We start from the raw sequence: 141,646 nt of genomic DNA, 5'->3' as shown, positions 1-141,646 counted from the left end.
CCTCTGCTCATGCTCCAGCCCTGCAGCACTTCAAACGAAGGAATTGCTCCTTCAGGGAATGGGACATGCTCCGGCACTGCTCCCTGCTGCCTGCCTCCTGCAAAACCTGCCCCTGGCCATGTGCACCTTGCTGAAACATGGAGCAACGCAGAGGGGCTCTAAGTCCAGGCCAGTTACACCGAGCATGCTGGTGCTACTGCCCCACGGAGCTCCATGGACTACACATCAGAAAAGCAGAGTAATTCGGCCAGGAGACTGTCAAGGTTATTGCTTTTCTGTGTATGGAGCAGATCCTGACTGTATTGGCATGAAAAGTCCTGCTCATTTAAACCAGGTGGATGAGGTTTGACGGGGGCTGAACACACTGCTTGCAGAAATGCCAGCTGCAGACAGTTCGTCCCTCACACAGCTCAAACCACAGTGATCTACGTGACGGTACATCTGATAAAGAAATTACTACATAGTCATTTTGGGATCAGGAATCCAACACGAGGCGTGCCATAAAGACAAAACCCCTTAAGACGGGTCCATATAAGGACTTGTGCGTGACAGAAACTTGGGACATGCTTGGCAGAAAGGTTACATCCAGGCAGATACCCATAAAAACAAAACACCAAGAGGTGGAACACACATCACTGTCCTCACTGCAGCTCTCCGCTGCGATGAACATGTTGAGTCTGTGCACTTCAAGGAAATTTGTGCCTAACCTGATTTCAAAGAATTTTAACCATTATTCTAGGGCAAGATGTCTTCTAAAGTAGCTAGGCACCTGTGAAGTAAGTGCTAGTATTTTATTCAGACAAAACAAAAAACAGCGTATTTAAGAAAGGGAATGAGAAACCGGTGATTTAAAATAATAATAATAATAATAAAAAAAAATTTAAATCCTTTTCAGCTTTTTACTCTGCTGCTTTCACTACAGCATGAGGCTCATCCACGTAAAACAACTGTGAGACCAGGGGAGGCTCTGCAGCTTTACCAGGCTTCTTACCACCGCTGCTGAAGCTGAACGCCTCTGTTCAGAGGTGCCCGTGGAAGCAGCGGGACCTGGACCTGATGCTCACAGCCCCCCAGTCCAGCCGGAATTCCACGGCACAATTACAAGCCAGCGTAACACATCCCCGCTGCACAGCCTCTTGTGCTGAGGATGCGGTGGAGCAGAGTTTGCTGTCTCTGAAGTAAGCAGAGCTCTCCGTACGGCAACAAGGAAGCGATTATTCTCGAGCACTCTCGTTGCCTGTCAGCACAGCCTGGCCGATCCGACTTTCCCCCCCCCCTTTTTTGGGGGAGGGACAGCACAACTCTCCTGCCTGATGCAAGTGGGGACTGTAAAATCAAAACTGGGGAAAATGCACAAAGAAATGCTGCCAGCTCGTTTGTTTTCCCCCTGCACCGAGAGCCCAGCCCTGAGAACTGGCAGGCTTCTCCAGCTCCCTTTCTTTCAGTGGCAGCCCCGGACCATTTATCTTTCTGATTTGGTGTAGAAAAAGAAACTTTCTGTATACTACGCCCAAAAAAAAAAAAAAAAAAGAGACTAAATCGGTTTCATTAAAATTCCATGAAATACACAATTTTTCTCCTGTTGTTTTAGTAAAATTTCTGTGCCCTTTGTACTAAAACCAGTGATTCACACAACTACAAACCCAATAATGCCAAACAAAAACCCTCCACAAAACTGCAGGAGCGTACAGTGAGTACAGGCAACAGCCTGGGCAAAATAAGGAGTCTGCTCAAATTTCACATCTCATTAAAGACAATTTGGCCATTAATCCATACGGTTTTAGGAGCAAAGAAGGATTTTCCAGGACAGATAAACTGAAATGATCCTCCTTTGATCTCTGAGGTTAAGAATCAGTTACAATGGAAGATGAACAACACGGGGCAGGACTACTGGCCTTTTTATCTGCAACAATGGCATCAGCAAACAACTACTTAATCAATATTTGGCCAGGGCCACTGAAAACTTCCTTTTCAAATTTTAATTCCTAGTTGTAAAACAACTGTAGGGCAACCAGCAAGATAAGACATTAAACTGACTGCTTAATTGCCTTTTACTGTCCTGCTAGTTATATATGCACATCCTTAATCGCCCTTGAATCTTTATTTACCGGGATGAATAAATGACCTGTCGACAATCACATCAAACTCCACTAACCACGTAATCTCAGCGCACGACATACTAACTCTAATGTGCCCACAGTGAGTTTTAATTTCATTACGTTTCACTTTTTTTCTAGGGAGAGTGATTTAAAGTGAATTAGTTTAACAGCATGGGGCAGGAGTACTCCAGGGCAAGTGAAGTAAAACGAGGCGCTCGCACTACGCCGAGCAAGGTTTGTGGTGAGCTGTGTTACTGTACATCATTTTTATTAGCCAGCAAGCTCAGCGTTTGGGGAACACTTGGAAGTATCCCACATTTTTATTTATATATTTTGTTCTCTCTGCAGCCACATATGTTTGTTACATAGGATTTAAAGTGACATTTACATGGAGAAATCTGCATTGACTGGGTTGCTCTGATTTATTGCTTTGCGTTTCACTCAATTTCTTCTTAAATTAACCAGAGAGCACTTTGTAGTTCTGCTTCATTTCCCAATGCCGTTTTATTACACAGCCCTGGGGACTCGTGATAATTCATCACTATCAACTTTATTGGCTCCCCTCATCTAAACCCCGTTCCAGCCCTTATCAATAAGTAAACCCAATACAAAACTAAACCTTCCCCAAGTGTTAGATAAAAGCGGCGTCTTGGACAGATACAACAGAAAATTACCAGTTGAAATTGGACCCCGAAAATAATCTCTTCTGGGGATTTCATCAGCGTCAACTTTTACTTTCAGCATTAATTTCTAATTAATTTTTTATCTAATTAAAATCGCTGCCTGGCTGCCTGCTGATACCATCGCTACCTTTGTGCGAGCACGGCTACAGAAATCCTCAGCTCGACGAGAGTTTTGCCGGTTTCGGTCGGGACTGCAGCCACGCTCGCAGTCAGCCAGCAGTTTCTCGTAAGAGAAGAGGACGAATTTAGGCCCCGCTGCTGCCTGCCCCAGCCACGTGAGCAGCTTTACACACATGAATGGGCCCTTTCAATGGCACTCCTCGCTGTCCCTCGCATCTGATGCTTTCCAACCAACCTTTTTTTTTTTTTTTTAAGAGTTGGTTGGAAACAGAAGTGCTGGGGCCACCTCCTGTCATCAGAGTGGTTCCAAAGAGCATTTGTCAGTATGGTGATAGGTACTTATATATAAATAAATAAGTATATATATTTAGGGGTCTGATATGCAAGCCTATAAACCCAACTCATATCCCAATCCTGAGCACTTCCCTGGGAGCTGCAGTTGCTCAGCACATTAGAAATCTGCTTTCAAGACAAGGCTGAGCTTTACCATGCTAAATTCCTACTGTTGTCAAGGATTTGGCAATCGCAGCAGAATCCAGAAAGCCAAGGATACAAATCATGGTTTGGGAGCAAGTCCATTCATTTCCTGCCCCAGTCTTTCCAGAACGACACTGTCTAGGTTTAATCAATTATCAGTTAAGATTTTCAGAACAACCCAATCGGATGCAAACTTGGGTACAAACTCCAACCAGTGTGTGTGAAACTATCCTGGTATTTGCTAAAATAATATTTGTCTTTGCTCAGGGTACAAAAGTTTAGAAAAAAGGGACAGGATGTCCCCGGTTGTACTGCTTGAACAGCTAAGGAAAGTGCTCCCGAGATGGCAAACCATGCAAAACCAGCAGAGAGATCAGGATGTCAGCAGGGGCTGCTGTGGGATGCGGGGAGCCTGCGCCTTCCCGCAGCCCCTGCTCGCCCCGCTGGTAGCAACCTGGTCCGAAACACCACAGCCCCTGGCCAGGCAGGAGCAGCAAACCCAGGGCCACAGTCCAGCGATGAGCCCTGTGGTGATTTACTTTGTGCAGCACCCGGCTTTTCTGCCCGCCTTGAGCCAAACCCTGGAGTCATTGGGGAGTTTTTTGTAATTACGCACGATTTCCCCGCCAGATCTGAGACCCCAAGAGGCAGAATTCTGCTCAAATTGGACGAGCAGGTTTCTTCGAGCTGCTGGTGACCAAACATTTAACGTAAAACACTGAATGCCAGGCTCAGGAAGGTGCCTGCCTGCAGTCGCCATCCCCACGTCACCCCGGAGGCGACCCTTCAGCAGGGGATGTAGCAGGGGCAACACGTGGTGCTCCTCAGACCTAAAACCCACCGGTACTTGACACGGCAAGGACACCCTGGGAGGGGATCCTGGAGCAACACCACAGTGAGCCCAGCATCAAAACCCCAACCAAAGCACCAGGCAGCCCCCGCCCTGCCCCACGCCTTGCCGTACAGCGGGGAGCGGGATGGCTCCAACCGATATCTGGCGCCTGCGTGTCAATCCCTTCCCTTCACAAGCTGCCTTTATTAGTTTAGCAACCTAAAAATAACCGGCTGCATGGTACTGACCAAACCTAAACAAAACATCTGCAGGCCCGGCTAGCCCCCGCTACCCTCCAGACCATGTGCCACCACTTCAAAGGCCGCGCATCAAGTCAGTAATTGTAACATTGCATCTAAATATTTAAGCTAGGGGCTGGTAGTCGCGTGCCCCATTTACAGCCAGCATCTGTCCTCTAATTCCATTACAGTACAAAGCAAAAATGTTTCCCAAAACTCGCAAACAGGAAAAGCATCGCTCTGCTCGAGAGGCAGCGGCAGCTTGAACTTTGGAGCTGCTGAGCGGGGCTTTTGTGCTGAGGTCCTTCTTCTTCTCCCCCCCTCCGAGCTCCCCACATACACGCACAGAAATAGGGGTGGTGCCGAAATTGTATTAATGTGAGCCTCGGGCACACAGAAAAAAAAAAAAAAAAAAAAAGAGAGAGAGAAAAGAGGAAGGGGAGGGCGAGGGGGGAAGGGTTTGGTCCGAGATGAAAGTCAGAAGGAAATAAAGGAGGCAATTTAGTCGGCTGTAGCCTGAATTGCTCTCAGTGCAGCCCAGGGTAGAGGCTGGGGATGAGTAGGGCCCTTTCTGGATGGGCGCGCATGACTGGGGGAGGATCAGCCGGGACAGGGCCCGGGGGCCAATTCCGCCGGGCTGGGAACAGAGGCCCTCTTTGAGGCCGGGGGACCCCAGCGCCAGCCCCGTCCCGTCCAGCGCTGCCCGCTCGCAGCGGCCCCGAGCAGCTCCCGGCCCCGTCCTGCCAGCGCTGGAGGCCGCCGGTTTGTGCCAGAACACGGCAGCAGGAGGCACGGGCAGCTCCCCGTCTCTGAAAATACAGCCTGATGTGCCTGATAGCGCAGGAGCTTCTCTTTTGTGATCGTTATTCACAGCTTAAGTGGTTAAGAAAAATATATCAGGCACGCAGAAATGCAGATGTGCTGTTATAGGGAGATAATCTCACCAATCCGCACTATGACAGCCAGGCTTGGCTTTAAACATACACCCGAAACCAGGGGAGAGGACGAGACGGGCAGAAATGCAGAAACGCAGCAGTGCAATGTCTGCCAAGGTGTGTGAGAACAAAAAGTTTAGGTGCCTGTAAATAGGGGCTGAAACAGAAACACAGCAGGGCAGATGGAAGTTTACCTACGCTCACGTCTGTGAAGATCAGAGGGAGAAAGCCCAAGCCACGTGACGGACTGCTTCTGTCGCACATTTAAAATGTATATATATCACATTTCTCTTCTCCCTGACCCCGCTCTGCTGCAGGAGCTCCCCAGCTCCCGCACTGTTACAGCCACAGCCCCACATCCCTCCCTCCCTCCAGCCCTACACAGCCCCGGCTCTCCCCACGTCACCCATGAGCAGGGGACACCAGCCACCCCCAGCCACCCCGCGGCTGTCCCCTTCCCTCCAGTGGCCAGGGCCCCCCAGCCCTGCCACCACAGCCACAGAAAAGGCTCGGGCACGCCAAAACCCCACGCTTTGCTTTTCTCACTCGGACGGGTGCAGTGCTCCTGCCACGGGCGCTCAGCACTGAGCTGCCCTGCAGGGTTGTACCACGCACTTCAGCAGTGACACCAGGGACCCAGGGGTGCCAGCCCGCCTCTCACGTGCCTGCTGGGGCTCCAGGCCCTGCACACAGGCAGCCAGGATCCTGCAGCACCCACATCCCCGGCAGCACCGCCAGAGATTTCAGTAAGAGGGTCGGGCAGTCTGTGCAAACGGCAGGGCCCAACCTGAGGATTTTATAGACAAGAGTGAAATCCTAGCTCCTCCACTGGTCACAAGAGTTGAAGCAGAACTTTTGTTTTTTTGTTTTTTGCCAGATACAGCCAGAGAGGTGGACTCATTTTATGTTTTTTTCTTGCAATGAGCTTTCCAGCATGGTGTCCCCACAGCACCACGCTATGCGCACGGCAACAAATCCATCCTGCAGCAGCTCTCTCACTGCAGCACCCCAGCCACCCCAGTAACAAGCTTAAGGAACAGGCTGACACCCAGGCAGGAGTCAGCAGGAGCCTCCCTCCCATCGCCAAAACCTCCCCAAAACTCAGGGAACAGACCAGATTTGAAGCCGCTGTTTGCACAGAACTGCCTGGCCCCCTTCACCCAACAGAAACCTGTATGCACAGAGATGGGACAGGGCTGTGCTAGCGTATCTACTCCCGGGGAATTTGGCCTCTGACTGAAGGCAGAAGAAGCAAAATATGCTCACTATGGCAGAAGGCAAAGGAGAGGTACATGGAGGGTTGAGGGCAGCCTCGGCACGGGCTGCACTGGGGAAACGCTGCAAGGCAGTGCCCGCGCTCCCAAAACCAGCTGGTGGCAGGTCAGGATCCCTGCCTTACAGAGCAGAGTCAGTGACCGTGAAGATTTTTCTGAAGTAGAGAGGTGGGTAATATTGATGATAATATTTTTTCTCTTGCTGTCTCTCTTAATTACTCTGCTCCATAAAGCTGGGGTGTTATCAAGGTTCCCTACCTTCTGGTTTTAATCTCTGCAGAGAAATTCAGGAAGGCAGCACAGCTAGCTACTTCACAGCTGAGGGCACCGCGTTCAGCCCGTTTTCCCTTGGTGCACATCCCTCGGAACAATTCTCCGTTGCGGGAGGTACTGGGGGAAGCTGTGACACGCCATACAGGGGCAGACAAACCGTGCCTCCTGGCCTTAAAGTCTGTGCCTCTGTCAGCATCGCGTGTGTGTGTGTTACACACACCCACAGACACAGAAGGCAAAGTTTCCCCGAGAGCTTCAACAACTGCCTCGGAAAGTAACTCTGGGAAATGCTTTCAGGTCCGTTCCTACGCTACAAGGGGACACCCTTCTTTTAAAGAAAGGGTTTCAGTTGTCCTCTCGAGTGGCGCTCGGCATCTCCAGATGTCTAAAAACGCTACAAACATTTTGTAGGTAAAACCAGTTACTTTTTCCACGGTGGAGAGTCCATAAAACTGCGTGGAGCATCAGCTATTAGGGGCTCATTGAATAATTCATCCCTCATTGCAAGCCCATAATGTCTTTTCTCGGCCTTTTGTGGGGCTGTTTTCTCTTCTTTTCTCCTTGAATTATAAAAAGGTTGCCTTCTTTTGTTCACATCAAGCTGCTGCTAGCTGAAGCTTTGTCTGCGCAAAGCCAAAGTGTGAGTTTCAATGGACTCCCCCCTCTTTGTTTTCCAAGTTCATCTCCAAGTGTAGATTGTGTATAGAAGGCCTTCTTTGTAAAAGCTGGAAAAGTTGTACAAATGTTTGACCAGCTCATTTGCTACTTTTGTCTCGCCTTCTCCAGCGCCTGTGCCTGTGCCGGGCAGCCCCAGCCCTGCCGCCCGGCCCGGCCCCAGCGCCGCGCTCCGCCGGGGTGGGCACCGCCGCCGCGGGCAGCCCCCTGCCCGCTCCCGGCCCCCCCCAGCCCCCTCCCCGAGCCGTCCGCTGCCTTCCCAGCGCAGCCGGGACGGGGGGCGAGGCTCCGTGCCCTGCCCGCGGCTGCAGACCCCGAGCAGCTGCAGCCTGGCGCAGGGCTGGGGCTGGCAGCGCGACCCCCGCCGCCCCCCGCCGGGCCGGCTCCAGGCTCCCCCCCGCTGCCGCCGGTCCCTTCGGGGGCTCTGCCCCCACCGGCGGACCGGGGCCGGCTCGGCACGGCTCGGGTGCCCCGTCGGGGCCCGCTCCTCGCCCCGCACGCCCCCCGGGTGTACCTCTCTCGCTGAGGATGCCGTCGATGCTGTGCTTCGCCTTCTTGTCGCCTTCCTCCGCCTCCTTCCTCTCCAGCTCGGCCTCCTCCTCCTCGCCTTTCCCGAACTTGCTCCGCAGGATGCGGCTGATGGAGCTCACTTCGGGGGGAGCGGAGAGCTGGCACCGGGCCGCCCCCAGCCCCGAGGAGCCGAGCCCCGCTGCTGCCGGGGGGCCGCCCGCTGCCCTCCCGCGGCCGTTCCCACCGGGCACCGCTGCCGGGCCGCCCCCACCAGTGGGTTTGTCCCCGGGGCGCGGACAACCAAAAAACCCCTCCACCACCCGGCTCCCTCCTTCCAGCCCCGGTTCGGCGAGCCCCCAGCCGGCCCCAGCCCGGGGGAGCATACAGGGGGCCCCGGTCGCTTTTTTAATTACCCCTCTCCCCCCTATCCCGGGGTCCCCCCGCCGCCGGGCCGCCCTCCCCGCACCGCCCCGGGGCTGCCCGTACCCGAGGGCACCGTGTTGCGGTCGCACACGCCGTCCTTCAGCAGCTTGTCGCGGATCTCCCAGCTGAACATGCCGGCGTTTTCCCGCTTGTATTCCTCGATTTTCTTCTCCACGTCCGGCGTCGTCACCTGCTTCAGTAAAGACAAGGCGAGCGGGCAGGGGTTGTGCGGCCGGGGGCGGCGGGGGACCCCCGAGGGTCCCTCTCCCTTTACCGGGCACGGCCCCGAGCGAGCCCCGCTTGTGGGGCGGGCGGCTGGAAAAAGGGGGGAGCATTACGGGTAACAGCGGGCCCATTTAGGGCAGCCCCCCAGGAACCCAAAACTCGCCCCGAAAACCGCCGGGGTGAGACGCGGTGGAGGGCGGCAGGGGAGGCGGCCGCGCTGCACGGGCTCCTCGGCCAGACCCATCCCGGGGAGCCGAGCGGGCAGCAGCGGAGAAAAAGTCGCACGATAAATAAATAAAGAGGTCTGAGCACCGGGACCGACACGGAGAGCTTTCTCCGATCGCCTCGGGATTTTTAAAACGAAACCGAGCTCAAACGAACCCGAGATGTCCCGGCTGGGAACAGCCTCTCGGCCGGATAACGCGCTTGGAAAAAATCGCCGCCGATTGAACGCCAGAACAGAAAGTTCGGGGTTTGCTACTTTGGAAGCAACAAAGGGGAAAAAAATCTACGGGGCAACTTTCAACCAAATAAAAATAAAAATAAAAATAAAGAAAAAATGAAAAAAAAAAAAAAAAAAAAAAAAGAAAGAAAGAAAAAAGAAAGCTTTGTTTTGGAGGAAACGAAAAGACAAAACGACGGAAGAGGCAAACCCTGAGACAAGTTTCCCTGTTTGTGCTACCGTGAGCGCGAACTTTTAGCCGTGTCACTATAAATACACGCAGCTTGGGAGCAAACAGAAAAATAAAGGGGGCAGGAGAAGGCACCGCAGCCGGACAGATAGCCGGACAAACAGCCGGACAGACAGGGCACTGCTGCGATTTGCAGCTTCCCGAGCCGTGCCCAACCCCACCGAGCCCCGGCGGCCCCCCGAGGCTCCCCGGCCGCCGCACGACTCCAGGGCGAGCACAGCGCTCGCTAAACGCCCCCCTTCGCCCTCGTTTCGTTTCCTTTTTTTTTTTTTTTAAATATACATATTTTTAAGCATTTTCTTAAATAAAACAACGGCCATAGCCCAGCAACAATCCCCGTAAAGGCCGGGACTCAGCAACAGGCAGGGCCGGGCGCACCCCGCTCCCCCCGGCCCCGCTCCCGGCGCATCCCGGCTCGGCCCCGTCCCGCTCGGGCCGTGCCAGGGGGCAGCGGGGCCGAGCCGAGCCGTGCCCAGGTTTTGCTCGGCTCCGGAGGGGCTCACCTTGGGCTTGCTGCCGCCGATGGCCCCCGGCCGGATGGAGCCCGTCTCCTGGTACCTGCAGAGAATTTTGGAGACGCAGCCGTGGGACACTCGCAGCTGGCGAGAGATGACACAGGGCCTTATGCCATGGTGGGCCATCTCCACTATCTTGTGTCGGATATGGTTGGGTAAAGGCCTGCCATTGATAAACACTCCTCCGAGCTGATTGACTCTGCCCTGGCCTAGAGGAGTAGAGACTAGAAAAGGAGGGGAGGGGAGGCAGGGGGGGGAAACGGCGTTAACGTCTCCTTCGGATCCCGCTGGCTCTCTTTTTGCCGTCGCTTTCTGGAAGGCAACTCGCCGCCCCCCCCCCCCGCCGAGCCGCCCCGCAGCGCACCCGGAGCCCCGCCGAGAACGGGCCGGGCCGGGAGGCTTCACCTGAGCCCCGGTGCTGCCCGCAGGCCGTGCTCCGGCCCGCCGGGAGGGCCACCAGCCCCCGGGGGGGCACCCAAAAGCTGCGGGGACCCCGCCGAGCGGGGCCGGGGGCTGCCGGCCGCAGGACGGGGCGCGCACCGCTGCAGTGCCGGAGCCCCTTTCGGCTCCGCCAGCCGATCTGCGTTTTCCAACTTTTTCCCCCGCTCCCTCTCGCCCGATCGCCGCTTCCCGCAAGGGCGGCGGGGCTCCGGGACCCCCCCGCGTCCCCCTCCCCGGCTCCCCCCCGCCGCCGGCCGTCGGGGCAGCCCCGTCCCGTCCCGTCGCGGTGCCGGTGCCGTCCTTACCTTCCAGCGGGAAGCCGCTGCGGGGGTAGTTCTGCCCGGCCCCGGGCCGCATCATCCTGGGGACGGCTCCGGCCAGAGTTGTCATCGCGGCGGGCGGCCGGGGTTATATCCAGCGGGCGGCCGGGCCGGGGGAGAGCCGCGCTGTCGGGGGGTCCCCGCCGGCAGGGGGTGGGCGCTGCCGCCGGGGGGCGGGGAGGGGGCAGCTCCCCGCTGCCCCTCGGGCACTGCCCCGCACCGGGAGCGCTGCGGGGGCCGGGCGGGGGCGGCGTCGCTGTGCCCGGTGCGGCGGGGAGCGGCAGAGCGGGGCCGGGAGCATTTATCGGCTCCGGCCCCGGCGCGGCTCCGCGGCGGCACCGCCGCGATTGGCCGCCTCCGCCCGGCCCGGCCGCGCCGCCCCAGCTGATTGGGCGACGGCCGGGGCTCTCCCGCATCGCCGGCAGCGTGACCGGCACGGCACGGCCCGGCACGGCTCGGCTCCGGCACGGCACGGCTCGGTGCAGCCCGCTACAGCCCGCTGCGGCACCGCACGGCTCGGTGCAGCCGGCTGCAGCTCGCTGCGGCACGGCACGGCTCGGCACGGTGTGGCACGGCTCGGCACGGCGTGGCACGGCACGGCACGGCCCGGCCCGGCTCGGCCCCGCACTGGGCTCCCGTTAGCCAGCACCGCGGAGCCGCTCCGTGCCCCGACAGCAGCCCCGGGGCCCGCTGGGCTCCGGGCGGGGGGCGCAAGGCCCCGCCGCCCCCCTTCTCCCTCCCTCCTGTTTATTCGTTTCGCCCCGCAGCCCCTCGCCGTGCCGAAGAAGCCTCCCGGGACCGAGCGGTGCCACCGGGCCCGCAGCGGGAGCTGCCGTCGGGGCTGGGCGGCAGGAGCGGGCCCGGGCCGCGGGGTGCGCGGCAGCGGCGTGTGCGGGGGGCTGCGGGCGCCGTGCGGTACGGCCTTACTAACGAGCGTTTGTTCCCAGGAATTTATTGTAGTATTCAAACTAAACTGCTGGAAAAATAAAAGAGGTAAAGTCTGCCTCGGAGCTGAAGTGACCACAGCAGGATATGACGCCAGGAGTGTTGTAAAGACTGTCTGTCCTTAAAGAAGGTACTATTGTGCGCGGCCTTTTATTTATAACTTGGTAAGTGCCAGCAAACTCGCCTCCTTTACACTCTGAAGTGCCAGCCCGGCTTTCCACAGCGCTCTTTATTTGCAATAGTCTATTCAGCAACTGTCACTCCCGAGCTTCAAGTTATTCAGGACCTTAATCAATCAAAAGGATGAGAATCGCTCAGGTTCCCCCTTTGAAACGGAGCGAACAATGTCGGCCGGGCCGCGGCTCCGCTTCCCCTCCGCCGGCCGCGGGGCGCGGGTCGGGGCCGGGGGCGGGCGCCAGCGACCCCCCCCCGGAGGGGAGGGCGGCGGGGCGGGGGAAAACGGGGAGCTGCCGGCCGGCCCCGCACCGCCCCGCAGCGCCCCGCAGCGCCCCGCAGCCCCCCGGCCTTTCCAAGCGCCTTGGGATGCGGAGGCGCAGCCCCTCCGCAGCGCGCAGCCCGGCGGAGCTCGCAGGGGACAGGGCTCGGGGACAGGTTGGTGCAGGAGCTGCGGGGACAGGGAAGCTCGTGTGGGGTCGGCACGGCGTCGCCGGCACCGAAACGTGGCCAAGGGGCGGCTGCGAGGCCCCAGCCCCGGCCCCGGCCCCGGTCCCGGCCCGCAGCAGCTGCGCGGGTTTCCAGGGGGATCCGCTCCGCCGCCCTCTGTCCTGCGTGTTCTCGGCGGAGGAGTATGGAAGAAGCAACTTAAATAAAAAAAAAATAATAATAAAAAAATAATAAATAAATTAAAAAAAAATGAAAAGCGAAGAAGAAAGAAAAGGAAAAAGAAAAAGAAAAGAAAAGGAAAAAGAAAAATGAAAAGGAAAAGAAGAAGGAAAAGGAAAGGGAAATGAAAAAAAGAAAAAGAAAAGAAAAGAAAAGAAAAGAAAAGAAAAGAAAAGAAAAGAAAAGAAAAGAAAAGAAAAGAAAAGAAAAGAAAAGAAAAGAAAAGAAAAGAAAAGAAAAGAAAAGAAAAGAAAAGAAAAGAAAAGAAAAGAAAAGAAAAAAGAAAAGAAAAAAGAAAAGAGAAAAACTCTTTAAGACACTTGGTGCCCGAGAAGCACAGGCAGCCGCGGGGAGCGCCGGGGCCCAGCAGCGTGGCGCAGCCCGGCGGGGAGCACGGCCCGTGGCGATGCCCACCCGCGGGGAGCGGCCGCGAGTGGGGGCGGCTCGGAGCCCCCGCAGGACGAGGAGGAGGAGCGGGGTCCCTCAGCCCCGGGGCTGCGAAGTCGCCGTGAGTCGCCTTTCGCTGTCATTCGGGCGTGCGTGGGGTGTGAGCGGGGTGTGTGTGTGCGTGTGTGTGTGTGTGCATGGGGTGTGTGCGTGGGGTGTGTGCGTGGGGGTCCCGGGCCTCGTCCTGCGCTGCCCCCCGACGGCTGCGCCTCCCGGGGCCGCAGACCCAGGCGGGGGCCGCCGCGGTACCGGGCGGAGCGGCCCCGTCCTCCCGCAGCGCCCGGTGGCGGTGCCCCGGCCGCCTGGCCCCGCTCCTCCGCCCCTCCTCGCCCCCACCCCGCATTGCCGTCCTTTAGGCCAGCAGAGATGATTTCACGCTTTGCCAGTGGAAATAGCTAAAAACGCTCCTGCTAATTACAGAGCCCTTCCAGGCCAGGTGCACTTTTAATTGGATTAGTGAGCGCTCTATATTAAACCTGCCGCACATCAAATGGACAGCGAAAATTAGAGCTATTAGGAACAGAGGCAATCATTTCGGAACGATAACGTTGCTGTTTTCTCCTCTATTAGAAATAAATCAATTACACTGTTTCCGGGTTTGCGCGCATACATTAATTTCTCCTAAGGACTCCGGAGGGGATCTTCGCATAACTGTGTCGTGGGGGGGGGCAGGGGAGAGGGCGTCGGGCTTCGGGGGTGGAAACGTTTGGGGGGGAATGGAAAGGAAAAAGGAAAAAGAAAAAAGGAAAAAGAAAGAAGGAAGAAGAAAAAAAAAAAACAAAAACAAAAGAACAAAAGAAAAAAAATAAAAAAGAAAAAGGAGGAGGGAGAAAGAGAAGAGAAGAGAAGAGAAGAGAAGAGAAGAGAAGAGAAGAGAAGAGAAGAGAAGAGAAGAGAAGAGAAGAGAAGAGAAGAGAAGAGAAGAGAAGAGAAGAGAAGAGAAGAGAAGAGAAGAGAAGAGAAGAGAAGAGAAATTAATTAAAGAAAAATTAAAGAAAACATAAAGAAAAAATAAAGAAAATTTAAAGAAAAATAAAGAAGTTAAAGGAATTAAAGAAAGAGAGAGAAAGAAAAAGTTATTTTATTTTCAGGCTGTTTTCGAGCACACGAGCGTGTAGGACCGCCCGTTACTTCTGGTTCGTGCTCCCCGCCGCCCTCACAACAAGCGCCCCGCACCACAGCCGGCCGGGGGCTGCGGACCCCCCTCCGCTGTCCCGGGGCCGTGTCCTCCCCCCCGGCTGGTGTCCCCCTCTCTCCCAGCACGGCCCCCCCTTCCCTCCTGCCCAGCGGGGTGCCGCGGGGCTCTGCGGGGTGCTGCGGGGCGGGGATGCTGCAGTTCAGCTCGGCTCGACCTCCTCAGCAGAGGGACCTCCGCACGTTGGGAAACGCCACCAAAAAAAGGCACAAACCAACCCAACAGCGACAACACCCAGGAACGTGACCGGGGAGCGGTCAGCAGCAGCGCCGTCCCCATTAATTGTTTTTTTTTTTTTTTTTTAATCCTTTTTTTTTTTTTGGTGGCAGAAACATAATACTATTTGGCGAAAAAAAAAAAAAAAAATTGCCAGCAAAGGGCCGGGGAGATTAACGTTTGGAAACTTATGAAATGTAATCTGCATATCCAATTGATTCCCAGCATATCAGTTGAAAGGCTAAAGATGCATATCTCCATGATGGATATTGCATTAATAGGCACATAAATAAAGGTTGAAAAGTCATCACCGAAAGCTTTGAATCTTTTTCCTCCGCTTTTATGTCCCGTGCGCACGCCTCAGCACCGGCTGAGGTTTTTTTTTTCCCCTTTCGAGTTCCGTTTTCATCAATTCACGGCCCCAGCGCCGGGCAGCACGAGAAGGGCTCGGCACCGGAGGATGCTCTGTGCAAGGATGGGGACGGGGCACAGGACCCCCCAAACACCCTGAGAAGCCCCGGGAACCACTGCGGAGCCCCAGGACAGGGCAGGGATCCCTTCACCACCTCCTCGCCCCCCTGGTCCCACCGGAACCGCCGGGACGCGATGCTGCGGGGGTGAGGACAGGGACAACCCCGGGGCTCAGAGGGAGCAGCCCGGCGGGGCTCGGCCGTGCTGGGGGGGCACACGGGGCAGGGGGCACCCCCGGAGCCCCTCGAGGCTCCCCTGAGGCCGGGAGAGGCGGAGGGCAGGGGCTGGTGGCCTCCTGCGGGGGTGGGAGAGAGGGAGGGAGGGAAGGAAGGAGGGAAGGAGAGAGGGAAGGAGGAAGGAAAGGAGAGAAGGAGAGGAGACAGGGAGGGAGGGAAGGAGGTCTCTCTCTGCCCCCCGGTGCCGCAGCAGCCCCGCACCCCCGGGCCGAGCGGCGGGGGGCACCCCTCGGCCCGGCCTCCCCCTTCGCTCACAGCCGCGTTTCAAAACGAAGCGGCTAATCCTCGTTAATTACTTGTGAAAACACCAGCAATGATTAATTCCAGCGGCATCGCGGCGGATTTCCACGGGGAGCCGTCCTGCAGTCCGAGGCCCTTCGGGTTTCGCGCACCGAAGGCTCGGCCCGGCCGAATGGGCTCGCACCGGGAGCCGGGGGGGGGACGAGGAGCCCGGTGTGACCCACGGCAGAGGAGGGAGAGCCCGGGCCTGCCGGCAGGCAGCGGACACAGGCAAACATCCAGCCTTGTCCCCAGGGGACTCCGGGGTCGTCCCCAGCCTCCGCGCCCTGCACCCAGCGCCACGGGGCCAGGGACTGACGGCGCGGGGGGAAAGCAGCGCTCCGAGCTCGGACAGTCAGTTCGGTCGTCGGTATCTCGGCCGCGGATAGAGGATTTCACCAGTTGTTCTTCTGGGGATGAACTGGATTGGGACCTGGAAAGAGAGAAAATGAAAGGGAGAGAGAGAATGGAAAAGAGGGAAAGAGTGAGAGAAAGAAGGAGAGGGGGAACAGGGAGAGGAAAAAAGAAAAGAAAAGAAAAGAAAAGAAAAGAAAAGAAAAGAAAAGAAAAGAAAAGAAAAGAAAAGAAAAGAAAAGAAAAGAAAAGAAAAGAAAAGAAAAGAAAAGAAAAGAAAAGAAAAGAAAAGAAAAGAAAAGAAAAGAAAAGAAAAGAAAAGAAAAGAAAAGAAAAAAGAAAAGAAAGATGGAAGAGAAGAGGAGAGGATAGTGGAAACGAAAGAATAAAGGAAAGGAAAAGAAGGGAAAGAGGAAAGAAAGGAACGGGGAAGAGAACGAGAAAGGAAAGGAAAGAGAAGGAGACGAGCACGAAGCAAGCCCGGCAGGAGGCAAAGCAGACCCCGGCGGGAGGGGAGCCGCCCGTGGGGCCGCGGGGGGCCGGGCCGGGCAGCAGCACCAGCAGCAGCATCACCACCACCAGCACCAGCGCCAGCACCAGCAGGGCCGATCCCGGGGGTGTCGGCACGGCCCCGTCCCCCTCCCCGCAGGATTTCTGCCCCCGGGCAAGGACCCGAGGGCTCCGCAGCCCCTGCTCGCGGCCCCAGGTAGGGCAGCGGGACCGGGGCCTCGGGGCTCGCTGCTGCCCCCCGAGCCTCCCCGACGGTGCCCCGGGGGGGGGACAGAGCCTGCCCGGCCCCCGGGGCCGGCGGGGAGAAGCGGGGCCAGCCCCCAGCACACAGAAGGGGTCGGGGGGCGAGGCGACCTTCTGGTACCTGGCATAGGACCTCGGAGGGCCGAACCGGAGGCTCTTCCCTCCCCCCCCCCCCAGAAGGAAACTCACAATGTGGACAGCAAGCCACAAGTACTGCTCATCGCCGAGTTTTCTACGCCGTAAAAAGTTTCATTATTTCCACATTAAAGGAAAGCAAATTTTGATTTGTATCTCGAGCATGTTTCTCAGGTTTCAGTCGTTAAAAAAAAAAAAAAAAAGAAGAAGAAGAAAAAAAAAAAAAAAAGAAAAAACGAAATAATTTTCTTGCTATTACTATTAATCAAACGGTTATAAAATAACGACCCGAATGGATTTGTTAGGGTGGAAGGCTAAACAACATAGAGGGAGGGTGGGGAAACTGCTTAGATCTGGACCTGTAAGGAGCTGAAATCTAAGATTTAGATTCCCTGATAACAAACAGGTAGGTTGGGGCATAAATTCAAATAAAGATGTCAAAAACTTCTAAGCTATTCTTCCCAAATTCTGTATTCCAGTGGGACTGATCAACCTCGCAGTATTTCAGCTTACTGTAAAAATCCCCTTAAACTAGCTGAGGTGTTTTTTAACTGAAGTTATTTGAAGAGATTACAGCCACCTCGATCCAAAATGTCACCACCCGAATCCAAAGCTAAAAGTAAGCCTGAGCCCAACTCGGGATCAGGGCTGTGAGGCCGGTGTCAGAAGTGTTTTTTTGGGGGCAGAGGAGATGTGTCCAACCGGATCCCAGTACTGCTCCTTCCTCACAGCACGAGCAGAGGTGTTTTGTGCTGCAGCGGTCAGAGATCCGTGTAGCTAAACACATCAGGTACCCACAGAAGCATCCCCCCGGACAATACATGCGTTTTGTTAAAGCAGCTGTGGCATTTCTTCCAAACACCTCAACCTCTACACGCACCCGGACCAAGGGAAAAAGCAGGGTAGGTCATGGGGCTGTCCAGCAGTACTACAAGCGAGCCACTGAATTTAAACACCCGTCAGAAACATTAGAAATCAGAGCCATGACAGACCTGTCACACAACCTGCTTCCTCGCCCCATTTGTAACACAACGAGAAACCTGCAGTGTTTGCGTACAGATACTGCAGGAGCTGCCTCTCACGTGGGTTAAGTGGTCAGAGGTTAATACCAGCAAAGATGCAAGTTTTCTTTGGCAATATAATATGTTAACAAAATCACCAACTTCCAGTGAGATTAAACCTATTTTCTAGAGCAGACAGGGACCTCGGAGCTGCAAAACATCCTTAGCACAGGGAAAAGGGGCAGTGAGTTCAGGAGGGTTTATGCATACACCAAGAACTCCCACATTAGGCAAACAATTCTCCTGTTTTTATTTCCAGTATCAGGCACTGGATATCATGTCCATAAACATCTCTCAGGCTGTGTTAGTATCAAATGCACTGCTTATCCCTGAGTCTGCAAGCAGAGCTGATTAATACCCATTTATCTGAATGATGTACACATTCATATCTAACTATAGGTTTCTTCAGCAGTTGTTAAATTTTGCCTGATGTGCACAACGCACTGATATAGGAAGGAGACTGTGCCAGCCCCAGACACAAGCAAGGGAGCTGCAGCAGCAGCTTGGGTTGCCATTCACAATTGCTGTTCCCCCAAGTGACCGCTCTCAGCACCAGGTCTCTGTATGGGACTGCACACCACTTTCCAGGGAAACTTGTAGCTCACGCACATCCAAAATTCCAGCTCTGCAGGAATTTTTTTTTTTCTTTTTTTTCTTTTTGTACACTCCCCAGTCTTGGCCAGTTGAAAAGTGCACCCACTCCAGTGGCAGTGTTCACTGAAACAGGATTTCAGCTATTAATTAGTTAATCCACGTGAAGTCTGTAGCTATATCTGTACTCCTAAGTGTGCTAACTCAGTGTGAAGACAATTCACTCTTTCTTCATTTGCAAAAGGTATCTTACACAAAGCATAATGCACAGCAAGCTACTTTGGGACTTAAGCCTTGACAACAAAGCTGAATCCCTGTGAACGGTGATTTGAGCTACAAAAGAAGAGCACTAAGGTAAGAAGCAACAGTGTTTCCATATGCACCTGTAATTTGCCAAATTTTAATAATGTGTTTTGTAGTGCAAGAAAAAGTAATTTTGTTTTGTTTTGTTTCTGAATTATGAACCCAGACAGGAATTCACTTCTCAGAGTAAGATGCTCTTTTGGATTCTCAGCCCGCATTACTATTACACAGCCTGATTTGCAAAAGATATTTTTGGAAAAAATCAGACTCTGTTGCCTCAACGCAGGCAAAAATAGAACCCCAACCACCAGTCACTTTTGGAAATTCAGGTCATCGATCTAACTTCCAGTGATGCATGCTTCGGTACCCACTGCTGGTAGCTCCCTTTTTATTATTTGTCTTTGTGGTACATTTCTAGTGACAGTACAGGACAGTAACTGCATCCCTTTTTGCATGATAAAGGAACACAAAAGTGGCTCTGTATGCAGGCCTTTTGACCAATCCAACTAGATAATCAAGGTTTTTATTCCTTCCATGCATTTACAAAACGCTCAAGTGTTTTTCTGTCAAGCCTGACTCTCATGAGATGATATCTGCTGGTAGGTAAATTAACACTGTATGATTACTTGCTACCTGTGGGCTAGTGATGCTGAAAGGAATATAATTTCTTCCCTGTGGTCACAGCGTTTATCAGAGACACCTTAAAATGAGAGAGCAGAAATAAAAAGTCCTACTCTTTAGCACGGATGGTGCTCGGTGCGTGTTAAGAACATAATGGTGCTTTAAAAAATTGAATTGGAAATTGAAAGAAGTTGCAATGCGGTGGTGACCGTGCTAGGACATCCCCTTACATCTGAAGGGGCAGAAGCTCCACTCTGCCCCTGAGGCTGTGTCACGTCGAGCCTTATCCCCTGCAGTGAGCCTGTGAGCACTCCTCAGCTGAGAAATCCCAGGTATGACGGAGAGGAGCATTTCCCAGGACTGAACTGCTGAACACCGAGTGTCAGCCACCCAGGTGCAGTGTCGGTGAGCTGAACTCTGCCCTTGTACCTGCTCTGCTCTGCCCCCTTGGACTGGCACCACCGCTGCCCAGCAGCACACTGCAGATCACCATCAGTGTAGCATTTAATCTGACCTCCCAGTCTGGAGTCCCGCGTGCTTCCCGTCCGGTGCAGGAACAGAGGGCTACCACGAGACAAAATTTCAGATCTATTGGCACCACTGGAAACTACAGCAATCTCTCAGAATTCATGCAGCCCGTGCACTCGCAGAGGTCAAACAATTCCTGGGAAAGCTTCAGGTCTTCATTTACTTTCCTGGTGCTCCCATGTACTGGCTGCAGCAGCTCCTGCCACAGGCCGTGCAACTCAGTTACATAGCAAAAAAAGAGTACAAGAAAAAACAAAACAAAACAGCTTGTATTTCCCATGGCTTTCCCCCATGGTGCTGTGGCATACCCTGCTTTCCCCCCGCGTGCCCCAGAGCACTGTTTTTCTGCTAGATGTGTGGATGGCGTAACTGATGCATACCCCTCCAGCTGCGTATCTCCACGCACTTCTTGAACGACCAGAAAAGCGTTCTGCCTAAAATAATTACAACAACAAAACACCACCAGTGACACGGTTTTTCTCTTTTCTGTATTTTACTCTTTTTTTGTTTTGTTTTCAAACTGAAACTTGAGCAAAGCTTGGCTTTGGACAAGCGATCTGTACACTCAGAGGAACCCAAAATACAAACATAATACTGGGATTCGAGAGATGTACACAATGCATGATTTTTTTTCTGACTGGTACTGTGATGTGGATCCAGATAAACGCTCCTGAAACCAGTGGAGTTTCCCAAAATTTGCATAAGTACAGAGAAGGATTTGGCATGTGGTCAGACTGTCCATTTTAATTTGGCTCTGAAATATTTTGAAATGTATGGGTAGGAACCTGATACGTAATATGACTGTTCAATTGTAAATAAGCCTGAAAATCCTGTTTAGGCCTGTGATCTTCAACTTTTTGTAATGTGCAAACCTCTAAACAATGTAAAGTTGACCCTCACATAAGAAATTTAAGGTTCTGGTGATTGATTTGCTTTTCTTACTTACCTTTTGCAGATCTTTTAGAAGTAGTCCACGGATCCCAGCTGAAACCATTGGTTTAGACAAAATGGCAAATACTGTTTACAGAGAAAAAAGGCAAAAATGGAGCTACGATATGGAAAGAAAAGAGAAAGATGGAGTATCGATTTCTTACTGTAATCAGTATTTAAGGGCCCAGCTACGTAACAGCTCCTGTTGTGACTGCAGCTCCTGTAAACACGGCCGGGTCGGCGTGAGCCCGCTCAGACACCTCTGGCAGCACGTCCATCGCACCCGGAGGGCCCCCAGGAGTCAGGCAGAGCAGGAACGAGCTCCAGCTGAGCTCCCCGAGCCCTGCCAGGCAGCTGCAGCATGTTTACAGGAGATGGAGTTAGAGCAGGCCAGCCTGAGCTGCTGGACGTGGGGCTCACCTGACTGCGCACAGAGGCCGGCACACACGCTGCGTTTGCAGTAGAAGCACGAGCAGGTAAATCGTAACTTGGTGCATATGATGTACACACGTACATATTCGAGATATTTATTTTTCTTAGAAAACATTGCCGCTGTTTATGTCCATTGATTTACATATATTTATTCTTACTACAGTATCATTTATAATAATACTTTCACTTCTATAGCACCTCCTCTTCAAGGTTCTCCAATTGCGTAAAAACTTTAATAAATAAAGCCTCACATCTTGCCTGTGAGGTAGGTCAACACTATTATCAAACTTTACAGATGCATTAACTGAAAACAGAGAGGTTAAGGCCAAAATTTTCAAATGCTTGTACCTGAAGTCAACCATCTAAATTCTCATTTAGATGCTTAAATAAAAGTCTCGTGGTTTTCTTTGGTGCAGAACATCCACAACTACTGCTGAAGTCAACAGGGGCTAATAGTCAGGCCTGATTTTAGGAGGCGTACCTTTTACACAGCCACCAGACACCTCCAAGTCTGAAAACACCGGTCTAAATACACAACCCACGGTCAGAGCCAGAATTGATCCCAGTGATTTATCTCCTCAGGGCCTTTTTATTATTAAATATAACTTTAAAAGGCTGGTGTGGATCTGGTAAATAAACGTGACACAAAAATCATATACTATTTCCACAAACTATGTCCATCATAGCAAAGGCTGTATAAATACCACTTTTTCTTTTTTTTTTTTTTTTTTTTTGAGGGGGAGAGGGGTCCACAGATTTGTGATAAGTAAGACTATGCACAGTACACATCACTTGTGCAGTCATAAAACACATCACACATCTTCACTTGCTGTCTTTACATGTCTACAGAGTAAATTCCTTTGCACTTGTGATAAATAGAAGTGGTCAAGTAAAGGTCTATTGAGAGGATACTTGTCAGAATTCATGCAGACAGCTTGCAAAATACACATACTAAAAGATCACTTTTGAAATTCTTGAATTGTTAAGCACGAAAATAATTACCTCATTCCAATACAGTACTGTGTAGAAACGTGGAATAAGCAGCAGCATCTTACTCCCCATGTAATAGATTATAACAACTAATTAAGTTAAAAAAATTCAGGCACCAAATGAATTATCCTGCAACACAGAATAGTACCTATATAGAGTGCTCTCCTTAATATACTACAAAATCAGTTGTATGGCAATATTTTTCATTTCATAGTGCGAGCGTCTCCCCGCGCTTCCCATACATCTCTGGCGTGCCAACCGCACAAAGCAAGAGCATTTTCTACTGGCCTTCACAGAAACTCGTAATACAGAAGAGAAACTTTCCACGAGGGGAAAAACACGGCCCCGTGACAGCCGCCTTGGCGGAAGGTAAGGGCTGGAGACGCGCCTTACGCTGCTGCATCCCACCTTTACAGCCACGCCGAACGTGCGTGTTTTAATGTGGGTTTCTCTCGCTGTATCAAACCGAAATCAAGGGGCCAGTGGAATAAGGGAAACATGGTTCTCTGCCACAGGAGCCTCCCAGCTCCGCGTTAGAGCTCCCTTACTTAAATCGTCTGCCGTAAACCGTTTCAAAGTGTGCAACGCAGCGCTTCAGCCTCCCACATTAAATGAGGACTTCAAGGAATTAAATAATAAAGCTTATTTTAAGCAACCAACAGAGGGCCCGGCGGCCTTCCAGTAAAATCCGAACACAACCGTGCACGGGGCGCCCGGGCTCAGCCTGGCCGAGCCCAAGCGCCCCTGGCACGGCTTCCCCGGGCGCTTCGCAGCCCGGTGCAGGGACAAGCAGCAGCAGCAGCAGCCCTGCTGCCAGCGGCGGCGAAGCATCCGAGCATCTTCCAGCTGGGGGCAACAGCAAGCCGGCGGCGCTCCGGCCTGCGGGAGCCGGGCGGCTACGAGTCGGTCCTGCGGGCCGGCCCCCTGCCCCGCGGGGCGCCGTCGGACGCGGCCCCGGCGGCGTTGGCGGCCGCCGCCTCGGGCCGGTACTTGAGCCAGCAGATGAGCCAGGTGACGACGACGGAGAAGAGGGCCAGGATGCTGGCGACCGACAGGCAGATGGGCCCCACGGGCGACGGCGAGGCCGAGGCGGCGGCGGGCTCGGCGCCGTACTGGTTGACGAAGATGAGGCCGGTGAAGAGCAGCACCACCATGGCGAGGAAGGAGACGACGACGCACACGCAGCCGGCGCTCAGCGCCGCCCGCTTGCAGCTCTGGCAGCTCTCGCAGCCGCCAACGCCGCCCGAGGAGCGCGGCCCGGCCCGGCTGGGGGCGGCGGGCGGCGGGGCCGGGGTCGGGGCCGGGGCGGCCGCCGGCTCCCGGGCGCGGTGCGGGCGGCGGGGCGGCAGCGGGGGCAGGCGGTCCTGGGGCAGCGGGTCGCGGGCCCGCAGCTGCGGCGGGCAGGCGGCGGCCAGCTTGGTGTTGACGGGCAGGCCGTGGACGCGGTGCTCGGGCAGCGCCGTGCGGTGGCGGCACAGCGGGCAGGCGAGGGAGCCACCGGCACCGCCACCGCCACCGCCACCGGCACCGGCACCGGCACCCGCCCGCCCCGCCGGTCCCTGCTCGGCGGCGGCCGGGGGCTGCTGGGCGGCCCGCAGGTGCAGCTGGCTCAGGCACTCCTGGCAGAAGGTGTGCAGGCACTCCAGCAGCTTGGGCGCCCGCCGCTCCAGGTCGAAGTAGTTGTAGCAGATCTTGCACTCGTAGTCCTCGTAGCTGGGGGGGGCGGCCGCCGCCGCCGCTTCATCCTCCTGCCGCCCGCCGCGCCCGCCGCCGCCCTTCTTCTGCGCCGGCTCGGCCATAACATGTCGCCGGGGGGGCCCGGAGCGCCGCGGAATAGCGGGGGAGCCCCCGGCGGGCGGGCGGCAGCCGCCGCCTCCTGGCCGCGCCCGCGGGCTGCGGAGAGCCCGGTGCGGGTGGGCGAGGGGCGGGGAGGGGCGGGCGGGGCCGCGCCGGGGCCGCGCTGCCGCCGGGGGCCGCGGGGGGGCGGCCGGAGCGCGCTGCCCGCCCCCGGGGCCGCCCCCGGCTGCACCCTGCAGCAAAGGGTTTAATGAGGTCCAGGTATGTCGGCGGTGGGGCTGCTCCAGTCTTTGGCGTTCCGAGGTTTGTTATCGGAGCTGTATCTGCCTCCAGGTCAGCCGAAACCCCGCCTAATAAGGGTAGGAAAGTCAGCGCTGGGAAAGCTTCCTGTATCTCAGGCATGGAAAACACACAGGAGAAATGGCAAAGCTGAGCGTAACTGAAAAATAAAAATGCTAGGGGTGAAATTAGGATGAGCTTTACTTTTTTTTTTTTTTTTTTTTTTTTAATAAAACTTAAGAATGAGAAAAACTTGTGTTTTTTTTGTCGTGGGAACTAACTCCATCACACCCAAGCAAGGTTATCATGTGGCACAAGGTCCTAGCGAAGACTTAATGGAAGGTGGAAGCAGGATGGAGAATTGTGACAGAATTGTCCCCGTCCCAGCAAGTGGTGAGCTACTGCTGTTGTCTGCAGAAGGATGCAGCTCACATTTACCTGCTTGGATGGCCAGTGGTTCCTGTGCTGCCTGTCCTGACCCTTTGGCACAACCAAACGCCATCCCGTTTTCTGTTATTTTTTCTGCTGGACCAGCTCCGCAGAGCGGGTTGCTGCTGCCTGGTTGCGCAAGGTCTGCAGCCAGCACAAGGAGAAACCCTGGTGGCTGTGGTCAGGAGAGGAAACAAGGCTGGGACCACAGTGGCTGTGATTTACGTACCCTTACCTTGCTGTGGAACAAAACCACTAATGATTTCAGCCCTCCCATCAGCCCAGCGCCGTGCCACCTGCATATCAGGACAGCACAGTCCGGAGCAAGGCTTGTGTGCGAGCTGCCTGCCCACATCTGCTGGCAGCCTTCCCGGTGAGAGCGCGCAGCTTTGGTGGGCAGGCTGCTGATCCCACAGACGTGGGCTCCATCACCCATGTTCCCAGGGAGCTTGGCCTCCATCCCGGCTGGATTCTTCCCTTGTCCAGGCCCGTTGTTCTCTCCAGGTGGAGGAACTGGCCAATGAGTATGGGTAAACATTTCCATAGGCCTTTCATTAAACGTCTTGTGGGCCGGAATCAAAGAGAGCAGAAATGTCTCCAGATTTTGGAAGAGTTACTGCAGTTCTCAAGGTCCAGATGTACTCTCTCCTTTAGTTGCTTAAATTGCAATTAGCATGTGTCTTCTGGACTGTCAGCTTGGAGGGCCTGTTCTTTAATGGAAAAGTTGTATTGGTTATTGTAAAAAAACAAAACTGAACTGCAGCTGAGCCGAATCTGAGGGCTGACTTTTGGCTGAACCAGTTTCTGTGCCTTTGGATGTTATTCAGCAGAGGTTGTGTTATGAGTTCTGAGCAAAAGTGGCAAACAAGCCTTATGAAATACACATTTTTCCACTTAAAATAATCATCCTGCAGCTGGTAAGAATTGATTTTTTAGCATTTTAAATATTGTGCCTGATTTACCCAGTTCAGCATGCCAGTTCTGCGCCGGTGTAAGCCTTGATCCCAGAGGAGTTGTAGCAGTGAGAAGTGAACTCACTGATGAGCCAAGCCCCAGATGTCGCAGAAGAATCCTCACGTTGGTCACAAGGAGTGTACTGGCATGCATCTCTCGCTTAGCAATAGAGCTTTGTTTAGCTGATTTAATTCTCCAGAATTTCTGTGTTACTGTACAACAAGTATGTTTAATGAAACTAGACATCTTGCTTTTTATTTGTAGGTAGGAAGGATGTTACCTCTGATGCATTCATAAGACAGGAGTGGATCGGATTGCAGCCCATTCAAGGTAAAAATGCTGCAAATCCCTTTTTGATGCCCATGTTTTCCATACATTTCAGCAATGAAGTGGTTTGTAAAGGACTGATGCAAAGATCACTGAAGTCACACAGCTCTTTGTTCAGTCCTTGTGGTTTAATTTGGCATCATGGTTGACAACAGAAGCTTTTTGCCAATATTTTAAGATCAAGAGTGTTTTACTTTATAAAAGTCTGCTTATTGTATGAGTTTCTAGAGTGCATTATGTAACTAAGGCTAGAGCACATTTGGTAAATATTTAGAAGAGAACTGTCTTGCTTTTCATCCTTGTACTCAAATTCATTTACCCAGGTTTCCTCCTCCAGCCCCATTTCCACTCACCTCTCAGGGGCAGCAGAAGCTGCACATTACATTTATGCCCTCAAATTGGATTGTGGGATGCTGCAACATCATCTTCTGATTTCTTCACGTTAACATTTTATTTCATATAATGTATTTCTGAATAATTTATAATTAAAGTGCTTTTTTTTTACCTTTTCTGTCCTGGAACTACTTGAGCAGCTATTGCACGCGTGGTTTATTGCATTCAGTACAGAAGGGAATGTTAATTTCCAATAGTATTTGTGTGCCATTTTGGGGAGCTGAGAAAGGAAAGAGAAAGGATTATGGTTATGAGCAATGCCACATCAGAGCAACGTGTGTTGTTCTCTTAATGCATATGGTATGAATGATACAGAGGTAAATGGATGCACAGGTACCATATTTGACACCCCTCTTCTCTCCAAAACCCTCTTTGTTGTGTTGTAGTTGCTAAATAGGGTCCTGTGTTGGTTGCCTCAAGCAACGAGGAATGTGTGAAAGATCCCAGATTTTCTGAAAGTGAAGCTGCCTCTTCCTGCAAAGTGAGAAAGGCCAGGAGCTGACATTGTGTCTCCTTTGCGAGCCCTGACAAAACTCTGGCGCGTTTGCAATAAAAGGGTGAGGGACGTGGGCTTTCAGCTGGGAACGAACACATCAGACACCATTTCTGACTATTCCCACCCGTATGTTTTCCACATCCCTGTGTTTTCTGCGTGTCACAAACAGGCCGCCGCATGGTGAGGTTTGATTAAGACAAGATGAAGAAGCATTTAAAACTAGGGGGGGGTATGTCCATTAGTGCAATATCCTTCTCAAGTAGCCTGGGTTGAACGGCAGCAAGGATCATCACTAAACTGGGAGACTAGAGGAGATGGGGCATTTGGGGATGAGGCACATCATGCCTCACATAGCACCTTGGGACTTATGTTACCTACAGCTTAGGGCTCTCCTGGCCACGTTAAAGCACCCACATTTGAAAATACTGCTAAAACGAATAATTACCACTAATAGTGGGTAGTGTGAATAGCAGCATGGCTACTTGCTGTTGGGCAGTGACTTCCTGCTACCCAAATTGTCCTTGCGTTCTACTGAGACAGAAAAGCTATTTCTGTGCGGAACCACTTAAAAAGATTATGTAGTGCTTTGGGAACTTTATTTGCAATACACAATACCGATTTCAGATACAGCACATCATTGGCATTGAGTTGAAGTAAGGATGGTTATCTTCAAAATAAAGTCCCCATCCAGTCAAGTTGGTAAGCATTTTCTCATCAGCTTCAAAGGGGACAAATTTTTATCCTTAGTAATGACAGGGACACATTTTTTTTTAACACAGCTTTTTAAAACTGCTATTGCCCAGACCACAATATTATGTATATGTGCTTAAATCAATTTTATTCAGAATGAGAAACAGATGAAGGATTTGGAGATTTTTGCATTCATACTATTGCATCAGTTCAGATAATAAAATTGTGTATTCTTTTTTGTTAGGAGTTTCTTATATTTTTAACACATAGGAGTTTCTTATTTTTTTTTTAGACAAACTTTAACATCTCACAGGAAATACCAGATTTAAAATTCACATGATGTGAACCTAAAACTGGATCTATTGCTAGCTGGAACCTAAGGGGCCATTTCTATCAATTTCTCTGGGCTTGAGGTTTGTTTCAGTTTTCCATTGTAGATATATCCCAGGTTTATGCTCGAGAAGCTCCTTTGTTGGCAGGGGAGAAGACACTTCATAGGTTCACCCGAGCTTCCTCTAAGGTAGCTTGTGAGAGGTAGCTTGCAGAGCAGCAGGAGCTCTGAGTTCCAAGTGTTAGGGATACATTAGGAACAACCACAGACCACAACACAAAGCCTAATTTTTCTCCTGTGTACATCAGCAGCATGTTCACTGTGTGTGCTTCTGGTGCTCTTTCTCTAGGAAGGCATCTAGGGCAGCAAATGTTCAGGAAGAGCAGGGAAGAGGAGGGACTGGGAAGAGCTTCCAGGGGAAGGGGAGCAAGTGGTCTGAGACCCCACGGCCTGAGGAAGAGGCAGCTCAGAGGGATGCAATAGCTGTCTGGTTGTCTCTGCTCGACCAGCCAAGCAGCTCAGACACAGCGAATGAATCTCCGGCATTAAAAGGGCTGCAGACTGCCAAAAGGGCTGCTGCCAACTTTTAAACCGGCACCGCCAAGGGTGCCTGTAACTCTAGAGGGAAGGGGATATCTGATTTGTTCCTTGGCATACTTTTGCTGTATATTCTGTTATGCTGGCCCACTCATTTTCATAATATTGGAAAGGAAGATGAGAAGCTAGCTTCTAATGGGTTGATTAGATATTAAATATTTTGGAACAAAAAAGGCCAGCAACTGGGATGTCTTTCTGATGGGGGTGAGAACTCAGGATGTTCGATCTGGAGAGAAAGCCCTCCAATTAGCTGAAAATGCAGTTCTAGCTGAGTCAAGAAAGAGATTCCTTTATCCCAATTTGAAATCTAAATTACTTTAATTGAGGAGTATATGGTTCCTGAGTTTTATGAGTAGGAATAATTGCAAATGAATTCAATTGCAATTTTTTTTTTTTTTTTGGTACACAATTGTTTTTCCCACAAAAATGTGGACTAAATTTGTACTCCCACTAGTGAGTGCCAATTTGGAAAAATTCCACTGAGTTCATTGCAGCTACCCTACTTGCACCTTCCTTTGTGAGTACAGAATCAGGCTCTGCGTGCATAATTTTTCCACTTTTAGACCTGAGGGAATATAATCGGGAGCCAGGCTGAGGTCCTATTCCAGATTGAGTCTTTCATATGCAGATTATAAAATCACTGAAAAACAAGCTTGGTTTGGCAGTTACTTTAAAAGAGACCTTGGGTGATTTTATCAACAGCAGAAGACGCAATTCATTCTTCATGCTAGGAATCACCGTATATCTCATTCTGGGAGATGGGATCTGTACTGACTTTTTCACGGTGAGGGAAAAATACCGTATTTGGGAGATTTCTTGGGGCCACTTCAGGTCTCTGGAAGTTCTTCCGCCCTCAGAAACCTCGTCCCATAATCTCAGAGACATGTTTTTGCACAATTTATTTAGATCAATATTTTTGTTTTATTTATTTCGATAGTCTTGTCTCATGTCTCTGACTGTCTGAAGCTTCAAATGAGATTTCAGAAGCTCATCCAAAGTTTCTATATTAGTTCTATTAGAAGCACGGACTTTGAGTTAGCAGTGTGGGTCAGGTTTGTAGATGCCAAGGCAGGAAAGCACACAAGGATTGCATCTTTGCTCGGCTCTTGCACTGCTAGAGACCTCGTAACCATGAAGGAGGGGAGTTAAAACACGATTTTCTCTTCAGCCAGTGCCAGGAAAGCTGCTGACCAGATGGATGATCCATGAGGGATGTGAACAATGGTAGTTAAATGCTCAGGAGTTGCTACCATTGTCTTTCAAAAGAATGTGTATTCCCCAAATGAGAACAAGTAAATAGAGATAACTATTTACTGGGCACGCATGAAAAACAATGAGGGAATGGCTGAAGTCTTGTTCTCAGATTATTTTGTGGGTCAGGAAAGTAAAGCAGTGCCTTACGAGTAGTAAGGTCCAGCGTGCCAGATACAGCTCTGGGTATTCAGGAACACTAAAGGCTTAGCCCAGCTACACCACAACTCTCCCCTGCAAAAATATACTGACAATACCTGCCATTTGGTGGTATTTTGATGCATCTCAACAGCAAAGCATCTGCGTTAAGAGTGAGGCACGGGAGAAAATCATTTCTGTGGTGAGTTACGTGGGGTGATGGAGCTGCCCAGGCCAGCTGCCTCCTCAGTGCTGTCCCCACAGAGAGGCCAGTGTGGGCATGAGAGCCCCATATTTCTGTCTCTCCTTTGGGTCCCTTTTCCTTCCTCCCTTCTCCAGTCTGAGGACGTTGCACCCTGCTTCAGAAGGTGCCTGATGCTCAGGAAACACACAGGTTTGTGCCATGGTTTACGCTTCTTGCAGTGCTTGGGCCAGGCCTGCCTGACACAGGCAGTAAAAGTGCTGCTCTGGGATGGTGCAGATCGCCTTAACGTCACCTGAAACAAAGGCAAACGCTGTCAGACTGCCTAATGGCTGTTTCTATCCACTATCCCATAAGAGATGTACATATATATCCCTCTTGGTGTACTGCCAGTCAATCAGCGTTAAAAAGTTGACATATGGGTGTGGGATTTTTTGCTGTCTTTAAAATAGGAGCAATGACATTAAGGTTTGTCATGTAAATAGTAGAAATAAAGCAAAAAACCCAAGAGCTATTTATGGTTTTAGGATGGCATCTGCAGGGTGGGTGGCAGTAGAATGAAAAGCAGAGAATCTCAAGGCTCTCTGTAGCTGAATGAAAAGACTGAACATACATTTTTGGTGGTTTAAGAAGCGGTGGTTACCCTAGGTTCATGCATACAAGCAAAATAAACCCTATGAACTAACGTGCTGTCAGTAGAAGATTTTCAGAAGGGATTAGTGTTAGGCACTGCACATTTATAAAGCTCTAACTAAAATATGAAGATATACTTAGTTTACAACTGACTGCAAAAAATCAGGGAAGAAAATTGAGCAGAGGGAGAAAAATGAGCCAAAGTAAAAGAAATCAGTAGCCCAGACAGTCTGCAGGTTCCCTCCTTCTTATAGGGTAGAAAAACGGACCAAAACATTTGCCAAAAACAGAGGTTTTGTACCACAGCAGAATGGATTCAGTTCTGATGTCCAGGTTATCATGCAGTGGCAATGCCCAGCTCCGTGCTGCATACACAGAGCTTAGGGGAAAGAGAACAGCTCCCAGCCTGTTGCATTCCTAACAAATGCTTGGTAGCAGTGACTCATGCCACTGATAAACACTTAGAAAACATCATGCTGCAGCTTCAGGAATGGTGGCTGAGGTTTCCTACATGTAAGGGGCCACTGAAGAGAAACTATGAAGCTGCCTGGGGGAATGGGACCTGGCTTTTAAATCCTCGGCTCTGAACAGGACAGAGAACCACGGAGCAATGTGCGGCGCACAGAGGGCTCTGGCAGTGGTCTCTGCTGGGGCAGGATAAACCAGTGCTGCCCAGCACCAGTGGGTATCAATTTCTTCTCCTCTGGGAAGATGATGTGATTAACACCAACCTTTCCTTCAGTTTTCGCTCAGTTTTGTATGTGCTGGCTGTGAGGGCATCCATCAGCAGCCAGCAGTTTAGAGAAAACATGCTCTGTTTGTGCACAGGGGCGCCAAGCAAAGCCGACCTTTTCAAGAATAATGGCTTGCTTGAAAGACAGGGAAGTTGTAAAAAGAAGGGCGTTACACCGCGTTCGGTAATAATCACTCAAGAACTGTCATGTTGTCACCATTTCTTCATCTGCTGAGCGAGAGTTTGTTCAAGATAGCGTGCTAAGAGATTTCGGGGAGCAAAACAAGCAAACAGAAAGCCTGTTTGTTCAGCTGACCTCTTTCAGCAGAGACCGCCTCTCTGCAGGGCAGCTGCCCCACGAGACTGGCTGTTTTGGGGAATCCATTTGTTGTGATCTAGGAGCCCCTCCGTGCTCCAGGCAGATGGCTTTACGTGGCGTCGGTGAGAGCTGCCAGGAACTCTTCCCCTGGTTTCACGTACATCGAGGCAAAACTCAGCCCAGAGAGAGAGGAGTTTTCACCAGTTTAGGCCTGGGCTCTTGTTGAGACAATTTCTCCAGAGGGCTGAGATGGAATTGCGAATGAAACCAATGCAACTCTATTGATAGTCAAGGTTTTAAAGATTCTTAGGGGTTACGTTAGTTATGTAAACACAGTGTTATTAAATTCTGTTTTGTCATCATTTTCCCCAAACACTGAAACAGCCAAGGTGTGGGATAAGCCTACAAATAACTAGAAATGTTGAGAACACCTCCAGGAATTTCACAGTAGAGATGCATGCAATTGAAGTGTCCAAATGGTATGGTGCAGAATAATTATTTAAATGACATGCTAATCATTGCTGGAAATTAGCAATACCATTTCAAGCAATGCAAATCATATGCAATTACATAGCATTATCTGGTTACTTACACTGCAAACAGAAAAGTTAATTATTCCTACCCAAAACAGCAGCAGAAGCTTCAGCACATTCTCCTTCGTGCAGCTTTTGGAGATGCTTTCATCTTTCCAAGTTCTGAAATTCACTTTTCTTTTTGAAGAAAAGAAAATTCTCTAAAACTCTACATTCTCTAAAACTGGAAAGATGACCATAAGGATTTAATACGAAAATTTTATGAACGTTATAAAAACAAGGGTCGGCAATTCCATTTTTTTCTGTGCCTAAACTTCCAGGAGCTGATGAGCAGTTTGGACCTTACAGGAGCGATATATTTAGCACACACAACACCGTGTGCTGCTGGAGCTTCACATTTTTGAGACCATCTGTGCAAAGACAATTGGCTGCATGTTCAGGGCACTGAAGGCTGCTGATGTATCAGAAACATGTTCCGATCTTGCCGTGCTGCTCAGCTAAGCTAACGAAGAAGGTACTTGTGTAGAAAACGCTTTTTCAAAGCCAGAAAAGCCATGCAAAACAGGCAGGCTTGAAACTCATTACATGTGTGTGGACTTCTGTTGTGCTTAATCGAGCTGGTTTTGTGTTATCCCCTCTCAAATGGAGATCAAAGCTGGGAGAGATCCAGTGGGAACAGTGCCTGTCCTGGGCTTCACATGGCAGACACATAGCCGCTCCTGCTGCTGCAGAGCAAAGCCTGCTGAAGCTTCATGTTTCATGTTTTTTATTGACCTACGTTGCAAAAGGGTTTTTTTGTTTGCTTTGTTTTGTTTTTTTCTTTTTTCCCTCAGAAACCTTCTTTAAATAGAATTTTATTTGTACTTTGATATGCATTAAATCAAAAGTGAAGGATTGAAGTGCTGTGAAAACCACAGTGGGGTGGTTTCTAAGGGCACACTGAACAGCACTTTGCCATCTCTGCAGCTTACTTCACAATCTTTGCTTCTTCCAGATAAACTGAGAAAGCTCCAGCTTGTTCCCCGTGAGGTTGGTGGGTGGTCGGGTCTGACATGCAGTAGAAGAGTCACCTATCCAAAATAATTTGTTCAGTAACGTGTCAACTAAATAAAAAAGAAATTGCAGGAAACTTCTAAAAAGGGTATTAAAAGTATACAATTTTTAACAGTTTCCTTAGCAGTATGAAGAGTGAAAAATGCAAATTACCAAAAAACAGTGAAGGAAGATGAAAGCGAGCTGGGCTCTGAAGTATATGGAGAAAATGACTGAGGATAAAGAAGAGATACAGGATGATGCTGGTGAAGAAAACGTGGCCAACACCTCCTTAAAGACAATGTGCCGTGATGCCAATGCATCATTGGGATTTCGTTCTTCAGTGCATGGCCAAAGGAGCCTGCAAATGGTGTAGCGGAGGCATTGCAGCCCAGCGGTGAGCAATATGGGTGCTGAGTGTGCTGGTGTCCACACCATTTCCCCCCTCGCCGTCTGCCTTGGTGAAGCACGGACATGGCATACGTGGGCACAAGGACAACCTGCTGCCACCTGACAGGGCTGAGGTGCTGCCCTTCAGGGTGAAGCATGGTTGCTGGCTGCGTTTGCTCCTTCAGCCCCATTTCCTCAGCCTACGAGTCAAAACAAGACTCGTCTGACTGTCAGGGCTGCAAACAGGCTGGCATCTGAACGTGGAGCTGCGTTCTTATGGCAGCATTATCCTCCCCCGGTCGTGGAATTTGTGCCTAGCTCTCAGCTTTGTTGATGCTGGAGGCAAAATGATACGCTGGCACGACAGCGACACGAGTTGTTGTTAAGGAAATGCTTTCGGTGCAAGGCACTATTTTCAGCTTACTGAAAAGTTACCCTTTGTTTTCTCATTTTGTGTGCTCAGCCCAGAGGTGAATTTCCTCCCCCATGAAAATGGCGCTGAGTGCTGACCAGCTGCTGGAGTGATGTTTTGGCCTGAGATGAGGGAGTTTCACTGGTTAAAACTTTTAGCATGTTCTTTGCAGCCGGTCCTTTTACATACTCTCAGAGAGCTACATAGCTCGTCCTTTGCAGTGGTCCTGCTTCCACTGCTTTTACAGAAAACTGCAATTTGAAATGCCAGAAAACCTGCATGGGGCATACAGAGAGTGGGATGGGCACTTCCTGAAGATTTCTATGTTTCGTTTTCTTGTTTTCACCTTTCAAGGAGCCAAATCCCGAATGTTTTTATTGGCAGTCAGAGATAATGTGAGGCAGGTCTCAGGAAAAGGGTATTAGAGCCTTGCTCTGTAAGAGGAACATCAAGAGGAATGATTCACACTCTTGCTTTGAACAAGAACAAACAAGTTGTTCCCTGAGCAGTGCCAGTGACAAAACAAGCTTCCTATAGATGTGTATTCCAAGTTACTACGAGCTTTCCACTGCAACTGTCACTTTTGTGCTCTCAGTTCTCTCACCAAACCCTCCATCGTCCCCGTGGCCCTCCACATTTACTCTGTGGCCCTTCTTGTGATCCCACAATCTGCCCTGCAAGCATCCCTGTGTCCCTGGAAATAAGTGACCTGCATGGGGCCACCCAGTGGCCTGCACCATGTCATTTCTCTGGCTCCAGCCTTTTGTCACTGAGGCTACCCCAGGGACACGCGGGGGTAAGGCTGTGCACAGTACTGCCTCTGCTAAAATAATCTGTGTTGGTGGAAGTAATCTGCTGCCGTCATCTAATGCCACAGGTGTCCTAAGGTGCAGCCAGGAAGATGGTAAATTCCTGAAGGCACATCCCTCCTTGGTGTTTGCGGAGGCCTCAGTGAACAGAAAATTAACCAAGAGCTGGAAATCATAGAACCATTAGGGTTGGAAAAGAGCTCCAAGACTGCCTGGTCCAACTGTCCCCCTGCCACCAGTGTCAACCACTAAACCCTGTCCCCAAGCACCACATCCACCCTTTCCTTGAACACCCCCAGGGACAGTGACACCACCACCTCCCTGGGCACCCCGTCCCTGTGCCTGACTGCTCTGTGAGCAGAAACGTCTCCTCACTGACAACCTGCACCTCCCCTGGCACAACTTGAGGCACGCCTGTTCAGACAAGCAGTACCCAGACACCCATGCTCACAGGTACAGCTTTATTTCCCCAGACATGCCTATTTATATCTCTATCTATCTATCTATATATATCTATCTATCTCTCTATATGTCTATACACAGGTGTATCTATTTCCCCAAACTCTGTGTGCACCCATCCCACACCGCCAGGCGGCCATTTTATGCCCTGAGCGCCAAGCCCCCATGCACCCAGTGGGCGTGGCCTGGCGCACGGAGGGGCGGAGCCACCCGCCGGGGCGTGGCCTCAGAGGGGCGTGGCCTATCGGGGCGAGTCCGGAGGAGGGCGTGGTTTATCGGGGCGTGGCCGGGCGCACCTGTGTGGGCGTGGCTTAGCGGGGCGTGGCCGGGCACCTGCGGCGCGGCGGCGGGCGCAGCATGGGCCGCCTGCTGCGGGCCCTGCGCGGCTCCCAGCCCGTGGCGCGCTTCCAGCGCTGCTGCGGGCTCTTCCCCGCCGGCGATGCGGGCGCAGGAGGAGGAGGAGGAGGAGGCGGCGGAGGAGACCCCGCCGAGGAGTCCCCGCTCCTCGCCGCCTGCAATGGGGCCGCCGCGGGGCCGCCGCGCCGCCGGGGGGGCAGCGCCGGCTGCCGGCCGCACAACGGGGTGCGGGGCGGCCGCGGCTCACGGGTGAGTGCGGGGAAAGGGGAAGGGGAAAGGGAAAGGAAAGGGGAAGGGGGGGCCGTGACTCAGCAGGGCCGGGGGCGGCCGGGGGATGGGGGAGCCCGGCCGGGGGTGCGCGATGCTGCGGTTCCCGCACGGTGCCTGCCGGTGGGTGCGGGCTCGCCCCGAGCCGTGGGGAGCCCTCGGCCGGCCCTGCCCGCTGCCTCCTCAGCGTGGCTGATGGAGCGGTGTTGGCACCGAAGCTCTCCCCGGGGTAATGCTCCGCCGGCAGGGACGGTCGCTTCACCTGGAGCGATCGCTGCGGCTGCCGCGGCAATAAGGAAAGCCCAAAGCGCCTCGCTGGAAGGGAGAATGCGTCCTGCCTGGGCACGGCACCGCGCCGTGGGAGCGGGAGGGCCTTTTTCCACCTAAAAAACTCACTGCCCGGTCCTGGAACGCATTGAATTTAGATCTCAAGGAAATGGAGAGGGAAGTAACAGCTTGACAAGTGTTTAAGGGTGGCGTTAGAGCTGTTAAGGAAGGCTCCTGGCTCTTGCGGAGCCCGTTTCTGTGAGGAGGGTCTAATGCACCCCCGGGAACGGGCCCTGGCAGCCCCAGCAGGGGGGTTCGGGATTTCCATCCTGGTGCAGAAAGCAAAGTTGAGCGTGGCTTTTCCTTACACCAAACAAACGTCCTCCATTCTCTGTTGCTAAATGGCCTGGGGTGGCCTTGATGAATCTGGAAAAAAAACACAAACACAGGTTTAGGAGCCTGCTACGAGTAGCAAAGTCCTCAGCTATAAGCTTTTATGATCAGTGATGTTTTCTTGCTCTTTGCTGTGGGCGTTTGCAGCAAGGTGCCAGAGCACCGCCCTTGTGGCTCACCCCCGGTGACCCTGGTGGCTCAGTGCTCAGCTGGGGCCACCCCTTCCTGAAGCCCGGGGACCCCAAAGGCTGTGTTAGTGGGACAGATGGCTTCCGTGGTGTAACAACTTCCATACTACTTCATCTTTCTTGCAATGATACAGTAGTCTGGAAGCTCTCAGGTTCTCCTGTGTGAGCTGTTGTGCGACCAGGAGGTTGGTCATACCTGTAGAGCATGTAATTGTGTGCTGGAGTGAGGCTGCTGGCCAGCTGCTGGGGCTGCAGCAGCGCCATCCCCCTGGCACCCACTTTTTCTCTTGGGCTCCCCATCCGAGGTGGGCTGGATGGGGGTAGGGGTGCTGAGGGTGCAGCTGGTGCTGGTTTGGGAGGGGATGGAGATGCCTGGCAGGGTTGGATGCTCATGGAGGAGCCCGAGGGAGGGCAGTGAGATGGGACTTGGGGGAGAGACATTTAATTACCCACATGTTTGTTGCTGGTGCTGCTGCTCATGGTGTAGCAGTGCCTTCTGCAAGGTATCACCTGCAGCTGATGTGTTCTTTAAGGCCTCGTGGCTGCTCTCAGCAGCACTGTGGCTGGCTGTGCTCCTGGGATTCATCCCTCAGCCCCATCCACCCCAGGAGCTGCTGTGGGATGGCAAGGCAAGGAGTGACGTACCTGGATGTAAAGTGTTTCTTAAGCATTGGATCTGCTGCTTAGTCCATGCTCTGTGTTCCCTGCCAGATCAGTTAGAACCTCCCCCCCCTGCTTTTTTTAAAAACAAAACAAAACAAAAACAAACAAACAAACAAAAAAAAAAAAAAAAAAAAACTTCAAGTGAAAACACTGATATCTGAGGATAATTCATGGTGTTGCTAATGCAATGTGCTATTTATGCCCTGGCTCAGGCTTAGTATTGAACCCAAGGGCTTTAATTGACGGTACTGATGGGTTTTATCATTACAGAAGACAAGACATTAACTTCTTATAGTTACAGTGTCTCTAGCTAGGACTTCTGCACTCCTTTCTACCATTAGTCTGATTTACAGGGAGTCTACATCGGAAACTGGTTGGAAGGTATTTGTCCTGATTTTTTTTGTTGATTCTTTAAGTTTATATACTTGTAAGTTGTATATAAACAAGTACTAACTTTCCAAAGGCTTCTTCAGTCTTTCAGTGAATAACTAAAAAAATGCTTTGTGTATTCGAAAAGCAGAGCGCTGCTTATCTGTAGGCTCCTGATGGAAGCTCTGTCCTGAAGCGGATATCCTGAATTAAAGGCAACAGAGGGGGGAAAAAAAGGAGGGGGGGGAAATCTTATTTCAAGTTTTCTGTAGCGATTTACTCATTTCTTCTCCCCATTTCCTTTTCCGAGATGCTTTATCATCTCCTGCAATCTCTCTTTCAGACTGTGAAGGAGCACAGTTCATATTTACTCTGCAGTTATACCTTAACTGCCAGAACTGCTCCGGGCGGTGTGGTGTTTGCAGGCTGCCTGCTCGCCGTTACCGATCGCACGGCTCTGCCTCGTGCGCGGGGACTGATGGCAGGGAGGCGAGGGTAAGGGCAATGGAAAAGGTGGATAAAAACACGCTTCCATCTGGAGGTGTGGGTACTTGCTGGCAGCATGCAGGTGGGGTGCCTGGCAGCCTGACACAGACTTGTCCCGGAGCTTTGGGGTCTCTCTGCAGTGTTCCTTTGCAACAGATTTTGCATCTGAGATTTGTTTGAAGGTTCCTCTGGAACCACTGAGGTTCATCTCCCACTGAGGGATGTTTGTCTGTAAGTGCAAGAGGCTTTCAAGAGATGACTGTGACTCCCTTTTGGCGCTGGCATACAGCCCCGTCCCAGACGGGATGGCTGGAGAGCTGTGTCGAAGCCTGGCACGTGCCATCTGTGACCAGCACTCAGTGACCTGGCAGATCTTGCTCTAGAAGCACCCAATGCTAATAAACATTTGTGAAACTTCACTCGCTGATGGTAGTAGGGATTGTGTGTAGCTGTATGGTGCCGTTAGGGCTGCTGCTGCTGGTGTGGGGGTACAGGAGGGGCTGTGGTGGTGCTGGGACCGGGCGCTTCGTGACTCAGCACAGCCTGAGTCATCCCTTTGGAGGCTGCTGGACCTCGTAATGAGGAGCTGTCAGGATCCTGGGATTAATTCCCCTGCTTGGAGGCAAGCCACTTGCTGCTTTATAATTCTGCTGAATGTCTCAGGCCATTAGTTCGGCTATCAAGCAGAAGAGTAGGAGTTCATCTCTTGTCATTTTCCTGCTCTGTATCTCTGGAGTCTGGGGCAGGCTCCGTGGGCAAGGGGCCAGAGGAAATCTCTTCTCCTGGAAAATTCCTTTGGACAGCCAGTTCTTACATTACCTCCCGTGCGTGTTGTATGGGAAGCACTTACAGGTCATCTGGGCAGTGGAAGGGGACTATTGCCTGCTATGGCCTTGCAGGCAAGTACATCTGAGGCCTTAAATGTCTGGACGGTGTTGTCTAAAGCGAGAGAAACATTTAAGTATTTTTTTTTTTTTTAATAAGACTATTCAGGTTCCTGCTTCATGGGGCTCCGTATCCCTTCCATGTAGTTGGCACCTGTAATTTATTTTTTCCAAGGTAAACAGCTACTGGTCTAGATTTAGAGGTACACAAATGCTTTCATGCAGGGTTATGTTGCTAATTTATTACCATTTTACTACTACATTAGTCAACATATATTGCTGGATTAAAAAGGTATTTCATCGGTCTTTTTGGAAGCAAGTGGCAGCGCAACGTCCTGCTGTGGAGCTCCTCGAGCCTGGCAGCACAGGTGCCCACGGGGCGATGCCACGGCTCCAGCAGCACCCTGTGTCTGTCCCTTTTGCAGCTAGTTAGACCCGATGGGGTCTGTGTGCATGTGGAGGGTGTGCAGGTGCCTCGCTTCGCAGGAGAACTTGGTGTCAGGCACCGAAGCTGTGCCACAGGAGAGCAAAGACCAGGCTGCCGGGTGCTACAGGAGGAGCCCCTGGGGGAGCAGAAGGGACGTGACCCCATGGGGTCAGTGCTGGGGTGAGCTGGCATGGGGAGAGGCGTTTGTTAAGCTCCATGCTGCATGCATCCCATCTACATCTCTCATCCCAAGTGGCCTCGGAGCTGCCTCTGCAGCCCTGGCTGCTGTTGAAACGCCCCGTGCCTTGCTGGGGGCTGTGTGGCTGCCACCATGGCTGCCCAGTGAACCCCAGGCCTTGCTCTGCCCCTCGCTCCTCCAGGAGCCTGGCTGCTCCGTGCCTCTCCAGATAGACTTCTGCTGTGGAAACGGTCTTCGGCTGGGTCCATCGTGCTGCTGGGTGGGACGAAGGGGTTCATTTTGGGAGCAGCGCTGTGGGGCTGCCCCTTCTCTCCCAGACACCCCAGCCCGGGTGTCCGGCAGCCGTGGCAGTGCTGGGATGGCTCCGACTCGGGTCACCTTGGCAGGGAGTCGAGCAGGAGGCGGTGGTGTCAGCTCCCATGCAGAGCTGCTGCTGCTGGTACTCAGCCTGTGGAGTACAAAACGCCGCTGAGTTGTGGAGGAGTTTCTTGATCTGCTTTGTGGCTGAAATCCCCGTCCTCTTGAGCAGTCAGTAATTTGTCTTCTTGGGTTCTTTCCTCTCTCCGCAGGTACTACTGCAGCTATCTAACCCCTGAAACATCTTCCTCTACCACTTTGAGGCGTAGGCTCCGTGGTGTACCTCATGAAATTGCAGTGTAATTCTGGAGAATTAAAACGCAATTATACAAACCTGTTCTCCCACTGCAAATCAGGGAGGAAGGGCAGCCTTTTCCTTCTGTCTTTCCTTCTCCTGCCTCTTTTGTGCCCCGTTCCTTCCTCTTTTTGCACAAGCCAGTCCTCCTGGAGTAAGGAAGATGCTGAAGCCCTTGGGAAGCTCTCCCTCTGCCTCCATCAGGGCTCCTGGAGCAGCTCGCATCCAACCTGCGTGACCTCTGGCAGGGACAGCAGGGCTGGTGGCTTGCTGAGAGGATGGAGGAGCTGAGCTAAGCCTTCCCAGTGCTTGTGGATAAGCAGCTGCTATGCATAAGCAGTGCTGGTGCTGTGCACCTTCCTTGGCAGGAGGCTGCTGTTGATGCCACTTGTCAGTGGTTAAAACCAGAAGCTGAAGAGCTGGAAGCCTGAGGAGTTCCTGGGCAGCTAGAGTAGTGATGAGAGGGACAAGGTCCCACAGAACATAGGGTGCTGCCCGAGTGATGTTAGGAGAAAGGGAATGCAATTGTGGCACCAAGACACCATTGTGTGGGGCAGATCGGATGAGTATGATTATTAATGATATCTAGGAATCCCAAGTGTAGGAGCAGGTAGGAATTGGGGTGTCAGCTCTCCAGGCATCTGCTAAGGAAGGGATTTATGAAGTTAAGTGGCTTGGAGTTGTTGGAGTGCCACAAGGAACCTCTTTGGACAGAAAGCAGTGAGTACAGAGGCTCTTCAGAAGAGGTTTCTTAGCCTCGTGGGAGGAACCAGCTGGAAATGTGAGTGTGGGGGCTGCTGCTGGAGAAATGGAGTTAGGAGGAGCTGGAGGACAAGAACAGAAATCAATATCATCAAGTTGAAGGTAGGGTTGAGAACTGACTGCTATGCAATGCCTTTTGATCCAGGGGGTATCATAAATATGAGATGGCCTGCAGCAAGCAGCGGAGCCTCCATCGCTGGTGTTGGCGAGGACAGGTTAGAGCCTGCTGTCAGTGATGTGAGTGCAATCTGTCCGTCCTGGGTGGACAGACAGACAGGGCTTCTGCTCATGTATTACAGGAAGCAGTGGGTGTCCTCCAGCTGGCTGCAGGCACTGTCCTCCACGAGAGATCTGCCTAGTTGGCAGCCACTGCCTTATGTCTCTGAGAGATTTCAGTTTTTTTCTTTTTAATTAAGAAAGCTTTCTTTTAGGAAGATGATTCTTCTTCCTTCATCAGTTCTTCCTATTAATTGCTAAGCAAGTCCTCTGTCAGCTCTAGTCTCACCATATTCCATGCTATATTCAAACAACCCAGCAGATTGTTACGTCTATTTGTGCCTTCTCAGTGAAGGAAGGAGGCCTAATTATGTTGCTTCCAGAATGATGTACAGAAATATATAATTAAGCCTGCCTCCCAAGCACTAATCAGGGTGGAAAGGAAAAGCATCTGAAGATAAAAGAGCTGAGGTGTCTTCTCTTCTCTGTCCTGGGCCTGTGCTGGCCATGCTGGTGATGACATGTGTGCCTCCATCCTTTGGGGATGAAGGGGGAAGGTGGGATCAAGGCGTGATGAGAGCTGCGAGAGACAGTGGCTGGGGAGCTGCTAAGGCACCTCGCTGAGAGCTTTGCATAATGGCTTTTTGATTTTTTATTTTTTTTTTCTTGGTGCTTGGGATGAATTAAGCTGCTGAAATGCTACCAGAACTCCCCCTGACTTTCAGACTGCTGCTTTGTCTGAGAGCATTGAAAGCGCCGGGGCTGGCTGGAAGCTCTCCCACTGTCACCTCTTGCATCTGCATTAAATGATGATTCAATAAACGATGATTCAAGGCTGTCCCTAATAATTATGCCATCAGTGCATGCCCCTATAAATACGTGCACAGCGGCTGCAGGCTGGGTGATGCCTATCTGGGTGATGCCTATCTGGGTGATGCCTATCTGGGTGATGCCTATCTGCGCACTAACCAACGGGGCAGACGAGCCATTTCTGGGAACTTTGTCGCATTTAAAGAGGGTTTTCTCCTGCTTGGCTTTTCTCCATCCTGTAGCCTCTCAGCTTTCAGTTAGCCGCAGGTCTCTCTCCAAGGACAAGGACACTGCACAAACCTGGGCAGCTCTCGTGCCCTGGCTGCATCACGTTCTGGAGAGGGGGAATCACAACCTAATTAGAAGTGCCTGGGCAGAGCAGGGAGCTGCACACTCATGAGTTTGGCTAGGTGAGATTTGTCAAGCCTTGGGGCTCCTTATGTGCGTTTTGTAGGCTGTGTGCCACTGCTCTCCCCTCTCCTATCTTTCCAACATCTCTGCAGTTGTTTCCATGCTTCTGTTCCTCACGTTATTGCTGGTGCTGTGCCCTCCATCCCATCCCTGAGAGAAGCTTATGGTGCTGCAGCCATGCAGGGCCCCTTCCTGGGGACACGGCCCCCTTGTCCTGCCACCATCCCACCTTGGGGCAGCGAGTTTCCAGGCTGGTGCTGTTTCCCCCCAGTGTTACCCCCCAGATTCATGCTCTGTGCCATACTGCACTGCAGGACCAAGCTGTCTGGTTTCTACTGTCTGCATGTACAGCAGGGGCTTTTTTCTGGGGCTTTTTTCATGTGCCTTGTCTTCAGCAGCTTCTCTAGACTTCGTGACTTTTTATAGTGTAAAAAATCCCCGAAGTGAGAAGAATCACAATGCATTCAGTAGGGTCTCTGGGGGAGAAATTCCAAACCTTCTGCCAAGTTTCTGTTGCAAGTGAAGTCATGTAGCGACTTCAAGAACCTTAATTAATCGTGCTCATCTCCTGAAAGATCCCAAGTAACTGAGAGCTGGTTTCAAAACGCTGGTTAATGGTGTCTCTGGGTCAGGCTCTGAGCCCTAGGGCTGGTGCCTGGAGATGGGGCAGAAAAGCCAGTGCCCGTTCAGCTCTTACATGGGAGATCCTACAGGACTGGGAAGAGGGGTGGAAGAGGGGTTTCCCACCGTCAGTGTGCGGAGATGGGCAAGTTGGGCAGAGCTGTAATAGCTGCTCCTGTGTGAATATTTTGGGCAGGGGCTTCATTCAGGGAGACTTGCACACTCACGCGCATTGCTTATAATTTGAGCAGCTGATTTTGTTCCAAGTAGATGAGAAGGGTCATTTGTTTGAAATTATCTGTCTCCCGTGTCTGGGAATGCTGCGGCTTGTTGTACTTTTCTTCTGAAATGTTCTTAAAATTCTGGCTTTCCCTACAGCCTTAATTATTGCCCATTAAAAGCTCTCTGCTTCTGACCGAGTAGTGACGGGGACGGACGGAGGGGCTGACTCACTGCGGGTGCTCTGAGGTTACGGGAGGCCGCGAGTCACGGCAGTCCATGAGGCACAAACTCATCTGCTAAAACTCAGTCGTGTAAAAATGTGGGCTGAGAAAACCTCCGAGCGTTGAGAGATGCTAAACCTTCACCCAAATTCACACGCTCTGTAAAAGGCAGCGATATTTCTTTCTGTCAGGAAAAAAGGGACGTGGGGAGTAAGCGTTAGCTGAGGGTTTGTGGGCTGCTGTCCGGAGGCACGAGGAGCAGGCTTGGTGGGCTTTCCATAATTACGACTTTAGGATCATGAGGATTGTGAACTTTCATTGCCACGCACTCTGAAAGCAAGCAGAGCTATTCCGAGATGCCTTTCGCGCCTGTCCTCTGGCTGCTGCCGTCACCTGTCACGGCTGTGGGCTTTGTCTTGCACCTCGTTCAGAACTGCTGGTGTGTTATTAAAAAAAAAAAAAAAAAAAAAAGTGTTTAAACAAGTCAAACTAGCAAGTGGGAGATGACTTGTGATGGAGGAGAAGAGAGAAAAAGAAAGGCTTCTAAGAAGCAGTGTGGAAGTATTTGGCCCTGCCTTCTGCCACCAAGTATTTTTAGCTCCAATTTCTTTTAGAACCAGAATAATTATACAATTGCTTTTTTTCCCCCCTACAAAACAGATTATTGTAATTAGGAAGTTTTATCCCTCACCCCATGAGGTTTCAAGCAGAAAAGAATTACCGTGGGGACGTGTCTGCTCATCTCTTATCTAAAGCCTGTAATTCCTGGGGCGCTGGGGACTGCCGCCTGATGGAGGAATTAACGGCGCTGGCAGAAAGCGTTCTTCGGGGACCCGCAGATATGACCAGAGATGGTTTAATGATCTCAGGCAGGAGCATCGCAGCTAATTGCACCGGGGGTGTTCTCTCACTGGTGTGTGAGGCTCGAGACGTTTCAGCTGAGAGCTCCATCGGTGCCGGTAACTGAGCTGCCACCTCCAGCACTAATGCATGGGGGAACGCTCCCGCAGCCCGAGCACTTCAGAAGTGTTGACTCATCTTTTCTCTTTATTGATGCAAAAATCAATTTAATATATTTTTTTTTTTCCTGCAGTAGGTGAATGAATGCAGTCTTTTTCCATCCTGCTTCGGTGGTTTTTAGGCAGTTCGCCTCGTCTCCGTACTGAAGGCAGATGAAGGGACTAGAATGTCTAATTGCTCTCAAAATGAGTCACAATTGGATGTCTAGACTTCCTAGACAATTCTTATGCTTCCGCACTGTCATGTAGGATGAGGCTTTTTCTCTGGTGGATTAGGCTCACAATCAGCTCCAAGCATGATAGCTTTCCTCTGAGCTTTAGGAGTTTACGTCAAAGCTCTTTTACCTAGGGAGTCTCTGAAACCTTTGTGTTCCCTTTGCAGCCCTAATCTGTAGGATGCTCTTTCAGCCCCTATTTACCCAGCCAAATCCCATGCATGTCTTTTTTTCTTAGGAGAGATGAAGAGAGTTTGGCTCTCTTGCCTCCCAAATCCTCCTCGTGTATAGCTTTTGCCTCCCAAATCCTCTTCATACACATCGTTCCCTTTTCTCCAGAAGCATACAGGTGTTTGCATACAACCTGGCTGCATGCTGCAGCAGGACATAGCAGGCTGCTTGGTGATGTCCCAGTCCTAGATATCATCATCAGCAAACCCTCGTGTCCTCTGTGCCACATGCAGCTCCGTGTGGCTTCCCAGCTCCGGCGGGCTGCCTGCCACTCAGAAGAGAGAAAAGTAAAATTTCCAGGCCTGTTGAAGTAAATTTGTCTGACTTAATGAGGCACATTTTAAAAGAAGCAGTCCAGTGATTCCATTTCACTTATTTCATCTCAAAACGCTCTTCTAGCAAAAGCAGTAGTGGCTCTTTTTAACTGCAGATGTTGAAACTTGGAAATAAAAGCATCAGTGCCCTTTTATTAAATGTAGATAATTTGCCTGGAGCAAGGATTGATCTGATCTCTGGAAAACCTTCGTAGATGTGACTGCTGCCCTTAATTAGTCCTAATGGATTTCTGATCTCTGCTAAGTGTAATTGAGTTGTTACAATGGTCTTTGAGTATAAAAATTGAATTTTTTCTTGACATTTGTTCTAACAAATTATTTAGTTTAAGGGTTGGGAACCATTACAGTGAAATTCCTTGGATGTTTGATATAGTTTTCTAACTCATTAAACGTTTCTAAAATCCTGTTGTTTTCAGGGCTGTCCACAGAAATATGTTGTGAAGAACTACTTCTACTACTACTTATTCAAGTTTTCAGCTGCTCTGGGTGAAGAGATCTTTTATATCACTTTCCTTCCATTTACCTACTGGAACATCGATCACTCTGTGTCCAGAAGGATGATAATCATCTGGTCTGTAAGTATTTAAATCACTTAAGCACATACTTAATTCTTTACCTGTAGCAAAAGGGTATTTAAGAGTAAGAATAACCTTTCAAACAAACAAAACCTCTTCAAACAAACAGAAGAACCCAACATTATTTATGTGGTTCAGTGTCTTCAGTCTTGCTAGGGTGAATGCTTGAACATGGACCTGGCAATATCTTTGACTACTGCTCCCCTCCTCATACCTGGGGTGCTACTTGCAGTGTTGTCTATCAGAAATACTGAAGCATTCTCAAATCAGCAGGCTTCAGCATTGCTTCAGCCTTCCTAAATGCAGTGGGTTTCTCTTCTGGCTCTGAAAACCAGTGGGTAAACAGGCACTTTATTCTATACAGGAACGTCTGTTCTGTCACTGCCACTGCCCATCTTGATATTTATTACATCTTTGCCCAAATAAGATTGTTTTAGACCAAAGAAGGGAGGTAAGAAGCATGGTGGTAAGAAGATGATGGACCCTGGAGATTTGTTTGTCAGTCTACACTGATTTGAGAAATTGAAACTTGATTAAAACTTGGATGTGATACTTAGCTTTTTTCATTACAACAATGCTTCTCCTTGACTTAGTCAATTCTGGTTAATAATATCCTGACTTTTGTCCAAATAACGTGATTAGAAATAATAAAAACAACTTGAATTGGGTCATACATTTAAAATGCATCCAGTCTTGGATGGAAGGCATCAGTTCTTCTGTGCCAGTAACCCTAGTCAATAATTTTTTATAAAGAGAACAGGAAAAATAACTTGCAGATGAAATTCAGAAGTAGGTGGACACTGTGTAATTAGAGCTGGGTTTTGGCCAGGAGTACACCTACTGCTTCTGGAAGTGTGCCACAGAATGATAATTGGTAGTCACTGCCTTCTGGCTTTGCATATTGCTCAAAAGTGACTCCTCCAAGCTGCCTGTGTGCCTCTGAAGACTTGCCTTGCCTTTACCTGGCAAGGAGGCTACCTGATTACTGGCCAGATCTAGCCTGGCGTAATTAGAGTACACAACCGTCTGATGTTATGCCTATCAACATTATTTCTCAGTTACCAAGGGAGTTGTGGGGCTGCCTTTTTATACTGAAAAGGGGAAGCTGTTTCACATACACAGATGTTGGACAATTTGTAGCTTTAGAAACATTTTAATTATATTAAGTATGAAAGGGTTTGAAGTATTGTGTAGACTTGGCATTAATGTTATGGCAAGCTCAGCTGGATGGCTTGCTTGCTTTTGAGCAGGAATGGGTTCATGGTGCTGTGAGGGGTCTGGGTCGGTCCAAGACAGCTCGCTAACATGTGCTACGGCAGGATCGGGATCTGAACACACTGCTGTTTCTGTGTAGATGGTGATGGGATGCAAACAGCCACAGAGGAAAATAAAGGTAGCCCAGCGGTGTCTAACAACAGCTGCTAGCAGAGCAGGGAAGGCAGCCGTGAAGAAAGCTGTCTGTGCTGAGCACGGGGCAGGCACACCGAGGCTGCTGTCCGATGGCACGGAGCAGCTGGAGCGCAAATGATAGAATTGGGGTCCCGGGCTGAACCAGGGGGATTCTTCCCTTAAAAGTTAGAAGTATTAATGCTGTTTGCAAGGCCTACACGACTTCTTATCTGCGATAGTTTCTGCAGAGCCAATCACCCACGTTCAAGAAGGATAAATTCCAGCTGGAGCAGGGCCAGGGATGGCTAGGGAACAGGCTATTTTCTGAGCAGAGGCTGAAAGCTGAGATGAGCCCCTAACCAAATGAAGTCGGGGAGAGAAGGATGCTGGCTGGGAACGCCAGGGGAGGGAAGGAGCTGCTTGAAATAAAAACAGTCACAAGAGCAGATGTATGCAAGGTAGTCGTGAATAAGCTACATCTAAGCTGGAAACTTTGAAACACAAGGACCAGGCTCATAGCTGCAGGAGGGCAGTAAGGAGGATCGTGCAAAGTGCATCTCAGCAGCAGGTGAGGCTGCCCTTGGTACCTTGGTTGCATTCTCCAGTCCTAGGCCCTCAAAACCAGCTGCTTGTGTCGGTTCAGTGGGGTGGCTGTGGGAAATACGGGCTGCGGTCACATCCAGCTGTTCTGGGGGCTTAAACCATGTGTGATGCTTCCACGGTGCCCTTCTTATGGGGATTCATAGCACATCCGTGGGCTTTGCCTTTTTCTTCATGGGCAGATGAGTGAAATACCTGCCTGGTGTCTGAGAGCGAGGTGCGGGGCTGGTGCTGAAGGCATCCCGACGTCTGCGCGTCCCTTCCTCAGCCCTTTGAAGGGGATGCTCCTCAACCTGCACAAAGGTGGCTTTGATGCTTCGTGCTCCTGCTTCAGCCAGGAAATCTGGAGGTGGAAAGCAGCTTCAAATAAAACAGCTTCAAATAAAACAGCTCTCGGGCATGCTTTAAGCTCGCCACATCTCAGCTTAAAAGGTGGAAGCTCACTTGAGTACTTCTTTCTTCCGAGTGCGTGAAAGTGAAGTGTCCCCACACCTCTTTTAAGCCCACGGAGTTGCAGTTTGCACGATATAAGTAACAACCAATTGTACAATATAAAGAACCGCCCAGCATGGACTTTGGGGCGGGTGGGGAGCTGCAGGTGTGCCGGGGTGATAAGCGAGCGGCCGGGTGCCTGCGGCCGTGGGCCTGGGGACATCGCAGCCTGCTGGGTGCTGGGGCTCCCCAGCCTGCCCGTCCTCACCCTGGGTGGCTCTCAGGGGGCGCACAGAGCTCCCCGAGGGGCACCTTCCTGCTGCAGCCTCATCTGCCAGCCCAGGCTGCAGGGGCTGCGGGCGGCGCCGGCTGGGTGCTTGGCTCAGTGCCTCTGCCTTGAATCAAAGTCACGCCTGCCTTGACAGCCCTGGAAAGGAGCTGGCGCTTCCAGGATGCAGTCTTTGCCTCTGCTTGGCTAATCTGCTGCAAATGCCGGTTTATTATTAGTGCATCCTCATTTTTTTTTCCCCCCTCTCCGCGGTGTTCCTGATGTGCTCTGTTGCTCCTATCAGCACACAGTGAGTATGAGGGAAAACAAAAGGGACATCACTTTCAAGCTGTAAGTTTCCTTCCTGGGAAGGTGACAAATACCTCTGCAGTCCATCCAGGGTTTCCAGAGCCAGATCACTGAGTTGCTGTTTTAGAGCTGAAACCGGTGGGTCCCGAGTCAGGCTGGCGCGGCAGGAACTGCCGATGCTATTTGACCCCGCACCTCTAAAATTTCATCCCCTTAGCAGATCAAGAGCATGGCCAGGAGAGCTGCAAAACAGTGAGTTTAAAAGGGATGTGTTCTGGTGCACCCTTGGCAGACCAGGTACAGGAGAGCGAAAGGAGGAACCAGCCCAACTGCTCCAGGGAGCCTCCCTGCGCCGAGGCCGGGGTGGAGGCCGGGGCCTGGCACAGGAGGAGGACGTGCCCCGCTCCCCACCCACACCTCCTGCCAAAAGGCTCAGGTGGGAATGCGTGCCTGGAGAGGGACCGCGTGTGACTGGGAGCAGGGAAGTCACAGGAAAAGGACCCAGAGGCTGCTGTGCTGCTATAGCAGCTGCTGGTTGCGTTCGTGGGGTGAAATGCGAGGCTGCTGACCCACGGCAGCAACTGAGCCTTGCCCTGCCCTCAGCGGGGAAGGACTTTGCCTGGTGGGCAGCATGGCACGGGGACAGCCCTGTTTGTGTTGCTTCTGGCACTGCAGGACAGCCCCTGGAGAGGGGGACAGCAAGGAAGAAGTCTCTCCCCAAGTGTTAGTGCTTCTTGTCTCAGCCACCTTCCTGCACGTCCCCTCCTAGCTATCCGCAGTTAATCACGTCCTGCGCCATCCATCTCGGTTTTGACTTTGTTGCTTCAGTAATGGAAAAGTCTCCAGGTTCAGACAAACTTCCCCATTCAAAAGCAGAGGTACTTTTTAATATGCAAATTAAAATTATTTACACTGAAGATGCCTGCAAATGGTTTTCCACCAGCATGGCAGAAAATCGCTCTGGTCTGGGGCTGGTGCTGGGTGAAACACAGCTGGTACCAGAGCTGTGGAACAGCACCGGGAGCCACGGCATGAGACAGGAGGTGGACACAAACGTCAGTGATGGAAGGAAGAAGCAAACAGAACAGTAGAGCATAAAGAGATGACTTGCTTCAAGGTTCTTTTTCTTGTCCCTGTCCTACAGCAGATCAAATAATGCCTGTTAGGGTGTTTAGGTTTGGAAATGCATACCCATGCTGGTGGTCGGGTGCTGCAGGGCCAAGCCTTGACCCACTGTCCTCTCTTTGTCCACAGCCACCGTAAGTGTGTGGTTTGTCTCCTGTAGGGTAGGCTGGGAGCTGCAGCAAAACCCCTCAGTCCTCTGATCCCGACTTTGTGACCTAAATGATCCTGAGTTACTGACGTTCTGAGGCTGGGGTAATTTCTACCCATATTGAATGTGTTCTGGGCCACCAAGGGTGTCTGGTGTTGTGCAAACAAGTAATTCAAGTCAAGTCCTGTGGGGGAAGCTTAGCTCTGTGTTCATCTCCAGCCTGTCTCCATGCTCACCTCTCCATCTCCCTTCTTCTTTCCAGTGCTCCAATGTTTATGATTTGAGGGTTTGTTACAGGGCCTTTCTCATCTGCTACGTTGGAAAAAGCTGCTGCAGGCTGCTTGCTTTCTTTCCTGGGGCTGCTGGAGAATAAATCCAGAATGACAGAGAAATAAGGTCAGGAACTAGTGAAGTGTGGCGTAAGAGAGCACACCGCTTAAAGGAGACGGATGCTTTCTGTCCTCAGCAGATGAGAGCTGCCTGGAGCACAGCTCAGATGCTCCCTGCTGTGAGCCCGTGCTGGTGTGACCCCCGCAAGGCAGTGGCTGTCCCCGTGGTGTCCCCACGCCTTGTGGGGCTCCGTGTGGCGAGCCCCAGTGATCCTGTGCTCTGCCTCACGTCTGGGAGCTGCTTGTTGGAGCAACCCGTCGGCTCAGCTGGTGGGATGTCCTGCTGCACCCATGGGTGCTGCTTCTGCTCCCTGGTGCAGGACGTTGCACGTGAAGCCCTGTGCCCGGGGGAGCTGAAGGTGAGGGTCTGGCACTGCAGAGAGCAGCACTCAGCCTGAGCATGCTGGGCTCCCCTCGCTGCCCTGCCGAGGCTGTCTCACCTCTCCCTGCCGTACGTGGCCACACAACGTGTTTTTAAAAAATATACAAGGGCCAGGAATTATCCTGCAATGAACAGAAGAAACGTGTTGTGAGAACACCTGGTGTTTTTGCTTACCTGTTCCCCTGCCAGCAGCCGGCATGTTTGTGGCTATCAGGAGCCCAAGTACAGCCCTCATTTCCAAGGTGACTCACTTCCCTTTCGGTAATACATTGGTGTATTGGGGCTAATAATACTTCTACAGGTGGAAGTCATTAGAGAGGACTGCTGATAAACTGGCTTGTCCGACCTTGCCTCTGAAGTGGTATCACACCTGGTAGCCTCAGAGCTTTATCCTCTGCTGCAGAGTGCTTCTGCTTTCAGCCCTGGCATTTGGTTATCGTGCAATGAGCGGAGGCTGCTCGGGCTGGCTGGGTGTCAGGGACTCCCCTCGGTGTGTCCTTTGCTGTAGGGAGGATGAAGGAATGTGGAACTCTGTTCTTTTTTCTGGGTCTGCTTTGTGAACCCTCAATCTCACCATTCTGCTCTTAAGGTGAAAGTATTTTTTAAGTGGCTGGTGGGAGAGAGGGATGCAGTGCAGCTGGTGGCGAGCATGGCAGTGGATGGGCGTGCTGCTAGCCACGTGCCAGAACAGCACAGCCTGGGAAGGATGGTATTTTAAGAGCTCTCCTTTCCTACTGGAATTGCAAGAAGCAGAGCAGTGAGCTGTCTCGTGCAGCAGCTTTCATGACAGGTGTCAATTACCCTGATCTGTGTGCTAAAAAAGAAGTTTTGAGCTGCAGAGCTTGCTTTGCACGTATCTGGGTGTACTATCCGGGGAGGGGTGGGGATACCAGAAAGCAAATGCCTTCCTTTTTGTTCGTGTCCTTGTTGTGCTGCCTCTTGCGCCTGTTCCCAGCATTAAATCCCTTTGGGATCTCGCAGCACTCACTCGTGCAGGTGTCGTCTCAGGTGCCTCTGTGCTGCAGGACGGGAGTTAAAAGGGACGGGTTGGGGACTTACACCTGGCTAGTGTGGGACGGGAGCCAGCTCTCCTCGCACTGTGCTGCTGCGGTGACTCGTCAGTGAGCCCTGCTCATGGTCCCAGCTGTGATCGGGTTACAGGGCTGCATAGGAAACAGCTGCTGCCTTCGCTGACCAGGATAATGGAAAATCCTTTAATAATTCACAGGATGAGCTCTGCTCTTGGGGCGGTGGATTTTGCAGCAGAAAAGCTCAGATAGCCGTGGTTCTGGGGTGGGCAGGGTGGAAATTCCCTGTGCGGGCTGACAGCCTGTGGCGTTTCCTCTCCCCAGATCGTGATGTACATAGGGCAGGTCTCCAAGGACATCCTGAAGTGGCCTCGTCCCCTCTCGCCACCTGTCGTGAAGCTGGAGGTGCGGACGGATGCGGAGTACGGGATGCCTTCCACCCATGCCATGGCAGCTACTGCCATCTCCTTCTCCTTTCTCATTGCAACCATGAACCAGTACAAGGTAAGGGCTAAAAAATGTTAAAAAAAAAAAAAAAAAAAAAACCACCACAAAACAAACATAAACAGCAACAAAAACCAAGCCTGCTAGTCTCCTTCCAGCAAACTGCAGAAAACTCCACAAATCCCAAGCTGCTGCCACTTCCAGAGGAGCTATGTTCATTTCCACTGCTGCACACTTCTCCCTGGGATCTGTAGCTGGCCGATAATGGATACGAGAATAATTTGTGTGGCAGTCTCCCTGCTTTAGCACAAACCCAGCTCAGAGATGCGGTTTGGAGGCTGTCACTTTCCTGGTGACGCTGAGGGAACTGTATGTCACCTATTCTTGTCTGATGCAAGGAGAAGCATCCTTGGAAATGCCCTGACTATTGCTTGTGTTAGGCTAATAGTGCATAACACAATTTAAAAGCCTGTTTATTGCAGAAGTAGCATCAGTTTCACTGCACCGCTGCTGTAGGCTGCTTGGGGTGATCCTATAATTATTATTTTTCCCAAACCTTCAACCTTTCATCTTCCTGTAAGCTTTTTCCTGGAAAATCTTTGCTCTGTGATGGTCATTTTGATGTCATTTTATGAATACTAACAGGCATTTCCTGTATTTTAGCAGTAATAACTTCCTGGCTGCATCATCTTTAAGCATGGTTCTTGTTCTCCTCAAGCATGTTTCAAAGATAACCCCCTATAATCAGTCCAGAGGACTCATGGCCTGGCTGGGAGATCCTCTGGGGTTCCTCGGAGGCCGTGCTGCCAGCTGTCAGCTCCCTGCTGGCTGTGCTGCCCTCCAGACGCAGACGTGGAGCTGCTCGCAGGGGCTGAGCCTCCTGGTATAAAAGCAGCACGTCTCCTCTGTTTGTCGGGGTGCGATACATCACCCCATCACCCCTGCCTGTGGTACTGTGTGCAGGGTCTGCCAAAAAGGCCTGGGCAGCACTGCTTTCTCCTCCTTGGTTGATAAGCTGGGAGTGGGGCTTGCAGCTCTTCACAGGCTGCCTTGTGCTTGTTGGAAACTGCCGTGAAACAAACAAAGCTGCTGCAAAATAATTAAATGGTTTAATTGCCTCCATTAAGAAGGACAGATCTCCCTGTGCATTACAGCGCTGTCTCCCAGAGCTGCCCTCCTCATCAGTTACTGGTCTGGGCCAGCTCCCAGGCTGCAGGGGGAGCAAAGTGGGCATAAATAAGCTGGGGGCTTGGAGAAGTGAGGCAGAAATAGCACTGCATGAACTGGGGGGGCATCTGCAGTGGGGCACGACCGAGGGAAGGCTCGGCAGGAGCTGGTGTGCCCAGCGGTGCTGTGGGAGCTTTTCTGCACTCACCTGCGGCCAGCCTGGCCAGGCGTCAGGCTCTGGGGAGGAGGAGGAGGCCGGGTTACATTAAGTGAATGCATCTCACTTTTTAAATTTTTTTAATCCTCCAGAAAACTGCCCTTTAGAGAGTGAAATGAACCCATTGGGATTGTTTTCAGTGGAGCCCTGAAATGGGATTTGAATGAGTGGAGTGAAGGGCTGATGTGTTCAGCTTATTCTTTATCTAATGTGATTTTTTACAGAAAGAATGTTGATTTATTTCAACGCTTCTCCCCGTGCTAGCAGCCAGCCCAGAGAGGGAATTATGTAAAAGCAGCTTTGTAAGGGGCCGATTAAACCTTAAACGCTGGAGGGAAGAGCGGCTCTGACGGCTCTAGCAGCTGGATGGCAGCTCCAGCCCAGCCATCGATTTCCCCGGCCCCGCTGCCGCAGCACAATCGATCTCCGGGCAGACAGCGTGGCTCTCGGCTCCCCTCGGGCCATGAGGCAGCAGCGAGACCTCGGGGATCGCCCGCAGGACGCGCTGCCCCTCTCCTCTGGAGGCCCACAGCACTAAGGCCTCGCGCCAGGTGGATGTCGAGGGGCAAAACCCTGCGGGTGCCACCTATTTCCCAGGCCTGCCCCTGCTAGGATCTCTTCGGACAGCTCCGGTGTGTGAGGCCGCAGGCTGTTTGATTTCCCAGCTTGATTTTTTGGACGTGGGTAATGTCCTAACCTGTGCACTTCTCCTTCTCTCTGCAGTACCCCTTCGAGCTCGGCCTGACGGCGGCGTTCGTCTTCTCCACGCTGGTGTGCCTCAGCAGGCTGTACACAGGGATGCACACCGTGCTGGTGAGCCGCGCTGCCCCAACCCCTGCCCTCCCTGCCCTCACCCCGTGCACGGCGCAGCTTTGGCCCTGTGGGATGGGGGGCTCGCCTTGCCTGTGCCGCTGTGGGAGTTTGTAAGCTGTGCCTTCAGAGGCAGCCACGGGGAAACCCAGGAGCTGCATGAACCCTGTTCAGCCAGCAGCCTCCTCTGGCAGCTGGAGATGCGTTGCTTGTTGGCTGCATGTGAAGAAATAGTGCGTTTTTTTATAACTAATAGTGATGCTATAATAAGGCAAATAGATGAGCGTAAGAAAGAGAGCCCTTTGTGTGATGGTTGTCTATAAAATATAGCCTGACCTCCCTGCCCAGGCCTACTGGATCAAAACAGTATCTTAAAGCTGATCTGGAGCCATCCTTTCTTCACCAGTGACCTTAAGTCAATCAGGGAGAATTCTTGGCATATTTCCCTTGCCGTTCCACGATAATGAAAGACTCCTCTAAATATAGATGGATTTTTAGGGTAAAGAAGAAAAAGTCCTTTGTGCCTCTGACACTATTAAAAAGGGCTTTAAAATTAAGGGGGGGTGGGGGGGGAAGCTCCTTCGTGTCACCGTGAGAAATGCTGCCTTTCAGAGGGCCGAGCATCCTTCACCAGGGGCTTCTCTGTGCAGGGAGCTGGGGCAGCGCTGGGCAAGCTGCATGAACTCAGCCTCGCACCATGCATCGGCCACAGGTGCTTCTGGAGGGAGGATTGGGGCTTGGGGCCGTGCCCCAGCTGTAGGGACAGCGTGTGGCTGGCCCGAACAGCACCCCGTACCCGCTGCTGGTGGTGCTACCTCCTGGCTTCTTAACCGAGCTCCTCCCAGAAGTGAATACCGAAGGGTATAATTAAGCAGTCGTAATGTTTTAGTAAAGCAAATGAAGAGGTAAAACGTATCCACGTGGAGCGTAGCTGGATTTTCCCATGTAAGGACCCAGAGCACTGAGGGCAAGGCGGTTCTCCTGCGCTCCGCTGCGGCTCTGGCTCATGCTGTGGGGCAGCCCCAGCCCTAAAACGAGCCTGTGTCAGCACTGCTGGCAGTGCTGCTGGGCTGGGGGGCCTCAAAGAGCACAGCCACTTCACTCGGAAAGGGGTTACCACTAAAAGCCCTCTGTGGATGCACTCAGTGGGGTGAGGGCTGTCCGTGTTGCTGTATTCACACCAGAAGGAATACGATGATTAGAAGAAAGGGAAAAAGCACCAGTGGCCTCAGCTGTTACCAGGAGCTTCTGCCTTGGAAAGGGAATGGAAGCAACACAGTTGCCTTGTTCAGAGAGAATTTAATTGCAAAACCTGCCTCTGCTGCCTGAGAGCATTCCCCGTTTGCAGGAAGCAGAGGAGAGGCAGGGTCCGTCGCTTCCTCGTGTGTCTCCAGTTATGGGGCCCAAGGAGGTGAAAAGTGGGAATGGGAGTTACCTGGAAAGGGAGAAGCAAAAATCTGGGTGCACTTTGAAGCAGACAATCTGTGATTTTACTGAGATTATTTTTGAGGAAAAAAAGCAATGGGAGAAAGTAGGACTGGGGTTTGGTGGTGGTGGTGGGTTGTCTTTGTTCTGTTTTCCCCCAGACAACTGTATTTTGGAAATGTATGTATGTATTTCCTCTCCCTCTTAAAACCATGGCCCGGTTTTTGATCCCCATCTCAGAGGGACAAACAGAGTTTGGTCTCACCACTGCCAGGGCATGTTGGAGTCATCCGATGTAGGAACATCAGAGCGATGGTGTTCTCCTTGGCATGCAGTATCCCAAATAGATAGGAGAAATACCACAGCAGATTGTGTTCATATGATCTGAGAGCAGCCCCCAAAGCAATGTGGCAGGCTTTCATCTCCCCTTTGCCCTTTGGGGCCAGCAGTGGGACCTTGTGAATGCACCACGCTGCTGGGTTTCTCCTGGCTGCAGTGCAGACAGCGCCGTGCCCGGCTTTCCCTAATGGGAAAGCAGTCCCGCCCGGTGCTGGGGAAGTCAAAAGGATGCTTTTTATCACCAAAAAGAAGCCTGAAAGCTGTTTCTGTAAACACAGGTAATTGTTTTTTCCTTTTCTGAAAGCACAGGGTCAGGCTGATGCCTTTATTTTGCCCAGAGCACTCCCCTGGGGATGGGCTATGTTGTGATGCTCACCCTGCTTGTTTTCCGTGCTTGATCACGGGCTTTTAATAACACCATTCATCCTGAAATTATCTTTAAATATTGTAAAGCTGGTAAACAAGCAGTGGCACTTCACGTGCGCTAGCAGTGCCGTCCTCATGGGATGAAGCACAAGCAAGGCATTTCAGGGTGGAAGGGGAAGCATCGCATCACACTGGTGCTGAATGAAGCCAGGGAGCTCAGGCAGTAAGTGGCTGCCTACAGAGCAGAACTGCTTTCTCCTTGATCATTCAGTCAAAGTGATATTTTTGAGTGTGGCTGTGTTTGGGGTGCTGGGTTGACGTTCTGGGGGCTTTTTTGGTGCTCCCCGTTCCAAGCAGCGGCATCAGCTTGGTTTTAACAGGAGGCGTACATCAGGGTCTTGTCTTGCCTTCAGACAGCCAAGCCACGTGCTTTTGCAGTCCTTAAAAAAATAAAAAATAGTGCTGTAAGGCCTTGAGAAATAAAATCAAAATGGAGGAGAGGGGACGAAGAATGTGCTTCTGCCAGCACTGGACATGTCCCCACCACAGGGAGAAGCACACTGTGGAGATGTCAGAAAAGCAATTTTTCCTCTCAAGACATCAGGGTAATCCTTCCTCTGCTGGTCTTCCCCCTTGCTGGACAGAGCAGGGGGAAGAACCATTAATCCTGCACTGCCAAATGTCATCCTACAGCCCTGGGCTGGGGCTTGGCCTTGGCACAAGCCTGTCCCCTGCGGTACTGGACCTGAGGGACAAGCAAGGTGCATCCGGAGCCTGGTGGGGCCGTGGGGCACGTCCCACCCTGGCTTCAAGCTGTGTTTGCTAAGGGCCCTCCAAAAGGAGGAGGGCCAAGCCTGTATACTGCAAGCAGTATAAACCACTGCCCTCTGAGCTCTTTTGGTTGCACACCCCTACCAGTAAGAGATTTTTGACCATGCACCCCAATACGTGTGTATTTATAGGTTATATACATGCGCTACTGCACTAATGCTTGTGCACATTACAACATACACAGAAATAGAAGCGAAGGGTTTCTAATTAAATTAGCAGCAAAGAAATTAGTGCTACTTTTTGAACATATATTTCTACCAGTAATAAATACACATATTTCCTTCCCACACCCATTTGGGGAGCTTTAATCAGGTCCCTAAGCAGAGGGTGACGAAAGCTCCAGTGCCAGAACAATGCGGGTGGCAGCTGGGGAGAAGGTGCAAAACGCAGAGGTGACTGCGGAGGTGGAGCCTGTGGGTTTGGTTAAATACTTACAGCTGGGACAGAAAAGCAGGTGAAGAGCTGCTGAATTTCTGTCCTTCATCACACAGGGAGGAGGCATCGGGATGTCAGGACTCCTCCTTCTAGTGTAAGGTGGACGGATAGCGGGGTGGGAAGCGACCTGCACAGCAGTGGTGGGGCTTGGGGATGTCTGTGCTGGAAACAAGCCCCAGCTCCTCTGAGTCAGTGCCGTGTGCTAGCGCCAGGCCCAAGTGTGTCTTGGTGTGTAAAATCCTCATCTAAAAGTTGGTATCAGAAGAAGGATTATTTTGTGAAATATAGACACCTGATATTATTTTACATTTTAGTTATCTGTAAATAACTTTGTGTATTTCCATGGCTATCCTAACGTAATGGATGAGGAGATAACCGTAGGTGGAAATCTGTGTGAGGAACGTGCAAAATGGTACTTGGAGCTGCTTAAAACCAAGTGTGCTGTGAATTCATTACCTGGTAGCTGTGAACAGCTGAAGTTGGGGTGTACCTGAGTAATGTGCTTAGCAGGAATTCATTAAATATTTCAGTTGTGAGCGAGTCCTCCCATTCCTGCGTAACCAGCAGTGAGTTCTCATCAATAATTCATGTTGCTCTGTGACCAGGCATAGAAGTACTCAGCTCTCACAACCTGCTGGGGAGGGCCCAGCCTTGGGAACAGGACATGACACGGCTGTGGGGGGTTAGCTGTAGCACGGGCAGTGGATTTCTTGGTCAGAATACAAACTCTGTTGCATCCCGAGCCATACCTGGGGCAGCACGGTGATGCTGCTTGCTCTGCTCTTTATTCACCTGCTTTCACACACAGCTGCTGTTTGGGGCTGCCTTCCGCCCGCCTTCCCAGCACGGCTGTTGACAACAATCAAGTTCTCCAAACACCCGGTTTGCCTCTGTTAATAAATTAGGTTTTAACTACGGGCTTGCCTCAGGCACTTTAGTACCAGCCAGATTTCGGAGGCTTGGGCAAGAGCTCTCTTAGGGGCTTATTCCTGCCCGCAGGTGCCCAGCTCTGGCTGGGCTGGTGGCACCCATCGGCGTCCTTCTGTTGATGCAAAGCGAGCAACAATCTGGCTGTGATGGAATTACCTGTAGGATTATGAGAGGAAGGTTTGTGCTGAGGCAGCTGATCGTAATGTTGTCTGTGAGATGCACTTGGGCATCTGCTTCTGCTGTTCAAGTGATGTACAGGGTGCCTGTAAAGCATGACGGCAGGGGAGAGGAAGAGTCTCTCGTTCTGGGCAAAAATGAGTTTGTTCTGGGCAAAAATGGGGACCCCACTGCCAAGCCTGGGAGCAGCCGTGTTACTGCCCGAGCTGGGAACTGCTGGGTGCAGAGGGAAGGCGACTGAAGCCAGAGATGCTTTCCCCTGGTGGAGAGCTGGAGGGGAACAGAGCCACCCGCTGACAGCACGGGGCTGCTAGGGAAGGGAAGGGAAGGGAAGGGAAGGGAAGCATCCTGGCTGCTGTGGGCTTGGAGACAATGGCAGGAAGCTGGTGGGGGGGTTGTGGCTGTGTGAGCCTGCACCTGAGCAGGAGGTGGTGGTGGGAAGGAGCACAGAGGGTGCTCGTCGCTTCTGCCTCATAGCTGTTTGCAAAACCCCCCCTCACCCCTTATCTGTGAACCTGGAGGTGCTGAGGTCAGGCAGTTCTGCTGCTTATGAGTGCGGGTGTTGGTGTTTGCAGTCGTCTGGGAACCCATTTGGCCTTTCACCGAGCTTTTGAACCTGATCTCTTTCCAGGACGTGATCGGTGGGGCGCTGATCTCGGCTGTGCTGCTCGTGCTCCTGTACCCTGCGTGGGACAGCATAGACCACCTGCTGCTCACCAGCCCCTTCTGCCCGCTGCTGTCCATAGCCGTGCCTCTCCTCCTGTGTTACAACTACCCCAAACTGGACTATTACAGCCCGACCAGGGCGGACACCACTACTATTCTGGGAGCCGGAGCTGGAGCTACTGTGGGGTTTTGGTTAAATCACCAGTACGCAGCACCAGCCTACAGCGGCGAAAATTTGGGGTTTCCTCTCATTACTGGTATGACAGTGGTGCTCGTGCTGGCCAGGTTCTTCACAGGGCTCTTTGTTATCCTGCTGACACGTCAGCTGATGAAGAGCGTGGTCCTCGGCACGCTGTGTTACTGCTACAAGTTCCCCATCAGCGACCTGGAAGCCCGGAGGAGGCTGGAGGTCGAAGTGCCCTATAAATTCGTGACATACTCCTCAGTGGGCTTCACTGCCACCGTCATCGTGCCACTGTTGCATGGGCTGTTAGGATTGATTTGAGCACATTTCCCTCCTTGAAAAGTAAATCGTAGCATCACCGTTTCAGGGAGAAGTTGTTCAAGGCGGGTAACTTGATCAAAAAGCATTCGTGCCTTTCTGCGCTGACCCCAAATGCCCCTTTCTGAAGACTGAGGGGAATCACCGACCACAAATAACTGCGATAGTGATCCCTGGTGTCACCACCCCTGTGACAGAGCCCTGTGTTCCAGATGAGGTATGTGCTTGTTGCTCTTCACACCAGCTTCTGATAGCCAAGCCATTCCTGCAGGCCTGGTTTTGCCCATTGCAATCCCATTTTATTAAAAAAAAAAAAAAAAAAAAAAAAAAAAAAAAAGGAAAGCAGAAAGAAAAACCCAACCCAAAGCATGTCAAGTGATTATTAACATCTCTCTCTAATGTTAACCAGCTTCCAGGAAGAGATTCTTGTGCTGTACAGCAGAGCAGAGTTACCGCAGCGGTGAGGCTCGCCTTCAGCCTGCTTGCCCTGACTTCACTCCCTGTAGGGCCGGGACGAGGCTGTCCCCATGGTGCTGGGGTTGGGGGACAGGCAGTGCCCTCAAAACGCCTCATGGCTGGTCTGGGAGTGACCAGGGTACGGCGAGAGGTGGTGCTGAGCTGCCCTAACTTGGTGGTGCTGCGCAGCATTGCCAGTGGTCTTCCACGCACCTTGCAACACCTGTATAAAGCTGTAGGATGGCAGTTAGGGCTGCCGGGGCTTTCATTCTCAGGCTGCACGTTGGGAAATGCGTATCTGCTCCAGGACCCGTGAGCTGTTGGGAAATACAGCGGTGAACGCGTTCTGCTCGGCTAGGGAAGCGTAATGCTGCAAGGATGGCCGCCGCGCCTTCTCCTGCCAGTGTGTGGTAAAAGCGTTTTAACCATGTACATTTGTGTTCTTGGCTGATAAAGAATAAATAAAATAACTTGAAGAATGTAAAGGAGGTGCTTTGCCATCCCTTGGCTGCTTGTGCAAATAGAATCAAGTTCAAAAACCGTAGCTGGAAGTTTTGGCTGGCCGGCTGGAGCACTTGCAAGAGCTGCATGGCTTTAAAATCCAGGCAGTAATCTCCAGAAGAAGTGCAGGCAGAAGCGTTAGCCAGCTGTAGATTTGCCCAGGCTGTGGCTCAACTATTTTAAAAGGTGTGTGTGGACACGTCTGCCACCACGTGTGCATGCGAACAGCTTAAGCAAATTTTCCAGCAGGGCACGAGCGCACTTGCACCATGTTCGAGCCACCAAAGCTGGTGGGTCCCCGCTCAGGCGGGGTGCTCTCGGTCTTCTCCTCGTACCCCACCGCCAGAGAGTGTCCTGGCTCCGGCCCCAAGGATGCTCTCTGACGCCCGCTGTGTGGGATCAGAGGCACGGCAGCTGGGCAGGAACCGGGAGAAGGCTCCCAGCGGGTCGGGGGTGGGCCCGCGGTGGGGAGCGGGGTGGGTGCGGCGGGGACGTCTGTGCAGGTCTGTGTGTAAAACTTCACTGCTGAATCACGGCTGTCTTATGCTATCAGAATTTTATAAATTATACTTGATAAATCCAAGCACTTCCATGTTAGATACTAAATAAATATTTTTATCTTTTATAGCATTCACCTGCATGTGGTTCGTGCGGTACATGCAAGCTGTACTTGGTTCAGATTTTAAAATACAGATATTTTGCAAGAGTTGGTGTGGCTGTGTTCGTCTTGTCCTCTGTTCCCACTTGTAAATGACCGGTTTGAGGGGAATGGCTCGCAGTTTGATAAGGCCCCCCCATACAACCCCCTCGTGATCTTCCAACACAACGCTCGCTCTGCTGGAGGCAGAGGGAGAACTGTTGTGGTGTGAGGCGTTGTAAGATCTGAGGAAGAACAGAAAACCTGAGAGGACACGGTACCAGGGACCTTGGAGGGGAGTGAAGACTCCCAGGAAAAAAGAAGACTAAACAAGGAAGTCATTAATAGACCTAGACACTGGAAATTTGGCAAAACCCTCTTCCTTCTGTAGTTTTGCCAGATGAAAGATATCGGAATGGGTTTATTTTCCGTAAATAAACCCATTCTTCACCTTCTTCCACCGTGGCTTTTGTTCCAAAAAGCCAATGCTTGTCCAGGCGTCGACAGCCCTGAACACGGCGCTCCTGCGAAGCTTGGGTGTCGGAGCCGGAGCAGCCCTGCGGGCATCGCGGACAGCAGGGAGCAGGTTCAGTGGCCCTGAGGAGGCTTCAGACTGAACCTCGCTGCTGACTCTGCTCTTGGCGAGCAGTGCTGCTTCCGCGGCATGGAGCTGGTGTCCTGCTCGTGGAGTGCCCGGCACCGATATGAAACACTGCGAGCCGGGAGAGCTGATCCCTGAAAGCCCTGCAGCTCAAGCCCCTAGTGCCAACCTAAGCCTCACAGGACAGTAAATTGACAGGAGAATTGGGACCCCCAGAGTCAGAAAATCGTGCGTACAGAAGTATATTTAGTGCACACAAGTATGCCTGTACTCTGCTGAAATGCAAATCTGCCTTATTGTCGTCCTAATCCCCATGCATGACACACTAATAAACAGGGTTTTTTAATTCTTACCATCTGTGGCACAGATTGCTTCCCACACTGCAGGCTTGCTTGGTTACAGTTGTGTAGGCATCGGGGAGAGAGCTCCTGCACGCGGCAAGCAGGGTGATCCCTGGGGAGGCTCGGGAAGGCTGCAGCGTCCTCACTCCCCACGTGCACTCGCGTCAGTTGTGCAACGCCCGTGCTCGCATTTCACGTCTGTCACGCAGGGATCGGTACAAAACCACGCTGCCATCGGAGGGGAGCTGCAGCGCTCCCAGCTGGGTCGCTGTCGGGCATTTTTCCCGATGTGTTGGCACTTTGCACCCCGCAGCCTTGCCAGCTGCCCCCCACCTGCTGAGACGAGTGGCGGAGCTCCCACGGAGAAGCCCGCAGGGTTCCAGAGGCAGGGCTGTGCCGGCAGCTCCCAGAGCTGTCCTCTCGCCTTGTCCTCCCCGTTGCACCTCACCTCTTCTCCCATCCTCCAGCACCCAGAGGTCTAACCCGGCCCTGCTGTCCGGCTCCGCAGTGGAGACGAGCCACACTAAGCTGGCCTCATGCAAAGAGCTTGCTATTGTTAGCCCGCAGCATTAGCGATGGCTCTAGGATTGCAAAGGAGCCATAGCCAGCTTCATGAGGAGCTGGGAAGGAGCCTGCTGCAGGCACTGAGCTGCCCACCCAGGCGGCTGCCTTGCGGCAACGCGGCCGCACCGAGCGCTGCCGTGTCGGGATGGAGCTCCCCAGCTCCCCGCGGAGCCGAGGCACAGCGCAGTGCCAGAGATCCACCTAGACGAAAATCCTGATCAGTGAGAGGTGTCCGTGTAACGTCAGGGGCAAGGCTGCAAGAAAATGCAACTGCCCAAAGCTGCTTGGCCCCTGCTGTGCACCTGGGGGTAAGGAATCCACTGGGAGGGCTATGCAGGAGCAGCAGGGACCACGCTGGCTTGTACAAATGTCCCTCTGCCCAACAAAAGCTTTGGTATTTCTCAGCTCCTCGTGCAAAAAAGCACTGGCATATGCTCTGAAATGCATTGCTCCAATTTGGTTTGGAGCTTCAAAAACCACCAGGCTTACATCAACCATGGAAAAATTTAATTCCACCCACTCCCCTTTCTGAATTTAGAATGATAAAGGAGCAACAGTTATGTCTGGAGTAGGGAAGCAGATATTGCACACATCTTGCTTACAAAATATCTCTGGTTTTCATGAACAAGTTTATTTTCCTCCCCCAACCATTGATGAGCACATGACAACCGTACAGAATAAAAGCTCAACTCCTTAGTTCTGCTCACATTCACTCAACATTTGCTCTAATCAATTATCTTATTTCATGCAATAAGAAAAGAATGAGATTCCTGTTATGCAGCCATAATCAGTTACAGTATGAAGCTGTGTCTGTGGAACATTTCTGATTTTGAAAACTAATCATGTGCTCTGCCATTACATTTCTCTTGTAAAACACTGGGCTTTTACCCAACTTGATACTTTATTTCCCTCCCTCAAAAACATCGGTGGCACAGTCTCATCCCTTGATGCCACATCCTTATGCTGCAGAAGCCTGCCTAATTGTGCTGTAAGGAACATATTTACCCATGGAGCCAGACTTGTTTTTTTTTTTTTTTTTACTTTATTGAAACTTAAAAGCATAAGCGGATGTTCCCTGCAGAGAAAGACAGAGGAGCAGAGGGTGCTGCATGTGAAAGTGGACATCTGTAGGAGGACAGAAGTCCGGTCTTCACAGGAAAGGCTCAATATTGATCTCTAGGGCAGAGCACGGCATGGTGAGCTCAAATTTGGTGATAACATCAGGGTGTAGGACTCCAAGTTTCCCAACGCTCTGACCTTTGGCAAAGATCTCAGCACAGCGACCAGGGAAGAAAGCAGAGCCTGTAAAGAAAGCGAGAGAAAAATCAATATTTCTCTGGGCCAAGGAAGTCAATAGGCATTTACCATGGAGAACAAAGCGCTCAGTATTAAACAGTTCTCTGTGCTGAGATGCTAAGAATGGGCTCTCGCTTTCTTGCATTAACAGTTGTCATGATTGATAGCGAACAAGGAAACCGTTTGAGTTAAAAATAAAATGTGAAGCCCGAAGCGTGGGCATTTTTCGCACTCCAGTTGTTTTGACTCAGTTACTCCTGCAGAAGGAAGCAGTGCCCATAAGTCAAGTCAGAGGGATACTGAAATGAAGAACTTTTGCAGGCTTTAGGCACTGTTTAATACCTGAATGTTTCCCACCTTACTCTGTTTAAGGAAATAAAGTTTGCTGTCATCTGAGGGGTAAGTAGGCACGTCACGCTTGATTACACGTCACATAATTAGAAACAAGCTACATTCCTCATCTGGAGAAGGGCTTTTAAGCAGCTTCACAGACACTGTAAAACTGGGGAACAATGACCTACTCTCCTAACAGCAGCTCCGTTTGCATTTTTTGTCCCTGTTTTATCTGATAGCCCTTCGGAAGAGCGAGCCAAACCAAACCAGCAAGCTTCTAATCAAGCCACCTTTCACAGCAAGTGTGTCCACCTGGGAGCAGCAACAGCAAAAGCTGGCACTTCTGTGAGGACAAGGAGAGGCTCCACTGCCGTGCACCCAGAGAGCTCTGCCCCCCTTCCAGCTTTGACAAATGTTTTCTTCTAAGTTCTCTGCTAACCAGGTGTGTGGTACCCACACCAACACCTCCTGGTGGGACCGCCCAAGTGTGCAGCTACTGGCACTGCCAGAATTCAGCACAACAGCTGTAGGCAAGTGCCAGCTGCCATTTGCTCAGATTTAGTAAGATTTTTAAATGCCTTTCCCTAGAGGAAAACTGCAGAATGTGTGTTCTGAGGTGGGAAACTCTACACAGAGGAAAAAAAAATAAATCTCCCTTCTCTTTTTGTGGTTCAGCTCCAGCACGGTTCGGGTACTGCGATGCTCCAGAAGAAATCGCATTACACTAGAAAAAACGGGCTCTGTGGCCTAAGCTGAAACACGAAGCTCGTGTATATATTTTATATATATATATATTATTTTGTTACTTCCTTCAATTATTTTAACCCTGAAAATGAGAAGAGGGCTGGATGTCACGGAAGCCAGGCATGGCATGGGGCCGCCAGCTAGCAGACAACACGAGGCTGCTGCAGCCCCGGCTTGCTGCTGCCCTGGTAGCAAGCTGCCTCCGCTGTGGCTTCATGGCAGTGGCCTGCAGAGAGAGAAGGCATTGCCAGGGAGCAGCACCAGCCCAGGACGTTTCCATGTGTTTACCAGGAGCTATTTAGAAAGGCCATAAAGGGCCAAATTAACCTCAAACCTCAGGATCGTTTTGATGGCGCTCTGCTCACTGGTGGCCAGGCCCAGAGATGTGATCTCTGCCAGCTCCCCGGTGGGAGCAGCTCATGTAAGCTGTGTCTCCTGTAAGGTTTGCAGTTGTAACTTGCAGCTGCAGGAAGGCGAGCAGCAGCTGGGTCTCTTCGATGTCCAACAGGCTGCAAGCGTGAATTAACCTTGTGTGGGTACTTGGGTTTTGGCTGCCTGATGAAGTGCGATGGCAGCAGTAAATGATCACAGGAACATGAAGCAAAGGCTGTTTTGAAGAACATTCTGAACCTGTACATTTTAAAGCGTCCCGTTGCAACCTTAGCTGTGAGCACAAACCAACTGCTTCCACTGGACATACAAAAGTGGGATTATTTAAGGCCTGAATCCTACTGACACGTGACTTTAGCCAAACAGACACTTTCTACTGCCAAGCTGCAGTGTTCAGAATGAGTGTTAAAATAAAACTTGACGAAACAAATTTAGAAAAGAAACAAACGCCGCACATACAGATCACTCTGCAGATTGCGGGTGAAAACACAGTCTAAAAATAAAGTACCCTTGTAGTTAGTGGTAAAGGCTTTTCTATTTGAGCATAAAGCTGGTATTGTACCACGGATGTGAGCAGCATACAGTGACATTCTTTTAGAAACTTGTGTGTAAGCTTATACTGGCACAGCAGCAAGAACTAAGCATATGTTAATAATGTTGGCATGGTACCCCCTGCAAAACTATGGGAAAAAAATGAAAAAAACCTTTGACAATACGGTTAATTAAAATACTGAGTCTAATTTGTCTGTTCTTTTGAGCTTGTGTGTAGCCTTGGGAAAGTTGCTTTATCTTCTCGCACATCTCGTCCCAAACATATCATGAGACTTTTCCATTTGGAAGCTTTAGATACTTGAATGGAGTCAAAAATAATACTGCACTGAATCAATCCATTGCAAAGCCAGCCACTGTCCCTGCATCTCTGTAACAATTAGATGTGTTTTTCCTCACTAAACGCTTCACCTCCAGCACCCAGCGGGCTAGGCAGAGCCACGGGCTTCTCGCAGAGCTGACAACGAGCCAACGAAAATGAAAGAACCTGTTAAAAGCTTCAGGACCCCATCTGTTTGCCCAACACTTGGCTCTCGCACCAGAGAAACCTGAGCTGAGGAGTAGGTTTACAGATAGTTTATGGACTCTGGTTAATAATGAAACTATTACTGGGACAAGGGGCTGCACCACGGCATGCCTCGGAGGAGATCCCTGCCTCCAGCCTGTGTCCAACAGATGGGGGACCTGAAGCTCCCTGAGCCCAGGGATTGTCCCCCAGGTGCTGGATGAGGGAGGTGAGCTCGCAGCTGGGGCTGGGGGGCAGCCCGCGTGTCGCTGCCAGGCCACAACTTGGAGCAGATGTAAAGTTCAGGTTAAAAATATTGATGTTGAAAGGGAAGCACATAAAGATAAAACACAGAAGAAACATTAACAAATGGGAGCAGAAAGAGGGGAGAAAAGGAAACAGGTGTTTTGCAGGGAGGGGTGTGATTGGGGTGAAGGACCACCCAGGCCTAGAAAAGGAGAGCTGAGGTAGGGCAGGGCAGGCCAGCAGCTGCAGCAGGGCCTGGCCAGTCCTTGCCACAGGACAGCGACCCACAGGAGGCATCAAAATGACCATAGAACAGAGGTAAGGATGATTTTTATTGCTTTCTGTGTTTTGTTTCTTCTTTGTAATACCAAGGAAATAGCAGTGGTGTTTCAGGCTCCTAGCAAAGCTTGAGTTCGTGTTGTGGCCTGGGCCGTTGTGCCGACTCCTGGAGTAGGGTACAAACCTGAGTGAGAGGCTGTAGGAAAGGCAGGGGCTCACACTGCTCCCACGTGTGGGGAGCCAGCACAAACTGCAGCATTGTGCTGCTTGAGCGTGCCACACGGTAAGCTGAGGCCTTGCGCTCTTAAGCCCCGCTAAAGCCTTGATGGCACCAGGAACCCAGAGGGTGCCTCCTGTGAGGGGTCAGCGCAGCGACCTGCAGCTCTGAGCAGGAGCTGAACGCTGGCAGTGCCGTCTGCTGTCCTGTCTGGGTAGGGTTGTTAGGAACCAGACGGCTGTGAAAGGCAGAGGAAGGCCGAGACAGGCTCTGGCCAGCTGCTGAAGCACACCTGAAAGCACGGTCATCGGTGTGTGTGCTGCTGCAGAGCATCCAGTCTGCTCTTGTGGAGCTGCTTGCTTGTGCTATCAAGCATGCTGAGTCAAAATTCACTTAAAATTGCAATTTACTATCCCAACCACGTTAAGGACGAGCTCCTCGCTCTTTGGATACAATCCTTTCTGCTCTGCACACAAATAGTCCTTCACAAACTTCACCTTGGAACCCAGCCAGGGATGGGATTGTCCTTGCTGACAGAGCCTTACACAATGGCAGAGGAAACCAGAAGGTCTAGCAGTGGAAATCCACCTATTAATATGTCAACATTATAATTGCTGGTTGCAAGAAGGGGTGGGGTGAAACACAATATGCATTCCTAAAGGAGAGATGCCAAAGCCAGTCATGTTTTATGCTGATATCCTACACACAAGTGAAAGACAAAAGCTACTTCTCGTGGCTGCGAGTAAGAATTGAATTTCCAATGTTCAGTGATGTAGAAGTAATGCCTTTAATTAAAGCTTCTGTAGCACGTCCTCAAAAATCTGTAATTGCCTTTCTGTACTCAGGCAACGGGGCCACTTTGATTGCTTTGGGGTAATTCTTTGGCCAGTAATCCAATAGAGCATGTAGTCTTTAGCACGTTTTCTGGCTAATTGACCCTCAAAAAGCTCCCAGTTCCCTGCACTCTTTGTTGTCAAACACCTTGCACAGTTTCTTTTCTCTGCTTTACTCTCCCTCCTTTTCAAAAAGAAATTGATTAAAGTAGTATTATAGGCCTGCAGTTGCACTAAGCCTTCAAACCTACTTGTTTGTTCCTATAATTTGAAGGAACATCGGAAGCTGAAGCTTAAGAAGGTAATAGAGAGGAGCTCATGGGGCCTCTGAAGTCTTTCATCTTAATTCCCCCTGCCCTTAGTGAAAGGGCAGCTGGTGTGCCTGGCTCGCTCTGACTCACCTGCCCAAGTATTTTACCTGTGCTACATTGTATGGAATTTAGTTTTGAGGTTAGTGGTGGTTTTTCTTTCTAGGATCAGGTTCTTCGTGCTTTTGGCTAATTCCTTCTTTAGGTAGATGCATTTAAGTACAAACTCACAGTATGCCATCAGACCAGACAATACTTTATTTTTTTTTTTAATAGGCAACTATCTTCTCTTGTGCGTGTGTGCAGCGCAGTCAGGTTACCAAAACCTCATGCAAAAAGCTCCCAAACTGCAGCAACCTCAAAATCACATCTTGTCATGGGACTATCTACCTTAAGCTACTTCTTAAAAATCAGAGACCTCAACTCTTGTGAGACTTCTGGAACACTGTAAGGCTATTTCTCCTTTCAGTGAGAAGCAGACTTGATGGTATTTAAGACTCTTTAGAGATCAGTGATACTGTTCTGCAAATACAGACTTAGAACATAAGTCTTTGAAGTCCTGTCCTCTATTCTGATTTGTCTGAAATTAAAAATCACAAAGAAAAAACCCTCCTCTTGTAAATATTTCTGTGATTGGCTGCTAAATGTTAGTTACTTCTACAATGCCTGCAATAACTTCTAACTGTGAGGAGTGAGGAGTAATTGCAGTACTGCTGGAGCCTGGAGCCAGCTGTTACAGTCATGTTCAGAAAGAGCTGCACTGAAACTGGGGATGGCAGAGGTAGCAGCCTGGTCCCCTCATCTGCCTTGAGAACAGAGAGCAATGCAGGCATCTAGGCTCTAACTTCATTTTTCATTCTTGCTGTGGCAGAGGATGTGTTGGGTGTTAGTGGATGTCCAGAGGCTGTCAAGAACGTAACAGGTTCAGAGCTCCTCTGAATTCTTCTGTTGTTCTCTGGATTACAGCCCTGTCAGAGCCAGTTACGATTAGGTGGGTAACAGCAGTGTGTCCCTGCCTGTCCTCATGGAAGGCAACGTGGATGGGTGCTGAGGAAAGCAGACATCCGGGGTCACTGATCCGGGTAAGAGGATATCACACAGTCAGTGATGAAGTATCATTGTGGCTACTTACATAATATTCACAGAAAAAGTGAGTAGAAAACCTAGAAAGAATTTTATCATTCATTTATTTTTCTATAAATCAATATTTGTGTACCAAGCCCAATAAATTTGCATTTGTGTGGCAGTTGCAAGAAATAGCACTTCTTTGCTGGACTGGAGCTGCACTGTGGAGATACCATTACATAGCTCATCTTTGGTTTTAGGCCAGTTCTGAAATCCAGCTTTATCTGAAATGTTGGTTTGTCCTGCCTAAAAGTCCCAAACCCAAGCTGGTATCATGTCACAGCTAACTTTTTGTTCTGTCTACGTTAGTATGTGGCAGTTTGCATGATGTTGGTGCATCCCATGCCCTGGATCAAGCTGTGCTCCCCTCCCAGTATGACCTGACAGCACTTGCTGAGACAGACAGCAGCCACCTGACGGTATGCTTTTATGGCCACCACATCGCATGCTGTTCAGAGAACGACTTAAACTTCCACGAAATGGTGGATAATTAAGATATGAATCTCAGTGGATGCTGGAACTGTTGGTCAGTGTTAGCGACTGAGCCTTTTTTGTAGACCAGAGCCCTCTGGTCAGAGCACATGGCTGTGCCCCTAGAAGCAGAGCTGCTTGAGCCAGCCCAGGACCAGAAGCAAGGCTGCGAATGCAATCAACGTGGCTATTTGCTTCTGGACCCAAACAAGGGCAGTCTTTGCCTAGGCTGAGTCTGCACCAGCTCAGTGTGTCTTCGCTATCTACCGACTTCTAATTTGTGCAGAACAAGTGAAGGGAGAGTCAAGTCCTCTACCAGAGGCATGAGACTCACTGATCTTAATATCCTGCATCTACACTGATGTAGAAGTTTGAGACAAAAATCTTACAAACTCACGTTTAGAGTTTTGTTGCATATCTGTGAGAAAATGTACGTCATCCTAAATCTGCAGTGCTGTCACTGCCTCTGTACTGCAGTTCAAAAATCAAACCAGAGAACTGCTGAGCTACAGCGTCACAGCAATTTCAAGACGTGCCGGCACACCACTGGGCCTCCACGTAGGGCCCTGATGAGAAGAGGTGCAGAAGTCAGCCGACGCTGTGTTGTTATCAGCCACCCTGCTTTGGGCTGATGCCGCCCTAAACACTGCTTTCGTAACCGCCAGCCAGCAGCATTTCCCCGCATCTTTATTAGAACAGATGTGTATGTGGGAAGAGGTTTTCATTGGATCATAAAAGCCCTTCACTTCAAAAACAAAACTAAGTAACTAAAAAAAAAAAAGCTGCCCCCCCCAGCTCAAAGCTATGACACTGAGCATAAATAAAACCAGAATTATTTTGAAAGCCCAACATACTGCGGTGATTACTATGGCTCCAAATTTAATGAGACCCCCAGTCACAGCATTACTGGTGTAGTGAAGATGAACTCAGAGGAACACGTAGCCGGCCTCGAGCTGGAGCAGGGCGATGCTGTGCCAGGGCAGCCGGCGCTGCCCCTGCCCGCTGAGCAAGGTCTGCAATTTGCTGCTATTTCTGCTTACCGGCCTGGATGAATCATCTCTCACACAGAGGGCTTTGCAACTGCTACGCTGAAAACAGTTTCTGATGAAGAAATAGTTTTCTATTTCAAAACGTAAGGAGACGGTATTAAAAAAAGGCCAATGACCTAATTCTGCGTTATGTAATAAAAGTTGTGCCAGACTTCAAAAATTCTTGATGCAAGGAAAATTTTTATCTTAGACTCGCTGTGATGTGTGATTAAAAAAGATAGTTGCCTTTGGGGGCAAAAAACTAATATAGCTCATATAGCTCTGAAAAGGCCTCCCCAGTAAAGGCACAGCAGAAGAGCAAAGACAAACTGCTAGGGAGAAGAAACCAACGGCTGGGCTCAAACACAAAGGCCAGTGTTTCAGATGGCTCTGTGAGGTGACAAACTAGCAGAAATAGAGGCTAAGCATCTTGAGAAGCACTGCTGCTGTCTAGAGCATCCCTGATCTGTCAGAACAAAAGGCAATGAGAATGAAGAATTGTAACCTTTATTGGTCAGTACTTGAAAGAAGAGGATGGTATCGCAAGCTGACTTGACACCCTTCCCCAAAATATTTCTGTAATTTCCATGGATTTTTTTCCCTCCCACTATTGTACCACAGGAAACATAGCTCTGTGTGAGGCAATTTGAAGGTGTTTGCCATCTGAAATCACCTTCTGAATTCGAGAAACAAGTATTTTCTTTGTTCTTACTCAACATTTCATATGCGGGGAAAAACCATCTGTCAAACATGGCTTGGTAATGAAAGTTTAAAAGACAGGAGTCTAACCTCTTGTTGTCCCATGCTGTGCTGAAAGAACATACTTTTCTTCTACCCGATCATCTTTTTTTGTTTTGTTTTGGGATAAGCTTTGTGCAAACATTATAGGGTGTCATGAAGGCCCATTCAGGAACTTCCAGTAGAGGAACCAAAATGACCATAGGAATAGAAAAAATCCTTCCTCAAATTTACATTTGGTAACCTCTATTTTTTTCTCTATGATAGAGAATTATGTAACACAGAGCTGATGAAATGAGACTTATTTCCAGAAACTAACCATGGGTTTTGGCACAAACTGTTTCAGCGTTGCTTGCCAAAACTGCTTCACTGCCACTAGCAAGGCACCTCTGAGATGTCCAGTGATACAGCGTCCTGTCAGATCTTGACAGATTGCATTTATCTGTAGAAACTCCAGACACTGCAGACTCCTGACTTGGCTAATTAAATAAAATAAGCAACTCTCTCCTGTTCTGCATCTTTGCCAGGTACCTCCTTGGGTGTTAAGTCAATTACACTCAAATTTGAAGTATCAAAGCTGGTGTGGGAAGATGCTTGATAGGACCTGGCTTACCTTTGTAGGGATTTAGTTCCTATAAACTGGAAGTAGTGTATTTACAGGAAGGAAATAAAGTGCAGAGATAATACGTAATTAAAAGGACATAAAGTGAACAGCCACACCCAATCCATTAGATAATTTAACTGCAGCTGTTAGAACTGTAATTTTTCATATAACTAAGCTCTATTGATGCTGCAGGGAAAATTGCTCAAGAGCAAGTGTGAGAAACTAATTGGAAAGTCATAAGGTCTGGAAGTAGGAAAGCCAAGAGAACTAGTGACAAACAGCTAATTTTGCAAGATGCTTTATAGTTAAGCTATTGTAACACCCAGTGGTAGAATTCCTAAAAATCTTTGCAGAATTAGGGTAATATGTTTAAAAGTAGTGAAACGAATCAGATAAAAACAAACACAAAAAAACCTGTCCCCACCTCTTAGTCCCGTTAAAGCACGAGCTGACTGTAAGGAAAAAAATCTAAACAGGAGCACACGTTTCCTTTATTTATCTATGAGTAAACACACAATCATTGACACTCACGAATGATGCAATGCTTGCCAAGACAGGAAACTGAAAAGCCAGGATTGCTACTGACAGCAATCAAGCTTGAATTCATTAAACTAGAACAGGTATTAATAACGCCAAGTTCAACACGGGTACTAAATCTCCATGTGTTACAATCTCCTAATCTGAACTGATCACCAGAGAGAGATGCAGGGGCTCAATTCTGTACACGGAACTCAGAATTAGTCCTGGACTTCCCTCCTCTTGTCTCGTGAATTGAGATTAACTTTGAACAGAGATTTAGGCTGTGATTTTTTGTGTAATTATTATTATAAATGTTTATTTATGTCCTTAGTTATGGAGATAACTATTACACCTCTAATTTCACAGCTAAGCCTTATTAAATGAGAAGCTATTGCTATGATTTACTGTGGAATTAAAATTTTCTACACTTTACCACACCTTTTGTTTAATTAAGGGCAGTAAAAAGAAAGGAATCTTTTTTCAAGACAACTGTCAATTACTAAAGCAAATGAGGCTTAGTAGGCATGTAAGTATGCATTTATTAAGCGTGCATTTATGTTGAATGCAAACTGGCTGACTTCCCAACCTTACTAAACTGCCGATTACCCTAAAAGAATGAATGGCATAAACATTAAAAAACAAACACACAATATATATGTATATAAGATTCCAGCTGAAATTTATGAGCCAAAAATGTACCAAAAAAGTAGCTGATGTCATAAGCTCATGCTATTCACAGATTGTTTTCCCATGAACACTATTGTTTCATCACATATCAATAGTCAGGGAAGGCAGTGGGACGCAGGGAAGCAGTCCTGATTCACAGATTTACCACTAACATTTTCTGTGAACATGTCGAGTTGCTTTACTTTCATAAAATATGGGTATTCTCCCTTCTTAAACAATTTGTGCCTAATTCATTTACATTTGCAAGGTAAAGAGACACTCAGAAGGTACTGCAAAAATAGGGCTTCTTTCCTTAAATCAGGGACGGTCATTCAAATATTTTAAGGTGAAGGAGGGTAATTGTACCTTACACCTCACACCACACCCTTGAAGACTGCGATAGAGAATCCACATGTGGATTCTCTATAGTAAATAGTAAATTAGTATTTACTATGCATAAACTCTTTTTTAGCCTAAGTAGAACTTCACTGTGGACGCAAATCCCATGAGTAACATCGCCTTTTGTGATCCCAGTCCTGATTTCTGGAAGAGAACAGTCATCTAGGACAGAGGATGACCAAAATGTGGCACAAAATGTACCTGTTTCTGCAGAAATTAAAACTTGAAATTAAGAATACCTTCCAGAATAGTTATCAGAATGCCACCAGTTTTCACTTCAAGGGAGGTGAAACCAATTAAAGTCATGTTTTTTATATATATATAAAAAAAAGACAATTCCATGACATAGGATTACCTAACATTTGTTGGCTCCTTCTATTTGTAGTTTTTTTCTTTGAAAAATGTTTTGATCTTATTTTGTTTACTTCCTAGTCATACACATTCATAGTGACCTGTACATTTTATTAATGATATGGAACTGGCTAAAATTTTGAGTTTTTTTATGCAAAAAAGGTATGCTCCATAATACACAGATTTGAGGAGTGATGCAGTATTTGTATTCATCCGTTTGGCTTTTCTAAAACATACCCAAAATGCTTCTAGGCCAGTAATTGTAGGGTTCAGCAAGTCTACTCTGTGTATTTTATATCAATGGGTAGCATTTCAGAGTTCTGTCTTTGAAATCTTATAGTTTTCTATATACAGTGGTAATAAGGAAAGAAATATCCCCAGTAACTCTGAGAACAGTACTGAGTACCAAATGCATACTGAAATCCCTGCAATCAGCCACTCAACACCCTCCCTTCCTCAAGGCTGCCCTAAACACTTCATTTATTACCTAGCTCAGATTACACCGAAGAGTAGTGCAAAGGCCAGGGGACCGTCACAATTTCACCCATATTTTCTAGCATCTGTACTCTTTTCCACAGGTGTTGCTATAAAGGCAAAAAGGCTCTGACCTTAAGGTCAAATCACAGGGTGCTTAGGTGTTGGTAGACAGCAGGGGCTTAAGTGACCATGATTTGCACATATGGATCAAAGAAGAATATAGCAGAGGCATTTCGTTTTTTCAAAGTGTATTTGGGAAAGAGGCAAGTACGTGCCCAATACATCTCTTTTCTGTCTATTCTTTGTTGCTTACTCAAACATTTTTCCCAGAATTGTTTTCCAGTAATCACTGGAGCCATTTTAATCAGTCACACGAGGAATAAAGCTGGACTAAAGCCCTACCTTCACACTGTGTTGCAAACTAGTCTCAAGTTTTGCTTAAGATCACATACAGAAACGTACCTGGAATCTTTCTAAATCAGAATCCGTGTTGTAGGATAAAGCCATTTCTCAGTGTATAAACATTAATTTGGCACAGGCAATAAAAAAGCATGCTCCATAAAGATGCATCTAAAAATCCATGCCATGTGTAATGTCCTGATTTAAAACCTGAAGTAACTCGTACTGCTCTCTTTCTGAATTATTTCAGTATGCTGCAGTCTCTTAAGATGTTATAGGATATCTTTCTGCCTTCCTCCTCCCCCCGACTCTGCAATTGACCTTACTCCATCATCTGCTGCTATTTTCTCTCACGCACGCTTAACTCAGAGATCGCAAAGCGAGTTGAGAACAAACAAACCCCTCTAAACTACTTTGACTTCCAGCCATCTCTGCAGTCAAGGTCTTTTAAGTTGGTGCAGTGACACTGCATTCCCTTTGGCACCAGAGTATCAGCCATCTGCATTGTTACTGAGGTTAAATTCCAATGTCAGGAGAACTGCAAGGATCTACATGCCATCCCAGGGGAATTTCTGAATCGCTAGTGAAACAGAAGGTAGTAGGCACTTTTGTCTACAGCCAAAAGCCACAAACTGCTCGTAATATATTGCATATGACAAGGCATAATCCATCCTTTACACCAAATGCACTGTGTAGTAACATCATGGGAATGCAGGGATTTTGAAAGGCTATTGCAAGTCCACAGCATCAGGAATACTAAACAGTACTAGGATCTAGAAATAACTTCTTCATTGTGTTAGGGCTATTCTTTGAGATCTTTTTCCCAGTTGCTTAAGTCAGTCATACGCTATTGAAGTGCTATAATACAGAATATAAAACATTTGTTAAGTATTTTTACTACAGCAAACTCGATATGTCTATTCAAAACAAGTTACAGAGGGGTTTTGAGAGAGGATCTGACAGTTAGGTTTGGCTGTCACTTCAATGGCAGCTGTGTACCCAGCTCCTTAAGGCTCTTCTAAATGCCCCAAATAACATTTGCTGTTACCTGTTCTGTACTTGGCAGAATTAGAACAAAACGCACAATTGTTTAAAGAGCCCTCTGGTCAACCTGAAAATCATAACGATTTTAATTAGGAAAATCTTTGAAAGTCTGCCTAAGTAGTACTCAGCAAACTACTTTGTGCAAAAAAAATGGGAGAGGGGCAGGGAATCAATGTATTACAATTGTGCATTAAAGATGTGCCAGGAGACCCCTTGGTTGAAGCGTTATGTTCGGTGTTTCTGGCAGCACGCTGTGAAACAAGGCATCTACCAACTCTGCGTTACAGTTTTACAAATAGGCAAGCCCATCAGGCTGTCGGGGATCCTGTAAGTGCAGAAAAAGGGCACTTCTTCAAGCTGAGCCAGTTCATGTCATTACTGTACATGCATCCGTGCACCGGTGCTCAGAGAGGAGTTACAATTGCAAGCTGCCATCCCTGCAGTCTTGTTTTTCTGTAGTGTAATTATTACACTGCTATTTTAGTTAACAGAACAGATTAGCTGCTGGTGCTTGTTCCCCTGCATCAACCTCATTACTCCTTCAATAAAGCAATATGGTCAGCTTGCTTTCTTTATCTCTTGCATGCATATGCACGTACATGCACAGAAGAGTCTTTGCACTTAAGGATGTTATTTTTAATTCATGGGCAGCTTACTCTGTATGGAGAATGAAGAGGCCTGTTAAACAACTGCTTGTCTAAGCAGTCTCAAAGACAGCAAGCAGGTCTTTGAATAAAAGATGTACATCTTCACATGAATATAGAAATACAAGTTGCATATATAAATAAAGGGTATAGATAAAGCTATAAACTCAAAGGTCAGGCGTAAGAAGCTTTCTTTTCCAGGCACTGTTACCCAAAGAGAATATAGTGGTTATCTGGCATATACATTAATTCAGTGAATTCCTACTTACCTTATCATTGGATTAATGCACTGTAAACACTCTGAAGCTTATGGCATGCACTTTACTATGAGTCTCCTCCTTTCCTTAAAAAGCTGTCAACTTGTAGTTTATATAAAGAACAGCTTGCAGAAAAACACTAAGCCAGTTTTACAACCAGTGAATGCAGTCGATGCCCTTTCATTTATACCGTGGTGTGGTAGCGTACAATAAAAATCTTTGTGCCTACTGCTGACAAGGGGAAGTTCACCTCACGTTGTAGGGGAACACCTGAGCTCACAGATATAGTGTATTCCTTACCTTCAGTTGCCTTGATCACATAGCCATTCTCCTCGCTTGGTGGTACTTCCAGAAGTTGCATGACCCTGTCCAGCAAACCATGGATAATCTCAAACCCAGGGCTCTTGTTGTAATAAACAGCACATAAATGCCTGTAGTTTCTTGCACCTACATCTGAAGAAGGAGGAAGTGATTACGTTATCCAGGAAACCTTGCCTTTTTCATCTGTTTTCTTCTGCTACTGCCTGAAGTAGCTGAAAGGAGAAATAAGAACACAAACCGGCCTCTCTGATGCACCTTTCTAAGGAAATAAGGGCATTTCTTTAGCCTACTAGCTCTCACAATCAGAAATGTGGATTTCAAGTGTCCCATGTCTTGGGCAGGAAATAGGGCTGTTAAATACAAGCATCTCTACACAATGGCAAGTACCGGGCATAAAGTTAAGTGCTAAAGAAATTCAAAACAGACAAGTTTTCTTACTGAGTTTTTGCATTTTGCCTAGTGGTGTTGCTGGGAAAACTAGATATTGGTAAAACTCAGTTGTAGAATAATTACCTATATAAAACAATTGGCCTAATAATGTTAACAAGGTAATCTATGGCAAGATCTAAATTCACACAGGTTTCTAAATTGCAACTGTTGTTTTTCATCATCATCTTGGACATTCCCGAAACCAAGTGACTATGTGCTACTTCCTATGAACTTGAGACTGTGATACAACTGTGTCCCACTTTGGACAGTTCCTTAATTCAAAACCCTACTTTCTCCCTACTGTAGATTTTCTTACCTTACTCATTTCATCAAAAAATATGTATTTTTACACTTTCAAATTGAATATGTAGCTGTATGTTTCTATACTTGTACCTTCAGGCTATACTGTTGCTATATATACACCATCTAGGACTACTGTGGTCTATTTAGAAGCTTTGAAGCTTTACCCATTGCAGACTTCAGGGTTTTTAGTTTTTTTGAAATAAATGATCTAGGAACAGAGTGACAAGCTGATGGTCACAGCTGCCAATTCTGCTGTGGTGAAATTCAAAATACTGATTGATGTAGTGAATTCATTTTTTGCCTTCAGGTCTTTGACTTCTTAAAGTTGAACAGCAAGTGCGGGTTCAACAAAGTTGGTGTAACAAGGGAAAAACTTGTTCAAAGCAGGGGAGGAACTATCTACATAACTATCTTTTCTTCCTCTGGGAATTATACTGAAAATAGTTCCAAAGCATATAAAAGATACATTACGTTTCAGTTTGGAGCAGACCTGCAGTTCTGAAGGCAATCTCCTGATCATCCCCACTCATTATGCTTTGTTCCCTGTGAAGCAATCCTGCAGCACATAAACTGCAGTCCTTCAGTTGCAGTTTGGCTGGGAAAGGCGTTCCAGAAGGACACCAAAATACCTTAAAGCACTAAAGGGCATTCAGCACGTTTTCACTACAGCTAGTTCAAAAACACAGTTTGCTTTTTTTACAGCATGGACTGCAAGTCATCGGCTGATCTCTTTTTGAACTGCACTGCTTTGTGGTGTTGACACAGTGCAACAAGTTGCAGCCAGATTTCCATGGGTAAATGTTTTCCCATTCTAGAAAGTCCTCTGGTATCTGTGGACTTTCAGTTGTTCATATCTAGACAGACATTCTCATCTTCACCTCTTCCTCTTAGCGGTAGTTAGATATAGGGAAAAAATTGATTTACTGACAGTAATCGCTTAAAAAAAATCATAATAGAAATCCTTAACACCTCTGGCTAATTGTAACATTTGAGAGGAAAAGGGGAATAAGAGCTTCTTCAGTAGTGAAGGAATGAAGGAGTAAAAAGAACAACTCCACCTGTCTGCAAGTTAAGGCAGGCCTGTACCACCTGACATAAAGCTGCATGAGTAGGGCTTTCAGATTTCTTTCCTGGCAATCAGCCAAAAGCAATGCACATGAAATCTAGTTTATTACAGGGTGAATTATGTTCTTTATACACTGAAACTGTGTGTGCAGTGGACATTTATCAGGACTTTTGGTCACAAAGCAATGGAAAATATTATATATACTTACCTGATCTTGTGCTTTTCCCTCGATAAACGTGCCTAGCTATAGTTACGGACAGGACATTAGGCTAAGTGGGCCTTTGGCCTGATCCACCCCAGCCAATCTGTGAAGTGCAGTAAGCTTAAGCACAAGCAGAAACTCCAGCGTTCACTGGGTGTTCCCTGAGCTGGTAATGCCTACCACATGAGAAGTTAGATACCTAGTAAATCTACATCTGGCTTATTTGGTCCAACTGACCATTTAGTAAGAAAAATCTATCAAAAACTAAACAGGAAAAAGTTTACCAAGTAAAAAGACAGAGAAAAAAGGTTTCAAAAGGAACGCAAAATACAGGAGCAAGAGCCTACACAAAAGCTGAAAGCACAGCCTTTTGGAGCCAAAAGTCATTTAAAACTTCTAGAGCAGCAACCTGGCAATATAGCCACAAGTTTTCTTGACAGTCACTGAAAGCTGGACTTACATGGACTGTGACAGTAATTCTGTGTTTTGTCACTTGGGAAACCTTTACTGTCATTATTATAACTTGCGGTATTAAATAATGATGGAGAATTCAATCTTGAAGTTTTATATTACAGTAGCAACACAGAAAAGTAAAGGTTGCAGAGAAAATGTCAATAAACACAACATCTGACTCCTGTTCTCGTAGCAAGCTGGCCGTTCAGTCGCATCATTATTGTGTCTCTGTTTCCTGGCTCTAATAAGATGCCAGTCAGTACTACACAGTCATGAATGGTGGATAATCTATTTTCACGTTGTGTTGTCCAATGGAAAAAGAACAAAGTGTTCTCCCCTTCCTCAAGTCTTTATTTGTTCCTAAGAAAGCAAGCTTTCTGGGCTAGATATGCAGTAGCATGATTTCACTTTTGTCCGACCATTACGCTAGCAGAACATGACAACTGTCTGAACTTCATTTCATTACTGGTCAGAGTCGCTGGTGTCTTCAGATCACTCTTCTTAAGTAAAGCATCAGAAAGAAATGTATACAACAACTCTTATATCTCATGATTTCAAGCCAACTGTGAATATCTTTGGTGAAGTAAAGGATGCATTTTGAAGCATTCCAAAAAGCTGTGTTATAGAACGTGTTCCTTTACAGCTACAACACAAGAAGTTCATTCACTGCAGACAATAGGAGAGAAGAAGTATTGGGAACTGTATGTAAAAGCTGGCCGATGTTAGAAATGCTTCAGTTCCTTATAACTCACTTAAGAGATCTCTTGTGTCATGCCATGAAGCAATTCTATTTTTCAAATTGGCCTGCCAAGTATGTCAACCTAAATTATATATATATAATTTCTGAGACTTCAAAGCACTTCCTTGAGATGCTGCTGAAAAGCAGTCCAAAGGATGGACAGCTGGTTAGGAATACGCTGTCCAAGGAGTACAGAGGAAGATAAAGCAGTGCTGTATGCTGCCCCCTTCCATGTTAGGGATGCTTCAGAAAAGTAACTTAATCTGAAAGGGGGCACCTGCTCATTTCAACTTGTATCACAGCTTCATGAAAATCCACAGCTATTTTCTGCTTGTAACTAACACTTCGAGGCAGAGCTTGGAAAAATGCTCCAAATTAGGCACCAGCTCTTCTCAAATGATGTGAATTATGTTAAAAATATGCTACCATAAGCTTGCCAGGTTCCACAAGATCGCTGATCAGAGGTGATTTTATGATGGATTCATTTCTTCCATTGTGATGAAGGTATTCTGTGTTAGGGGGAGCAGCGTAAGGTAATCATTTATCCACTGAAGCAGTATAACCATCCTACTGGAAGTGACTAGGGTTACAAGTTAACTACACAAATGCTACGTTAAGTTTTTCAAAATCATCACGTTTCCTCTTGCCTTGAGAAGAAACATTTCTGCTCAGATTTGGTTCCATTTAGTTATATTAAATCTAGCACACATTTTGCTAATTTAGTACGTCAAGACTTTCTGCCAGATATGTCTGAAGAGAAATAAGTTCTGTTCACCTTGGTAAGCGTGGGTTCTGTGTAAGTAGACATTTTATTAAAAACCAGTGTTTAAAAGCTAGGTTCATTCACACATGAATGACTACAAGATGCCATTTCAAATACAGTTAATGTCAGTACACTTTTGACTCATACTTCTTACATTATTAATTGGAAATTCTGCATGCCAAAATCATGAAATAATAAAATTAAATTAGTCAGTCTGATGACATAAGCCTTCTGCAAGAAATCTCATTCCATATGTGAGAGAACAATCCCACATTTTTCAGCATTTGCAGTTACCAGTTATTTCTTTCTGCCCTTCCCTTTCAAACTACTTATTAGGCAAGTTTAATTTTCAAAGTTTGGGAAAAACAGTAGTTATTCTACAGACTACATTAAAACTATTTTAGATATTGTTTGCAGCCTGCAAGTTCTCAGCCCCTGAGAGGGCTGCCTGAGAGCACAGGGTACAAAGCTGCGGCCTCAGAAGTGTTTCTTACATCTGTTGCAGTGATTCCCATCAAAATGAAGTACACTACAAAATCACTCCTCACAACATTGTGAAGCAGCCATCCACATAAAGGAAAGCTTTCAAGAGCTACAATTAACACAAACAAAATAAAAGTAATCAATTTAACTTGCAAATTTTATAAAGCCAGGATAAACATGCTTCTTATTCCAAGATAAATAGCCCCACTCTTGGTTCTGAGGAATGCTAATGCTATTCTGCCATCTGTACCAAGTTTTTTGCATTTCAGCTAACTTATGCCCCCCAACAAGGAATGAACTGCAGCGCCAAAACGTTTGTATTTAACTAAAAAAAAAAAAAAGTTCATGTTTTCCTAAAACTGCTTGTTTAGCTTGGCAAGGCTTCCCACCCCCTTTTTTTTTTTTTTTAAAAAAAAAAAAAAAAAAGTAATCTACAAATTAAATTCATCACCAAAGCAATTTACTTGCCATTCTGTTTATGCCTTATATAAACCTTTGTTTTGCAGATCCCAGATACCTTAAACACAGCCACTAAAATCTGAAACCAGATAATGAAACAACAAAACCATTTCTGCTGCTGAATTTAAAATAATGTGAGCCTTTTCCACTGAGAGGCAAAACTTCATCCCAAGTTGTAACCTACTGTACAAGTACACACTCACAAGAATTGTAGCTGTGTACTCTTTTTCCCTTGGTATACCATATAAAAAGGAATTGGTAAATTTCTTTAGAAAAATGTTTATTATTTTAAAAATCTATTTTTTATTTCATTTTACTTTGGTACCTTTTTCCTGGTGAAGAAGATAATCTGAAATTTTGATACTGTACAGTGAGATCAGTGCACAGAGGCCCCATCGCACAGGAAGGCTTTCACTGAAGCTTTTGGAAAGCAATCTAGCTGCTTTTGCTGTTTCATGTAAATAATTAAGGTTACAGAGCAGTTCAAAGGCAGCCATGCTTTCTTAGCATAGTTGGATGAAAAGGAAAGATAAGAAAAATCTTTTTATGCACGAGTGGGGAAATTTTATACTGTTGGGCTTTTTGTTTATTTATACATGTTTATACAAAGACTTGCTCTGTTCCTTACCCAGTGTGCGTGCTACAGATCTGATTCTTCATATCGGTTGTCAATATTCCAGAACACAAATTTGGGGAACAAAAACTAGCAATCCTGTTTTGAGGTGATGGAAAGGGGCTTCATGTTATGATAGACCACAGAATCATTAAGGTTAGGTAAGATAATTGGTTGGTAAGATAACGGCACTGACACCCAAATTTTTGAGTTACAGTTGTCCAGATTAGGATCAGTCTGCAAGCCGTTTCCTGACTCAAGACATTTTGCTTTTCAACTGGCAACACTGCACTTTTTTAGAGACTGCAGCAGCTTAAGCAGGCTCTAGTACTCTAATAGCAACGTACCTTAAATATGTTCAGAGCAGGTTCTTTTTGGTGTAAAATTGCCTTGAGTTTATTCTTGTATGCACAACTGGGCTCCCTGACATGGGAAGTGGTCAGTCAGGGCTACCAGCTGGAGCAGTCCCCGTGCAGTCCCCCTGGACACGAAATCCTCCAGTAGCTGCACAGTGTGTACCCTACCACTGGCTATTGGAGTAAACAGCATTGCTAGGAAAGATACAATACAGCTAAAAAAAGTCTTGGAACTGTAACTGATTATGTCAAATCAATCCCCCTTCTGTTCCTCTGGGTGTTGTACCAGTAGATCAGTGTTGCAGACAAACCCAGCGCTGCCATCTGGGAACTTACTTGGGGTCCAGGTCATGCTGACCCTGCAGTTCTTAGTCATTCCTTCTGTTTCTTTAAAAAGTTTTTCCCAAACTTGCACAATGGTAATCTTAATTAGTCTCTCAGAAAGCTTCTGAAACTAAGCTGGGCCTACAGTCCTTTCAAAGAAGTTTAAGAGTTATGAATGCTGAGGAAGTTTTTCTTACCTTTACTAGGATCTTTTACTACAATGTCAGAAATCTCAAAGAGCTTTAAAGGCAAGGGCATCTTTCGGTTAGCAGCAATAGTTTTCAGTAGCCCAGGAAGGAGGGTAGTACGTGCCACCTGCAGGACAAACACGGATGCTGCAAGTGAGATACATTGCAAAATAGCTAATGCTACATTTCTTAATGTTTTGCCAGAAGTCAGAAGTAGTCAGGTGCAAATACTGTACTAATCTCTTACTCTTCACCATCTTTGTTTTAGAATTATTATAACTGAAAATGTACATTCTCTGTATGTTCTTTGTACTGTATAGCCTGAAAGACCATCTGCATGGGCTGTTTTTGTTCTTGGTCAGTACCTTTTATGTTTGTGGTACATTCTGTATCAAGCAGCTGTAATTACCATGCAAAATGATATATACAAACAGGTGATAATAGCCTAAACGCCTTATGACAGTGGCTTCATAGGACTGTTTAGTTGTGGTAGCAAATAGAACAGAAAATACATGAAGTTACCCCAAAATTATGTTCCTCAATTAGAACGTTTTTTACCAAAGCAGAATGTTTTAACCATTAGAGGAAAGACCTGGAAAGGTATCTCTGATATTCAGAGAAATCAGACTTACCAGAGGTCTTGGGAGGAAGATACCACAGTTTACTGAAACTTTAAGCCTTTCTGTAAAGTGTTTACCTTTGTATTTCTTAGGTTAGAAACAAAATACGCCTCAAAATTGTTTTCCATTTACTTTACAGATCTCATAACGTCTAGTCACTTTCCCTATAAGCTAAATCATAGAATATCCCAAGTTGGAAGGGACCCACAGAGATCGAGTCCAACTCCAGAGTCCCCAAAGGACCACCCAAAAAATCAGACCGTGTGTCTGACAGCAAAACACTTCTTGAACTAACACTGTCACTACTTGTAAGTGCTCATTTATCTCCCCTGACAAAAAGATAATCATGAGAAATTATTTCAGGTACAGATAAATACGTTTGCCTCTGTTCAGATGGATCCACTCAGGATCACCAAGGAAAAGCAGAAGGAATGTTATCATTGACAGTTAACATATTTGGGTAATTATTTGAAATAAAACAAAGTATGATGATAAATAGAATAGTAAAAATCCCCCGCTTATTTGACTCTGAAGCAGATTTCAAAGATAAACAGATGCTTTCAAAATTAACCTGAGGTCCATCTTCCCAATCAAACATTCATGTATTCACACCACTGATAAATTTCAGGTTCAAAAAAACCTCTCTCTCTCTCTATTTTATATATATATATATATATATATATATATATATATACACACATACACATATATATCCAGGAAAAAAAACCTGTGATAACAGCTACTTCAAAAAAAAAAAAACCAACAACAAAAACCTTCCCATTCAGAGCTCAGAAGGTAACTGCAGGTCCAATATTTCTATTTATACTTACTGGCTTTTCTAAATGCAGGTGTCGATCAACAATCTGGGTGGAATTTTCTGTAATAAGATAGCTCAATTTTGCTACATGCCATCATACCGAATATGGTATTTTACTTCACTGAAAAGCTAAGTGTTTCACACCGCGTAAGTTATTTCTTAGTGAAGATATAACAGAAAATGACTGCTAGCAAGTTTAGTGCATAAATACCCACATTCTCTTTGCTGCAAGACAAAGTAGCTCTATAGCTCTGTAAGTTGTTTTCTGTGAGTTCCTTTCTTTCCTCTTTATACATAGTATCTGTGACACTGTTGCGTCCAAACTTGACCTGAATTAAGTTACTTCACCTGAAATTCTGCAGTTTTGGGGTTTGCTATGTGTACTGCTTTTGTTGTAGAGATATCCGTGCCAAGTTTATCCGCAATGTCTTCTTGAGAACACTGAGAAGAAGAGATGAAAGAAAAAAAAAACACAAGGTCAAATAGTTAAGACAGACACGGAGCCAATGACAAAACCTGCCATCTATAATGAGCAATGCAAGCAGAGCTCTTGTGCTGAGGCCCTCATGTACAACACCCTCTTATAATACAAACTGAGCCCCGGTCTTGAGACAAAGTAGGCAAACTGGTTTATCTACAAATGTTAATTACTAACCAAAATAAAGCTAGTTAAAAAAAGTAGTGTTTATTTAAGCTTCTGTCATAATTTGCTGTCAGAGGCTGACTTGCAGTGGAAAAAATACCTTATTCAGAAAATAGTACGGGAATGGCACCCAAGCTATCTCCCAAAGAAAACAATCCCTTTGGGGTAACTGACAGAAAGTAAAGTGCTATCTAACAACAACAACAAAAAAATTCTCATAGCTCTGTTTTTGTTTTTCTGAGCTGGAACATTTTTCAAGTCCATATTCTCAAGGTGTAGTGTTAAGCTGATCAGTAAAGCAATACACATGTACTTTATCAGGCTCAGACAATGTCTGTGCACATACAGCAACAGATGCGACTGATAAGATCCACACTGCAAATTTTCAGAATTTATAGCTTTATTAATGCATTAAGAAACCAATAGCAGACTAGGCATGTAATTGAGGATTTGCCAGTATACTGCAGTCTCCCTTCGCACTGGCAGCATTCCGAGAAGTGTGTTGATAGTCTAAATGTGAGGAAAAGGAGCAGATGATGATAACATCTGAAAGAGTAGATTGTTGACTAAAAAAGAGAATCTTATATGAATGCTGACCTTAGGAGGATAAAATTGTGTTCAAGTTTGCAGATGTGTATCTAAACTGCAGTATGTTACTATGATGCAACTAAATGCATTTTGGCTAATTTGAAGCCCCCACAGAAAGCAATGTTACTTTGTAGGAGTGATAATTTAGGGCTCAAACCAAAACTAGGATTACATTCACAGACATGTAAGCAGTGCTTGTCACAGAGCACAGGGTTACAGAATGTAGTAGCAGAACTGATGTTTGCCATAGGGACAGACCTCATGTTGCTGTTTCAGTGAAGTGTTGGTGACAGCAGACTGTGGGTTTCATTGTGCCATAGCAAAAATACAAAATGTAATGCGATAAAATAATACACTGTGTGATCTTCTGCTGTGGCAGTTCATAAAGGTTCTCTATTGTAGTGATAGAATATACTCGACGTTTTTGAGCATACTAACTATTCAGTGCTGAAACAAAAAAGGAATTTATATAGAGACGTTTGCAGTGAATTATAAAAAGTTTGACCATGTTTTACACAGCAGTTCCCCAAGATGGTACTACCACAGGTAATCTTCGTCAAATACTAGCACTGCAGGAAGTAACATCAGTTATGACTGACTTGTTTCTTAAACAAGTAACATTTAACAAGTAATAAAATATTAAACCTAAAATACATTTTTCAGGCTTCGGAGTAACTATAAATCTTGCATTTTAAGCTCCATAAAATGTGAAGGTGTTAAAATTTTATTTGATCCGTTTGGATTACCAACCTCAGTTGCAATACCTAAACTTTTCAAATGCATGCAAATGTTTTAGGAGCCTGCATCACCGTATCTTAAAATCTTTGACTACGTTATCAAAACTTCACTTATGATTCCTTAGTCTGCATTATATAGCGCCTACAGGGATTCTTAAAATAAACTGTGACTGAATAATTATATATCAACTTGGTATCTAATCCAAGGAACCATGGGCAGGCGACAATACCGGGAAGAGACAAATAGGAAGTGTGATCTCTGAACTGTAGTAATATCTACCAGAAATTACTAAGTTTTGATAAATTGTTTTCCAGATTATCAAACTATGATGAGTTTCACATTGGGTGATCAAAATCCCTGAAGAGAGTTGCTGTCTTACAATTTCATACTGTCAAGTTAAACTAAAAACAGTACTTCAGCAACTATTCTTGCCTTTACACGTAGAATTGCATGCCACATTAGCAGTTTCTGTCAATTAGCAGTCAATTTCTGACTTACAAACTCACAAAATATTACACTGTAATTCCAAAGCACTAGTAAGCAGTCACCTGCTTAAAACAGTAACAGATAATACTGGTACATTTATACAACAGCATAGTCTCAACCATCCTCTTCAGTTTTTGTGCATTGCCTTTCAAACATGCAAGTAAAAAAATGTTAAATCAATACAATCAATATACCAGGGCAAAAGTGAGTGCTTCAGTGAATCCAGCAGCCGCCAAGTCCAGTCTCAGAAGTTCTGTGAGCTTATTGAGGGGGAGCTAAAATTAAACAAAACACAGTTTTTGACTTCCATCTAAAAACACTCTTCTGTTCTTTCCCGAGGTGATTCTGCCTCTTACATTATGGTGAATTCACTAGGGAGGTACTCTGCTTGTGTGCTTAAAATTTTTTGAAAGCATCAGCCAGCTGCCTTTAGGCTTGCCTGAGGAAATGAATCTCCCAATTAGAGATTTAATATGGGCTCCCTGCTTAAACCCTGTCTTTTTTCAAGTACCAGCGACCACTGGTCTTGGACTTATTCAAATCAGTGGGGCATCTGTTTTGTATCCTATCCATGGTAAATACTTCTCAAGGCAAAGCATGTCAAAATATTTAATTCCTAGGTTCTGTTTTCCCCAAAGCCCTTCTGGCATGCACTAGTCATTTACTGACAACAGAGCGCTTATTTGAAGGGGCAATCTTACTTGATTAGCTATGGTGTACGTTTTCGGAATAGTCATCTGAATGTTGTTATAACCATAAGCTATTGCTGCATCTTCTACGATATCACATGCATGGATAATGTCCGCTCTGGTAGGAGGGATTTCAATCTCTATATTGTTCCCATTCCCTGTGACGTGTGACTTCAAACACATCCTAGTCAGCAGCTTTGCAAGGCTTGATGGAGTTTCACTGAAACAAAACAAGAGAGTAGTAATTTACTGATCTTACACTATACTTTTTAAAGTAATCAGTGTTTCTGCTATGTTGCCTTATTTCCCCAATAATCTCTAAGTGCTTTACAGACTGTACGTAAACTCCGCATTCCAACAAAGCCAGCTCAGATTCTGACTCTGAGACAGTCATTTTTCTTTACTTCTTAACAGTTGTGAGAGGCCATGAAGAACCATTCCTCTTTTGTGAAAACAGCAAAGAAAGTCCTACAGAACTGATCTAATTACCAAAGTTAACCCCAGAATTTTTTCATAGATTAAAAATCATGGTGTAAACATTTTTAAAACGATGTAATAATCGGTGTTTAAGTATCTTTTTCATGATTAATGCTTAAATAAAAGAAGCTTTTATTTGCAGTAACACACCTGATTCCTAACTTCTTGTTAATGTGTTCAGGTTTCACCTTCTCTTTTCGGTAAGCCAGTTCCTAAAAAGAAAGGTAAAGCTTTTCAGCATATACAACCCTTGCTACCTCTAAAAGGATTCAGTTTTGACATCTTGCTAATCTAGCTTCTTCTAACTGTGATATTCAAATGTCATCCACAGAAGACAGGTGTGGAATATTACATTAAATTCAGTATTTTATGATAACATGATTCTTGAAAATAATACTACAGTACATGATGCAAAAGCTGTTCTCAGTTAAGCTAGGAGTTTGAATGCAGCATGAAATCACTGTTATTGAAACTTCTGATAATTTCAGATAAACGCAAGTAACAGGGTTTCTGAAAGTTTCCAGTCACCGGTTCATCTTAAGTCAAAGCCCTAAAGCAGCGAATGGTCATGCATGAGACTGCATGGTCTAGTACAGATCAAATGACTTTTTGGAGGAAAAGGAAGGAAAACTTGTTACCTCTGTATTGGCACAGAAATGTTTACCATTATTTAACCTAGGAAGTTTGTAATGCATCTATAGCAAGCTATTGTGTATGTATATTTAAAGTGTTTCTAAACTTCTAGATAAACAAATCCATAAAAACCTTAGCATCCAGAACTCTGAATTTTTTGCTCTATTTTATGTAGGGAAATTGCATTGCCTAGTACAGTGATTTGTTTTGTTGGATGTCACTTCTAGATTCTAGGTCTTTCCTCTGTAGACTGCAGTTACCATTGTTAGAAGAAAGAGCTAAGATATAACTAGAAAAAATTCTCAACAACAAAAAAGTTTCTTTCTCCCTAATTAATTTGTACTTGCTTGATACGCCCAATTTTACGAACCCAACCAGATCTCTGTCTTCAGTCACTTCCAGGAAACAGGAGGGATTGCTCTCTATGCTTTTTTGTTCTCCTAAAACGACTCTGTCACTGCACAGAGATGTACCTGGCACTCCTAGTACAGGTAAACCTGCACTTGTAGTCAATATACTGCCTAATAGACCTTTATATAGTTGGAGTCTATAAAATGAAGGACTGAAAAAATCTGGTGTTAAAAGGTTATTTTAACTCATAGGCATTACAGCTTCCTGATCTGATAATAAGTTATGCTGAGGCTGATTTCAGCTGCCCACTGGTTTCAGCCTGAAGGACCTCTTTCTGCATTCCTTTTTTCCTGATACGGAACAGGTAGGTTTTAAAGGCTTTAGACACAGATTATGACCTTTGATTGCAATCTCTGCTTGTTTCTCAAAATGTCTGTATCACAAACTCTAAACCCACAGTAGTGGTTTCCACACGTAACTTTAAAGCCTAGCCATCTTTCTTGAGTATCAAACTGTGAGACTATTTTTAGCTTCATCATAAATTAGTGGAGCTTCAGAACGAGTTTTCAACATAAGGGGAAACTGAGGCACTGTTCTTTTTTGTGCGGGGTTAGAGAAGGCCCTGACTCACTCATTACCTCTACAGAAGAGATGATAGTATCAATAATAGCACCCTTATACTTCATGTAATTAAAGTCCTTTCCCCAAGGATAGTAAGATACCATCTCACTATGCTTACCGGATAGATGTGGGTCTTCCCATTAGGAAGAATTACTTCTACTGCTTCAACACTGTGAGAGACAGAAAAACAGAACTAAAAATGTGTTTTTTAAATGTGGCCCAAATGTAATAGCTTTCTGACTAGATTTATACTCACGTGAATGGCTTCTCACAATATTCACTAAACATCGTGACTATAGTATCAAGAACAATTTTTGCCTACAAAATAAAAATGATAATCACATTGAAATCTGTCCTCTACTTCTACTGAAAGCAAAGTGTAATAAAAAAGGGAAAAAAATCTTACATTCTGTTCATTCTACGCTATTTAGTACCTAAGAATCCAGAATCATAGCAGTCTAAAATACCAGACCAAGTATTAAGAAATGTTTTGCTTCTGCTGCGAAGATATCTACACTAAAGCTTGAAAAACAGAAATCCTTGCTCTTCAAGGCTCTGAAATACTTGTATGTTTTTGTTAAAACTGTTCTGAAGATACACAGAGATCTTTATTTCCAGCTGGAATTGCATCTTCCAAAACTTTAGTTTAATTAGTTACTTTGCTAATCAAGTGAGAATGTAGAGGCTGGAGGATTGTGCATTGTTTAAGAAAATACTGTTAAATTAGCTTCACTTGCATAACTTTTTAGTGAACAGTTGATATTTTAACACATTAGTATAATAGAACATAACCATGAGATTCAGCTCAACTTCTCAATCTACAAATACTGTTTTTGATGCCTCACGGTATAATTTTCTTCATGGAAACAGAACAGCACTATTTTGCACTATCAAAGTAAGCAGCAGCAAGAAGTATTTAATTTTTAGTTTGCTTAGAAGTGATTCTCCACTATGTAAATTTGCATCAATAATACACCATTGTGTAGCTGGGTAAATTAAAAGCATTCTTTGCTCTTCAGCATCAACGTACACATTTTAGGGAAACTATCAATGAATGCACAACCTATATTTGAGAATAGGCAATTATAACCGCTGGGCTTTCATGCTTCCGCTTTGACTTACAGAATTTGCATATGGAAGGACTTCCATTTCATAATAATTTGCACAGCATCCCTGCTTGAAAAAGATAACTAAAAAGAAAAAGTCTTCTCCCCTTCCCTCAGCCTAAATTTGAAGTTGGAGACAAAATGATTTTTTACAGAGTATTCCATCGAAGTAAGCAGTCTTACTGAACTTTCCTGTTTTTCTAGGTCTGAAAGGCTTCAAGAAGTGCTCAAAACCAAAAATAAACCTAGTTTACTTAGATTTGCTAATACAAACTGAACACATACTGTCATCATAAAGACCTAGTAAAAACAAAGCCCCCTGAACACACAACACTGTCCACAAAGCAAGTCTAAAACTCTATTGAGGGATTTCCACGTAGCCCCACAACTTATCCTGCCCCTTTGAAATGGGAGGTCTGCTCTATAAACACCTGTCTACTGCAGGTCTTTGTACTGGAGCACTATTACCCAAAGGGAAAACAGGGACTTTACAGTGTATCAAAAGCAGAAAAGATTAACTTACCTTTGTCATATCTGTGCCTGTACATTCAACAAAAACATTTCTTGTGTTTAGGTTTATTTTTGAATGATCTCCTAAAACATGAAGAGAATAACAAATTGAGAAATGGTATTACTTATCTTGCAATGACACTGATTGCTTTTGTGATTCAGAAAGCACCTTCCCCAGCTTAAAAACCACTATGTCTACTGCACCAACACTCAGAATTCTTACAAGAACAACAGTACTTTCTATTTTCAAATTATAAATCAAGAAGGGGAAAAACAGCGCGCTTCCTATCAGAAAAGGCAGACCAGACTTGCTGACCTGGCTGTCCTTCTACATTGGAAGGTACACAAATCTACAGCCACTCTCTGTATCCAGTTGAAAAAACAAGCTAGCAGAACAGCAGCCATCTGCTGGTGGCAGAGTGGTTCTTCACTTCCAGAGCATCTTCCCTTTCCCGGCTCTGGCAGCACATCTGCCTTTGTAACATGCATGAGAAAGCAGCCTTGGATAGGGAAGATTGAAGTGTTTTTTTAAAAAGTGATTTACACTGATAAACATCCATAGCTGCTTCTGCAAATAACCAGGATCTTGACTGTCATCTGAGATACTCTGGCTTTTGTCTACATTAGTGGCCTAGTGCACAGGATGGGTTCCTTTTAAGCCTGGCTTTGGTTTTTGCCTGTACTTGCTGTTGTGAGGTATGCCCTGCACCACACTGCTGATGCACTCAAAACTTTGTCATTTTGAAGAAGCAAGGTAGACAATGCAGTCAGGGCCATCATCTAAAATGTCTTCCTTGCAAATTGGATGCCAAGTCCCCAGTAGTCAAGTCCTTAAAAAAGTGGGGTTCTGTTAGTAAATGGCAAGTTGTGTGAGGAGGCTGAACAGAAATCTGCCTCACACTGCCTGTTAGGCATAGATGTCCAGTGCGTACCTTGAAAGAATTTCATTGCTAGTCACCAAATGGTGTGGACACATGCAGTCCTAGAATTGTTTGAGGTGGTGCCAAATAAAACCTTAGTCCTTCTCACCTTTCCTTGCCCCATTCCCTGGTGCAGATGCACCCCACAGGAGTGAAAGGGAAGCACACTTAGATAGACACAGGTGTTCTTGCTCCCTTTGATCCCAAACAAGTCACTCAGCTTCTGTTTTTCTGTTTCCTACCTGCAAAACTAGGTCACAGCTAGACTGACAGAAAGTCAGGTACAGCAGCGAGGTGAAGACTGAGGGAGGGATGCTGTACGCCCTTTCCAGGATGCTATGCCATACCCCTTTAGAGCTGAAATGTACTCAGCTCTTCTGGCCTCACTTTGAAGCCCAAATAACCTTTCATTTAAATACTTGTAGGTAATGGGAAAAAAAAAAAAAAAAAAAGGCAAATATTTACATTTCCTGATCTATCTAAAAAGAACTGTTAACCTGGAAGCTTCTCTCAAATACTCCTCTTTAAAGTACAGACAGTTTTTAAGAAATTTAGCTTAACCTTTCTGATAAAATGTAAACAACGTGCAATGTTTATACATGGAACACACTGAGGCTGGAGTAAGCCTAACCGAGAAGGATCAGATACAGTTGTTCTTAACCAGACTCTGTCACAGAATTTGAGCTGCCCTGTAAGATGATTTAGGTTAGCTGTTTAAGATTTGGATAAAGACTTTCAGGAAAAATACATCCAATGTGATTATCCCTGCAGATTTTATCAGTCACTGTAGGGAAATGGTTACTAATTTTTGACCTATATTAATCTGTAGATGTATAGATATACTGAATTATCTCTGTTAAGGGAGTAGTTTTTGCCACGTCATTAATTGGTTTCAGTAAACATGGCTCTCAAAAATCACCCCAAAGCTTCTTTTGCATTCAGAGGAAACTCATGTTTGGAAACACTGCAAAAAAAAGTTTAGACCAATTTATTTTTTTTAACCCATTAAAGACTTCTTGAAGTTACCTGTGATACCAAAAGGATTCACAAGAACTGCTTCACACTGCTGCTAAATACACTGGGCTTAAGATGTAGATAAAGAACCCTGCTGTAACCTTTAAAACACTACAAAGCAGAGTATTGCAGTTTACCAGTAAACTAAATTTTTTTAGAATTTAGATTTTTTAGAATTACCTTTTTTTTAAAAAAAAAACAGTTTACAAAATAATTTCTTATTTCTTTTAGCTAAATCGTTGATAAATGAACAACATGTCTAGGTATACAAAATGCTTTTCTAACAAAGGTTCCTACCACAAGAAACCTATCCTGAGGTTATATTACAAAAATGTAGAAGGATATGAGAAAATAAGTGCAGAGGTATCCAGTGGGACCTTTATATTGTCTTGTCTGAGAAAAGAGGAACACTAGAAACCCAAGGAAACAAAAAAATGTGGCCTTGTTTAAACTGAAAGAAATATAGAATTCCATGTGAAGTTGTAAGTGAAACAATTTGAATAGAAGAGAATAAACCATATTGCACATTAACATTTCTGTTAGACACCCTGACTCACAAAACAGCAGCAACAGCACAAACTGGTCATCAGAAATCTTACCATTGATGATTGGTGGCATGGACAGAACAACACCATTGCTGTCATATATGACAGGATAAAGTGGTTTGTTTTCAATCAGGTGTAAATAGTGCCGAAGATGGCTGTCAGTCTGGAGAAACAAAGCATAACCCTAAATTTCACATTAGCTCACTTACAAATTTCCCATTCTACCACAGTCCTCTACTGAGACATTGATGGGAATTTTTAAAGAGGGCAGGATTGGGCTTACATCTAGGTATTTCACTAGCAAAAGCTATTCACTGTCAAAAGCAGGAACACTTGGAAATCAGAGAGCTTGTTTTTTGTTTTCTTCCAAAATGTTAGATAACTGATTTATTTAAGGATTCTCTCAAAAACGCGTAACACATGCTACCCAAACAATGCCCTCGTTCACTGCAGCAAACCTGCTACTGCCAAACCCACAAGCACCCATCCTTAGTTTATCAGAACATTCCTTAGAACTGCTAAAAATGTTCACTATGATGCTTTTAATGATGAATTGCTGAATATTGACATATTTACACTTAAATTTGATTCAAAATTTGCATTTGTTCCAATGACATGGATATATGCTCTACCAAAAATAGTTTTCTTTTAGTCTGATGCCTCATTTTCTAGCTTTTACTTGCTTTCAGTCAGATATCTTTGAGAGTTTTTTTTACCTCTGTATGTGTGCTCCAACAGAGTTCTATATTTTAATAATAGTATCATTTTCAAGTACTGATGTTTAAAGTGGCCTTCATAAATACTGTAAAACTAGACCTGTTAAAATCTTTTCCTAATGCTGACCAGGTTTCATCAGGATACTGGGCCAAGAGCAGTGCTACATCTGCATAGTATGTAGCTGAGTAAATAATTTAACGTTGACACCACATAAGTTGGCCCAATTAAAATAACATTTAAAAAAATTATTTACATCCACTTTTTTGTCAGCTTTGTACAGTGAATATATTTACAGTAGAGGCACGTATATAAACCTTTTACAGTACTATGAAGAATATCACAAAAAGCAGTCTTTGTGTTGAAAAACTGGGAGGCTAACATTGAATTCACTATATTAAGAGTTATGTTTAGACATCAAACAACGTGATATATCTTTCATGGGCAACATAATTTAAGTATTACCATGCATTTCTCTTGAGTAACCAAAATGTGGAACGTTCATTGGCTGAAGGTACAGAAGATGGCTGGGTTTTTCTTGTTAGAACAACCCTTAATGCCAGGGGTATACAAGATGCAAATTCTTGGAAACTTAGCTTCCTGCCTTTAGCACATCAGCTCTGAAAAATGACACTTACCCTGTACAGATCCATCATTTGTGGAGCTGTGTACTCCTGCGATTGGTTCAAGGGCTTGAATTTAATTTCAGAAGGTGCTTTAGCCGTATAAGTAAATGGACCAGCAATGGTGTCCAAGTCATGGGTACCTATTGCTACTAATGCTCTTCTCCTAGAGAAAGGAGGCAAATAATGACTTTACTAGTAATAGCTGGAGTTCATTTGAGATCGTGTTATGATGCTCAATATTCCCGTATGTTCATAGATCTTACTGAAAAAGTAGACGGACAACGTTGAGAAGCCTAGAAATTAATTTCAGTCTGCATGCTACTGATGAGATACAAATATTAACAACCCACACAACAGTCAAAGGCAAATCCAGTAGGACTACTGCAAAAGGATTTTTCCTCAACTGTTGCAGAAAATGTAGCAGCTATTTATGCCTGTATTGAGAACAGGCAGAAACAGGGAAGGAAATGAGAAGGATCAACAGAGCTGTTATAAAAGATTTTCCTTAGCACAAATATAAATATAATGCTTCTCCCCAACAGGCCTGTGAAATCTTATTGTGACCTAATCATACACAAACACTATATGCTACTTTACATTTAAGCACTAACCTGCAAATATTTTGGTGTAGCTTTTCTTGGAGGTCAATGAAACTGTCATAGCGTTCTTTGGTAAAAGTTATGTTACGAAGAACTGCAGCTACAGCATGAGGACGGACTTTGGCAGTCTGCAACAGATTATAAATTTCAAGTACGCAATATACAAAACTTAAACTGATGAAATGTGCCCTTTCCTTCATAAAATCCTCTTTTATAAAGTAGTAATCAAAATGAAAAATCATGAAAATACATTAGAAATCCAAGGAAAAAAAAATAACAAAACAACTCCAAGTCTGGTAGAGGCAATGAGGTTTTCAATGTACCCTGTAATAGCCCAGAAGGGAAACGCTATCCAACTACCTGAAACTTTGATTTGACCTGCTACTAGCTACTAAATTCACCCAGAAAAATGTCTGTTCCTCCCCACCCCCCTTCCCTAAAAACAAATCAAACTGAGTAGAAATATTTAAATTTCTTTAGCTCTTGTTCTGCACATAAGATTTCCAGTCTCACTGCTGCTATAAAATCGGTCCCTATAATCAATTTCATAGCTATCTTTCTGGTTGAGAAATGTTCAATACACCACAGTGCAGTAAACACTTTTACCTCTTCAGTGATAATCAGCTTCTGACCTTCACCTTTAGCTGGTATTATCTTTTCATACCTAGGGAGATTTATCCTAGAATAAAAATAGAAGCAAGTCTATAGTTGAAAAGCAGAATATTTGTAAAATGCAGGAAACTTTAGAAATATGGCAACAACTACATGTAGAAAATTTTGTTAGCAACTGTTCTGGTTTTGGATGTTGGGATTTGGGCATGTAGATTTTATTTACGCTGCTTAAACATTAAGTTTTCTATTGAATAGTAAACAGATAACTAAAATAGAAAGGATGCCTTAGTGAAGATAAAGTCATAGCAGAAAAGTGAAATAAATAATTTGTATCAGTACGTATTACAGAGGAGCACAACAAAGTGCCTCTGCAGTCGTTGTTTACAGAGGATGAGTATCAGCTGGAGCAGCAGTTGAAAAAGTTGTAGAACAGATCCAAAATGTAACAAGATTCTGGTCTAGTCTCTCAGAAGTCTGTAACAGGCCCTCTCCGGAGGAACAACAGGGACGCATATGGACATCTGACAAATCCAGCTGATCTATGCCTCAGACTGCCCTCTCCAGTCAAGTAGCAATGTTATTGACCAGAAATGGACGCGTATTCAAACAAGTAACAAAACACACAAAAATCTCACAACTCTGTTACCTTTCTTTAAAGACCTGCAGTCCTCGGACCAACCCTTCGAGGCAAAGAAGATCATATCGATTGGCAGGAACATCAATTTTATAGAGAACGGTGTCAGATGCACCCTCTGCCTTTCCTTCACCCTTTTCTTTACTTATGATGTCTTTCTCAGATGTCTGAAATTAAGCAAAAAAAAAAAAAAAAAGTTTTTAACCTGAAATATCTTGACATTGACAGCACAATGATAGTGAGATAATGTAAAAGGAAAAACTATTAAGTAAAAGTTTAAAAGTATAATTTGGATTTATATAGCAAGTATACATGCCAAGTATCAAAAATAATGTAAAATCAATATCTTTCTCATACGTAAAGATCGTAATGTAACATATCAAAAGAAAAAAAAAAAACCACTCTTAGAATTTGAATTGTTTAAACAGAGATATAAGTACAAGTCTGCAAGCTAGCAGATCCCAGTAGAGAACTGGGACCTTATTTACAGCTACAGATCAGGAAAGATTGGTGTTATCAATTCTATTCTGAAATACAACATGACATATAGGGTTTAGATGTCTTTTGGAAAACCTAATAAAAAGAGTTAATTTAATTCAAAAAGCAAAACCAGAATGAGTTCTACTGGAACAAGATTTATGTTGATACAAGCAAGAGGGTCAGCAAACTTTCACAAGTACAGAATCTAGTTCAAAACTTGAAATGTGAGTGAGTTACAACTCAGGAAACAGAATGTCCAGGGGAAACATTCTTGTGGTATTGCACACAAAAATGCATACAAAACACAGCCAATAAGACCTTGCAAATATGTTTAATATTTGCCATATTTTCCTTGTGGCCTTATTTATGCTGCTGAATTAAACGAATTATTTGTCAACAGAGATTGCCAACCTTTACAAACTGTAGCACTATGCCACATGGGGGCCTCCTGCCCCCTAAAACAGCAATTTTGGGGTCTCCTTTTCAGATTCAAACCACTTGTGTCAATACGCTCTGTTACAGTAGTATTTTATACAAGACCCTAAAGGTCTGCGTTACATACTCTGGACTGTGCTACACAGATATATGAGAAAGTTTCAGGTGGAAAAGCTCGCTGCAGTACTGCTGAGGGATCGCACAGGATAAAGGGGACACTGAAGTCCTGTCTGCATCACTTTTTCAGCACAGCCCCACGGGCACGGTTCCCTCCAGACCTTGACTCGATGTTTTCTCTGGCGCACGGTGAGGGCCTTGTCCAGCACTATACCGGGGAAGCCGGTGGCAATGTGCAGCGCAGGCTCTTACCGTGTATACCTGCTGTCATTCTGCTCCATCAGGTAACAAAACCAGGACTTACCACGTCGTCGAGCTCCAGGCCAAACTCAAAGCAAAGCTCATCAAATTCTTCATCAGCTGGGGGGGGGGGGGGGGAGGGGGCAGGAAAAAAAAAAAAAAAAAAAAAAAAAAAGTGGGTTTTGGTTTACAAGCAGAGCTCGGAACCCTAAAACTAAATTTTGTGGCGTTTATTTTGATAATTTCAGATAATTTTGAAAAGGGGGGGGATGAAAACCACGTGAAGCAGTTTGCCAGTGCCCGCGCAGCAGTTTCCTTAGGACTCAGCGCGTTCCCTGAGGCGTTACTGCCGCAGTCACTGCGAGGGGCTCCGCGTGTCAGGGCCCAGCCCCGAGTGCCGGCCCGGCCTCTCACACGCGGGGACCCCCGCTCGGGGCCGTGCTCCCCCGCTCGGTGTCGGTGCCGGCCCCGCGCTGCCCCCCGCCCGGTGCCCGGTGCCCGCACTCACTGTAGCTGCGGCCCAGCGCCTGGAAGAGCAGCTCGCGCCGCACGCTGACGGTCGGCATGGCGGCACCCGGCCCGCCCCGCGCCTGCGCGCCCGCTCGCCTCAGCGCTGCCGCCTGCCGGGGCGCCGGGAAGGACGGGGCGGGGGTGTTGGGAATAAAGGGATGAGCTCGCTAATTGCCTCGTCTGCCTGCCTGGGGGGGCGAGGGGAGGTCTCTGTGTGTGTGTGTGTGTGTGTGGCGGGTTATAAACACCACGCTGGGCGCTGCCACCGTGTGAGGCTGCGAGGGCACCGCGGGGTGGCAGCGGGGCTCGGCTGAGGGGGAGCTGCGGGTGTGGGGCTGTGCCCGGAGCCGTCCCCGGAGCCGTGCCCTGAGCCCAGCCGTGCCCGGAGCCGCCTCCCCGTTCCCGTTCCCGTCCCCGTCCCCGTCCCGGTCCCCGCCCGCCGGAGCCGCGCCCCGGCCGTTGCCGTGAGGGCAGGTGGCGGCGCGGTGCTGGCGCCCGGCATGGCGCTGCGCTTCGCCCCCGTCAGCGTCCCCCTGGAGCGGAGGATCCAGACGGTCGCGGTGCTGCAGTGGATCTTCTCGTTCCTGCTGCTGGGTAACAGCCTGCCTCCCCCGCCATGCCCCAGGAGAAAGGGGACAGGAGAGGAGAGGAGGGGGTTTCCTTCTGTTCCCCGAGCCCCGGGCATCGGGCTGCTGAGGGGCTGCTCCTGGGCTCGGGGTCTTCTCCTGGCAGGGGGCTCTGGATGCTTTTCCTCCTCTGGGTCTCCTTCTTCCCATGGAATCCTTTAGAAATACCTTCCTGAAATGCTAGTGACAGCACCTCCGCGGGCTGCCCACTGGGTTTCTGAGAGAAATTTTTAATGATCGTCACCATAAAGACTGCTACATCACTAACGCTGCTCACGCTGATCCTGTCTAATAACTCCGTGTACCGTAGTTCAATAAACTTCTTGTTTAAATGGGTGGTGAGTTTGAATAAAGGTTGGCAGTGAACTGAGAGCCAGTAGTGCGACCGCTTCTGTAAACTAATGCAAAACGTACTTTAAGAAAGCTTTCCTAACAATTTTTCTTAGTAAACTCGTTCCACTGATTGTTCTTCTGTAGCGAACTTTCCTAATATCTTAACAGGCTCTTATCACTAAACATCTAATCGTAACAGCAAAGCCTACAGGTAGGTGTCGGGAACTTGCTGAAATGAGCCGCTGGAGGAGGGAAGCTGGCCCTCGGTCCCCTGGGACCAGGTCCCCGACCCTACAGGTTGGAGGGAGGGCTGTGTGGGATGCCCTGACCCAAGGGATGCGGTGACCGCCTGCCTGTGCCCTGCTGCCAGCGCTGGAACACCTGACAGAAACCTGTGCTTTAGGGTTACAAGGAGAAAAAGAGTGTGCGTATCTGCCTTGCACAGCTTGGAAATCCATTGTCATTCAGGTGCTGCTCTGATGTGCTTCAGATGACTGTTGGGTTATGTGGCCGTACCCAGGTCATTTATGTATGTGGGGGAAGCACAGGGGATATGGAGCATCTTCACAGGCTTATCCCGAGCGTTTGGCTGGTTTATGTTACCTCTAAATTATATGGGGTTGGACTATAAACTGTTTATGTTTGTGGCTGCCCTGTAAATAGCCCATGGTTTTTATTCTCTGTTATTGAGTTAAATCTCGACGCATCTCATTATTCCAGTCTAAATAATGCAGTGGATACGAGCGGCAGTGGAAGGAAACAATTTTTATCCTAGCATATGTGGTGACAATGCTGCCACCTCCTTGAGGAATATGGGAAGCCCCATCCCTCTGTGCTTCCTTGGAGTGGGCAGCAGAGAATCCCCCCTTGCTGCAATTCGGGGGGAGCAGGCAGCTGTCTGCTGCAGCTGGTGCTGCCTGGGAGGAATAAGTGTCAAGGAAAGTCAGCAAGGAGTGGGTCTCACAGCTGCTTAAGCTGAATACAGTGAGTACACACAACCATGAAAAAATCTGTTGGCAAATGCCCCCACAGAGGACAAATTAATGCTAATAATAATCTGCTTTCATTTATTTTTAGAGCTTTCTGGGGTGACTTTGTCATTTTGTGTGTGCATCCTTGCAGTTACAGGTCAGTCAGAATGGTCTGGTTAAAAAATTCCATGTGGATCCAGGAAAAATCAGTCAGTTGGCTTCAGTAACTGTAAGAACTGAAAAAGATGTTGGTTCCTAATGTCATGGATTGCAGTTATGCGTAGATGTCCTTTACCCTTTTGTGTCTGCTGAGCTAACAGACATGGAAAGAGTGTTTGTTTAAGCTCTTGAATTCAAAAGTGACTCTTCAGATCGTGCAGGCGATACCTAGGCACAAGTGAAATACTGTGTGAATTCATGGGGAAGGTCAAGGGGGGTTGGTGGTGTTTGGGTGGGTGTTATCATTATTTTTTCTAATGCAGCTGGATCTAGTTTATACCAAGCAAGACTTTTCTGCAGATTCAGTGATTCTTATATAAAAATCAGTCGGTAACACCAGATGATAACCAGTGATTTGTGTTACAGGTATCATACAGTGTTTCTGTTTAGAGCAACGATTAAATAGGGTACTGGCTTAGTCCATAAAGTTGTCCGTTGAGGATGCGGTGAGGTGCCACAGCTGAATAAAATAGCCTAGTAGGATAAATGATGAAGTAAGAGAACTCTAAAAATTAGTGCCTGGAAAGACAGAAGCTGAAGCAGGTAATGACATCCTTTAAATCTGCTAGGTGGCATGGGAAAACGTGGTTTGTTGTGCAGACTAAGCTGTAAGGGGGATGTGAGTCTGTTGTAACTTTGAATCCGTGATGTGACTTGGATAGAAGACTCTGGAAATCCAGCATTGTTTTTCTCTTCCTGGCTAAGAGAGGCTTTAAAGTAGCTAAATTTAAAGTAAAAAGTACATTGTGGTGGCGTTTGCACCTTGTTCTCCCTGGCACCTTGGTTGCAATGCTGCATGGTTTTCTTAGGGCATGGAGCTGATGTTTGAGAATGCCTTCCTGCTTGTGTGGCTAAAGGCTTTGCACAGTTTGGCCAAAGTACACGCACGCGATAGCTACCTCAGACGGCAAACCTCAGCTTGCAGTTGCTTATCACCACTTGGAGAAAGCGCTGGTCAGTCAGCGAGCAACTGGTTAAGTTCTGCTCCTTCGCACTGCTTACTGGCCTGCGCTACAAACACGGTACTTCTGCTTTAGAGCGTAGGCAGAACAAACCTGCCTCTGCCTCCAGAAAGCCGCATAGATGTACGGAGCATTTCATTAGATACAAAAGGAACCTCCTTAAAATTCAGGGTGTAAGTTCCCATGCTTTCCTGCGCTGTTACTGTAAGCTGCCAACACTTCCCCTCAAGCAGAAAAGACGAGTTTTTATTGTAGCAGTGGGTCTTCTGTTGGTTATCCAGGAGCATGAGTCCAGAGGCAAAAATGACCTCTAAAATACTGTAAGTGATGTCTAGCAGCTAGTCTAACAATTTCCTGCACTGTGCTGCCTGAAACTGCCATGTGGAAGTGCAACAGGCTAAAATAGTTTAGGTGAAGTTCCATGAAAGAGAAAAGTGTCTCAAATGGGCTTGTTGCTTTTAAAAGAAAACTGCCAGCCTGGAGTCTGGGAAACTAAAGCTATCAAAATTGAAAAACAAGGAACACTAAAACTGCTGTTTCTTGCTGTGTTAAGCAGAAATCCAAAAAAGCTTCAGACTCGAGCATAATTTCAAGTCATAAGGGTTTCACTGCTGAAACAGCAAGTATGCGAAGTGTTGCAATTTCAGAGTACCTATTTTGGAAAAAAAAGCTGCAAGCTGCGGCTTTGATAAACGCATTTTTCTGTCTAATTACTGTCACTGGATGTTCATCGGCTTGCCAAGGGACTGACAGTCCCAGGGCAGGTCTGGCGCCATGCCGAGCTCCTGCAGCGCCTGATGCTGCACGCTGGTGTCTGCCTGTGCTGTTGTGCAGCCAAACCCCAGGCAGAAGGTCACCTGGAGAAAGGAGACCTGCAAGCCCACAAGTGCTGCTGAGACGACCAGGGGCAAGAGCAGAGGTTGCATCATTCCAGTCTTCCACCCCATTCCCAAAAGCAACTGTGACGGGCCATGAATGCAACAGGTGTCACTGGCGTTCAGTGCGAGATCTTTGTTTTTAAGCTTGGAAATCCTTTCCTTAAGGTTCCTGACTGAGCACTTTTCACTAGGGTTAGTAGAACACCTGATGTCCTCCCGCTAGGAACCTGTGCAGGTTTTCTTCCTCTTGCAGAGTAAGCGAGCAGCCCTTTACCCGTGGTACGGACACGAGGTGTGCAGGCGAGCCGTGTGCCTGAGCGCTGCCAGGCTGTGCGCGAGGTCGCTTTGTTTCGGGAGGTGCTCAGTGCCCGGGCAGCAGCAGGTAGGTCGAGGTGCTCCTTTCATGCAGTGAGATTCGCTTACGGTGCTGCTGTGCAGGTGCTGTACCTTTTGTTGTTCACGCTCTGTGATCTGCATAAATCAAATGGCAATTGGACCGAATAAAGCTATTTTACAGAGATGGGGGAGAGAGGGTTTTTAACCTTGTCAGCCAAGGGGACTGGGGTTTTGTTCTGAGGTGAGGAGGTGGTCGGGAAGCATGGGACCTCTTTCACAGCTTGTTTTCTCCGTCCAGCAGTGGTGGGGCTGGTCTTGTCCTTACTGGGGATCTAGGAAGTGACTGCTGCATGTGTACCCCTGTGTTTATTTGTAAAATACTTAATAATAGAAAATCAATACAGAACAGAAGCTATACTTTAGTATGCATGAAGCCACAAAATAATATGCTAAAGGCACTGGTGTATATTAATGTGCATCCTGTTTTCTAGTGATTAAACTTCTGTGCATGCAGCAGGTAGGATGAAACACTGAATTTGGCTGGAGACAACTTTGAGTTGTGGGTCCAGCTTCCCCAAAATAACAGAGGTGATGAAACACTTGCCACAGAGTGAGATATTGCTGCTGCAATGATAGGTGACTTCAGTGGTGAGAAAGCAGGTGTGCAGTGGGATGTGCTAAAGCGGGGAAAAAAAAATAAATCCTTTTCCCCAAACATGTCTTGATGTTTTGTTATCTGGTGCTGGTTTGATTGGTCAGCTGTAGCTGGCTAACTAAAGCCACTATCTCATTATTTTATTTTATTTTTTTTTAAACTTGCAGCACTCGGAGCCCTTCCTGGCACGCTGGCTGATATTGCTGCTTGGTTTCACGCCTCTCTGTGCTCATCTCTCCCTGACGAGCACTGCTGGCCCTCAGGCAGGGATTGGTGTGTGATCACAGGGCATAACAGGGTACCTGCCGATGCCTGACTGGTATTTCTAGGAACGCTAGCGCTGCTGCCTGCCTCTCAGGGAGGGAATTTAGCCGTGTCTGCGGGGATGTAAGTGCAGAAAAACGGCTGTGCTGCGTCAGGCATGAGGACCACCTACTTGGCATCCTGTATGTGAGCATAACTAGTACTGAATGCCTGAGGAGGAGTAAAAGACCTAGGAAATACGTGGACTAACACATTATTTGGCTTGCTGTCTCAGGATTTGGTAATCAGTAACTCAGGGATTTACCATATCCAGGCCGCTCTATCTAACAGTCAGTAGTGCCTAATGCTCCGTATCTCTTGCTTATCAGTATTTATCGCTGCAAGGTCTGCTTCCTTGGGAACGGCAACCAAATTCCCGAGTAAACAAGCCCTCAAACCAGCCTCCAAACCTTGGCATCCGAGGGTTTGTATTTGTTATCGCAGTAGTGTTGAAACACAGCTCACTTGGTAGGAATGCTGAAATATCTTCGTGACTGGGACTGATACCCTGAGAAGGGACGGGTACACATTCAACACACGCTCACCTCCTTACCACCTCAGTCCTGCAGATGGCTACCAAATTCACGTGGATTTCGACAATTTTAGTTTAAATAAGTTCCCCCTTATTTTTGCTGCGGTAATATTTTTTTATCTGGGAGTCTGCCACAGGTAGAAAGAGGCAGCAAGTTCCTGTGCTTCTGGTGGAAACATGCTTGTAGGTGGAATTGTGCAGACTAGTAGCATCTAAACAGGGTGGTATTAGCGTTACATACTCCATATTTTAGGGACTTTGAGGGTAAAAGCTGCAGAGCACTACTCTGTTGTCTTTGCAGATTGCCTCCTGTTAAGTCTTCCTTGGGTGTGACTGTTGGAGTTCATTTGCTGTATGCATTACTTCATTTGAGTTTCTACCCCTTGCTTTACCATCTGTACATAGCTCAGAAAGTATTTCCAGAAGCTAAGGTTGGTGGGTTTTTTGTTTGTTCATTTTTTGGTTTTGTTTTCTCTAATGAAAGAAGCCACTAGCAGGCAGAACTAGTTTGTAATGCCAAAATCAACTTACCACTGTTACCTTGCAAGATAATAGAGAGGAAAAAATGCTCATTAGGGACTAAATCATCACTGTGCAGCTCTCTGCTTTCCCCCCAATGTTCTGTTCCTCAAGCAGCCAGCTCATAAGCATTGCTGCTGCGAAGAATAAGGCTGAGGAAAGCTCTGCTCTGCCCTAGGTACGTCCCTGTGCTTGTTAAGGAATATGCCATCTTTCATTTTTCCCCTGTGGCCGGAGAAGCAAGACACAAGATTTTCAGCTTGCTTTTTTCCCCTGGCATGCTTTATGTATTTGTGTGCACGTGCACTCCAAGCCCAAAGGAGCAGCAATATTACAAATCCCATCTCTGCATGTGTATTGACGGGAATGCCAGTGGCATAAAGATGTCCTGCTTATCTCACCCTTTGTGGGATGAGCTTCAAATCAGTCAGCTCTGAAAGCCTCCAACCGATTTAAGCCGTGGCAGCACAATGTGGTTCCAAAAAGCTTTGCTAAGGGCACCCGTGTGCCGTTGTTCCAGCAGGACCTGCAGCGTGGTTCAGACCTGAGCTGTCGAGCAATCCAGAGGTGTGAGCGGCTTGCTTTGGGAAGCAAATGGACTGAAGTCGCTTGTTACTCCGCTGCTCTGGGGAGCCTGTAGTGTGGGTTGGATGGAGACCAGCACCCTGGCCACTGAGGATCCGCCTGCACCGGCTGGACGTGGTCTGTGACTGCTCTGAGGGCAATGGGAGGCTTTCTGCCCGTGGGTGAGCTTAGGCTTGGTGCCCAGGTGTTCGAGCATCCTTGGGCAGGACAGCTGCTGGTGCTGCCACCTAACACTACTGGTATTAATCCAGGTTCAAGAGAAAAAATTACACTGGAAGTGCATCTCAGGAGGATACAAAGAAGTGACAAATTCCAAGTCATTTACCTTCTGCCTAGAGTTTGTTTATAAAATATATGTAAGGTAAAGTGGCCGCCATTTATCTGCTCAATGCCTTCTCTGAAGGAGAGGACACTGGTTTTGTGTTTATAGGCACGTTGGTTTTGAGTCACCGGTGCTCAGCTCACCTTGCTATGAGTAAATGCACTGAGATGATGAGGAGGTGCGGTGCAAGGAATTTGCTTTGCATGTCTCAGTGTGAGCGCAGTAATAATTGGGTTTTGTCCTACAGCACGCCGAGCTTCTCCCAGGAGGTGCAGGGAGCACACTGCACTCCTGCCCCTTTGGTGCACCCCGTAACGTTGGCTCTGTCCTTGCTAAAGCAAAGCAGCAAGCGTGCTGATCTCCACATGTGTTTGCCTGCACAGCACTGAACAGTGCTATCTTGCACTTCTCGCTGCTGATTTAATTAGCTCTCTCAGCAAGGATGCTTTGATCCAAAGCCCCTTTCAGCTGTTTGGCTAGGTAACAGATACTTAAAAGCCATGGGATTCTGCACGGAGCCAAAAGTCTTCTGAAAGGAAGGCTCAGAAATACAAATGCTCACCAGCTCGTGAGAACTAAAAGCTCATTGACTTATGGCAATTACAAAACTTCTCGTGCTTATTCCAGCTTAGTGCATGAACCTTGTCATCTTGTCCAGATTATCATTGCTGCGAATTTCTGTAGTTTCAGGATTCATTTTTTTAAAGAACAGATAATGACTTTTCCTCCAAATGCTCCTGTTCCCTATTTTGAAGTGTTGCCCGCGTGGGGTACCCAGGGAGTCCTCCCTCGGGAGCAGAGGTGAGTGTCCTCCTTCACCCACGTCGCTTGTCCTCTGTTACAGGTGTTCCCCAGAGCTCACTTGCAGTCTGGGGGAGTTTTCCACATTGACTTTGAAGGTCTGTGGGTCTCAGTGAGCCGTGGTATTCTTCTAGAGCTTTTGCTGAGGTGTTTCTTTGTGTGAGACCAGGTTTGCCTGTTTAAGCAGGAGGCAGTGGGCTTCTGTACTGACCGTACCGAAGCACAGAGTGTCCTTCAGACAGTGGTGTTCGATCCTGTTTTGACTTAGGGTTGTTCCCTTCTTTCCTTTGAGCAAATGCAATTCCGTATTCTGCTGATTCCTGCCAGAAATGGGCATTTTCATTCATTCCTTTCCTACACAGTCTAACGGGCAGCTTTTCCTGCTTTGTCTGCTGCTCAGCTACCTCACAACGATATCTCCTGGTCTGTGCTGCAGGCACAGCCGGGCTAGGAGCAGGGATAGGCTGGGAGAAGTTCAGAAAAACATAAGTACACACGTTGGAAGAAATAGAGGAGTGCGCATAGTTAGGCTCTGATTCCAGCAGCTCAAAACCTGCTTGAGGGAATCTGCTGAGAGTTTTCAGCTCCCAAAAATGCTGCTAGAGAAAGTCTTTAATGAAGCTGATCTGAACTAGGACAACTGGTTTTTAGTGTTGGTTCATCTGCCTGTTTCAAAGTTTTTGTTTCTGCCAAGGTTAACACTGTGTTAGTCAAATTATTGCCTGATGTAATTCTTCCAAGGTTTCACCCCTCTCTCCTCACTGAGGTGCCTGGCCCAACGTGTTTCACCTTTTAGGACATACCAGGATATTGCCCTCATGAAAGCCAGTCAAACGTGGGACATACAAAGCAGTTCTTAAAAATCTGCCGTGTAAAATGCCACAGAATAATGCCTCTGTTCTGCGGCTCTGCCAGTGAGGACTGGGTCCTGTTTTGCTTGCTGTCCTATAAATATAGGATGCCAAAGCCCAGGCTCCCTGGAATCAGAGTACCTCTGCAGCTGTACTCTGATCCATGACCTGATGCGTTCTGCTCACAAGAAGCCAGAGGAAGCAGGCTGGTTGGGTGTGCTGCAGGGCAGGGAGCAGCGTGCACCTAGGCACTGGCTTTACCTCACTGCTTATAGCTGCCTAATTTGCTGCAAGAGTGCAAAATTCTGCAAATCCTACAAAAGTTAATGTCTCCATAGGGAGTCTCCCTGAATTTCAGGTTTGAGCCCCAAAGTAACGCGTTCCGTGTAATAATTTTTTCCTGTCTTTTTGAACTGTGCATAATGCACTGCCTGCATGTGGGTGTTGTGGGAGGATGCTACAGTCCTCATTAACCTGTGTCTGAAAGTAGCAGGGCTTAAAACTGGTACTGTGCTCCCACAGAAATGGTGAGTTTCTGATTGCAGTGACGTGTCCAGACTGAAATGAAACCTCGTGATGTTTTGGTCTTGTCTAGCACATCTTCGTCAGTCGCAGAGCACTTTCTGCAGGGAGTAGAAGTACCAGCCCTACTAGATAGGTAGAGAAACTATGAAGCAGAAAGGGAAAGTGATTGCCCAGCAGCATTCCTATTAGAAAAGAGATCTTGTTGCAGCCTTCTCCTTTCAAACCCCTCCTCCCATCTTCTTCTTCATGGGAGCATCATGTCTTTGTTAGCTCTTGCTGCCTCCTTTTAGTCTGTCCTAGGTAATCCAGATGTTACCTCCCAAATGTCAGTGTTCACCCTCACCACGGGGAGAAGACAGCTGTGCTGGTTCTCAGCTCGTGCTTTTGTTCTATTAAAAAATCAAGCATCATCTTAGGCTGATTCCCCCAGTTGTGCAGAGTAAGAAGTACAGGCTGAGGTGATGCATCCTTGGAGGTAATTGCCTCAGTGAAACAACATTCACACGAGGTGGAACAAGCCAACTTCAATTTGTATACGTTTTCAGTAGCATCCCTGGTAACAATGTGAGGGCTGGGAATTCAAGATCTTAAAAAAGACAGTCGTGATTACTGCTAGTTGTGATATCTTTTTTTTTTTTTTTTTTTTTTTTTTTTTACCTCTTTCCTTTTGCAGCACAGTTTTGCTGTGGATTCTTTGTGATCTTGATTTTGGGCAACTTCTGGTTCCTTGCTGTTCTGTACCTCGTGTGGCTCTACCTCGACTGGGAAACGCCGTGCGCTGGGGGCAGACGGTCCCAGTGGGTCAGGAGCTGGACTGTCTGGAAGTACTTCAGGGAATACTTCCCCATTCAAGTGAGTAAAAGGTTTCTCACTGAACTGTAAACATTTGAACAGAGACAGTTTGAATAGCCGTGAACAAGGACTAATGTCTAGGACTCATCTGTGGTGTGATTATAATGGTTACACCATTTAAAATCTTTTTAAAACATGGGAAACCTGAGATTTAGCATCAGAAATGGGCAGGGGAGGGGGAACGGGGGCTGGATTTCTGCTTGGACTGTTGGGACACAAGACAGTGCCTCAGCACAGTAAATGCTTCAGAGATAATTTTTGGAGATTTATCTATTTAAACTTCATTCAGCTCTAAAACAGACCAGTAAAGTGCTTGGAAGAAAGAAATGAATTGTCGTTGGTTCTGTATCCTGTCGACCTGCAATTTCCACGTGTTGTTTTTGAGAACCCCTGTGAAATGAATATTAAAACATCCTCCACCATCTCTCTTTTTCAGCTTATAAAAACTTCAGATTTGAATCCCAATCACAACTACTTACTTGGCTTTCACCCTCATGGGGTCCTGGTAGCTGGAGCCTTTGGAAACTTTTGCACGGGCCCAAGTTTCAAAAATTTATTTCCTGGGCTTACTCCGTATCTGCATATTATGCCCATCTGGTTCGGCTGCCCCTTCTTCAGAGAATACATAATGAGTGCTGGTAGGTAAAATCAGAGTGTCTCAGCTGTTCTCCACATTGTAGCTTCTGCTTCAAATGTAAGGTCTTCTGCTGTACCCACAAGCTGTACCTAGAAGTTATTTCACTTCAAATGATCAGTGCTGAATTTGGAGTGCTGGCACTAACTGTTATGCAATGAACTGTTGTTGCAAAGTAATTTTGAAAGGTTTTACTAATTTTGCTAAACTGTATCATGTATCAATATTTAAAATGGATCCTACTGGAAGTCTGAGTTGCTCTGTTGCATCGTATGTGGCATATGCAATGCAGGTGGGTCCGGTGCAAGGAAGAGCTTTACAGCAGGAACAGCTCACAGTAGTTGTTCTTCTTGCAAGACTGCTCAGAGAATAAGGTCTATTAATAGATTGATTTTGTTGGGTGTTAATGATGGTTATTAAATCTGAAATGTTATGGTCAAACACCGTATTTCTACCCTTTACAACACCATCTGAGTTAAACAGATAAGGTCAAGTAATTGCTGGTCATTAGAGTATTACCGCAAAATTTTGCCTAATACTTCTAGATGTGGCAAGAAGGGGAGCAAGGGGAGCAGGAACAGGAGCTAAGGAGCCTGTGGCTGAACTGATTTCATCTGCTGACTTTCCCTGGCCCCACAGCGAAGGGGAACGGAGCCTCCAGCACCTGTTGTATATAAAAGGGTCATGTTTGTCATTGGTACTGCAGTAATAAAAGATACAAATAATAAGTAATAGAGTTTGGGGAATAGAAAAATATAAGCGAATCAGAACTAGTGTTCCTCTACAGTGGTTTAATACAGGAGTTATTTTACTTAAATTCATTAAACTACAGCATTTGAGTAAGTACGGTCTGCAGGACAAGAGTAGGTTTGGGAGACAGATCTAGCTTTCAGTCCTCCCTGCAACATGGACAGTGTGATTTCAGACAAACTATTTATCTGCTCCCTGCGTGGAAGCATGCCAAGGGTGCCCGGATTGATACCGGAATTGCAAATCCACGTGCACTTCAGCATACCAGAAGCGCCTTTCAGTGCAGATGTTGTTGTCAGAGTTTTTCTGAGGCTTGCAAGGTTAAGGGATTAGTAATGTTGCAAGATGACAAATTTGAACATTGCCTAGCCTGGAGGTCAGTTTACCTCTTTTTGCCATCTTGACCTGTAGAAAAAAGCATTTATGTGCTAGGCAAGAAATAACTGCAGTAAAAATCATGCTAAAGAATAGTCAGCATCTGAGCATGTTTTTCACCAGCGTGCAGCTGATAAACCAGTGTTTTATAATTTGACTCATAACCTGTATTATACCAAAGGGGATCTTTTGCTCCCTGTGTCTGAAGTCTGCCGGTTGTCCTTGGGAAGAGCAGTCACAGCATTACCCAAGCTGCTGTGCAAGGGAGAGCGGGGAGCCGTCCCCTGCCTCCACTTCAGCAAGGAGAGGAGTTGGTCCTGGGGAAGGACAGTGCCTCTCGCTTTCTCTTCCAGGGAAAATGCATGCTGAGTGGTGAACGAGCATCACTCACAGGATTCGTGTCCTGGGTCAGCTGCCTTCTTCAAAGCAGCAGTGACTGTCAAGGAGTATATGGCAAATGGAAATAGCTTTTTACTGAGTTCTCTGAACTTGCCCCGAGATCCAGCTACTTCTCTTGGTGGCCAGCTCTCAAAACTAGATCACAGTCATTGTCTTTGTTGTGACATGTTCATAATCCATTTTGTAATGTCTGCAATAGGAAAAAAGGAGGTGAATCCTTCCCTCAGCATCCGGAAGGGCACAGTTGGATACCAGCCCTGTAAAAACAACAACACAAAAACAAACCCAAAACACTACAACAACAACAAGCAACCAACCAAAAAACACACAAAATGAAAAACAAACAAAAAACCACAACAACCTAGATTTGATTTCTAGATTGTCATTTAGAATATATTAATTCAGCACAATATAACTAAACATGGCTTCTGGGTGAGTGGTACCAGTGTGAGCCTTTTAAATAGGACTTAGGCACGAAGTTGCTCTGGAGGGGTCGGCTGTTCCTGTTAGGAAGGATGCTTCTCAGAATAGCAAGCTCAGAGCAAGGTCTGAGTCGATGCTACAGACTCCTACATCAGTGTGCCTCTGATTAGAAGTAGTAGCATTGGCAGGAGCACCAGGAAGCTATTCTAGCCTAAAGAGATTAGCCTAAATAAATGTGAGTGACAGGTCCTGGTTACTAGAGAATAAGCTGATGCAGCCACTGGGAATTGTGCAGCGGGGCCTTTCCTGCCTCTTCGGACACTGCTGTGTCCATGGCCTGAGGCGGAGCTGCTGCTTGTAGCTTTGAGAAGAAGGGTACAGCTTGGCACTGTAGGTCCTCATTTGAGTTAACAAGTCCTTTAGTCATTCCCTTAAACCCTCTGTGCTTTATGGCTTTTGCCTCTGCTTCAGCACAACCTGCTGCGGTTGAGCTGTGCTGTTCTCAGACATAGAAGCAGAGGCAGAGTTGAGCAGCCAGCCAGCCGAGACAAAGCTGGCTCTTCCTAAAGATCTCAAACTTCTGTGGTAGGCGAGCAACATTTTAGCTCATTGGTGTGAAATTAAAGGACTTAACTAAGACCTAATCTGTCGCATAGTGAGGGTGTTGAACCCAAATCTTTCAACTCAGTTGTGCTGTAACTGTTTAGAAATATCATTTAGACATCATTTAAAAATATTTTATATATTCCACTGTACTTGTAAGTGAAGCATCTGTGAGTGACTCTTGGAATGTTTGCTCCTAAAGGGATGGTTTCAGCCTCCAAGGAGAGCGTCTCGTACGTGCTGAATAATGAAGGAGGTGGCCACGCGTCCATCATTGTCATCGGAGGAGCCGAGGAATCCCTGAATGCACATCCTGGAAGTTTGACTTTGAACGTCCTCAACAGGAAAGGCTTTATTAAAATGGCCTTGAAACATGGGTAGGTTTCCCATCTGGCCTGTCCCAGTAAGCACGCTTTGAATACAGAGTCTTAAATATAGTACAAATTATGTGTAGTACACTCAGAATTAGAATTTGAAAGAGCTATTTGTGTATGAACGTGCAGATATCTGATGTAAGAGCTAGTCTGTACACCTCGATCCAATCTGGGTGTCGAAAAATCCTTTTTGTCTTTCATAATTTATGAGCAGTAGGTGGAGTTATTAGCATATCTTGGTGATCTGTTTTAGTTGTTCTATATTGCAGTAGCAAAAAGTGAGAATTGTGAAACAATATTAGTAAACCTTGGCTTTTATTGCTGACCGATGCAGATGTTGTTTTCTCTTATGTAAATTGGAGTTATAATAAGACAGAATTTTCTTACCACTCTAAGCCAAAAAAATTTAGAAAGCTAGACCCTGTTTTATTAAATCGCCGTAAAATGTATTCCAGGAAGATTTCTTTTCACCTTTATTCTGAAGACTTTTTTTTGATTTTGAAGATTGTTGTTTACAAAAGTATGTTTTGGGGAAATTTGTAATGAATCTCAAGAAAAACTAGCTTACTTCTTACTATCCAACATCTATCAGTATGTAACTAAGCAGAGAGAGCATTAATATCTTTTGAATGCTTTATACAGCGTGAGCTGTTGTTTATGCTGAACTACTGGAAGTATTCGAACCAATGACTTATTCCCGCTAAGCTGTCTGTTAAGCTCCCAGGATTATACATCGACATGCAAAACGATAAGAAAACAATATTAATCCTAGACAGATCTGTAACATTTTTTAAATTACTAATTAGAAGAAAAAAGGTGGGCTCTGAGAAGAGCTCTGCTTTCACAAAGGATGCTAAGGTAAATTTCTTCTAGAAACTGTCATGTGTCAGAATATTCCAAGAAGGTTTTTTCTATATATGTCACTAGGATTTTCAGAAAAGAGCTGTACCCTGGTAAAGTAACATTTTAGTGGAATTTGTACCCAGAAACATCACTCGTGTATTTAAATTGGGACTTTGATCAAAGATGCACAAAGGTACTAATCTCTGTTCAATTGCTACTAAATTCATGAGAAGTTTTTATTTATTACCATAATGTTTGGAGGATTATTTAAGTCCTTTTTTTTTTTTTTTTTTTTTTTTCTTTTTTTTTTTTTTTTCGAGCATGTCTGATCTGTCAGTTCACAAAGGCTGGTATTTATCTCTCATCTAAACTGATTTGGATTGAGAAACTAGGTACTCCTGTGCCATTCGAGGCCTTGATTTCAAGAGCATCCCCAACACATGACAACACTCTCAGGGCACTTACAAAACACAATAATGAACACTTTGTTCTGTGTTAAGTTCAGTACTTCAAGTCATGGTTCTCCTCTTAAAGAAAGGCCTAATGTCTGGAAATAATGCCCTACCTGACTGACTTACCTACACCTCACACATGATCATCCTAACCACTAGACTACGAGTTATTCTGGGTCTGAGCACCTTCTAGACAAACAGCCTCTGTGTGAACTGTAGGACACCTGACTTCATTTCTGTATCTCTGTTCTGGTTTTGGACTGTATGATGATAGGACATGATGAGACTCCAGCAGCTACAGCTCCTGCAGCACTGTAGGCAGGCCTGAGATCCTGTGCCAAAGGCATCCAGTAGATGCTTCTGCTTTTATCATTTGTTTCTAACAACTAACAAAATCTGAAATGAACTTCCAACTTGTGGAAATGAAAGGGCAAGGGAGGTCTGCAGCGTGAGGAGGGTGAAAAGAACACATGCTGTAAGTATCTACGTATCTTTCTGGTGCTTGTGATCCACAGCATCAAATACCAGGAGAGGAAAGGGTAGTGCATAGACCAGGAGTCCTGTGCTCCCTGGCCCTGGCTTTTACACTGCCAGTACAGAAAAGTTCTCATTCCTCATCTGGGAGCTCATCAAATTTGCTCTTAAGTATGAAAGCTGAAGTCCTCTGCACTTCTGGAAGACATTTTGGTCCAAGGTAATACAGATATCTGATATGAAGTGAAGAAATTCTAAAGATATGAAAGAAGTGATGAATCAGCTAACTTATCCTTAGTTTCACAATCAGAAGTTACTTATTTCTCTGTCACAACCTCCTACATAGTGTCTTGCAAAAGTCTTTACCATCCAGATTAGAAGAAATCTCACAGTCTTGGGGTGCTATTGCATCACCAGATTTTCCTGTTTGTCTTAACGTAGTAGTAAAAAAATGGAGTATTTACACAGCACATTATGTACCAGGCTTTCCAATATTTTCTTTACAGGTGGCTGGGTGACATGTTGTATGAGAAACCACCCCCTGAGCAGACACCATTCAGGGTAGTGAGTGGGAATGACAGTATTTGGGGATCTTCACGCTTGAGAAACTATAGAAGCAGTTGTTTTGTCCATACAGGAGAGTTTTGGTTGTCCACAGTACTTTCCAGACAGCTCTGTCCTAAACGTATCCTCCTCAGTCATTCAGAGCTTTGTGATCACTCATCTCAACAATATTATGGCAATGCTACTATTTTACAGTGTTTTCTGAAAGATAGTGTAAGCTGAATGGAATGAATGAAACTAAGGCTTCAGTAAAGCAAATAAAACCTCTCAGTATCCTTCAGAGACTGCTTGGGATTGCTCTGGTAGGGTTTTCTGTTGTTGTTGTTGCTTTATTTTTGTTTTTAAGCTTAAACTGTGTAGAATACTGTTTGATCAAGCTCAGAATTTATCTAAAACATACTGCAGTTGAGGCTTTAAATATAGTGATGCTTTTGCCTGTTGGAGGTGACTGCACTGATTCCATCTGCCTAAGTTGTTTGTTTGTCCAGGAGCTAGTCAGTGCCCTTCCTCCCAGCCAGTTCATGAACGGAATGAAAATTCATTAGGCTGTGAAGGAGCCAGAATGAGTTAATATAATTTCTGTGAGTATGATTTGACCTCTGATAAAAATAGATCAAGGCTAGTTTTCGAAGAAGTCTGGAGGAAGTAGGATTTCACTGGGAGTTGGACAGTGGGGGAGTTTGGCATTGTACTTGTGTTTGTATGGATGTCTGTTTTTTATCATGCTTTTTGTGCTGAAATCAAGTGCCTGCATTATTCTAGTCAAAAGGCAGAGGAAGGCTAAGATCTGTTTCTGACACCACCCAGCTGGGAGCATTATAAGGTTAGCAATAAGGCTTCTTTCCTTGCCAAAGGAGAGAATACAGTGGAACAAGGGTGGACTTGCTGAAATAGTGGTGGATTTGATCATAATTATGATGCATACAATTATTCATTTTTTATTATTATGAATGATCATAAAAGGTTGTAATGGGTAGCAAACAGCTAAATACTGTCCAAATACTCAATGCTACTTGTTGTGAATGACATTTATTTATTTTTTTGAAACAAACCCAAAAACCCTACACAGCCAAAAAGCAGCTCCCTATCAAAAGAACTGAATACCTGCTACTGATACGTACTAGAGCTGCTGAAGATTTCTGTGCTGGTTATTGGGAAAGTTTCCACACTGCTGATGTGAACCACAGTGCAAATGCTGGCTGGTGTGGGATCCTCACTGTTCATTGTGTTGCTTTACAGGGCTCATTTGGTCCCAGTGTTTTCCTTTGGCGAAAATGAGCTATTCAAGCAAGTTGCAAACCCCAAAGGTTCATGGCTCAGAAACGTACAGGAGAAACTGCAAAAGATAATGGGCTTTGCTTTACCATTGTTTCATGCTAGAGGAGTATTTCAATACAGTTTTGGCTTAATACCTTTCAGGCAACCTATTCACACTGTTGGTAAGTTCCTTTTGCCTTTTCTAATGCTTTTGCAAATATTTAAAAATGCATAGATGTTCTCCTAATATCTGTATAAATTTATAAATCTAAGAAATATCTGGCTACTGTGCAGCTAAAACAAGTACGTGAGGTTTAAAATAAACCTTTGCATATATATATATAAATTTTTTTTATTTTATTTTTAATTCCTCTCCTCCCCCATGTCAAAGGAGGAAATCCTTTCTCCCTTTTCCCTTTCTGTCCCAGAACAAATAGTATTGTTCATTCATAGTTATTCCCAGGCTTATAGCTGCAGCAGTCCTCAAGGAAACCAAAGGAGTTGTCCAGCCCATACCAGAGGGCTGACACAGCTCTGCAGCCAGTGCTGTGGATTCTGGGTGCCACAGTTATTTTGTAAGATGCCCAGCATCTTCATTTCTTAGCCCTGCAGTGAAGCAGCGGTGGGATGTTCCTGGTATTGCACAGCCACTGCAGCTGCACTCCAGGGCAAGGCTGCTGGAAGGAGCTGGTGTTGTTCTGAGCTGATGCTCACTGGGACTGGCAGGGACGGAGGCCTTCAGCTCCCTGTGATGTTTCCTTCCGCCTCCCCCCCCCCCTTTTTTTTTTTTCCTTGCTATGGAAAGATCTATGTTTAATTAAGAACACGCATGCCACGTTGACAGGCAGTTTGGAAGAGATTTTTCTTGCAACAGAACTTGTACGATCTCGTGAAATCCTTTACCTTTGGTGTCTCTGTTTCCTCATGTTTGAAAACTATTTATTACCATCTCCCTGCATTCGTGGGGGGAGTTGTGGTATGGCTCAAAGCAGGCTTAAAAGTGTTAGCTCACCTACCGAAAGTTGCAGAGTTGTACTGACCTCCACCCAAGCCGGTTAGCTGTGTTCTTGTGGCCAGGTAGCTGAGTATCCTCCTCCTGGAGCAGACACTAGCTCAGAAGCTGTTGTCCCTAAAGCAAAGAAAGACAATTCAGTAAAAGCAAGGTCCCTGAAGTCCCTGAAGTGTGCATGTTTAGGGCTTCACAAGTGAAGTAACTTTGCTTTTCCTGTGAATTATTACTGCTTTTCAGAAACAGAATCAGCTCTAGAGTATTGATTTGAGCATTTTGCTTAAAGCCGAATCCGAGGAAGATCTGTGTAATTTCTAATTCCACAAGAAATTCTCTGCTCCCGGAACAGACTTCTGCGGAAAGGCTTGGGGCGTGGTTTGATGTTTCCAGTCAAGCTCCAAGATCTTCTGCGTCTGACGTGCAGTGATTCCCCCCCCATCAAAGTCCTGCTCCAGCCAGGGCCGGGATCACACCCGTGTAGGCCCTGAGAGCTCTTGGCAGCTGAGCCTGCAGCAGGAGTATGCAGAGTGGCTCTGGCTGCACTTTCCTTCCCGTTAATCAACACCACCCAATTTGAAGTGGCGATATGTGTTGAAAGGGATTTTCAGGTGCTTTTGAAAAAGCTCCTGGAGAGTGCTTTTAACTCTCTGTTTTTCTAGAAGGAAGTTAAAAGAAGATTTAAAGATTACTTCCTCTGCAATCTTTGTCAAGTCTATTATGCTCTCAGTGCCTCCATTTACTTCAGTGAAAGAAGAGCAGCTGTCAAAAATTGTAGTGAGTGAACAACGTGAGATCGTGGGAAGTCTCTGTCAGCAAATTGGAGTTTTTTCAACTAAAGCATTTTGTGGAGGAGGCTGCCCTCTGGACTTGTGTGGGCTTACCTCATGTTCCCTCCAGACCTGACTCCAGGTGAAGAAGCGTGATAGCAGGCTTCGCACAGTGTCTCGTGTGTGGGGAATGTTCAGGTTGGAAGAATATTTGTGAGCAACTTACGGTTCAGAGACACCTCACAGGGTTTGGGGGTTTCAAGTGCTTCCTCTCCCTAAGCTGAGGTAGCAGATGAAATTTCTGGCGCAGGTGCAGTGATGCCCATTTTGTATAAATTGGAGAATATCTCCATTTCCCTCAGTGTTCACGTGTTTGCGAGCTTGTAGGCTTCACTCTTTTATCTGAATTTGAACAACAGAGAGGGAAAAAACAGACCCAGGGTCTAGGTTTGTGAGAGGCAGGATGAGGCCTGAGAGCAAGAGAGCTTGCTGGGAGCTGGGCAGAGCCATCAAAGGGAGAGCAGTTTTACTCAGAAAGAGATGTCAACGAAGCTAACTCTGCTGTTGTGTTTGACTTCCAGTGGGAAGCCCCATCCCTGTAAAAAGGAACTTGAATCCCACCACTGAAGAGATTGAACAGCTACATGCGGTATATCTACAGGAACTACGAAAATTGTTTGAAGAACACAAAGGAAATTATGGGATCCCTGAGCATAAAACTCTTATCTTTGAGTAGTAAACCACAATCCGTCATTCTAAATCTCATGGAAAAAACTACTGTATGCTGAAAGAGTTCTTTCTTGCAATCTGTGTTTTGCAATCTGTAATTATCCTTGTGTAAGGAATAATTTTAGGAAGGGATTATTAAATAGTTTATTGATCTTTATTTTATGAAAACAAAAAAAAGCATCCTAAGGGTGCAAGCCGTGAAGCCAGTGCTGTTTTGAGTTGTCCTTTTAGGTTCATCTGTACTAGAAATGCCAGTGAGAGACTCGACACTGATGTTCTTACTACCATGGTACTTCACCATAGCCTGAGCAGAGGAAATTGCACCAGCATGAGAGCAAGAGCAGGAAAAGCGTATATACCACAGAGGTCTGTCATTAGACATTGGGACTGTAACCAACATGTATCAAACACAAGTTGTCTTCTTAATGTCAAAAAAAAAAAACCCTGCTGCTCTTCCAAACCAAGTTGTGTATTTTCAGTAGATGGCTATTACGAGCCATTTGCATGTGAAATCATGAATAAATGAGTTTTCTGCCTTGAACAGGATATCAGCAAAAGCAGTTTGTCCAACCAATGGAGCAGACCAAACGCTGTTTGCAGGAAGAACAGAGTGTTGAGTTACTCTGTGCACATATGTGCTGGGTGGGGGTAAGCACTGAATAATGCGACTTTTTTCAACAGCTGTCCAGTTTGTAAGATGAATCAGCTTTGTTCAGTAGTTTTAGTCTCAGAGAAGATGGCAGGCACAGGACAGAAGTACACCAACGAAGCTAGTGTGGGAATCATGAATTTCACCTCTTACACAAATGAAAAGTTGTCATATGCCAAGCACTTCCACACAAGGAAGGGGAGCCCAATTTGTTCAGTCTAGTTCTGAAATTTCACCAAGGAAAGTGTACTTGATTTATATCTTCTTCCTCACTGATAGATGTGGGGAAATACGTGGAAAGCAGTGCCTTGGAGTGACAGCCGTAATTGCCAAAGCAGTGGGAGGACAGCTGTAGGGTGCGGCAGGTTAAGAGGATGTTTGGTGTGCAAACCAGCTGCCTAGATGTGAGAGGTTTATCTGAAATGTGGATATCCATCTAAGAGAAGAAGAAAAAATATCTTAGCCAAACTCTTTTTCAATTAAAGTGCCTAGGTTTCTGAGATGATTTGTAAAGAGAATTATAGTATAAATATAAATATATATATTTAAATGAAATTCTTGTATTTGTAAATGCTTTTCATCTGTGTGTGGACTTTGCAGACCTGGTTTTACTGAAGTGTTTGGTTTGCTCTAAGCAGTTTTTGCTCATTGGGCAGCATGGGGCATCTGCAGTGGGGTCTGCTCAGCACAGGTGTGCTCTGGGAATGGTGGTGCTGGCACCATAAGCACAGCTACATTGGACACATCTGATTCTCCTCAGGAGAAACGCAGTTGGAATTTTGGGAAAAGTTAAAACTTTGTAAAGAAAAGATCATAGCAAAATGAAGGTCTTCAAGGAAAAGGGTCTAAATATTTTGACTCCTGAGGAGTGGATTCCTTATGAACCAAAGCCCCAAAGCTGTGTAGATACTTGCCAGACAGACCAGATGTGTGTTGGGCTGGAGTTCCAGAAACCCTCCAGCAGCAGATTGATTTCCTTAGGAGGGCCGATATATACCTTCTGGTATATAGCAGTCATTCAGAGGTGACCAGCCAGTGAATCCTGTTCCCACTTTCTTCAGGACTATGGATGTCTCTCTGGGAGCCAGGATGAGAGCTGGAATTCTTGCTGTTGCCTTCCCAATGCTTTTGGTGCCTGATGATCACTGTGGTGTAGACGTATCACTTCTTCCTGCCTTGTTCCTCTCTCCCTGGGATAAGATCTCTGAAGAGCTGTATGTGCAGACAAAATAAAGAATATTGGCTAAACAGGGGAGTTACGAGCAGAGCTTGAGAAGAGGAAGCACTATGAGTGTGAATGTTTAACATGAATTTAAGATCAGGGCTGTTTCAGCTCTTGGAAGGGCGTATGTCTAGGGAAGTCAAATGTGGCAGGTCTGCTACCTGGGAAGAGGCCTCCAGCATCCTGAGTGCTGTAGTGATGAGCCCTAAATAATCACTGACCCATTTTGGCTTAGCCAGCTATGTGAAATTTCCTTTGGTTTTGTTTTTTGCTGTCTGTCCTGGTGAGGAGTGCTGATACAGTCATGAAAGAAGAATTTGGAGTCTGTGTCAGGCTTCCGTCCTAAATCATCTGCTCTAGTGAGATATTTCCTCTCATTTTCAACCTGCTCTTTTCCTAATACCTTAATGATATAGGAGCTCAGGATGTAAATTTGAAAGCATTAGCATTGGGGTGAGGATGGGAAGTGATTGTAATAAAATCAATTTAGCTAAAAATTCTAAGGAATATAAAGATACTGATTTGGGGGCAATACCCGGTCCAGAGGGTACCCTGCAAATAGGCTTACTTCTGAATTCCATGAGAAAATTATTTGTGGGCTCTGAATATCATTCATAACTGGCATAGTTAGAACAAGTAGGGATTGTGTTGCTGTGACTACTAGTATTTGTTATGCTTTGTAACACGGGAAGATGGAGGAAAAAAGAAGTCTTTGAGCAATATGAGTATTTTTTCTTCTCTATAACTACTGCATATTGCCTGTGATGGTCCTTACAAACTACCTTTTATTAAATTTTCTACATGTTTAGGCCAATTTTAAAATACAGTATCAATCTCTAATAGGCATGCTGTCTTCTAAAATAATTTGGATTTTACAAATCCAAATAATATTTGGATTTGTAAAACAGCCCTGCTTGAACACCAGGTTGCTTCACAGCAACCTGGAAACTGTAGATCTGTTGTGATGCCCACGCTTACTGTGACTTGCACTGTGGTGTGTTACTCGTAGTGCCTTTTAATGAGATGGGTAATCCCAGGGAAGCTAGTCATCTATTAAAAAGATAGATGCTTTGCATGTTTACCATTCAAATACTGTTTCTCTGATGTGCTCAAGCTGGCAATGCCTGCCTGTTGCCTTGTGAGTGAACATCTCTACCAAATTTGATTCACAAAAAGTCTTTAAGCAGCAGTCCTTAAGATTTTTTACTTCCTGAACTACAAAGCATATTTTACACTCTTTGTAACTCTTCATGACACCAGAAAAATATGAATGTCAGTTGTATCAATGACAGATGTGGCAAGATGGTGCAAGATAATAAAAGTTTATACCAAAGAATGCTTGTGTGGACTGGAATTCAAATATTTGTCACTACTATTCGATACAGGATTTGCACTTCATCTGTCAGACACTGGGAGCCTGACTGAACTCAAGAGGTCATATTAGAGGAGCTGTAAGGCAGTGCTTAAATAAGTGGTCAGTGAAACTGGATGGATTGCTTGCTGCAGTCTTCTGAGCAGTCACCTGAAGCCAGGTTCCTGCTGATGGTCCAAAAGAGCTTGAGGAAGAAGGGATCCATGGCAGGGGAAAGGCTGTGAGCTGCAGCTATCCACAGCCAGAAATAGTGCCAGGGAGATGCAACAGGCAAGCTAGAGCACAGGAGGGTGGGTGACTCCCCTGAAGAACTGGGGATAGAGCTTTTAGAGTTGAATTCAACTGAGTTTAAGCGTAAGTTTGAATTTTACGTTAAACTTGTATTGAAGAGTCAAGCTCTTAGTATCAGAACCCCAGAAAGAACAAACCCTGTAGAGGCTCCACTTAACTCTAGAAATTGGGGAACTAGATAGCCACTTGAAGTAAAATAAATAAATAAAATTAAAAACAACAACAACAAAAACAGCATTTTTCTATCAAGAAGAAGAAAAACAACCACCTTAAAACTGATGCCTTTTAGTTTTTATGTTAAAAACAAACAAACAAAAAACCAAAAACAATGCTTATACTAACAGCTCCACTGGCAAGTATAAATTCCTAAGCCTGAGAAAGGCTGAGGATGTTTTGTTACTGCTTTAATACTTCCTTTATGGAAGGATCCCACTTTGCATCTCTGTATACCATAAAGGGAATAAAGAATAAAAAGCAGTGGCCTTGGATTGCTTTGAAGTAGTCTCATTACACCTGTGTGTAATTGGGAGGTATGTCACGGTTTATCAATGCATCAACATCACATTTTAGTTTTGTTGAAATACTAAAAAGAAGCAAGTTATACCCAGAAAGCAAGAAAGAGAGAAAAATGAGGAATGGACTGTGACTGAATTTTCTTGCTTTCTAAAGTGCTTCAGAGACGCAAATGCCGATCACAGCTGCTTGTAATGGGTAAATAACGTTACCTCCATATTGAAGTAGTTGACTCTGAAGGGAATTTGGTGGCTGAAGGATGTAGACAGCTTTTCAGCTGATATTTCTTACAGTTGTATCAATACTGTGTCAGCTGAGTTGCTGGAGCGCTGCCTGCAGTGCAGATCCAGCAGCCCCTTGTCTTTTCTCAGTTCTACAGACAGAACATGGCTGTAGAAAAAGAAGATAGGAAGAAGGAGGAAATTTACTTAAATATGAATGTGCTGGATATCAATCTAAAAAAGTAAATAAAAGAAGATCCATATCCTTTTTGGTTTCCCTCCATATTGTAAAGGTATGTTTCACAAACAGAGAAAGTTTGTGAAGAGGCCTTGAGCGGTGCGAAAAGGAAGAGGTGTTCCACTGACTTGTGCTGGGATCCAGAAATACTTGTTACCTTTGTATACTCAGTTTCTCTGACAGCGAACTCGTTTTACAATGTTTTACATGTTTCTAAGATTTGTGATGTTTCTCTGAATTACTTTCCTGCAAAATACAATGAGAAACCTTCTACCAAACGTTCCCCCTAACCTCCTTAGTGCCTTCCTGCCCAGCAAAGGCCTGCCTAAAGCAGCGAGTGCAGCCCAAACAAGCAGCCCCGTGCCTGCTGCACCGTTGTGGTTCTTGCAGCAGACGAGAGCTGCAAGCTGGGGACGCTCGTGCCTGTTGGCCCTGGGAGCCCTGGGGAGCTGTTTGCCAGAGGGGCAGTTACGGATGAGAGGCCCTGGGAAAGCACCTGGCAGCCGATTTTGGGGCAGCTTTGTGAGGGGCTGTTGTTTCATTAAGGTGCCTTCATAGCCCTCGCTGGGACAGGCTGAGGTTGGAGGGGCAGAGGAGAGAAACAGGAGCTGCCTCCTCCACCTTCTGCCTGGCTTTCCCTCATCCTGGTGCCATTTCTGTGTTTTTTTTTTTTTTTCTTTTCTTTTCCGGCTCTTGCGTTGCCATCTGAAGGGTGCTGAGGGCTCGGTGGGGCAGGGTGGCCGGACACCGCCACTGCCACAGGGGGTGCGTGGCACGTCCCCTCACCCTGCCCGCCCTGCTGGCCGTGTCCCCCAGCTGCTCGCAGAGCCTCCTCCGTCGCTGTGGCATTTACAGGCGGTGCTGTGCCTGGCCGGTGCCACATTTCCACGTTTTATATGAACCAGGCCCCTGTCCGCAATACAGGCGGCGAAGGAAGGCGCAGCTGCAGCCGCTGAGGCGGGACTCGGGGCATGGCGCCTCACGCCCGGCGGCCATCTCAGCCCCGGCCCCTTCGCGTCCCCTCAGCACCGGGCCGGCGGTGCCATGGCCGCCCCGGGGGGCTGGGGCCGGGGCCGGTGTCTCGGGCTCGGTGTCTCCCCTGCCACCGCCAGGTGCCGCCGCTGTGCCGCGGCCGGGTGTGCGGCGTGTCCTCATGCACAGCAAGCCTCTGAGGCAGGCGCGGTGGCAGCACGGTTTTGGTTTTGGTCCGGTCCCCAGAGTCATAAACAAGTGCTGAGAACAGCCGGTCCTCGGTTGCAAGGGCTATTCGTTATCATCTTATGAGAGGTTGTTCTTTATTATCTCTCCCTGGATATCAAGGTTGAGGCATGCGCTCCTTTCTGAAACTGGATGTAGCCGTGACTAGGCGGTGCTCCCTAGCCTGGGGAGGTGGGATGAGAGGGACAGCAGAGGAGGAGAGCTTGTCCTGCTGCGCCTTGGGGAACCTTGGGGCTGAATCCCTACAAAGCTCGAGCTTGCTGGGGTTAATGCATCCACTCCTTGCCTCCTGATGCTTGGGGCTGCGTGGTTGTGCTCCTGTGCCCAGGAGTTGCCGCTGCTGCTTTGATGCATCCATTGCCTGCTGCTGTCTCATCTTCTTCCACCTGATTTCCTCCTGGCTCAGTGTTTTGTCTGACATTTTTCTCCATTTAAATGACTTAGTGGCTTTGCATTCCTCCTCCCGAGTTCTTAAGGCTGGGAGGAGGAGGGAAGGCAAAGAAGAGAGAGCTGGCAAGACTGTTGCTACTTCAGGTGCTATCTGAAATGTCTCATCACTTTGTGATCTTCAGAGAAAAGGAGAAAAGACCCTGTGGAAAAAATATTTAGTATTCTCAAACACAGATTGGGAACCTGGTTATGTTTTATAGCAGAATGTGTTCATTGTGTTCATCCTTTTGATGAACAACACCCAAAGCCTCTCTCCCAAACTCCACTCTGCTGTCCTGCACTTGCCGTGTTGTCTCTGCGGGATGCTTTTGCCTCCCTCTTTTGCAACTTTCTGTTCCAGCACTCTGTGAAGTGAGTGGCTTGGCTAATGATCGACCAAAATGTTTGCTTTCATTCCCTGACATTTGTTCTATTTCATGCAAAGTCAGAGGTAATCCCCTCTTTGAATACACCCTGTCCTTGGGGAACCAGCAAAAATTAGTGTTTTTAGTACTCGTGCTGCTGCAGATCCTGCCACAGTGTCTGAGACATCACCACTGTGCTGCCTGCCCCATCTCCGATGGACGTCATCCCTCCCTTAGCAGAGCTGGTAGGACAAGGTGCACGTCCACATCTCAGCCTGGCATCTTGCTTCATTGAAACTCAGGGCAGCAGAAACTGGCAGGGGTGCGAGGATGGGGCAGCTATGGACAGGGAGGGCCCTGGCTCCAGCATCTTGTGGCAGCTCACCCATGTGGCCCCCTGCCCCAGGACAGCATCGCTGCAGAGGGGGTGCTGACAGGCAGATGCTATGGGAACGTGTTTCAGCATGACCTTCCCGCTTAAGGCAAACTTTTGTCCTCCCTTAGGTATTGGGATTAGCAGGCAAAGCATGCTTGTTTTCGTTAAAAATTTACAGACATTCATTCATCTTTGAAACTCATGTCTTTCTTGCTTGAAAAAATCTCATTTTCAGAACACAGAAGACAGATTTCCAATGTTAAAAAAAAAAAAAAAGGATTTATGTTTAATTATCCTTTTTTATATTAGCAACAATGATTGAGTTTTACTGCATCTATACCTAAATCACAAGAATTAAGAAATGCTTTTAATAAGTTTACTATCCTGTGCCTTGACTCACAGCCAGTGGTGAAGGCCTTATCACATATCAATGAATTCTGTCAGTATTAACTCCGTCAAAGCAAGTTTTATCAGCTATGAACCAGAGATAAAGGCTGTAATTTGACCATAAAAAATCTGATGAGGTGGAAAATATTTGTTTAACTCTCGTATAATATGCTGGTTGAGGAAGCATGTGTTATTACTGTAGCTTAGTTAACAGTGGTGGCGTACGAACTGCGTTTTGGTAACCACTTACAAATCAGGATAACTGGTATTATTTACTCCTCCAGAACAGGAAAAGCATTATTGGAAATCCTGAAGTATGGCATGCCATTAATTCATGAAGTTATGCATCTGAAGACATGGTATTCACGCTCTTTTGAGGAATAAGCAGGTGCTATGTAAACACACTTTGACGCCAAAGGGCATTTTATCTGAGTAATGATTGTAAATTAATCCAATTAGATTTGACTCAAGTTGTGAGAAGCTGAGGTTCCCAATCAGCCCCTTGCCGTTCCACCATCTCCTTCCCTTGTGGATGGTTTCCTGTTCAGGTCAGACTGCCTGTTGCTACTCATTTTGATACAAAAACATGTCTTAGATTTTCTAGTTTGATAGGCAAATATTGAGGAGTGTCTTGAAGAAAGGACAGCCTTCGTGGGGCTGTCTCCGAGACCTTTTTTAGAAGATTTTCATCCCGTCATTCAAAAGCAGGGCATGGAATCAAAGCTGAGTGCACTTTTTACCTGGAAAGGAGGGGTCCAATACCTTCTTCAAATCTGCTTGTCATATCTAACTCTTGTGTCTGCTTCCTACATACTGATAATACCCAGGGAACAGCGTGAGAGGTTTCTACTCCCAGCGCTGATCAGCATTTCCTAACTCCAGGGTAGGCAACTCTGCTGCTCTGGAAGATGGTGTGAATGACAGCGGGCCAGTCTGTTACATCAACTGCTCTTGGAGCAGTAGTTGACAGTGCTAATCTGCATTATGTGGGATTAAACAGGCACAGTAATTAACTTGCATAAGAGCTTTAGCAACTTTTGGCCTTTGAATTGCAGCATGTCCTGTATGTGGTGGTGTGGAGCACCTGTAGCGTCCAGACAGCACGGAGGGAAGCTGCGGAGAAGGGAATGCAGCTGAAATTGCAGGTGCTAACAACAGAGAAAGGGAGAGAGAGAGAAAAAGTGCTACGCAGCCAAGGCCAAATATTCACAGTCATTGTATCAGGAATTAATGTGTGCAGAATGATTTACAGGTGTACTGAAAAGGCATTATGGACGCTGTGTCCACAGTGCTCATCACATCCAAAAAATTAGGCAAGAGATGTCTCCATTTCCAATCCTAGCTTAAGTGTTATTTCCTGGTGAAAAGTGAAGTTGTACATAGGAATTGGTCTGTCAGTTTTACAGGGTTTACTCATCACAAACCGTAACTTCAATTCTTTGTGTTATGCTTGGGAGATTCAGTTTAAATGAGACGAAGCAATTCCTAATCTGAACTAAAATGCTAATTCAGACATGCCAAATCTTTCCCCCAGCCTCTGTCCTCGGGTTCTGGATTCAGTGACCAGGCACCAGCACCTTCACAGCATCTATGCTGAGAAGCACTACAGAAATAAACCCAAAGCAATGTGTCTGGTGTGTAGCAACTCTTCTGATGCAGCTAATTCAGATCTGCTTTGAATCAAGCAGCAGGAAGGCCGAACTGCAGTTGACTGTAGCATTTTCTCTTTCTTTGAAAACATACAGTGCGGGGGAAAAGGTCTTGAAGTCAGCAGGAAAACCTGAGAAGGCTGAATTTCCCTGGTGTGTAGTGTGGTATCCTGGGTCTTACGCATCAAGCTTGTTTCAGTTTTACGTGAGGCAGAAGTTAAGAGTCACTAACAGGTCATCTGAGATTCGTAGGGCTTGAGGAAAAAGTGCTGGTCCAGTCTGCCTTGAAGACAACGTGGGCTTTTTGTTTGTTTGGCTTTCAGAATTGGGGTCCTCTTGCAAGCCGTGCAGGAATCTGTTCTCAAGACCTCTTTGCCTTGCAGGAAGTGTTGCTTTAGGAGACTGCCCTTTTCAGAGCAAAGCATTTAGGTTTTCTCATCACCCAGACAGTCCCATATAACTCCAGATGTTTAGAAACTGTTGGGAAAATGCTTGCTGCTGAAGAAAACAGAAGGCTTAGGTATGACAGACTGCAGCCCCGTGGCACAATCCGTGTGGGAGCCCAGAACTTCAGAGTCCTGATTCAGTCTTAAAAACTGGTTAAAAGTTACTTCAGATAGTGGCTAATCAGCTCAGGAGGATACCATTTATAGGTACCGAGGGTGTAACAGTGGCTCTCGTGTTTGAAAACAATTTCAAGGGGGAAATTGGGCCTTCTGCTGCCTTCTGGGTCTTTTAACCAAGCAAGTAGTCCTGAGCACTGGTCTCGGACTCGGGAGCAGGTTGGTGTGCAGGAAATGGACTCCCAAAGGAGTTATGGGGCTGATCATTTTGTAACAGACAAATGAGCGTTCATGAATGGATTGCCCTGGGACTCAGCCTGGGCCCTCATCCTCTGGGCCTTGGTTTACCTCTGGCCGCTGCGTTGTCGCTGCTCCCCAGGCTGCTCCTGCTGCAGAGTGCTGGCAGTGCAGCTGGATGCCAAAGCCTGCTGGTGCTCACACTCTCTCACAGGCTTGCTTCCTGCTCCTCCTGTAGCACCTGCAAATCCCCCTCCTAATAACCAGTCTCTGCAGGCTGGCGTAAAAAGCAGATGAGAATAAGTTATCTTTGTGGCCTGATCCTAGTGAACTCTTGACTTCCCTGTCTCTCACAATCCAGTGCGGAAAGCCTGACCCTCTCTGCAAGCTGACTAGCCCTGCCAGGGAGCCTTGAGAAGCTCATCTCCCTTTGAAGAAAACCACTCATGGGTGTGAAAAGCTCTGATCCTTATCTAAATCTGGATATGCTGTCAGAATGACGTGGAGGAGGTAAAACCAGTAAGTGATAATCACCGACTGCAGTACTCTTTTTGAGGTATTGCTGTTTACCTGCATAGAAAAGGCAGCCCCTAGAGTCCTGCAGACAGTAATTTTTGTTTTGAAAGCTGGTTTGGTCTTTCAGGTAAGAGATGGGAAAACAAAGCAAACAGGTTTCTTACAGTTAGTAAAAAGCAAAGCATGTAAGTAAATGGTCCCCACTTGAAGGCACAAAACCAAAAGTATGAATGTAACAACATAAAATGACTTTGAAGTTGAACTAATTATTTTATTAACTAGAATCCTAAAAACCACGTCTTGTTTCTACAAGAATCTCTTCAATGGATTTTGTGTGTTGATAGGCTGGCACTCTGAACCTTTGGGGAAAAGGTTATGTGCACGGAAATCCCCAGTTTTAAAAATGTTTCTTGCACTATTTGTCTATTTTCCACAGTGGCAGCTGAATATTAGTGTTGACATGCTTAATATTTATAAGGCATTGTTGTCAGTTGTGCTATTATTATATGTGATGTGTCCTTTTCAGTATTTGAAGGATATTCTTCCAATATCACCTGACTCTATTCTATGTTTGCTGTGTAGGATTTCACAGTGCAAGGTGGTAAGAGCTGAAGAAAATAGATAAGAGCCTGACACTGAAAGGCACAAGAGCCTTTCCATTTAAGAGTGCTAATTTCCATTTAAAATTGCTAAAAACCACATTGCACTTCATGCAGAGCGGCATCCAAAATTCTGATTCTGCTTCCAACGAAGGCCGTAGCCCGGTGCTCTCAGCACACCTCCTGACAATTCCAGCTCCGTGCCGAGACTGGGATGTGGCTCCCAGGTGAGACTGCTGCGTGGTGTTTTCAGCTTCCTCTGCCGTTCCTGTCCAGCTCGATGGGCAGCTCCTCACCCCATCTGCGCAGCAGGGGGGCTGCTCTGCCCCGTGCTGGTTGAGCAGCAGTCAGGCACGGCCACCCCGCCTTGATCTATCTCCGAGGGCATCTGGGTTGTGCTGCCCGCGGCGGTGTCCCAGCGCCTCCCCTCGCTGCAGGCACCCGCTGCTTGCGCTCGCTGGGTGCAGCCAGCAGGCAAAACCAGCCGTCACTGGGGGTGCAGGTGGATAGCTGTGGTTTTAATCGCTTGCATTAAAACAAGGAAAATGGAAGGGAACACCCAAGCATCCCGTCATTGTTAGAGGGCTCCGGCGTTACCACCTGCTGCCGAACACACCAGGCGTGCTTGCTCTCCAGCGCTCAGTGCAAAGAGGGGAGTTTGATTCCTTCTCCCTTTCAGGCTGTAGCCTTGATTGTAAGTGAAAACTGCACGCCTCGCTGCTAGCCAGGGCTGTAACCCAGCTGCCAGAACTCGTTAAGAGAGCGCCAGCCAGCCCTGTGTGCAGTTTAATCTTTCCTCTGATCAGGAGCGGTACAGAGGGACGTTTTTAATGCACCAGGGCTGACTTCTGATCTAATGCCAATGCTGCTACGGTTTTCTTGTCATTATTACTTTGGATAACTTTCAATTATGTTTCCAACTGAAAAAGAGCTTTCATCTGTGCGCTCACTGGGACTACATTTTAATTGCCCAGGTATTGAAAAAAGTGGTATTGTTAAACCATCGGCCTGAGCTCAGGTAAAACGTGATTTCTCAGCACAGTTACCTAGGTGTCCCTTTTAAGAATTTATCACCATTCAAAATAAAAAGAATCAGAACATAATGTTCAGGCCCTCTTCATGTTTGAAGGGGGCTGCGCAGCCACCCCCTAAGTTTTGGTGAGGGGCTTGCAGCAAAGGAATTGCCATGGATGGGAGAAGTCAAATGTTAATTTGTATGTAAACAAGCACATCTGTGTGCATGTATGTATAAAATGGGAGAACTTCTGCATCTACCTTCCATTCCTAATAACTCTAATTAGCTTTCTTAGTTCTCTCCTAAGGTACTTCAAGTCCAGCTCAATGCTGTATAAGGCAATTTGAGGGTTGCCGTTGCTCTGCTCTATCCCAGATCAAAGTCAAAAAATTACTGAAGGAAAGGGTTTCATGTTTTAAAGGTGAAGTAGTTCCATCAGCATTCTCCTTGTTGGCCTTAGGTTTGTTCCACCTTTTCATTTGAAGGGTGTCCTTGGATTCTTTAAAATATTTTCCTTAGTGCAGCAATATTGAAAAATTAAGTGAAATCTTTCAAAATGTACACAATTCACCTTGATTTCTTTTCTGGTTGGATTCTTCTAAAGTTTCCTGGTTCAGCATCAATTTCAAGCAAATCTTGGCAACTAAGGAAACAAGCACAACGAGCAAGAGAAGTTTGGACTGGAGTTTTCCATTTTAAACTTGAAACATGCAAAGCTGGAACCTAGTTTCCTGGCTGAAGCCTACATGCAGATGAATGTGGTGACCCAATACTGTGATTTCAGCTGCTTCCAGATCATTCCCCTTCAACAAAAACAAATGAATGAGGATTGGAAAAAATTAGTTCAACAATGCTAAATCACAATCTTAATTACATGTAATCTAGTGTAGTGAGGGGCTGTGACTATGGGCTCCTGGCATTCTCACTGCTCACTTGTTGCTCATGCCTCTTGGACTGTATTGGAGTGTATTTTGTGGATTTCTTCCACTGAATCATTTCAGAAGTCTGGCTGAGAGGCTGTGCGCAAAGAAGGGCTTGCCCTGAGGAGGAGATGCTCCGTGGAGCTGCAGCCTGAGACGTGAGCCTGTAAAGCTGAAAGGAAGCCGAGGAGCTCCACCATGGGCACAAGGAAGACACCAGTGTCACACCTGGAGCTGCGCTCGCCTGAACTCCAGAGGTATTTGGATGCCGGGTGAAGTCCTCACCCGGCTGGTGTTACACGAAACATTCTGGCTTCTGAGGATAGAGGATTTACCCTCACTGTTTTAATTCAGCAATGAGAAAAGGGGGGCTCGCCTTCTTGCCTTGGGACTGAGCTTCCCCACCCAGCAGTGCCTGCTGGGGGCTGCGTTTCAGCGCTTGCTGCTCGTCCCAACAGGAGCTGTCCCCGGCCGGGTCTGGCAAAAGCAACCACGCTGGGGGCTGGGGGTTGGTTGTTAGCAAGAGCAATATTTATGTCTTCTTGTTTTCATACTTTTCTTTCTTTTTAAATGGTAATCCTGCTCAATAGGTGACCTAGTGATTTATTTATTTATTTATTAAAAAGCTCCATAGGAAATACAAAAACATAGCTGTGTTTTTGTTCTGTTATCCTCCTTGCAAGCCTCCTGATGTTTCCAAGGCCTTGACTGCGGCGGGCTTTTAGCCTGTGCGTGGAATATAGCAGCACACTGCCAAGTGCCTGTAGGTGTGCTGCCACTACGTGCATGCTGACCAGCGCAGCAAGACCTGCCTGAAAATGCAGGGTACTGACTGCGAGGAGGGACAGGAGTGGGCACGGGCACAAGGGGAGGTGGGAAGAAGCCCGGGGTGCTTTCTGTTGCTGTGCCTGTTTGTTCTTGCTTAGGGGACGAGCTCGAGAGAAGGCAAATGAATACCAGCAGGAGCAAGGTGTTGCCAGGCAGAAGAAATGGCGCTGAGTCACACGTGTGCCCAAGGCAAGGATGTCAGGAATTAAGAGGCAGGGCAGTGTGTGCAGTGAGCACTGCTGTGCCTCAGTGTCTGGCATGCAGCTACGCAAACAGGCACGCGGCTGCGTCACCCGCCGAGGTATTTGCTCGCATACCTACGGCCAGGCTGCCAGTTCTTTAATTAAACAGGAGCCAGCACCTAGCGAAGCCAGGGGGGGGTTGGCTCAAGTGAGAGGGATGTAATTCTTCTTTTTAGCTAACGTGTATTGCATCTAATTGAACCTGCTGCAGGGGAGAAAGGCTGATCTTAAGCCGATAATTCCGTGTTTAGATGTGATTTAAAATAACTGGCTTAGGGGAGCAGCAGTGCCTCCACTGATCCCAGTGAGAAGCATTCTCCTGCCAATGCTGGTTGCAGATCATGGCGAGCAGGGAATTACCACTCTGAATGACATCAAAGGCCAATTATCCCATCCTTTCAGTCACCCATTGAAGGACTGAATGAAAACCAACAGCAAGAGCTGGGCTGAGCCAACACGAGCTGGGGAACTGGAACTGGTCTGTTACTCTTCTGCACACAAGCGCTCTGCCACCCAAGTAGGGGAGGGTTCAGGCAGCAGAGCTGAGGGGCAGAGAATGCAGCCCCTGAAACGTGGTCATTAAACCTGTTACGAAGAGGGGCTATTAGTGCAATTAGTGCCAATGCGATGGGGTGCGGATGCATCAACTTCCAATTGTTTTAAAAATGTATCTGGCTTTCTGTGGGTAAACACCGGTTTGTCGGCTCAGGACATCCACAGGTGTTCTTATTGTCACGTTTGGAAATCTTAGCTCCTGGTGGAAAAATAAAAGCACGGAGGGGAAGGTGTTACTTGCAAGGCAGGGAAGAACCCTCACGCTGTAAGCATTCCTGATGGTGTGAACGTATCTCCGTGCACCCAAGAGGTATTAATCTGCAGCCTTGTTAGTCATCGTCATGCGCCTAGCCATAACCATGTTGCCACTTACGTGGCAGCAGAAGTATGCATGTTGTTTTTCAAGTATGAAAAGGCCTTTTCCTTGTGGTTGCAGCCTCCTATGCTAATTCGCTAGCCTGTAAATGTTGGTGCTGGTCTAGTGGGACTGTTGTAAGATCAAGGGCTGTGTTGCCCCTGCCACAACGAGCAATGAAGTCAAAGAAGAAAAAGGGCAAAGGTGAGGGAGAGCAGGGGTTACAGCAGCTGAGTCGGAGCATTTGAGTTATGTGCTGGGAGCAGCCAGGTACAGATGGAGTCATCTGTGAGGACTACAGTTACTGCAGGGAGGGAGAAATACGGCAGGAGACGAAGCAGAATTTTCAGAGGACACAAAAAGCACAGTCAAACGGGGTGGTTACCTGTTTGCTGGCCTCTCCTTCCTTGGCACCAGTTTTGTTGTGTTCTTTTAAGAGAGCTATTCTTGAAATATAACACCTCCTTCCTGAAATGCCAGTTGCAGTTCTGCCGGCTGTGTTTTCAGGAGGGCACAGCTGTGCTGCTTCACAGCTGGCATTTCAAGTGGGAATTATTTTGCACTTACGTTAGTCAATTCCCATGATATCATAGCATATAGATACTTGCTAAATCAAGGACTGGGTTCTGTAAGTGATAAGTATTTCTTGAAAGCCATTTTGTAAGCCTACAATTAAAAAAAATAAATTACTTGCACCACAAAAATCTTAAAAAAAAAAAAAAGTAGTAAACCTAACATTGCATCCTTTACATTCTGGACTCTGAGCCTGTCAAAATTTCAAACTTTGTTTATTTAAGCACTGAAGTCTTACTTGCTTGTTTTTATTTATTTGCTTATTAATTTTTATGAAGACTAAGTGCTTTGGCAGCATTGCTTTTTGGCACAATGAGAGATCGTTTGGTGCCTTAGAATTAGGAACATGGCTACTTAGTATTCCTCCAGGCAAGAGATAATTACTGAATGTAATATAGAACTACTGAGTAAGGGTGGTGGGGTGTAATCTGTTCCACGCTGCACGATTCTTCCTAAATTTGCAGAATAGCCCTAATCAACTTCTAAAATCAGGCTGCAAGCTGGATTTTCTTTTGCTTAAAAAATAACTGCTCTTTTCATGGCGTAATTGCTGAGCTGTTGATTGTTACCTTCAGTGCTGTGTACTGAGAAGGAGCTGGAGTAATAAAAAAAGTCTCAAGGGGCTCGTGTATTGCTGTTGCAAACTGCTAAAGGTAGAAATAAAGAGGGATCAGTTAAGCAAGTTGGGTTTTTGTTTTCTTTGAAAAAGTCACAGAAAATTTACATTTCTATAAAATCTGGTATCCCTTATACAATAAAAATAAGGAGATACGTGTTTAATGCTTTTTAAGCTAGGTTTCTTAATAGCTATTAGTTCTCGGTGGTTTGTATCAAGCTTTCACTGGCTCAGCAGGAACAAAGCAAATGGCACCTAATGACAGTTCTGCTGGCTGATCATATCCCAGAGGCATCCAGATTTCACACGCAGATTAGATATTCCACAACACGCTTTGGGTAACTATGTTAATTATTCACTATTACATTTACATCATTGCTAATTACAGTATCACCAGAGTAGTATTGTTGTCTGTTACGGACTCAAAATTGAAAAAATGGTGCTCTAATTTATTTGTAGAAGACAGTGTGCTAAAAAGCCCTGTAGTTTGCAGACGTACCTAACAAGTCCACACAGTACAAAGCTAATCACTTTTATTACTTTAACATAAGAGATTAAATAGAATTTCAAGTGTACGATGACTGTTTATCAGGTCCAGGATTTTACATCTGTGCATGTTTTTAAGGAATTAATAAAACTTTTACCTGGGCCTCCAGAATACACAGTTCATTTCTACTTGTTTACTTAAGTGGTAGTTATTTCCCCCACCCAGTGAGTAGCATTGCCTTGCTACCAGCAAAATAATGCTGTTGACTGTGTTAGCGTCCTATTCTGGAAGAAAATGGAGCTGACTCAGTCGATGCAATTGAGCTTGGTAATCTCTCTCTGAATGTCTTCCAGGAGCAGAACAGGTTGTGTGAGAACATGACCTGGGTGAGCTGTGTGAATTAGGACGATTTGAAATTCCAGGCTTTTGTCTCAACTAGAGAAACGGATGAGACAAAGCGCCCTTAAAAACAACCCAGATAACCTAAATGAAGCACAGATATAGTTTTAAAATATTACAGTGAGTCGGTGATGACTACTAGCTGAAGTATGTTCATTTTTTCCCAGGTTGTCGTAGGCATGAAAGCTTACTATATTAAAAACATGCTTTCTTTGCTTATAGGAGGTCTCTGAATACCTGTGCTATCTGTCACGCTGTTGGATGACAGCAGGCTGCAGAGGAATGCAATGGTCCTCGTCTGCACTGCATGCCGAGCATATTGCATTCTTTCTGTGCTTAATTGGCCACCAAAGACAAGCCGAAAATGTATTTTGTGAGTTATTTATAGTTTGAGAGGATAAAGTCATGTTTGTTGTCGTCTTGCCAAAGGTAACGTATATTTGGATTGAGGTTAGAATTTCTTGGCATGGGTTGTCTCCAGCAAGGGCCAGCATGCAGTAGTTAGCAAGAAATGCTGCTCGTGTTTAAGGTGGATTGCTCCTTTATGACTTAAGATTTCTTTGAGTTACGATGTTCTCCTGCAAACGTAATAAATCTTTGGTCTCCTAAGGGAAAGATTTTGGGGAACAAATGCTTAAAAATATTCACTGCGCATACAAAGTGTTTGTTGTTTCTATTTTTTCTTTTTAATACGTATTCACATATATTCAACTTTCATTTCTTGGAAATGCTCTTGTCTTGGAAATATCAGTAGAGGTAAGAGGTACATAGTGCAGTATTTTGAAGAACACGCCTATGACCCATTAGCTGACCAAGCAAACGTTTTCTAGGGATGTAGGTCATGCGGATGTCCTCATTTATCTGCTGTTAAGAAAACGTGCTTGTAGTCTTCCTCATGCATGAACTGTCTGCCTTAATCTTAATCCTTCTAATCCTTAGACCTTTCCTGTGTCAGGTGAGGATGAATTCTCTGTATGCTCTCAGATATTACTGACCTATTTTCCCTAAACCCAAACCACCCTATATCTGAACTCAGTGTTGTGTTACTGTAATCATCAAAAAGACCACATTGTCTTCCATTTCTTATGCCTTCTTGCATTCTTCAGAAGAATGCCAAGATGTAGGATTAGTATTGTACTTTCATTATTGCACCCTGCAGAATAAATTCTTGAATATGACTTTTCTCTTAAACCCTCCTGTTCTTAGTCTCTGAATATTTGCTTTCTATTCTCTGATATTTTCTTATATATATTCTAATTTTACTTGTTGCCATAAGTTCTCAGTTCAATATTTACAGCTTTTAAATATATTTTTGCTATATAGAATAGAATATTAATATGTAAGTGTATCACTGTTTTAGAATTTATTTTGCTTTTTTAAAGCTGCTGATCCCTTTCTCTGCTACTGCTGTGAGAAATCCTTAAAATGTATTGAATTTTGTAATTACTTTTTATTAGGCACAGAAAATCTACCTGCTAGCCAAGTTCTATTTTATTGTCTGCTGTCTCTGATGCCAGATTTTCAATCACTAGGCAATCACTGTGAAGCAAAGGGGTACATCCATCAGTCAAACCTTAACTGAATCTCCTGCCATTACTGAAGAGTAAACTGAAGAGCGAAGGTGGCCTTAAGCAGCATGTTGAATTATTTGTCTGAGGCAATCAGTAGGGAACACTGTAAACGTAGAATCGAGCAGATGTGACATTCTGCTTGGCACTGCCTAGCATGTACCTGTGGACATGCAAGTCCCTGAATAATCACAGTTTTTATACATGTGCAACTGTCATAAATCTGTCATAAATTAGGTTTTATGGGAAGAGTTAACTTTTTTTTTTTTTTTTTTCCCTCCCATCCATTAACAACATGTTTAAGGTTGCCTCCTCTGCTGCTCTGTAGCTCCAGGCTCCAAAACAGAAGCTTAATGTGCAAAGAGCAGTTTGTCTTACCTAAACACAGCAACCTATTGCCGTGCAAGCCTCAAGCAGCAGCGAGTGGAGCACTGCTGAGCACAGCCTGCAGGACAGCACGGGTCTGCTGCAGGCCTAACTTTGTGAAGGACTGGCTATCTGAGCTTAGTGAAATCAGTGTGATAGTTTAGTTCCCTTGCCTCTGGCAGGGGGAAGGTAGCTGCTCCCTCCTGTACACAGCGTGCTGAAAGCCATTCCTCTGAAGCTTCACAGTTTTACTGAAGCGTTGCTGCACTTCGCTGCAGAGGACATCCAGGCATGTTCCATGAACTGATTTTTCACGCACTAAATTTCATGGGTATTAGAATGATTGATTTGTCATGCCAAAGTGAAATCAGATGCAGGTGTTAGGATTCAAGCAACTCCAGATTCGAAATCAAAGATGAGTACATAATGCGGTTTGAATAATCTGACCCTGAATGTATTGATCAACAGCACTTTGGTGTCCGTGAGTCACAAAACACTTGATTTTTACACACCAGTCCAGAGACTTACTGCAATGGCTTTCTTTTTTGAAAGAAACTTTTGTTCTGTACACATCACAAAAGAGACAGAACAACTGCCTGTTTTTTACAGAAGTCGACTTTGTTTTTCCAGGAATGACTTCTCTATAATTAAATTATTCTGGTGAACCTGCAGTGCATGAATCCATTGCTTGAATGATTCCACAGCTTGCTTTATAGTTTAGGCAGAACTCTAAATCCTTTTAGCCCTACTTTTATAATTCTCTATTAATTTCCAGGATAACCAAGTTCACCAGAGTGTACTGTTATACTTAGTCACAACTTTGTGTCTGAAATTTGCTCTGCTCCAAAGCAACTTTACTTATCTTCAGCTAATAGGACAGATAAAGAAACAGTATTCATTCATCCTCCCTTTGCTTTTCATGTTTGATTTTTTTGGCGTTGGTTACAATTCTCAGGTTTACACATTTGAAGTGATGCTATACAAATACAGTAGGGTAGCAATGACTAATTTCATGAAATTTTTATGCAGACGTAGACCCTTGCGACAGAAGAACATTGCAAATGTCTGTGGAGGAGTTACATCAGGGATTTGGTTTGCACAGAAGACATGAGAATTGGGGGATGTTTTCCCCAAACACATCCAGGCACATTCAGGCTCCTAAGTCAGTAACAGTGTTTCCCAAGTTTAGTTAAGTTCCCAATGTTTCCCAAACTGCCAAGTACTCAGCAGTTTACCTCAAATGATTTTCTCAAATAACCCCAAACATTTGACTTGCACAAGAGCCTGAATTTAACTTTCTCTTTCGGAAACTCTTGACCATGTTTGTTTCATCGTCAAAGTCTCAGACTGGAAAATGTTTCTGTTTTAGGAACACGTTGCACGGTAGTTGACTAAACAAACGCTTGTAAAGAAAAGCCAAACCTCAGAGGCCGGTGCAGCTTTCACTTGCTGCAGTGGGAAGGCAGGCGTTGTTTGAGCCACTCGCTGTCCATTACAAACAGCTCGTAACTACCGACTCCATCTGCAATACTGCTTCTTTGCCGTGTTTGTTTGCTCAAAACTGTCGAAGAAAGCAAGTCTGGCTTGGGAATTGGCCTTTTTCCTGCTTCCTTCTCAAATCTCAGGTGAGCACAAGGTGATCTGGACAAATCTGGGGAGTCTGACGATGGTGCTGTGAAAGCCAAGATCTCCCAGCAGGATCCCACCAGGGCGGCTCGGCCCCTGCTGTGCGCTGAGCACAGGCTGCTTGTGCTGCCAACAGCACTGCGACCTGAAATATGAGGTGGATTAAATACTGAGCACAAAGCTGCAGCAGGCATTGGCACACCAGGTTGTGGCATGCCCGGCACACCAGTGCCCGTGGAGTGAAGTTTGAGTGTGTGGTGAGGTGCCAGCCGGCAGGCATGTTGGAGCTCAGACAGAGCAGGGGCTCAGACCGTGTCTGGGTGTTTCTTTGGTCTATCTGATGATTAAATTGTATTGTAAAGCCCTGGTCCTTCAGGACATCGCTGTCTTTGGAGCCCATAAGGATCACCTTTTATCTGCAGGCTGGAGTCACTGTTCATTGTGAGACGCTTCTGATTCCTCTTGGCTGCCTTTGACGCTGTCAGCTCAGCTGTAAAGTTTCATTGGCCTAGAAGGTGACAGGAGGCTTTTGAGCAAGGAAGTTCAAGAGCAGAAATAAAATCTATTTTTAATCCTGCCCCTGGTTTTGCGTGGGCAACGCAATTTCTCATGGCATGGAAGGTCCAGAGCATGGTGGTGTTACAGAGCGCGCCTTGCAGGTTGGTTTACAGATTTACGTGCCTCCCCCAGCTGGAAACTTCAGGTTTTCGGGGGGTTATCATACTATTAATACTGAAATGGCACGCTGATTTATTGCAATAGGTTAGCAATATGTTTGGCGTTAGAAAATACAAGAGAAGCATTTAAAGAAGTACACAAGCATTTACAAAGCGGAACTGTGTCAAGTGATGATGAATTTTACACTCTACCCTTGATCACCTTATTATTAATGTCATCAATCTCTCTCTGTGAGAAGTGGCGGTGCATATTAGCTCTGGGCATGACC

At 46.6% G+C, this 141,646-nt stretch overlaps 5 protein-coding genes across 8 annotated transcripts in view; 2 read left to right on the top strand and 3 right to left on the bottom strand.

The window, feature by feature from the left end:
- Positions 1-10,803, bottom strand: part of PAX3 (paired box 3) — a gene marked incomplete at both ends in the record, with an annotated part of 75,882 nt that extends 65,079 nt beyond the window's left edge. For 2 of the 3 annotated variants that reach the window (XM_082766796.1, XM_082766798.1), the window contains 4 exons: positions 8,122-8,256; positions 8,604-8,733; positions 9,961-10,196; positions 10,719-10,803. In XM_082766796.1, coding sequence (XP_082622922.1) covers positions 8,122-8,256; positions 8,604-8,733; positions 9,961-10,196; positions 10,719-10,803 — 586 coding nt within the window. The remainder of the gene's footprint in view (positions 1-8,121; positions 8,257-8,603; positions 8,734-9,960; positions 10,197-10,718) is intronic. The other variant, XM_082766797.1, reaches the window with a different exon arrangement.
- An 11,816-nt stretch (positions 10,804-22,619) lies between these two features.
- RNF228 (ring finger protein 228) lies at positions 22,620-23,881 on the bottom strand. The gene has a single exon (XM_082767564.1). It carries the CDS (start codon positions 23,860-23,862, stop codon positions 22,960-22,962), a length of 903 nt encoding a protein of 300 aa, XP_082623690.1. The 5' UTR covers positions 23,863-23,881; the 3' UTR covers positions 22,620-22,959.
- Positions 23,882-35,624: 11,743 nt separating this feature from the next.
- On the top strand, positions 35,625-61,829 carry SGPP2 (sphingosine-1-phosphate phosphatase 2; the record flags this gene model as incomplete). 2 transcript variants are annotated; one of them, XM_082766718.1, is made up of 6 exons in its annotated part: positions 35,625-35,873; positions 45,899-46,057; positions 52,452-52,631; positions 54,679-54,768; positions 59,900-60,191; positions 60,486-61,829. In XM_082766718.1, 6 exons carry the CDS (start codon positions 35,625-35,627, stop codon positions 60,512-60,514), a joined length of 999 nt encoding a protein of 332 aa, XP_082622844.1. In that variant the 3' UTR covers positions 60,515-61,829. The 2 variants fall into 2 exon arrangements, with proteins under 2 accessions (XP_082622844.1, XP_082622843.1); XM_082766717.1 differs by having other exon boundaries at positions 59,900-61,829.
- A 2,729-nt stretch (positions 61,830-64,558) lies between these two features.
- On the bottom strand, positions 64,559-100,448 carry FARSB (phenylalanyl-tRNA synthetase subunit beta). Its single transcript, XM_082767660.1, has 17 exons — positions 100,381-100,448; positions 99,937-99,992; positions 98,613-98,767; positions 97,961-98,033; positions 97,367-97,482; positions 96,768-96,918; positions 95,470-95,578; positions 92,950-93,020; positions 91,577-91,638; positions 91,439-91,490; positions 89,866-89,927; positions 89,251-89,458; positions 88,744-88,824; positions 86,443-86,535; positions 84,667-84,784; positions 78,259-78,411; positions 64,559-64,838 (listed from the first exon to the last, which is right to left on the bottom strand). Exons 1-17 carry the CDS (start codon positions 100,436-100,438, stop codon positions 64,687-64,689), a joined length of 1,770 nt encoding a protein of 589 aa, XP_082623786.1. The 5' UTR covers positions 100,439-100,448; the 3' UTR covers positions 64,559-64,686.
- Positions 100,449-100,789: 341 nt separating this feature from the next.
- Positions 100,790-123,489, top strand: MOGAT1 (monoacylglycerol O-acyltransferase 1). The gene is made up of 6 exons (XM_082767546.1): positions 100,790-100,976; positions 110,474-110,652; positions 111,089-111,290; positions 114,039-114,213; positions 117,783-117,982; positions 120,158-123,489. Exons 1-6 carry the CDS (start codon positions 100,883-100,885, stop codon positions 120,310-120,312), a joined length of 1,005 nt encoding a protein of 334 aa, XP_082623672.1. The 5' UTR covers positions 100,790-100,882; the 3' UTR covers positions 120,313-123,489.
- The last annotated feature ends 18,157 nt before the right edge of the window (positions 123,490-141,646 follow it).

The sequence above is a fragment of the Aythya marila genome (assembly GCF_965140915.1).
Source record: "Aythya marila genome assembly, chromosome: 9".
In the NCBI taxonomy this organism is placed as follows: Eukaryota; Metazoa; Chordata; class Aves; order Anseriformes; family Anatidae; genus Aythya; species Aythya marila.
This window is presented reverse-complemented; position numbering and strand designations above follow the sequence as displayed.

Coding starts and splice junctions, on each gene's coding strand:
- FARSB (XM_082767660.1), bottom strand. CDS start 100,438: ATGCCGACCGTCAGCGTGCGGCGCGAGCTGCTCTTCCAGGCGCTGGGC. Junction 89,928..91,438: donor GGAAGACCCACATCTATCCG/GTAAGCATAGTG, acceptor CTTTCTTTTTAG/GAACTGGCTTACCGAAAAGA. Junction 86,536..88,743: donor AAGCACTCACTTTTGCCCTG/GTATATTGATTG, acceptor TCTTCTTCTCAG/TGTTCTCAAGAAGACATTGC.
- RNF228 (XM_082767564.1), bottom strand. CDS start 23,862: ATGGCCGAGCCGGCGCAGAAGAAGGGCGGCGGCGGGCGCGGCGGGCGG.
- MOGAT1 (XM_082767546.1), top strand. CDS start 100,883: ATGGCGCTGCGCTTCGCCCCCGTCAGCGTCCCCCTGGAGCGGAGGATC. Junction 100,977..110,473: donor CTTCTCGTTCCTGCTGCTGG/GTAACAGCCTGC, acceptor TTCCTTTTGCAG/CACAGTTTTGCTGTGGATTC. Junction 111,291..114,038: donor AGAATACATAATGAGTGCTG/GTAGGTAAAATC, acceptor TTGCTCCTAAAG/GGATGGTTTCAGCCTCCAAG.